Here is a 144,179-nt window from a genome sequence, read left to right as displayed (position 1 = left end):
TAAAATATTAGCAAACTGAATTCAAAAATATATCAAAAGGATCATACACCATGACCAAGTGGGATTCATCCCACGGATGCAAGGACGGTACAACATTTGAAAATCCATCAACATCATCCACCACATCAACAAAAAGAAGGACAAAAACCACATGATCATCTCCATAGATGCTGAAAAAGCATTTGACAAAGTTCAACATCCATTCATGATAAAAACTCTCAGCAAAATGGGTATAGAGGGCAAGTACCTCAACATAATAAAGGCCATATATGATAAACCCACAGCCAACATCATACTGAACAGCGAGAAGCTGAAAGCTTTTCCTCAGAGATCAGGAACAAGACAGGGATGCCCACTCTCCCCACTGTTATTTAACATAGTACTGGAGGTCCTAGCCATGGCAATCAGACAAAACAAAGAAATACAAGGAATCCAGGTTGGTAAAGAAGAAGTTAAACTGTCACTATTTGCTGATGACATGATATTGTACATAAAAAACCCTAAAGACGCCACTCCAAAACTACTAGAACTGATATTGGAATACAGCAAAGTTGCAGGATAAAAAATTAACACACAGAAATCTGTGGCTTTCTTATACACTAACAATCAACCAATAGAAAGAGAAATCAGGAAAACAACTCCATGCACAATAGCATCAAAAAGAATAAAATACCTAGGAATAAACCTAACCAAAGAAGTGAAAGACCTATACCCTGAAAACTACAAGACACTCTTAAGAGAAATTAAAGGGGACACTAACAAATGGAAACTCATCCCATGCTACTGGCTAGGATGAATTAATATCATCAAAATGGCCATCCTGCCCAAAGCAATATACAGATTCGATGCAATCCCTATCAAACTACCAACAGTATTCTTCAATGAACTGGAACAAATAGTTCAAAAATTCATATGGAACCACCAAAGACCCCGAATAGCCAAAGCAATCCTGAGAAAGAAGAATAAAGTAGGGGGAATCTCACTCCCTAACTTCAAGCTCTACTACAAAGCTATAGTAATCAAGACAATTTGGTACTGGCACAAGAACAGAGCCACAGACCAATGGAACAGACTAGAGAATCCAGACATTAACCCAGACATATATGGTCAATTAATATTTGATAAAGGAGCCATGGACATACAATGGCGAAATGACAGTCTCTTCAACAGATGGTGCTGGCAAAACTGGACAGCTACATGTAAGAGAATGAAACCAGACCATTGTATAACCCCATAAACAAAAGTAAATTCAAAATGGATCAAAGACCTGAATGTAAGTCATGAAACCATAAAACTCTTAGAAAAAAACATAGGCAAAAACCTCCTAGACATAAACATGAATGACCTCTTCTTGAACATATCTCCCTAGGCAAGGAAAACAAAAGCAAAAATGAACAAGTGGGACTATATTAAGCTGAAAGGCTTCTTTACAGCAAAAGACACCATCAATAGAACAAAAAGGTACCCTACAGTATGGGAGAATATATTTGTAAATGACAGATCCGATAAAGGCTTGACATCCAAAATATATAAAGAGCTCACCCACCTCAACAAACAAAAAACAAATAATCCAATTAAAAAATGGGCAGAGGAACTGGACAGTTCTCCAAAAAAGAAATTCAGATGGCCAACAGACACATGAAAAGATGCTCCACATCGCTAGTTATCAGAGAAATGCAAATTAAAACCACAATGAGCTATCACCTCACACCAGTAAGGATGGCTACCATCGAAAAGACAAACAACAACAAATGTTGGCAAGGTTGTGGAGAAAGGGGAACCCTCCTACACTGCTGGTGGGAATGTAAATTAGTTCAACCATTGTGGAAAGCAGTATGGAGGTTCCTCAAAATGCTCAAAATAGACTTACCATTTGACCCAGGAATTCCACTCCTAGGAATTTACCCTAAGAATGCAGCACTCCAGTTTGAAAAAGACAGGTACACCCCTATGTTTATCGCAGCACTATTTACAATAGCCAAGAATTGGAAGCAACCGAAGTGTCCATCAGTAGATGACTGGATAAAGAAGATGTGGTACATATACACAATGGAATATTATTCAGCCATAAGAAGAAAACAAATCCTACCATTTGCAACAACATGGATGGAGCTAGAGGGTATTATGCTCGGTGAAATAAGCCAAACGGAGAAAGACAAATACCAAATGATTTCACTCATCTGTGGAGTATAAGAACAAAGGAAAAACTGAAGGAACAAAACAGCAGCAGAATCACAGAACCCAAGAATGGACTAACAGGTACCAAGGGGAAAGGGACTGGGGAGGATGGGTGGATAGGGAGGGATAAGGTGGGGGAAGAAGAAAGGGGGTATTATGATTAGCATGCATAATGTGGGGGGTGGGAGAAAGGGGAGGGCTGGGCAACACAGAGAAGACAAGTAGTGATTCTAAAACATTTTGCTATGCTGATGGACAGTGACTGTAATGGGGTTTGTGGGGGGGACTTGGTGTAGGGGAGAGCCTAGTAAACATAGTATTCTTCATGTAATTGTAGATTAATGATAAAAAAAAAAAAGAGAAAGAAAAGGGGGATTACTCCCTGATAGGATGAAACTAACTGCAAATCAATGATTAATGCATGCTTTACATATCCTTAATTCTGATCTTTTAAAGGGTGTCAGATGATCAGCTATGGAAGTACATTTTTCTGATAATATTCCTCTCTCTTAAAAAAGAAAAAAAAGTAGTTCCTGTGTGGTGATCTCCAATAGGTTCTCCACAATGGTATAAAGGGCATATCAAAGTGTGGGCAAAGGGTTTGTTTGTGTTTATACAGAGGATCAAAGCCCAATTTGGTTACCCAGAAAACGAATTAAGATACAATATGAAGAAGAACTTCCAACATCAACATCCTCTGGAAGAGTCATTCCAGAAGATGATCATCAAAAAAACTTCAACAAAGGTCCTGGTGCTGTTGCAGTTGTAGGTGCATTCATCCCACCGGTTCCTGGACTTGCCATGGGAATGAAGAAGGAGATATCTAAGCTGGCTTGTGCAAACAGTAAAACAACAAATTTGACTGGATCTATACTGTCGGAACTCAACCAAGAATTAGGAGAAGTGCAAATTGCAGTGCTCCAAAATCGTGCGACTATAGACTATCTACTGTTAAAAGAACATATGGGATGTGAACAGTTCCCAGGAATGTGTTGTTTTAATTTGTCTGATTTTTCTCAAACTATTCAAATTCAGTTAGACAATACCCATCATATCATTGATAAGTTTTCACAAATGCCTAGGGTACCTAACTGGTTTTCTTGGTTTCACTGGATATGACTGGTAATTGTAGGTCTGCTTTTGTTATGTAGCTGTATTCCTATTATGTTAATGTGTGTACACAATTTAATTAGTAGTTTGTTAAAACCTATACATGCTTATGTTACTCTACAAGAAGATGTCAAATAAATAATCAATCTTCCCATGTTTTCTTCTGTCTGCTACTTCTATAGCTTTTCTTCTTTCTTCCTAATTACAACCCTTTAGTAGAATTCGTGCCTCTTCTCGAAAATTACCGAGTATCATAATTCTTCCACGTGGTAAAGACACCTCAAGACAAATGCTGGGCATAGAAGCCACAGGGCATAAATATGCAAAGAAGTAAAAAGTTAACCTTTTCAAACAATAAGGATTCTCTCTCACTTACCAACTTAACATTTCCCTGTATGGCCCCGGAAGATGACTGGTTAGCCAGAGACGGGTAAGATTCCTCAAGGGAGGAACAACCTAAGACAGGCACAGTCGCAGGGGGGCCATCAGGTGAGAAATTGGGGATCAACACAGGTGAGGCTTAGAACCTCACCTCCCCTGTTCTGAGAGAAATCTTCTGCATACGTGGATGTTTTGTTTCCCTTGTCTAGCTTGGATTAATACTTAGTCTATAGGCACAGACCTGATCATCTACATTTGCCCTCTTACAGCACTAAATTATGTTTTCTACCTTTATTTTACATCTACCTACCACTTCAGCATTTTATTAAAAATAATAATAATAAGGGAGAAATGTGGGATTCACATATAAATCAAGTATAAAAATCAAACAAATAGAGGTGGGGCGGAAGATGGCGGCGTGAGTAGAGCAGCGGAAATCTCCTCCCAAAACAACATATATCTATGAAAATATAACAAAGACAACCCTTCCTAGAATAAAGACCAGAGGACACAGGACAATATCCAGACCACATCCGGACCTGAGAGAACCCAGCGCCTCGCGAAGGGGGTAAGATACAAGCCCCGGCCCCGCGGGAGCCGAGCGCCCCTCCCCCCAGCTCCCGGCGGGAGAAGAGCAGGCAGAGCGGGAGGGAGACGGAGCCCAGGACTGCCGAACACCCAGCCCCCGCCATCCGGGACAGAGTGCAGGGCCCTCGATACTGGGAAAACAGGGCAGCAAGAACAGTGAGCAGGCACTGGAGGCTGGGCGACAGAGGACATAAGAAAAGCGCGCGACCATTTTTTTTTTTGCTTTTTTGCTGCTTTGTTTTGGCGAGCGCTTTTTGGAAGTCTTAAAGGGACAGGGACCCCAATATTAGGGAAACAGGGCAGAAAGACCGGTGAGCAGAGGCCTGAGGCTGGCACCGGAGAATAAAGAAAAACGAACGACCACCTTTTTTTTTTTAATTAAAAATTTTTTTTTTTTTTTTATTAAAAAAATTTTTTTTTCTTGTTTTTTTTTTGTGGTCGTTGTTTTGTTTTGGCGGGTGCTTTTTGGAAGTCTTAAAGGGGCAGGGCGGGCCACTTAATCCAGAGGTAGGGAATCCGGGATCTCTGGGCACCCTAACCCCTGGGCTGCAGGGAGCAGGGAGGCCCCTTACGGAGATAAATAGCCTCCCAGCAGCTCCTGCTCCAACGCGACTCCACCATTTTGGAGTAGCTGCCCGAGCCAGGCCACGCCCACAGCAACAGCGGAGATTAACTCCATAGCAGCCGGGCAGGAAGCAGAAACCCTGTCTGCGCGCAGCTGCGCAGCACAAGCCACTAGAGGCCGCTGTTCTCCCAGGAGAGGAGGGCCACAAACCAACAAGAAAGGAAGTCCTTCCAGCCGTCACTCGTCCCAGTTCTGCAGACTATTCCTATCACCATGAAAAGGCAAAGCTACAGGCAGACAAAGATCACAGAGACAACACCAGAGAAGGAGACAGACCTAACCAGTCTTCCTGACAAAGAATTCAAAATAAGAATCATAAACATGCTGACAGAGATGCAGAGAAACACGCAAGAAAAATGGGATGAAGTCCGGAAAGAGATCACAGATGCCAGAAAGGAGATCGCAGAAATGAAACAAACTCTGGAAGGGTTTATAAGCAGAATGGATAGAATGCAAGAGGCCATTGATGGAATTGAAATCAGAGAACAGGAACGCATAGAAGCTGACATAGAGAGAGACAAAAGGATCTCCAGGAATGAAACAATATTAAGAGAACTGTGTGACCAATCTAAAAGGAGCAATATCCGTATTATAGGGGTCCCAGAAGAAGAAGAGAGAGGCAAAGAGATGGAAAGTATCTTAGAAGAAATAATTGCTGAAAACTTCCCCACACTGGGGGAGGAAGTAATCAAACAGACCACGGAAATACACAGAACCCCCAACAGAAAGGATCCAAGAAGGGCAACACCAAGACACATAATAATTAAAATGGCAAAGATCAAGGACAAGGAAAGAGTGTTAAAGGCAGCTAGAGAGAAAAAGGTCACCTATAAAGGGAAACCCATCAGGCTAACGTCAGATTTCTCAACAGAAACCCTACAGGCCAGAAGAGAATGGCATGATATATTTAATACAATGAAACAGAAGGGCCTTGAACCAAGGATACTGTATCCAGCACGACTATCATTCAAATATGACGGTGGGATTAAACAATTCCCAGACAAACAAAAGCTGAGGGAATTTGCTTTCCACAAACCACCTCTACAGAACATCTTACAGGGACTGCTCTAGATGGGAGCACTCCTAGAAAGAGCACAGCACAAAACACCCAACATATGAAGAATCGAGGAGGAGGAACAAGAAGGGAGAGAAGAAAAGAATCTCCAGACAGTGTATATAACAGCTCAATAAGCGAGCTAAGTTAGGCAGTAAGATACTAAAGAGGCTAACCTTGAACCTTTGGTAACCACGAATTTAAAGCCTGCAATGGCAATAAGTACATATCTTTCAATAGTCACCCTAAATGTTAATGGGTTGAATGCACCAATCAAAAGACACAGAGTAACAGAATGGATAAAAAAGCAAGACCCATCTATATGCTGCTTACAAGAAACTCACCTCAAACCCAAAGACATGTACAGACTAAAAGTCAAGGGATGGAAAAACATATTTCAAGCAAACAACAGTGAGAAGAAAGCAGGGGTTGCAATACTAATATCAGACAAAATAGACTTCAAAACAAAGAAAGTAACAAGAGATAAAGAAGGACACTACATAATGATAAAGGGCTCAGTCAAACAAGAGGATATAACCATTCTAAATATATATGCACCCAACACAGGAGCACCAGCATATGTGAAACAAATACTAACAGAACTAAAGGGGGATATAGACTGCAATGCATTCATTCTAGGAGACTTCAACACACCACTCACCCCAAAGGATAGATCCACTGGGCAGAAAATAAGTAAGGACACGGAAGCACTGAACAACACAGTAGAGCAGATGGACCTAATAGACATCTACAGAACTCTACATCCAAAAGCAGCGGGATATACATTCTTCTCAAGTGCACATGGAACATTCTCCAGAATAGACCACATACTAGGCCACAAAAAGAGCCTCAGAAAATTCCAAAAGATTGAAATCCTACCAACCAACTTTTCAGACCACAAAGGCATAAAACTAGAAATAAACTGTACAAAGAAAGCAAAGAGGCTCACAAACACATGGAGGCTTAACAACACGCTCCTAAATAATCAATGGATCAATGACCAAATCAAAATGGAGATCCAGCAATATATGGAAACAAATGACAACAACAACACTAAGCCCCAACTTCTGTGGGACGCAGCAAAAGCAGTCTTAAGAGGAAAGTATATAGCAATCCAAGCATATTTAAAAAAGGAAGAGCAATCCCAAATGAATGGTCTAATGTCACAATTATCGAAATTGGAAAAAGAAGAACAGATGAGGCCTAAGGTCAGCAGAAGGAGGGACATAATAAAGATCAGAGAAGAAATAAATAAAATTGAGAAGAATAAAACAATAGCAAAAATCAATGAAACCAAGAGCTGGTTCTTCGAGAAAATAAACAAAATAGATAAGCCTCTAGCCAGACTTATTAAGAAGAAAAGAGAGTCAACACAAATCAACAGTATCAGAAACGAGAAAGGAAAAATCACGACGGACCCCACGGAAATGCAAAGAATTATTGGAGAATACTATGAAAACCTATATGCTAACAAGCTGGGAAACCTAGGAGAAATGGACAACTTCCTAGAAAAATACAACCTTCCAAGATTGACCCAGGAAGAAACAGAAAATCTAAACAGACCAATTACCAGCAACGAAATTGAAGAGGTAATCAAAAAACTACCAAAGAACAAAACCCCCGGGCCAGATGGATTTACCTCGGAATTTTATCAGACATACAGGGAAGACATAATACCCATTCTCCTTAAAGTTTTCCAAAAAATAGAGGAGGAGGGGATACTCCCAAACTCATTCTATGAAGCTAACATCACCCTAATACCAAAACCAGGCAAAGACCCCACCAATAAAGAAAACTACAGACCAATATCCCTGATGAACGTAGATGCAAAAATACTCAACAAAATATTAGCAAACCGAATTCAAAAATACATCAAAAGGATCATACACCATGACCAAGTGGGATTCATTCCAGGGATGCAAGGATGGTACAACATTCGAAAGTCCATCAACATCATCCACCACATCAACAAAAAGAAAGACAAAAACCACATGATCATCTCCATAGATGCTGAAAAAGCATTTGACAAAGTTCAACATCCATTCATGTTAAAAACTCTCAGCAAAATGGGAATAGAGGGCAAGTACCTCAACATAATAAAGGCCATCTATGATAAACCCACAGCCAACATTATATTGAACAGCGAGAAGCTGAAAGCATTTCCTCTGAGATCGGGAACTAGACAGGGATGCCCACTCTCTCCACTGTTATTTAACATAGTACTGGAGGTCCTAGCCACGGCAATCAGACAAAATAAAGAAATACAAGGAATCCAGATTGGTAAAGAAGAAGTTAAACTGTCACTATTTGCAGATGACATGATACTGTACATAAAAAACCCTAAAGACTCCACCCCAAAACTACTAGAACTGATATCGGAATACAGCAAAGTTGCAGGATACAAAATCAACACACAGAAATCTGTGGCTTTCCTATATACTAACAATGAACCAACAGAAAGAGAAATCAGGAAAACAACTCCATTCACAATTGCATCAAAAAAAATAAAATACCTAGGAATAAACCTAACCAAAGAAGTGAAAGACTTATACTCTGAAAACTACAAGTCACTCTTAAGAGAAATCAAAGGGGACACTAACAGATGGAAACTCATCCCATGCTCGTGGCTAGGAAGAATTAATATCGTTAAAATGGCCATCCTGCCCAAAGCAATGTACAGATTTGATGCAATCCCTATGAAACTACCAGCAACATTCTTCAATGAACTGGAACAAATAATTCAAAAATTCATATGGAAACACCAAAGACCCCGAATAGCCAAAGCAATCCTGAGAAAGAAGAATAAAGTAGGGGGGATCTCACTCCCCAATTTCAAGCTCTACTATAAAGCCATAGTAATCAAGACAATTTGGTACTGGCACAAGAACAGAGCCACAGACCAATGGAACAGACTAGAGAATCCAGACATTAACCCAGACATATATGGTCAATTAATATTTGATAAAGGAGCCATGGACATACAATGGCGAAATGACAGTCTCTTCAACAGGTGGTGCTGGCAAAACTGGACAGCTACATGTAGGAGAATGAAACTGGACCATTGTCTAACCCCATATACAAAAGTAAACTCAAAATGGATCAAAGACCTGAATGTAAGCCATGAAACCATTAAACTCTTGGAAGAAAACATAGGCGAAAACCTCTTAGACATAAACATGAGTGACCTCTTCTTGAACATATCTCCCCGGGCAAGGAAAACAACAGCAAAAATGAGTAAGTGGGACTATATTAAGCTGAAAAGCTTCTGTACAGCAAAAGACACCATCAATAGAACAAGAAGGATCCCTACAGTATGGGAGAATATATTTGAAAATGACACATCCGATAAAGGCTTGACGTCCAGAATATATAAGGAGCTCTCACGCCTCAACAAACAAAAAACAAATAACCCAATTAAAAAATGGGCAGAGGAACTGAACAGACAGTTCTCCAAAAAAGAAATACAGATGGCCAACAGACACATGAAAAGATGCTCCACATCGCTAATTATCAGAGAAATGCAAATTAAAACTACAATGAGGTATCACCTCACACCAGTAAGGATGGCTGCCATCCAAAAGACAAACAACAACAAATGTTGGCGAGGCTGTGGAGAAAGGGGAACCCTCCTACACTGCTGGTGGGAATGTAAGTTAGTTCAACCATTGTGGAAAGCAGTATGGAGGTACATCAAAATGCTCAAAACAGACTTACCATTTGACCCAGGAATTCCACTCCTAGGAATTTACCCTAAGAATGCAGCAATCAAGTTTGAGAAAGACAGATGCACCCCTATGTTTATTGCAGCACTATTTACAATAGCCAAGAATTGGAAGCAACCTAAATGTCCATCAATAGATGAATGGATAAAGAAGATGTGGTACATATACACAATGGAATACTACTCAGCTATAAGAAAAGGGCAAATCCAATCATTTGCAGCAACATGGATGGAGCTGGAGGGTATTATGCTCAGTGAAACAAGCCAAGCGGAGAAAGAGAAATACCAAATGATTTCACTTATCTGTGGAATATAAGAACAAAGGAAAAACTGAAGGAACAAAACAGCAGCAGAATCACAGAACTCAAGAATGGACTAACAGGTACCAAAGGGAAAGGGACTGGGGAGGATGGGTGGGTAGGGAGGGATAAGGGGGGGAGAAGTAGGGGGGTATTAAGATTAACATGCATGGGGGGGTAGGAGAAAAGGGAGGGCTGTACAACACAGAGAAGGCAAGTAGTGATTCTACAACATTTAGCTATGCTGATGGACAGTGACTGTAAAGGGGTTTATAGGGGAGACCTGGTATAGGGGAGAGCCTAGTAAACATAATATTCATCATGTAAGTGTAGATTAGTGATAGCAAAAAAAAAAAAAAAAAAAAAAAAAAAAGGGCAGTTCCTGTGTGGTAACCTCCAACGAGTTCTACACAAGGGTATAAAGGGCATATAAAAGTGTAGGCAAAGGGTCTGTTTGTGTTTATACAGAGGATCAAAGCCTAATTGGGCTACCCCGAAAATGAACTAAGATACGATATGAAAAAGAACTTCCAACATCTGCACCCTCTGGAAGACTCATGCCAGAAGATGATCATCAAAAAACCCCAACAAAGATCCACGCACTGCTACAGCTGTAGATGCACTCATCCCACCAGTTCCTGGACCTGCCATGGGAATGAGGAAGGAGATATCTAAGCTGGCCTGTGCATATAGTAAAACAACAAAATTGGACTGGATCTATACTGTTGGAACTCAACCAAGAATTTGGAGAAGTGCAAATTGTAGCGCTCCAAAGTCTTACAACTACAAACTATTTATTGTTAAAAGAACATATGGCATGTGAACAGTCCCCAGGAATGGGTTGTTTTAATTTGTCTGATTTCTCTCAGACTGTTCAAGTTCATTTGGACAATATCCACCATATCATAGATAAGTTTTCACAAATGCCTAAGGTGCCTAACTGGTTTTCTTGGTTTCACTGCAGATGGCTGGTAATTACAGATATGCTTTGGTTATGTAACTATACTCCTATTATGTTAATGTGTGTGTGCAATTTAAGTAGTAGCTTAAAACCTATACATGCTGAAGTTACTCTACAAGAAGATATATCAAAGAAATAATCAATCTTCCCAAGTTTTCTTCCGCCTGCTACTTCTATAGCTTTTCTTCTTCCTTCCTAATTACAACCCTTAAATAGAATTCGTGCCTCATATCAAATTTACCGAGTATCATAATTCTTCCAAGTGGTAAAGATACCTCAAGACAAATGCTGGGCATAGAAGCCATAGGGCATAAATATGCAAAGAAGTAAAAAGCTAACTTTTTCAAACAATAAGGCTTCTCTCTCACTTACCAACTTCACATTTCCCTGTATGGCCCCGGAAGATGACTGGTTAGCCAGAGACGGGTAAGATTCCTCAAGGGAGGAACAACCTAAGACAGGCACAGTCGCAGGGGGGCCATCAGGTGAGAAATTGGGGATCAACAGAGGTGAGGCTTAGAACCTCACCCCCCCGTTCTGAGAGAAATCTTCTGCATACGTGGATGTTTTATTGCCCTGGTCTAGCTTGGATTAACACATAGTCTACAGGCACACACCTGATCATCTACATGTGCTCTCTTACAACACTAAACTATGTTTTCTACCTTTATCTTGTATCTACCTACCACTTCAGCATTTTATTAAAAATAATAATAATAAAGAGAGAAATGTGGTATCCACATATAAATCAAGTATAAAAACCAAATGAGTATTCATATTTGAACTGACTGTTTATAGTTCATAATGCATGAGCAAAACCGAAAGTTTCTGTGATGACTGCCCTTGTACTGTTCACTATGTAACTTATTCATTATGTAAGAATTTGTTCTACATGTAAAAACTTGTTTGTTATGCCTCAGAAGATTGGAGACTGACAAAAATTAGGCTTGGGGTGGAATAATGATTGTGCATTGAGCATTGACTCCCCTATACAGAATTTTATTGTCGTTAACAACCATTTGATCAATAAATATGAGAGATGCCCTCACAAAAAAAAAAAAAAAAGGACAGACTTCCAATGGTAAAATAAATTAGTAACCGGGATGTAAGGTATAGCATAAGGAATATAGTCAAGATATTGTAACAGCCTGGTAGGGTGATAGCTGGAACCTAGAATTATGTATATAAATGTTCTACCACTGTGTTGTACACTTGAAACTCATGTAATGTAATACTGTGTGTCAACTACCCTTCAATAAAAAATAATTATTAAAAAAAAAAAAAAAAAAAAAATCAAACAAAGAATCATATCTGACTTGATTGTTTATAGTTCATGATGCGTGATCAAAACCGAAAGTTTCTGTGATGGCTGCCCTTGCACTGTTCACCATGTAAGAACTTATTCACTATGTAAGAACTTGTTCACCATGTAAGAACTTGTTTGTTATGCTTCAGAAGATCAGAGACTGTTGAGAATTAGGCTTGGGATTGATTAATGATTGTGCATTGAGTCCCCTATACAGAATTTTATTGTTGTTAACAACCATTTGATCAATAAATATGAGAGATGCCCTCTCAAAAAAAAAAAAGAGACTGGGGAGAAATGCCAGCCAGGCCAGCAGACACAGGGTTCTGCCTTCACTTGGTAAGTTAACCCCATTTACAGATGGGAGGTCCGAGGCACAGGTGGGTCCTGGACATGCACAGTCCCAGAGCCAATAATGAACTGAAGCCTGTCCTCTATCCACGTGCCTTGAACAAGCCTAAGTGCCTACTATGCACTCTGCCTGTGGTGCTCACAGGAAGAGATGAGAGAGGCCCTGTGACCACAGGTGGCAGCTCCACCCCGGGAGTCCTGGGTGTGTGTCCCATTTCCCCCTCCCCTCTCACTGTGTGATTTTGAGGAAGCCACCCACCATTTCCAGGGCCTCTGACATACTGGAGCTCCCAGTCATGCCCCAGTACCTAACCCAGGGATGTGACTGTGGAAGGAAGGAGGCCTTGTAAACTGTAAAGGGCTATGAACACAGAGGCCAACAGTAACTCTGGCCACAAGTACAAAAAAGGCAAGATCATGGTATGAGGCTGAGGCTCATTTATTTACCCAGTGCCTGCTCTGGGGTGAGCAGGGGTGGCTGCTGCCCACAGAGAAGCAAAGGGGACAGCCTGGACATCGTGTGGCTGTGGCCTGGAGACACTTGGACAGATTTGAGATATAGAGAGGAGATTCATTCATTCAACGTCTTTTTTTTTTTTTTGCCCCTAATATGCGTCATGGGCTGCATTAGGCTTGGGGAATACAGCAGTCACCATAGCAACCCTGCCCTATGGAGCATTCAAGCAGATCATCAGTGTGAAGCGAGCTATGCCGGGGAGGAGAGGACTGAGGCTCATAACAACATGGCCGTCATGACAATCATAAGTGCAAGGGTGCCTAGCACACTTTCAAGTGATTGACTTTCACGCACTGACTTGTTGTGTCCTCACAACAGCCCATGCAGAGCTAGGACAACCTACCCCACTCTACAGCTTTGGAAACTGAGGCCCAGAGAGGTTAAGTGACCTGTCCAAAGTCAGACAGTTAGAGAATGGTGGAGCAAGGATGCCAGGCAGGCAGGCTGTGTCATGGCAATTGCTCTGCTGTCATCTGTCCCATAACATGGAGTTACAGAATGAGATCAGGGGAGGCTTCCTGAGAATCTGCTGTGCAAGCTGAGACCCTATGGAGGAGGAGGCAGGCCAGGATAGGGTTGGAGGTGGGCAGGGGCCACACAGGGACCATTTCCTAGGAAGCTGCTGATCGCCTTGGGACTCTCACCAGCATGGGGCCTTGTTCCCACAAGGACTGTGGGCAGCTGTTGAGTAGTCCAGGCAGGGAAGGAAGCCAGGTTTCTATCAGGAAGCATTTCAGTGTAAGCATTTCTGGGAAACAGCCTCAAAAACTCTCAGAAGAAAGGAATCTGAAGCTTGTAAGTCTCCAGCAATTTGTTGTAATTAATTTCTTTTCACATTCTTAATATAATACTTAGCTTTGTACCAATTTTATATTCATAATTTTATTTTACATTCTTTTCCTTAAAGACTGTCTCCCCAAATTAACATTTAAACCATGATGTGCTAACACAGTCTACTCACTAGGATGACTAAAATGAAAAAGCATATGTATATATAATGTATGCTGATTTATTTATATATACACACACCCCACACAAAGTGTCAATGAAAACATGGAACAACAACAAGAACTTTGATATGTGGCCGGGAAAGGAGAATAAATTTCTATGACCACTTTGGACAACTATTTACAGTATCTTCTAAAACTGAATGTACATTTTTCCCTATAGGCAGCAGTTCCTCACATGGATGTTCACTCAACAGAAATGAGTTCACATGTTCTCCAAAACACATGTCCCAGAATGTTCATGGCAGGCTTTTTCTGTAAAAAAAGATGAAAACCACCTAGATGTCCAATAGGAGCAGAATGGATATATAAACTGTGGTAGAATCATTCAAAGTGACAGCACAGAAACAACAAAAAATGAAACACAGCTACATGTAACAACTTCTTCAAATTTCATAAACATTTGCAGTAAAAGATGCCAGACACAAGGTTCACACTGAATGATTTTATCTATAGGAAGTTCAACACCAGGCGGAATTCATCTATGATGTTAGAAGTCGAGATTAGGGGACAGTAAGTAACTGGGAGGGGGCACCAGGGGTGCATCTGGGGTGCTGGTAAGCGTGCCTCTTGAGCCAAGTGCTGGTTTACACGAGCATGCTCAGTTCGGGGACACACACTTAGGTGTGCCTTTTCTACACGTACGTTACACTTTAATGAAAATCCCTCCATACACACATGGTATGTAAGCTTCAAGCCCCTCCAAACCTTGACCTACCCTTGAGGCCAGAGAAGGATTTGGATTTTATTCTCAAGCAGCAGTTCCTGCTGGAGCTAGTGAGTGGCAGGTGATATGATCTCCTGGAAGCTTTAGGAAGTCCCCCCTAGCCATCCCAGGGAGGGAGTGACAGTGCAAGGGAGGAAGTGGGAAGACTTGGGAGGAGCCCAGTGATGGGGGAAGGGCAGAGGGACCCCAAGGGCAAGACAGGCATAGAGGAGGTGGAGGTGGGTTGAGAGGACTGTTTGAGCAACAGTTGGGAGGCTGGAATAGAATAGGGGCAACCAGTGTGGGAGGCGGGGCGGAGGGAGCTCTGGTCTCTGATCTCTGATCATTCCACAATGAGCCAGGCGCCCCGGCACCACCAGGCGCTGCTCCGCCTGGAAGCCAGCTCTCAGCCAGCTCCCCCTTCATCCCTTCCCAGCCTGGTCAGTCCTGCTCACGGGAACTCTGAGGGGCCCACGGCCGGCTCTCGGTAGCCACTCAGGCCCTCACAGCACTGACGGTTTCTCTTCAGTCATAACTGAGTTTTCTTTGTCCTCTTTCCTGTGTTATTGACCCACACCTTCATGAAGGCCTCCTCGGGACATCCTTCAAGCTTGGTGATATTGTATCTTATGTCATTGAGTCCCCTGGTAGCCCTGCTGATGTGGGTGGTACTAACCCATTTTACAGATGAGGAAATTGAGGCTGGAGGTGAAGTGACTTGAGGCCTCAATAAGGATCAGAGCTAGAGTTTAACAACAACAGCAGCTGCCATGAATTAGCGCTAAGGGGTGCTAAGCACTGTGCATGTATTTGCCCATTCAGTCGTCACAATGACCCAGTGGAGGAAGTTGCAATTATTATCACCTCCTTTATGAAATTGCTTATTGAAATGTTACATAAATGTACAGAAAAATGTACAAATCATAACAGCCTGATGAGTTTCCACAAACTGAATCCACCCATGGGAACAGCACTCAGGTTAAGAAATAGAATGGATACAAAACAATACAATACAAAAGCACAAGTGATAAAAGATTGATAAATTGGACTTAACATTTAAGAATTTTGTGGTTCAAAGGACACCAGCAAGAAAGTGAAAAGACAACACATAAGTTCGGGAAAATATTTGAAATCATGTATCTGATAAGAGTCTGGTATCCAGAATATATAAAGAACTCTTATGACTTCACAATAAAAAGGCAAATAACCCAATTTAAAAATAGGCAAAGGATTTGAATAGACATTTTTCAAAAAATGATATACAAATTGCTAATAAGCACATGAAAAGATGAGCTACATCCTTAGCCATTGGGAAATGAAAATCAAAACCACAAAGAGAGGCCACTTCACACTCACCAGATGGCTATGACCAATGAGACAGATAAGAACAAGCCTGGGCAAGGATGGGGAGAAATTGGAGTCCTCAAACAGGAAGTGTAAAGTGGTGTAGCTGCTTAGAAAAACCGACAGTTCCCCAAAAGTTAAACATTCCTCAAAAGGGTTAACATGAAGTTACCATTGGACTCATCAATTCCAATCCTAGTGGAATTGGAGAATAAAAACATATGTCCACACAAAAAGTTGAACATAAATACTCATAGAAGCATTATTCATAATAGCCAGAAATAGAAATAAGCTACATATCCATCAACTCATGAACAGAACAATGAAATTGGTGTATCTACACAATAGAATATCATTCAGCAATAAAAATGAATAAAGTACTAATACATGCTATAACACAAAGGAAACCTGAACACATGCTAAATGAAAGAAGACAGTCACAGATGACCACACAGTGTATGATTCCATTTATATGAAATGTCCAGAATAGACATATAGACAAAACGTCGATCTGTGGTTGCTTAGGGCCAGGTGTGGAGGAGGGGGGAGGGGTTGAGAGGACAGGGAGTGACTGCTAATGAGCGTTTTCTGTTGGGGATGATGAAAATGCTCTAAAATTAGATGATGATAGTTGCACATTCTGAAATGTACTTTGAAACCATTGAATTGTACACTCCAAATGGCTGGACTTTATGGTATGTAAATCATATCTTAATAAAACTGTTTAAAAATAAAAAGTTACTCCATACCTTTATTCATGCTTTTCCCATAGCTGGATTGCCCCTATCTTCTCCTATTTCTCTGAATGTCCAAAAAATAACTGATTTCTAAGGCCCCACTCAAGTACCGTTGCAAAGATTGCCTTGACCCATTCCCATCAGAAGTAAATTCTCTCTCTTCTGAACTCCATGGCAATCCTTATTATTCACCGAAAGATGATTTATAAGGCACCTATCATGCATCTGGCACTTATTATATTTCAAATGATTACCTACGTACCCATATCATCTCTGCTACTATACTGTAACTTTTTGGAGAAAAGAGATTGTATCTTGTTCCCTTCTGTTTACTCAGAACACAGCCATGTGAATGGCACACAGAAGGCATTTAAGGAGAATAGACAGAATTCATTCTAATTTTCCTTTTTCTCACATCAGCCTCCTCCCAGGAAACAGCTCCTCCATGGCAGGTTCCAGGCCTGATTCATCATTGTATCCTCCACAGAAAAAGCCTAGCATTTAGTAAGTTTTTTGGTGCATAAACACAAAATGATTAAGTGATGGAGATAGCTTTAGTTACCACCGTAATTGTCCAGCCAAGTTTCTAAAAGGGGAAACTTACTTCCAGGTTTGGGGGAAGGGTAGGGATAAGTGAAAATTTGCAATCCAGATGGGGAGCAGCATAAAGGAGGAAGTGTGATCTTGCAAATAACTGCAGGGAACAGGAAACCATAAAAGGTACCTAGAAGAATTAAAAAGGTACCAAACAGAACTTCGAGAAATGAAAGATACAATAATTGATACTTAGAATTCAATGATTGAACATGATAGCAGGTTAAGTAGAGTTGAAGAGAAAATTAATAAAGCAGAAGATAAATGATCCAGAATAGAGCAGAAATAGATTGATTTAAAACATAAATGACAAATTGGGAGGCATGGAAAACAGGGTAAGAAAGTCTAACACATTAACAGGAGTTTCAGAAAAGATACAAGGGAGAAAAGGGGCAGACATAATAATTGAAGAGAAAATTACTGAGAACTTCTCAAAACTGATGAGAGCTGATGATTCACAAATTCAAGAATTCCAACAACCCCAAGCAAAATAATTGGAATAAAACCATGTCTGAACACATAATAATAAAGCTGAAGAATAATAAAAGCAAAGAGAAAATTCTAGTGAACATCCAGAGAATAAGAGAAATTACCTACAAAGGAATGACCAAGTGATGCTGACTTCTAAATAACAACAGTGGAGTCGGACAATTCTCAGGACAGTTGTCCTCCATGCAGTAACCCAGGGATCCAAGCTTCTCTCATCACAATCCTTTGCTATTTCAACATGTGGTTTCCACACATGCTTCTAAAGGAGAGAGTGTGAAGGTAGCACACTGGCTTTCAAATGCCTTGGCTCAGAACTACATGTATTACTTCCATTCACATTTCTTTAGCTAAATCTGGTCACATGATCTCTCTTATTTCCCAAGGGTACAAAGAAATTTAGTCCGGCCATATACCCAAAAAAGAGGAGAATCAGCTAGGAATGAACATTTAGAGTCTCTACACAGAGGATTTGAACAGAATGACAAACACACTTAATCTAATGGGCAACATATAGATAGCTCTGCATCAACACCTCATTTTCAAACCCATAAGATGATCTATAAAATCAGACTATACCCTGGCTATAAAGCCATTCTCACTAAATTTCAAAGAACCAAAATCACACAGAGCATTTAAACATTAATTCCTTATAACTAAGGTAAAAATCAAAAACAAGAACACCAGAAAATTTTCATATGCTAGGAAATTTTAAATTATACTTCTAAATAACCATGGGTTAAAGAATAGATAAAAGAAGCTAGAAATATTTTGAATCAATTGATAATGAAGAAACTCACACTAAATTTGCAGGTGTAAGTACAACAGTATTATAGTCTTAAGTCATATGTCAGGGAAGAAAAGAAGCTGAAAACTGATAAGTATCCACTCCAAGAAGTTGGAAAAGGAATGTCAAAATAAACCCAATAGAAGTAGGAAGAAGTAAATAATGAAGGCAAGAACAGAAATTAATAAAATAAGAAAGCAAAGATTAAAACGGAGCGAATCCAACAAGGCTACAAGTGGGTTCGTTGAAAAGACAGTACAATTACAAACCTTTGAAGGAAAATCAGCCTATAGAAAACATAGAAAAAAAACAGTAAAAGGAATAAAAAGTGGGACATCACTACAGATGCTGCCAACATGAAAGAAAAAAGGGGATATTTTGAACACTTTGAGTCAATACATTTGAAAATCTAAATGAAATGACATCATTCTAAAAAGGTAAAATATACAAATTTTGACTCAAGACACACTAGAAAACCTAGATAATCCTCTAACAATTAAGGACATTGAATCAGTTGTTAAAGCTCTTTCCATAAAGTAAACTTCAACTCTAGATGGTTTCACTGGTAAGTACTATCTGACATTCAAAGAAAAAACAGTTTTTGTCTTTGACAATCTCTTCCAGTGAATAGGAAAAGAGTGAATAATTGCCGATTCATTTTATGAGGTGAACATAACCTGCATACCCAAACAGGACAAAGATAAGGCAAAGTAAGAAAAATTACAAGCCAGTTTTACTCATAAATATAAATGAAAATCCTTAATAAAGCATTAGCCACAAAAATCCATCAATATATATTTAAAAATTCCAACCAAAATGGGCTAATCCCAGGAATGCAAGGTTGATTTAACATTAGAAAATCCATTAATGTACTTCAGTGCATAAACTGATTAAAGGACAAATACTACAGGCAGAAATCCATTTGATAAAAATTTAATATTCATGATTTTAAAACTAAAAACATAATAATCTTGGAAATTATGAACATAAGGGAATTTCCATAATTTGATAAAGATTGTGTTTGTGGCTAATGTAAGTAATGGTAAAATATTGCAAGCTTCTGAGATCAGAAGCCAAGAATGCCCACTGCACCCATTTCATTAAACCTTTTACTGGTGGCCCTATCCAGTGCACTAAGGCGAGAAAAAAAATAAAAGATGTAAGATTTGGAGAAGAAACAAAATAGTCATCTTTCTAAGGTGATAATAATTATGTACAGAGAAACTTCCAAATTATCTACAAAAATGTTATTTAAACTAACAAGAAAAGTCAGCATTTTTATTGGATAAATATATTAAAAATATGTTCCTATGTAACAACCTACTGAATTATTGAATGAAGCTGCTGGAGAGAAGATTTGGACTTGGTGGGAAAGAAGCTTTTCTGAACATGCAGAGATGAACCTGTGGGAATAGTCTACTTTGTATATAAGTGAGCTCCCCATGCCTGGAAGGGTTCAAGCAGGGACAGAATCAGCTGCATGCAGGGGTGCTAGAGAAAGAAGTTGGGCACAGTAAGAGGCAGGCTGGACCTCAGCTCATCACACGGTCAGTCCCAGGGGGCCACCTCCCTTTCTTTTGGCTCCCCTCCACGTCAACTTGATCCCTCTGGTAAAATGGGTAAAATGAGCCAGGATTTATGACTCCGGGAAATGTTTGTAACAATCCCTAATCTTATCTCTGTTCCCTGCCCTCTCCTTGGCTCTCTCTGCTTTCAGCGGAAAAACCCACAACTGTAGTTCTCTTTCCCTTCCCCTTGCCCCACCCACCACCGCCCTACCCCACCAGACTTACCTTCCCAGTTCAAGTTCTCCAGAAGAGCTCACAGCTCCCATGAGGGTGGTAGGTGTTGGGCTAGGGGCTTCTCCACAATCACAAGCTCGAGTGAGGTCAGAACCTTCAAAGCCTTCAAGCCTTCAAAGGCTCTCTATTGCCTAGAGTCATTTTTTTTTTTTAACACCACAGACCCTTTTTATAACAATACCACACTGAGAATTTACTCTGTGCTCAGATTTGTGCTAATGGCTTTGGGTGTTTGACTTCACCTGAATACCCCATTAATCCCCATGACACAGGGCCTATTATTAGCTCCCTGGGTCATGCTTTGTGAAGACTTGGGACTGAAACATTCTCAGTTCAGACCACACATTCCGAAGCACAATGCAATGTGCTTTGGTTCGGTTTGGTTTTTGTAACTGTTTTTCAATGAAATTTCACATGGTCCCTTACTGGCACAACATGGAACAGTAGAGGTGCTTCTTTTGAGCACCAATGGGGGGACTGGAACCCTGCTACCTCAACTCTCCCACCTTATCCCTGTAGCAGCTCCCTCAAACCACTAAGGCACCACATCCATCCATAGTCCTCACCAGGAAGGGGCCAGGGAGGCAGTGGATAAGCACACAAACTTTGAAGTTAGACAGTCCTGCGCTTTCCAGCTATGTGACTTTGAGACTCTGCAAAATGGGGCTACTAGGCCATTCCTACTTGTGTAAGTCTATTGTGAGGATTAAAGTAGGTGGTGAATGTAAGGGCTCACCAACTTGGAGGTGCCCATACATGTGGTCTGTGATTATTGGCAGTCCCTGGGGCTTGGGGTAGCACCTCCCTCTGGACTCAACACAGCACACCTGAGCCCATGAGCTCTGGCAGCTGCTACAAGCCAGGAGTTGAGGCAGCCCTGACCCCCAGGGGGACATGGCCACTGCAGCTCACTGGCTCCACTTGCAGCTGGTGCATCATGGGCCGTAGTAGAGAGACAAGGCTGTTAATAAACCTGTCAGTTTCCAGTATTCCAGTTTGGACAGGCACCACAGGAAGGTTGGAGCCAACACCCAAACGCTGGCTGAGCTGCTAAACAACTCTGATAAAGTGTCCCTCAAGCGGAGACATTAACTTTGCTGTGGCCTGGAGGCCTGGGCTCTGGGGTTAACCCTTCCCTTCCCGGCCCCAGGGAAGCTGAGAGCACAGCTTGTGTGTATGTGTGTTTGTGGGGGAAGGGGGCTGTATTGATTATCTATTGCTGCCCAACAAATTACCCCAACATTTAATAGCTGAAAAAAACAATAATTATTAATTTTAAGTGTCCATGGGTCAGGAATCTGAAAGTAGCTTAACTGGGTGGTTCTTACTCAGTTTCTCACGAGGCTACCACTGAGGTGTTGACCTTGGTGGCAGTGATCTCAGGGCTTGACTAGAGGAGGGTCAGATTCCAAACTCACTCTGCGGCTATTGGCGGGCCTCTGAAGATCCATATACAAATGCTCTGACCGGGGCTTCTCTGCAAGGCTGCCTCACACAAGGCAGCGGGCTTTCTCAGCGTGAGCAATGAAGATAGAGCAAGAGAAAGCACCCGAGATGGAAGTCACAGAATCTTTTATAATCCAACGTCTTCACCTATCACTTCTGACATATTCAATTCTTAGCTGCAAGTTAGGAAGTCCAGCCAATACTCAGGAGGAAATTACACCAGGGTGTGAAAACTAGGAAACAGGGGCTCCCTGGGGGCCAGCTCAGAGGTTGCCCAGCTCAGGGGGCTGCTGTTGGGACACACACAGATCTGAGGCCAGCTCACCTTCTGGTGCACCTGTGGCCCAGGAGATCCAGGACTTGGCCCCAACTACTGGTTCCATCTATGGCCATGCCCCATTGATTCAAAATCCTACCAAGTCTGCCCTCTCGCTCTCTCCTGACCCTCATGGCTCCAGCCAGGCCCCCATCATGTGTCACCAGGATGTTAATGCCCCAATTTGTCCCCTGCATCTAGTCTGTTCCCTTCAATCCCCACCGGTCCCTTCCACCATCCTGTCTCTTCCCACCAGTATTCAGAGAAGTTTTTTCAAAACGCAGGTATGAATCCTGTCTTTCCTTGCTGAAAATCCTTCAGAAGCTTCCCACAATTCTTAGTGTGAAGAAGCAAGATTCTATGGGGTCTCACACCAAACCTCGACAGACTCACCTCACAGTGCCTTGAACATGCCTTGAACCTTCCTGTCCCAGGCTTTGCACATGCTGTTCCTCTTCCAGGAATGCTTTTCTTGTCCCCTTCCCCTAGTTAGCTCCTCATCACCCTTGGAGTCTCGGCTCAAGGGTTACTTCCTTGAGGGCTGTCCCTGTCAGCCCTGACCAGGCTCAAGTCCCCTGTTGAAGACTCAGTGACTTTCAGTGGGGTTGGGAGTGGGGCTTGATAATATGGGTGAATGTTGAATCCACAATGTTGTTCAGGTGAAACCTTCATAAGATTGTATATCAATGATACCTTAATTAAAAAAAAAAAGAAAACCTGTCCTCTTATCACAGCACTTTTCGAGGGGCACTTGTTCCTTTATCTGATTTGTCACTGTCTGTCTGTCCCCAAGGCTGTAAGTCCCACAAGGGCAGGGGCATGTCTGGTTTTGTGAGCTGTAACCATTGTGCCTTTCAGTGGGTGCTTAAGAAACATCTGCTGAATTAACAAAAAATTAAAGTCCTTGTGCAGATGGTTAAACTACAACCCTAAGCATAATGTGTTAGAATCTCAGAACTCCAGGGCTCAAAGGGGGCTTAGAAACCAGCCGGCTTAGAAACCTCCTCATTTTGGAAGAGGAAACTGAGCCCAGAGATGGGGAAGGTCTTCCTGGGCTCAGAGTGAGGAAGAACAGAGAGCAGAAGCCAGGCCTGTGATGTGACCCCCCACCTGCCATTTTCCATCTGTCACAAGCCCCACTTGCCTTCTGTCACCACCTGAACTTCACCACTGGCACCTGACGAATGCTAACAGATCACCTCCATCAGCCCTAAGCCCTTGGCCCAAAGACTCTGGAAGCTACTGGCAAAGCCTCCTCTCTGGCAAATTCTTTCCTTAGTTTTTGAGCTTCTTAAAGACGCACAACTGGTCCTGAAAACAGCCATGTCACCCCAAAGGAAGAACAAGCCTTGCTTTTGAAAATTCTCCATTGGAGTTCCTCCCAGGAGCCCTAGAGCATTTGAACTAGCAGGGACCTGAGAGGTTCTGGGTCAAAACCAGAAAGGGAAACCGAGGCCAGAGAAGGCCCAAAGCTTTCCCAAGGTCACCCAGGGAACCAGTGTCAGGGCTGGGACCAGCACCTTGGCCTCCCGCCTCTCAGGCCAGTGCTCCTGTCTTTATAGCAGGCTACCCGCAGCCGGACCGGATTAACTTGAAGGCACCTGTGGGTTCTGACCCAAGGCTCACGTTCTTCTTAGAACAAGTGTTCTTCCTCAGACGGTGATAAGGTTTGCAGGCTGTCATAAGTCCTTGGTAGAGAGTAACACTATACTTGGAAGAGTGGTGAACTGGTGGTCCAAAACAGACAGACAAACTGACACCACAGCAAACTGGTATTAAAAAAATACTTCCAACTGGTACTCAAATGAGTAGCCAATATTTAAGAATTGAGAGATTTTAAGATACAAATTCAGGCTTCTACCTTCTCTTAGGAAAATCAGACAATCTGGCCATACTGGTCCTGCCTCCTGGCCTGCTGACACTTGGCTGAACTGCAGAGCAGTTGCCACATACTCGCCTGTCCACAGCTGGGTAAGTTCCCCTGTCCATTGTCTTCCCAGGCCTTGAAGGCATTGGAGTTTGTAGTCTTTATTCTAGCAGACTTGAGAATCCCCTCTGCAACATATCCCCCAGGAAGTAGTCACATAGGCAAGGTTTGAGGCCTCCAGGGGCAGGAACTTTGCTACCAGTCTGTTCCATGGCTGGTCCAGTAGATGGTGGTGGGGAGGGAGAGTTCTATTTGAACCATTGCTCATCTGGATTCATGTATAACGGGTCATGCTATAATGTAATTCCAAAGCCAAATAAACTTTAATTTTTCTCATAATCAGGACTCTCCATGCTTGTTTTGGCTTTGACAGGTAAAAAAGTCACTCTTAGGAATGACTGCATAGACTTCCAGGCCATTGAAACAAAGTCCAGATCCATCGCATTCCAGGCAGACCAGGTCTGGGTGGTCCTTTTGAAGGTTCAAGGGCAGACACTGCCAATAAAAAAAGAAGGTTTGGAGGTTTGTCTTTGGGTTCTTGAGAGCAATGGCAGCTCTTGGAAACAAACTGTCTTTCTATGACCTTGCCAGGAGCTGTCACCACCTCCCATTTTTCATAATCCATGGGAGGAGGGGGGTCTTATAGCAATGCCAGGCTGCCGAGCACTTCATCAGGAGGTGGCCCAGGGAATCTGGCCAGACACTCTTTATAGAGTTCTTGGCAAACTCCAAATTTTGGAACTTGAACTAACATGGTCTTTGTTTCTACCACTTATCAGGAATTAAATCTCAAAGCCAACAGAAATCCTGGCATCCAGGAATATTATATCTAGGAGGGGCCTTGTATGTTCCATCTTGTTCAGCTCTCCATCTTCATCAAGAAGCTCTCTACAGCTCCCCAGACAAGAAGGGCCAGCCAGCTTTGGTGGGGCAAAAAGTCTTACAATAATGTATCAGAAGCTCTTCCCACTGAAACTTCCATCTCTTGCCCCAAGTTCTGCCCTGAAAGTAAGAACCATCTTCATGCCTGTATTCATCTATGGCCACTGGCAACACTGTATCTGCCCTCCCCTCACCTACAGGCCAAACCACTCCAGGTCTCCATTCCTTCTTGGCAGGCCTTGATTTTGAAGCCTGGCCACCTTCGTGCAACTGGCCAGTGTCTCCTTACAGCATCTTTTCACAACAGCTGAGACTTTAAAAGGACACAGTTCTTGCTCCAAGACCTCCAGAGAAGAAAGACTAAGTCCAGCTGTGCCATATGCCCCAGAGTCTGTACAGATTGTTCTTTATCAGTAAACAAGTTTTATTTATTTAACAAATGCTCATGTAGCTTGGCTTACTTCAACAATATTTCTTATTTATTTATTTGTTTTATTAAAGTATCATAGATATACAATCTTATGAAGATTTCACATAAGCAACACTGTGGTCACTGCATTCAGCCATATTATTGAGTCTCCCCACCACCCACCAGTCACTGTCCATCAGCTTAGCAAGATGCCACAGAGTCATTACTTGTCTTCTCTGTGTTACACTATCTTCCCCGTGACCCCACACACACCATGTGTGCCAACCATAATGCCCCTCAATCCCCTTCTCCCTCCCTCCCCACCCCTCCCGTTTGGTCACCCTGGTCCCTTGGAGTCTGTGAGTCTGCTGCTGTTTTGTTCCTTCAGTTTTGCTTTGTAATTATACTCCACAAATGAGTGAAATCATTTGGTACTTGGCTTTCTCTTTCTGGCTTATTTCACAAGCATAATACCCTCTAGCTCCATCCATGTTGTTGCAAATAGTAGGATTTGTTTTCTTCCTATGGCTGATTAATATTCCATTGTGTATACGTACCACCTCTTCTTTATCCATTCATCTACTGATGGACACTTAGGTTGCTGCCATATCTTGGCTATTGTAAATAGTGCTGCGATAAACATAGGGGTGCATATGTCTCTTTGAATCTAGGATCTTGTTTTCTTTGGGTAAATTCCTAGGAATGGAATTCCTTGGGTGAAATGGTATTTCTATTTTTAGTTTTTTGAGGAACCTCCATATTGCATACCACAATGGTTGAACTAATTTACGTTCCCACCAACAGTGTAGGAGGGTTCCCCTTTCTCCGCATCCTTGCCAGCATTTGTTGGTCCTAGTCTTTTTGATGCTGGCCATGCCAACTGATATGAGGTGATACCTCATTGTGGTTTTAATTTGCATTTCCCTGATAATTAGCCATGTGGAGCATCTTTTCATGAGCCTGTTGGCCATCAGGATTTCTTCTTTGGAGAATTGTCTGTTCATATCCTCTACCCATTTTTCAATCAGGTTGTTTGCTTTTTGGGTATTGAGGTACATGAGTTCTTTATATTTTGGATGTTAACCCCTTGTTGGATATGCCATTTACAAATATGTTCTTCCATACCATAGGATGCCTTTTTGTTCTACTGATGGTGTCCTTTGCTTACAGAAGCTTTTTAGTTTAGTCCCATTTATTCATGTTTGCTTTTGTTTCCCTTGCCCGAGGAGATGCGTTCAGGAAAAAGTTGCTCATGTTCATATTCAAGAGATTTTTTTTTTAATTTTATTTTGGTATCATTAATCTACAGTTACATGAAGGACATTATGCTTATCAGGCTACCCCCCTCACCAAGTCCCCCCCACATCCCCGTTCACAGTCACTGTCCATCAACATACTAAGATGCTGTAAAATCACTACTTGTCTTCTCTGTGTTGCACAGCCCTCCCCATGCCCCCCCCACACTATACATGCTAATCATAATGCCCCCCTTTTTTTCCCACCCTTATCCCTCCCTTCCCACCCATCCTCCCCAGTCCCTTTCCCTTTGGTAACTATTAGTCCATTCTTGGGTTCTGTGCTTCTGCTGCTGTTTTGTTCCTTCAGTTTTCTTTTGTTCTTATACTCCACATATGAGCAAAATCATTTGGTACTTGTCTTTCTCTGCCTGGCTTATTTCACTGAGCATAATACCCTCTAGCTCCACCCATGTTGTTGCAAATGGTAGGATTTGTTTTTTTCTTATAGCTGAGTAATATTAGATTGTGTAAATGTACCACATCTTCTTTATCCATTCATCTACTGATGGACATTTAGGTTGCTTCCATTTCTTGGCTATTGTAAATAGTGCAGCGATAAACATAGGGGTGCATCTGTCTTTTTCAAACTGGAGTGCTGCATTCTTGGGGTAAATTCCTAGAAGTGGAATTCCTGGGTCAAATGGTATTTCTATTTTGAGCATTTTGAGGAACCTCCATACTGCTTTCCACAATGGTTGAACTAATTTACATTCCCACCAGCAGTGTAGGAGGGTTCCCCTTTCTCCACAACCTCGCCAACATTTGTTGTTGTTTGTCTTTTGGATGGTAGCCATCCTTACTGGTGTGAGATGATATCTCATTGTGGTTTTAATTTGCATTTCTCTGATGACAAGCGATGTGGAGCATCTTTTCATGTGTCTGTTGGCCATCTGAATTTCTTCTTTGGAGAACTGTCTGTTCAGCTCCTCTGATCATTATTATTTTTTTTGTAGATAATTATTTTTTATTGAAGGGTAGTTGACACAGTATTACATTACATTAGTTTCAGGTGTACAACACAGTGATTCAACATTTATATACATGATAATTCTAGCTACCAGCTATCACCATACCAAGTTGTTACAATATTTTGACTATATTCCTTATGCTATACATTACATCCCGGTTACTTATTTATTTTACAATTGGAAGTGTGTACTTTTTGTTGTTGTTGTTGTTGTTGTTGTTGTGAGGGCACCTCTCATATTTATTGATCAAATGGTTGTTAACAACAATAAAATTCTGTATAGGGGAGTCAATGCTCAATGCACAATCATTAATCCACCCCAAGCCTAATTTTTGTCAGTCTCCAATCTTCTGAAGCATAACGAACAAGGTCTTACATGGAGAACAAATTCTTACATAGTGAATAAGTTACATGGTGAACAGTACAAGGGCAGCCATCACAGAAAATTTTGGTTTTGCTCATGCATTATGAACTATAAACAGTCAGTTCAAATATGAATACTCATTTGGTTTTTATACTTGATTTATATGTGGATACCACATTTCTCTCTTTATTATTATTATTTTTAATAAAATGCTGAAGTGGTAGGTAGATACAAGATAAAGGTAGAAAACATAGTTTAGTGCTGTAAGAGAGCAAATGTAGATGATCAGCTGTGTGCCTGTAGACTATGTGTTAATCCAAGCTAGACAAGGGCAATAAAACATCCACGTATGCAGAAGATTTCTCTCAGAACAGGGGGGGTGAGGTTCTAAGCCTCACCTCTGTTGATCCCCAATTTCTCACCTGATGACCCCCCTGCGACTGTGCCTGTCTTAGGTTGTTCCTCCCTTGAGGAATCTTACCCGTCTCTAGCTAACCAGTCATCTTCCGGGGCCATACAGGGAAATGTAAAGTTGGTAAGTGAGAGAGAAGCCTTATTGTTTGAAAAGGTTAGCTTTTTACTTCTTTGCATATTTATGCCCTGTGGCTTCTATGCCCAGCATTTGTCTTGAGGTATCTTTACCACTTGGAAGAATTATGATACTCAGCAAATTTGATATGAGGCACGAATTCTATTTAAGGGTTGTAATTAGGAAAGAAGAAGAAAAGCTATAGAAGTAGCAGGCGGAAGAAAACATGGGAAGATTGATTATTTCTTTGACATATCTTCTTGTAGAGTAACTTCAGCATGTATAGGTTTTAAGCTACTACTTAAATTGCGCACACACATTAACATAATAGGAGTATAGTTACATAACCAAAGCATACCTGTAATTACCAGCCATCTCCAGTGAAACCAAGAAAACCAGTTAGGCACCTTAGGCATTTGTGAAAACTTATCTATGATATGGTGGATATTGTCCAACTGAACTTGAACAGTCTGAGAGAAATCAGACAAATTAAAACAACCCATTCCTGCGGACTGTTCACATCCCATATGTTCTTTTAACAGTAAATAGTCTGTAGTTGTAAGATTTTGGAGTGCTACAATTTGCACTTCTCCTAATTCTTGGTTGAATTCCAACAGTATAGATCCAGTCAAATTTGTTGTTTTACTGTCTGCACAGGCCAGCTTAGATATCTCCTTCTTCATTCCCATGGCAAGTCCAGGAACTGGTGGGATGAGTGCATCTACAGCTGTAGCAGTGCGTGGATCTTTGTTGGGGTTTTTTGATGATCATCTTCTGGCATGAGTCTTCCAGAGAGTGCTGATGTTGGAAGTTCTTTTTCATATCATATCTTAGTTCATTCTCAGGGTAGCCCAATTAGGCTTTCATCCTCTGTATAAACACAAACAGACCCTTTGCCTACACTTTTATATGCCCTTTATACCCTTGTGTAGAACTCATTGGAGGTTACCACACAGGAACTGCCTTTTTCTTTTTTTTTTTGTATCATTAATCTACACTTACATGACAAATATTATGTTTACTAGGCTCTCCCCTATACCAGGTCCCCCCTATAAACCCCTTTACAGTCACTGTCCATCAGCATAGCAAAATGTTGTAGAATCACTACTTGCCTTCTCTGTGTTGTACAGCCCTTCCCTTTCTTCCACCCCCACATGCATGCTAATCTTAATATCCCCCTTCTTCTCTCCCCCCTTATCCCTCCCTACCCACCCATCCTCCCCAGTCCCTTTCCCTTTGGTACCTGTTAGTCCATTCTTGAGTTCTGTGATTCTGCTGCTGTTTTGTTCCTTCAGTTTTTCCTTTGTTCTTATATTCCGCAGATGAGTGAAATCATTTGGTATTTCTCTTTCTCCGCTTGGCTTGTTTCACTGCGCATAATACCCTCCAGCTCCATCCATGTTGCTGCAAATGGTAGGATTTGCCCTTTTCTTATGGCTGAGTAGTATTCCATTGTGTATATGTACCACGTCTTCTTTATCCATTCATCTATCGATGGACATTTAGGTTGCTTCCAATTCTTGGCTATTGTAAATAGTGCAGCGATAAACATAGGGGTGCATTGGTCTTTCTCATACTTGATTGCTGCATTCTTAGGGTAAATTCCTAGGAGTGCAATTCCTGGGTCAAATGGTAAGTCTGTTTTGAGCATTTTGATGTACCTTCATACTGCTTTCCACAATGGTTGAACTAATTTACATTCCCACCAGCAGTGTAGGAGGGTTCCCCTTTCTCCACAGCCTCGCCAACATTTGTTGTTGTTTGTCTTTTGGATGGCAGCCATCCTTACTGGTGTGAGGTGATACCTCATTGTAGTTTTAATTTGCATTTCTCTGATAATTAGCGATGTGGAGCATCTTTTCATGTGTCTGTTGGCCATCTGTATTTCTGTTTTGGAGAACTGTCTGTTCAGTTCCTCTGCCCATTTTTTAATTGGGTTATTTGTTTTTTGTTTGTTGAGGTGGGTGAGCTCTTTATATATTCTGGACATCGAGCCTTTATCGGATCTGTCATTTTCAAATATATTCTCCCATACTGTAGGGTTCCTTTTTGCTCTATTGATTGTGTCTTGCTGTACAGAAGCTTTTCAGCTTAATATAGTCCCACTTGTTCATTTTTGCTGTTGTTTTCCTTGCCTGGGGAGATATGTTCAAGAAGAGGTCACTCATGTTTATGTCTAGGAGGTTTTTGCCTATGTTTTTTTCCAAGAGTTTAATGGTTTCATGTCTTACATTCAGGTCTTTGATCCATTTTGAGTTTACTTTTGTATATGGGGTTAGACAATGGTCCAGTTTCATTCTCCTACATGTAGCTGTCCAGTTTTGCCAGCACCATCTGTTGAAGAGACTGTCATTTCGCCATTGTATGTCCATGGCTCCTTTATCAAATATTAATTGACCATATATGTCTGGGTTAATGTCTGGATTCTCTAGTCTGTTCCATTGGTCTGTGGCTCTGTTCTTGTGCCAGTACCAAATTGTCTTGATTACTATGGCTTTATAGTAGAGCTTGAAGTTGGGGAGTGAGATCCCCCCTACTTTATTCTTCTTTCTCAGGATTGCTTTGGCTATTCGGGGTTTTTAGTGTTTCCATATGAATTTTTGAATTATTTGTTCCAGTTCATTGAAGAATGTTGCTGGTAGTTTGATAGGGATTGCATCGAATCTGTATATTGCTTTGGGCAGGATGGCCATTTTGATGATATTAATTCTTCCTAGCCACGAGCATGGGATGAGTTTCCATCTGTTAGTGTCCCCTTTAATTTCTCTTAAGAGTGACTTGTAGTTTTCAGAGTATAAGTCTTTCACTTCTTTGGTTAGGTTTATTCCTAGGTATTTTATTTTTTTTGATGCAATTATGAATGGAGTTGTTTTCCTGATTTCTCTTTCTGTTGGTTCATTGTTAGTGTATAGGAAAGTCACAGATTTCTGTGTGTTGATTTTGTATCCTGCAACTTTGCTGTATTCCGATATCAGTTCTCGTAGTTTTGGAGTGGCGTCTTTAGGGTTTTTTATGTACAATATCATGTCATCAGCAAATAGTGACAGTTTAACTTCTTCTTTACCAATCTGGATTCCTTGTATTTTTTTGTTTTGTCTGATTGCCGTGGCTAGGACCTCCAGTACTATGTTAAATAACAGTGGGGAGAGTGGGCATCCCTGTCTAGTTCCCGATCTCAGAGGAAATGCTTTCAGCTTCTCGCTGTTCAATATAATGTTGGCTGTGGGTTTATCATAGATGGCCTTTATTATGTTGAGGTACTTGCCCTCTATTCCCATTGTGCTGAGAGTTTTTATCATGAATGGATGTTGACCTTTGTCAAATGCTTTTTCAGCATCTATGGAGATGATCATGTGGTTTTTGTCTTTCTTTTTGTTGATGTGGTGGATGATGTTGATGGACTTTCGAATGTTGTACCATCCTTGCATCCGTGGGATGAATCCCACTTGGTCATGGTGTATGATCCTTTTGACGTATTTTTGAATTTGGTTTGCTAATATTTTGTTGAGTATTTTTGCATCTACGTTCATCAGGGATATTGGTCTGTAGTTTTCTTTTTTGGTGGGGTCTTTGCCTGGTTTTGGTATTAGGGTGATGTTAGCTTCATAGAATGAGTTGGGAGTATCCCCTCCTCCTCTATTTTTTGGAAAACTTTAAGGAGAATGGGTATTATGTCTTTCCTGTATGTCTGATAAAATTCCAAGGTAAATCCATCTGGCCCGGGGGTTTTGTTCTTTGGTAGTTTTTTGATTACTACTTCAATTTCGTTGCTGGTAATTGGTCTGTTTAGATTTTCTGTTTCTTTCTGGGTCAGTCTTGGAAGGTTGTATTTTTCTAGGAAGTTGTCCATTTCTCCTAGGTTTCCCAGCTTGTTAGCATATAGGTTTTCATAGTATTCCCTAATAATTCTTTGTATTTCTGTGGGGTCCGTCATGATTTTTCCTTTCTCGTTTCTGATACTGTTGATTTGTGTTGACCTCTGCCCATTTTTTAATTGGATTATTTGCTTTTTGTTTGTTGAGGTGTGTGAGCTCTTTATATATTTTGGATGTCAACCCTTTATTGGATCTGTCATTTATGAATACATTCTCCCATACTGTAGGATACCTTTTTGTTCTATTGATGGTGTCCTTTGCTATACAGAAGCTTTTCAGCTTGATATAGTCCCATTTGTTCATTTTTGCGTTTGTTTCCCTTGCCCGGGGAGATATGTTCAAGAAGAGGTCACTCATGTTTATGTCTAAGAGTTTTTTGCCTATGTTTTTTTCTAAGAGTTTTATGGTTTCATGACTTACATTCAGGTCTTTGATCCATTTCGAGTTTACTTTTGTGTATGGAGTTAGACAATAATCCAGTTTCATTCTCTTACATGTATCTGTCCAGTTTTGTTAACACCAGTTGTTGAAGAGGCTGCTGTTTCCCCATTGTATATCCATTGCTTCTTTATCATATATTAATTGACTATATATGCTTGGGTGTATATCTGGGCTCTGTATTCTGTTCCACTGGTCTATGGGTCTGTTCTTGTGCTAGTACCAAATTGTCTTGATTACTTGGCTTTGTAGTAGAGCTTGAAGTTAGGGAGCATAATCCCCCCAGCTTTATTCTTCCTTCTCAGGATTGATTTGGCTATTCAGGGTCTTTTGTGGTTCCATATGAATTTTAGAACCATTTTTTCTAGTTTGTTGAAGAATGCTGTTGGTATTTTGATAGGGATTGCATTGAATCTGTAGATTGCTTTAGGCAGGATGGCCATTTTGACAATATTAATTCTTCCTATCCATGAGCATGGGATGTATTTCCATTTATTGGTGTTTTCTTTAATTTCTTTTATGAGTGTCTTGTAGTTTTCAGGGTATAGGTCTTTCACCTCCTTAGTTAGGTTTATTCCTAGGTATTTTATTCTTTTTGATGCAATTGTAAATGGAATTATTTTTCTAATTTCTCTTACTGCTACTTCATCATTAGTATATAGGAATGCAACAGATTTCCTTGTATTAGTTTTGTATCCTGCAACTTTGTTGAATTCAGTTATTAGTTCTAATAGTTTTGGGGTGGGTTTTTAGGTTTTTTTTATGTACAATATCATGTCATCTGCAAATAGTGACAGTTTAACTTCTTCTTTACCAATCTGGATGCTTTTTATTTCTTTGTGTTGTCTGATTGCCATAGCTAGGACCTCCAGTACTATGTTGAATAAAAGTGGGCAGAGTGGGCATCCTTGTCTTGTTCCCAATTTTAAAGCAAAAGCTTTCAGCTTTTCACTGTTAAGTATGATGTTGGCTGTGGGTTTGTCGTAAATGGCCTTTATGCTGAGGTACTTGCCCTCTATACCTTATTTTCTGTCTGGCTGATCTTTCCTTTGGAGTGAGTGGTGTGTGGAAGTCTCCTAAAATGAATGCATTGCGTTCTATTTCCCCTTTTAATTCTATTGGTATTTGTTTCACATATGTAGGTGCTCCTGTGTTGGGTGCATAGATATTTATAATGGTTATATCCTCTTGCTGGACTGACCCTTTATTATTATGTAATGTCCATAAATTTATGTAATGTAAAGTCTCTTGTGACTTTCTTTGTTTTGAAGTCTATTTTGTCTGATGCAAGTACTGCAACTCCTGCTTCTTCTCCCTATTAGTTGCATGAAATATCTTTTTCCATCCCTTCACTTTTAGTCTGTGTATGTCTTTGGGTTTGAAATGAGTCTCTTGTAGGCAGCATACAGTTGGGTCTTGTTTTTTTATCCATTCAGTGACTCTGTGTCTTTTGATTGGTGCATTCAGACCATCTACATTTAGGGTGATTATCGATAGGTATGTACTTATTGCCATTGCAGGCTTTAGATCTGTGGTTACCAAAGGTTCAAGGATAACTCCTTTACTATCTAACAGTCTAATTTAACTCACTTAGTATGTATTTCAAACACAATCTAAAGGTTTTTTTTTTCTTCTTCCCTTTTTTCCTCTTCCACTCTATATATTAGGTGTCATATTCTGTACTCTTTGTGTATCCCTTGACTAACTTTGTGGGTAGTTGATTTAATTTTGCATTTGCTTAGTAATTAATTGGTCTACTTCCTTTACTGTGGTTTTATTTTCTCTGGTGACAGCTATTTAGCCTGAGGAGCACTTCCGTCTATAGCAGTCCCTCCAAAATACACTGTAGAGACGGTTTGTGGGAGGTAAATTCCCTCAACTTTTGCTTATCTAGAAATTGTTTAATCAAACTTAAATGATAATCTTGCCAGGTAGATTATTCTTGGCTTGAGGCCCTTCTGTTTCATTGCATTAAATACATCATGCCACTCCCTTCTGGCCTGTAAGGTTTCTGCTGAGAAGTCTGATGATAGCCTGATTGGTTTTCCTTTGTATATGATCTTTGTTCTCTCTCTGGCTGCTTTTAATACTCTGTCCTTGTCCTTGATCTTTTCCATATCAATTATTATATGTCTTGGTGTTGTCTTCCTTGGGTCCTTGTGTTGGGAGATCTGTGCACTTCCATGGACTGAGAGACTATTTCCTTCCCCAAATTGGGGAAGTTTTCAGCAATTATTTCCTCAAAGACACTTTTCATCCCTTTTTCTCTCTTCTTCTTCTTCTGGTACCCCTATAATTCGAATGTTGTTCCTTTGGATTGGTCACACAGTTCTCTCAATATTATTTCATTCCTAGGGATCTTTTTTTTCTCTCTGTGCCTCAGCTTCTTTGTATTTCTGTTCTCTAATTTCTACTTCATTTACCATCTGCTTTACCTCATCTAATCCATTGTATGTTTCATTTCAAATACTGTATTTTTCAGAGTTTCAGCTCTTTCTTGAATTCCTCCCTGAGGTCTTGAATATTTTCTGTAGCTCCATGAGCATGTTTGTGATTTTTAGTTTGAAATCCTTATCAGGAAGATTGGTGATTTCAGTTTCACTTAGCCCTCCTTCTGGTGTTTGTGGGATTTTGGTTCGTATCAGGTTCTTTTGCCACTTCATATTTGTATTGATTCCTATGGAATAATAAGTTTGTGTGGGTGGTGCCCTTTAGTGCCCAGAAGCTCTACTCTCTGGAGCTGCCCAGCACCTGGAGCAATGGCAGGGATCACAGGTGAGCAGTGCCAGTGCCTGTTGGGAGGAAAGAGCTCTTTCCTGCTTCCTGGCTGCAGTGCCTGCCTCCACTGCCAGGGCTAGTGGGCCAAGAGCAGCAGTGAGGGTCCTCTGCATGACACCCCTGCAGCTGCTGTAGAGCCGCTCTCTGGCTGGCCTGGTGCAATGGTCAGGGCAGCAGTTTTGTGAGCTGGTGCTAGCCGTGTGGAAGGAGTGGCAGGCTGCATATCACAGTGGGTGGCCTTGGTGTGCATCGCCAGCCAGGGGAATGGTGAGCCTGAAGCTCCTGGAAGTTCCCAACCTGCCGAGCTGAATGTGCTGGGATGACTCTCCCCACCTGTCCTTTCTCCTGAGGAGCGAGCTCTGTGTAATCCTTGTCCCTTTAGTAGTCCTCTCAGTGTTGGGAAGTCTTTCAAAGTGCCTGCCTTTCTTTTGTCCCGGAGCATCCAGTTGTGGGTACCTGCTCTCCACAAGCAACTGGAACCTCAGTCTCTCTGAGTATTCCACCTGTCTTAGCTTTCCAACCCCACTAATCTCCAGAGCACCATGTAATATGGATTTGTGCTCCTGGAGCAGATCACCAGGGCTGGGTGTTCAGCAGACCTAGGCTTCTACCCCCTCCCCACTCCTGTTGGTAAGCTGCTGTCAGGGAAGGGCTTGGATCCTGCTGAATCATGGCTTTCCTACTTCATACCCTTTTCCATAAGGTCTTCTTTTTACCCCAGATATAGGCAGTCTGTTGAAGTCTTCTTTCCAGTTGGTCTTTCAGGATTTGTTGTATTTGCTATATTTTCATATTATATGTGGTTTTGGGAGGAGGTTTCTGTCTCACTTATCACAGCACCATCTTGAAGCTCTTCTTGCTTACTTTAGCACTATCGATTCATTAAGCTCCCATAAGCCTCTGGGATTGAGTCTATTATTATCATCCTCAGTGTACAGATGATGAAACCAAGACACAGGGAAGTGAATCACTTGGCCAAGGTGGCCATTAAGTGAGGAGATAGGGACTCAAACTTATATCAATGGAGTCTGCTCATAATCATCCCTGTGCTGCCTCTCCATGCAGTTGTTAATGTTAAACATGGGGATGAAGGTCTCCCAGGAGATCTGGAAATATTATCTTCCTCATAGGTCAGCCCCACCCTGAGATATGAAGTGACTTGTCTACTGTCACTCCATCCTGCAGTGACTTTAACTGGACTCTAAATTCAGGGCTCTTTGCTCTTCCTAGAGCATGCTGAGTGATCTAATCAGATTTAATTGAGGTGGAATCCTCTGGTGTAACAATATCACAGTGATCCTATCCAGGTAAGTGAAATGCATTCTAACCTGGCTTTAAGCCCACATGCATATCTGACAAACCACAGTTACCCAGTGGGTCCCTGGGTGAGGAGGGAGAGGAAAACTACCCAAACCTAGGCATCTGATTATTTTGAAATTGCATATGTTAGGAAATACATGAAGACCACATTAATTCAGAGCCCAGTAATTCATAAGTCATCATGGTCTCTGCTGAACTGAAGTGCATATTACATCAACCCAGAGATGAGAAAATTCTTCCTTGTAAAGGACTAGAACATACATTGGTGTCAGTCATATACAGCCTGGTGACCTTTGCACAGTTGTATACAAATGCACCTGGGGCCTGAAACATTTCCTTGCAGGAAGATAAGGAGCCCTTACAGCTTGTGCTGGGCATATCGCCTTCTTTGGGAATATCTTTCCCCCTCTAATGAGCTTTGTGTGTACTTCTCTGTTCTGCTTAAGCATGTGCATCATATGGCACCTGGCCAACCCCACTACTATATCTGTTCCTGTCAGAAAAGAACAGAGTCTTTTGCCTGCATCACAAGAGGGATGCGTACAGACCATCTCTCTGCATCAGCTGTGAGATGAGACCCATTGGCCATGGCGGACCAATGTTCATTATTGAAGTTGATCTTGCTCTTTCTCTTCTCTGAGTAATGAATTATTCCATCCAGAGTCATGTCATTCTTGGTGACCCTGACACCTAAAAGCAGACATTTTAAATATTTTACAATCTCTGCCTTTTAACCAAGGTATTTAGGTTGTTTACATTTAATATGATTTCTGATATGATTAGGTTTTAGTGTATCATCTGCTGTTTGTTTTCTATTTGTCTCATCTGCCTGCTTTTGGAATAATTGAGTAATTTTTATGATTTCATTGCACTTCCTTTGTTAGTTTATGAGCTATAACTGTGTTTTGTTAAAGATTTTAGTAGTTTAGACTTTTTAATGTACAACTTTATCTTATATCCTACCTTCAAGTGACATTGTGACACTTCACAAATATGGTAAGATCCTTATGATATACTTCCATTTCTCCCCTTTCTGATCTTTATATAACTGTCATGCATTTTATATGTCATACATCTTTTGTATGTTTTAAACCCAAATACATGATTTCTTTTTAAGCAATTATTTTTTTAAGAGATTTAAATTTTAAAAAATTATGTATGTCCCTATATACTTATTTTTATTGCTCTTTATACCTTTGTGTAGATACATATTTCCATTTAGTAACATTTTCTTCTGTCTGAAAAATTTCCTTTAACATCTCTACTGGTGATGAATTCTTTCAGCTATTGTTGCTTTGAAAAGTTTTTATTTCACCTTCAGTTTTGAAAACATTTTTTGCTAAATACAGAGTTTCGGGTTGATAAGGTTTTTCTTTCTCTTAACACTTTAAAGATCCCATGTCATTCTTTTTTGTCTTGCATAGTTTCTGACAAGAAGTCTGCTATCCCTCTGAACTTTGTTCCTCTGTATGTTTCTTTGGAATCATTATCAATAGTTCAGCAATTTGACTATGATATGCTAGCATGTGTAGTTTTCTCATGTTTACTTCTCTTGAGGTATTGAGCTTCTTGGATCTATGGCTTTATTGTTTTCACCATACTGGGGAAATGGTCATTAGTTCTTCAAATTTGTTTTCTTTTTCCCTCTTTCCTCCCCTTCTACTATGTATTTTTGACACTTGCTGTTGTCCCACAAGCTGCTCTGTTCATTCCTTTCCCAGTATTTTCCCTCTGTGCTCTATTTCTGTACCTTTAAATTTCACTGATTATTTTTCTTCTGCAGTGTCCAATCTATTGTTGATTCCATTCAGTTTATTTTCAGATATATTTTCCATCTCTAGAAATTTGATAGGGATTTTAAATATATATATATATATATATGTATGTATGTATGTATGTATGTATCTCCTACGTCTTCATTATATTTAGGTTTTCCATTATACCCTTGAGTATTTATATTAGTAATAGCTGTTTGAGGTTTTGTCAACTAATTTTGTTATCTATGTCATTCTGGATATATTGATTTATTTTTCTTCTGGTTCTGATCACAGTTTTCTACTTCTTTCTTGGTGATTTTTGTTGTTGGATGCCAAACACAGTGTATTTTATTCTGCTGAGTGCTGCGTTTTGTTGTATTTCTTTAAACAGACTTTGTTCTGCCAAGCAGTTACTTGCAGATCAGTCTGAGGCTTACTAGTAAGTTTTATGGCAAGCTAAGAGCAGTCTTTACTCTAGGACTAATTTAGCTCCACTACAAAGGCAAGAGCTTTTGGAGGTTTCTATCCAGTGCTCTGTGTATTAAAAGATCTCTCTGGCTAGCAGAAACTTCAACTATTTCCAGACCTATGTGAGCCCTGAGAACTCCCTGGCCCACTGCTTTCTGTTCTTTCCCTGATCTCATGGAGTTTCATCCCACACACATGATCAAAACTCACCTAAGGGCCACCTCTTTTCCAAGCTCTGTCCCTGTGCAGCTGCCATGTCTCTAGTATTTCTCCCTGCAAATTCTAGCCACATCAGCCTTCCTGAACTCTGATCTCGTCTCTTCAATTCAGTGACAGAATGCGCACCTGACTTAGTCATTGGAAGCACCCCCAATGACTAAGATGAAGCAATCCCCTCTCCCTGTTTACTTCCCTTTTGTCAGGGGCTCACAGCTCTGTGCTTCCTCATGTCTGATGTCTGAAAAATAAGAAAAACCTGTTTTATGTATTTTGTCTGCTTTTCCAGTTGTTTATGGTGGAAGGCAATTCCCATAGCACTTAATTCTTTATGCTTGAAACAAAATCTCTTCCCTAGTTGTACTATTAGTTTATACTTGAAAATATCATTTAACTAATAGATGACGACTTCAGTAAAGGCTTTTGGAGACCTTTAAGAAAACTGTGTTTGGAATTAGTTTATGAATATTCTTGAATTTTATAATTCTACCAGGAAGCCAGGCTCTGTCAAGATTTTATGAAAAGTCAAGCCAGGAAGAGATCTTCAAGGTTATTCTGAATTGATCAAGACACAACCCATTATTTAAGTTCACTTTCAGAAGTGCTCAAGTTTCGACAAAGCAGCCACACACATTCAAGAGGAAAAAAGTCTCTTCAATAAATGATGCTGGGAAAACTGGATATCCATATGCAAAAATGAAGTTGAACTGTTACCTCATATCATATACAAAAATTAACTGAAAATGGATCAAAGACCTAAACATAAGATCTAAAAGTATAAAATCCTAGAAGGAAATTTTATAGGAGTAAATCTTTATGAGCTTGGATTGCTATATTTACTTAGATATGGCAAAAAGCACAAGCAGCAAAAGAAAAAATAGGTAATGGAATTCATCAAAATCCAAAACCTATGTACATCAAAGGACACAATCAAGAGGGTAAAGAGACACCTATATGATGGGAGAAAATATCTGCATATCATGCATATGACAAGGATTTAGAATACAGAATATATATATATAAAGAGCTCTTACAAGTCAGCAATAATAGAGACAACCCAATTCAAAAATGGGCAGAGGACGTGAATAGACATTTCTTCAAAGATGTACAAAATGGGCAATAAGCACATGAAAAAATCCTGTGTTCTAGTCATTAGGAAAACACAAATCAAAACCACAATGAGATATCACTTCATGCCCACTAGGATGGCTAATGTTATGAATCGTGTCCCCTCCTAAAAAAGATTGAGTTCCTAACACCCTGTGTCTGTGATGTGACCTTATTTGGAAATAAGGTCTTTACAGATTTAACCAAGATGAAATCATGAAGGTGGGCCTTAATCCAATATGATTGGTATACTTATAAAAAAGATGGAAATTTGGACAAAACCACAAGGGAAAATGGCCATGTGAGGACAGGGGCAGAAATTACATTGCCACAAGCAAGGAATGTTTGGGGCTACCAGAAGCTGGAAGAGGCAAGGAAGGATTCTCTGGACCTCCACAGGATCTGGAGAGAGCAGGTCCTGTAAACACCTTGATTTTGGATTTCTAGCCTCCAGAAATTTCGACAATATATTGTTTAAAGCCACCTAGTTTGTGGTACTTATTGAGCTCTGTGACACAACTGTAGCTATAATTTTTAAAAGGGAAAATAAGTGTTAGCAAGTGTGATGATTAATTTTATGTTTCATCTTGGCTAGGCCACAGTACCCAGGTATTTGGTCAAGCATTATTCTGGATTGTTTCCATAATGTTTTAGGATGAGATTAATAATTAAATTGGTGCACTTTCGAATAAATCAGATTATCTTCTGTAACATGGGTGGGCCTCATCCAATCAGTCAAAGTCTTAATAAAACAAAGCCCGACACCCACCTTGAGCAAGAAGGAATTCGGCAGATTGCCTTTGGACTCCATGTAACTCTTTCTTGGGTCTCCAACTGCTGCTCTAACCCTGCAGATTTTGGACTTATCAAGCATCCAAAATTGTATAAACCAGTCCCTTTAATCTCTCTCTCTCTCTACTCTATATAAATCTCTCTCTCTCTCTCTCTCTCTCTCTCTATATATATATATATATACATATATATATATACACATACATACATACATATACATGCCCACCCTGTTGGCTCTGTTTCTCTGGAGAACCCTAATACAGCAAGGATGTGGAGAAACTGGAACCCTCATATGCTGCTGATGAATATGTAAAATGGTGCAGCTACTGTGGAAAATCAGCTGGTGGTTCCCTAATTAGTTTCAGTGTTACTATATGACCCAGCAATGCCACTCCCAGGAATATACCTAAAGAACTGAAAACAGATGTCCAAACAGAAGTGTGTGTAAGAATGTTCACAGCAGCACTGTCGACAATAACCAGGAGATACAACCCAAATGTCCACCAATTGATGGATTAAATTGATGAGTATGTGGCATATCCATACAACAGCATATTATTCAATCATAAAAAGGAATAAAATTCTGAATGCTATGACCCTGTGGAACATTGGAAACACTATGCGGAGTGGAAGAAGCCAGACAGACACAAAAGGTCACAGATTGTATGATTCCTCTTACATTAAATATCCAAAATAGGGAATTTATGAGAGAAAAAGCAGATTAGCGGGTGCCAGGAGCTGGGAGGAAGGGGGAGTAATGGGAGTGACTATTTAATAGCTGGGGGGTTTCCTTTTAAGGGCATGACAATGTTCTGGAATTAAATTGTGGTGATGGTTGTAAAGATTGTGAGTGTACTAAAGGCCACTGAATTGTACAGTTTAAAAATGACTAAAATGGTAAATTTGTCACATGGATTTTGCATTTAAAAAAATGTGTTCAAGTATACACAGGAAAACTCATAAATTCAAGTAAACAAATTGAAGTTGTAGAAATGAACTTTTCAAATTAACAAAAACAAAACAGTGAATCAGGAATTAAAGTTCCTAAAAGAAACCATCTGTGTAAACCATTACAATAAACAAGTAGGCTTGTGGAACTGCAATCACAAAATAACTTAATTTTTGTCTCCTGTCCCTTAAAACCCAATCTGTGGGGCTAGAGCATCCCCTAACTCTAGAAGAAAACTTCAGCCCCCCAGCATCTCCAGTCCGTTATTTCATCACCACCATTATCCCGTGGTCACTGATGGTGCAAAAGCATCTCAATTCAGAAATGTAAATGTCCAATCCCATATTATGATCAAAATGGCTTATCGTTTGCAGTTGAGGCTTCTTGGGCACTGCTACAGGGGGGAAGCCAGCCTCAGGGAAGTGAGGCCTCCTTTGTTGATCAAGGTTTCTGACACCTCCAAGGATAGGGCAGTGAGAGGGAGGAAAGGAAGGTGCGCCAGGAGAAAATCTTTACCTTGAGGTGGTCTGGGTATTGGGCACTGGCCCCACAGAAGTTTAACTTCTTTCTCCCGTGGGCTCCTCTGACACTGAGTGGCTCATCCTCTTCCTTCTGCCAGTCATCCCATCATCGCCCCCCAGGGATCTGTCAGGGGTGATGCCTCCCTGCTGGCTCTTTGCTTTCTGTTCCTTCCTCAGCACCGTGAGCCAGTTCACCTGTGTGAGGAGATCCCTCACCTTTTCATCAGGCTCTGGGATGACCCAATGCTGGTTCTCTTGCAAAAAGCCCACTTCTGGGTCTTGGAGGCAGGCATGCATCCTGTGCCCCAACAAACTGTAGGCGTAGGAGCTGCACCCAACTCAGTCACCTCTCCCTTACTTCATTAAAGCCCCACACCAGCCACTGCCATCCCATCCTTTAGATTCTTCAGGCAGGAGTCTGTCTAGTGCACTGGACTGTCACCCTAAGGGGGACATTGAGGCCCTTTTCCCTAAGCCTTCAGGTAAGAGGCAGATGGCATCCACTACTCTCCCTTGGGAGACCCAAAACACATCGACGGCTCTCTTCAAAGAAATCCCCACCAAAAATCCTCTTCTTCAGTCTAACCCAATTCTTTCAAACCCTCAATGGGAATGAGGGAGTTTAAGACAGCTACAGGGTTTTTTTTTCACCACGGCCATTATAAATAGAGCATATGGTATAGGTAAGTAGTATCTATTGCTGTCTTCCTAAAAACATCTATCTTAGCTTCTTGTTACAGATGTATTTAACCTCTCTCCATTACTGAATACAGTAAAAGCTACCACAGAATTCCTAATATGCTCCAGACACAGCACTAGGCCCTTTTTACTAACAGCTCTTTTCAAGTTAATAAGTATGTTTGCGGCTACAATTGACCCTTTAACAATGCAAGGGTTAGGGACACCAGCTCCCCATGCAGTTAAAAATCCACAGGTAACTTCTGACTCCCCCAAAACTGAACTACTAATAGCCTACTGTTGACAGGAAACCTTAGAGAGCCTACAAACAGCTGATTAACATATATTTTGTTACATGTATTATATACTGTATTCTTACAATGAAGTTAGAAAAAACTACTTTTTCATATTGTTGCAAATCTCCAAAAACTTTTCCAATATATTTATTGAAAAATCTCCGTGTATAAGTGGACCTGTGCAGTTCAAACCTGTGCTGTTCAAGGATCCACTGTACTTCATCAATTGCCTAACTAAAAATTCATACAGAAACTGGCATTTAAATATCTAGGGAGTACATTATGCAGGTACTGAGTTTATTAAGATTTTCAGTCAGAAGAAATATTCTGAAAACCTAGGCATAGAACTTTAGATCTGGAAAGTTCTTCAGAATTTACTTGGTCAATGTCATTCATTTTCTTTTAAGCAGCAGCTGAGGCCCGAAAAGGCTGAGGGACTGGCCCATGGTCATCACAGTGAGAGATCAGAAAATATAAGTTATCACTTGCCACACTGCCTCTTGTTCATAAAAAATATTAGATACATTGATTCATATTAATTTTGATATTTATTAAACCAGTGGTAGAAATTAATTTTTAATGCAAAATAACTTTTAGGATCTACAAAATTCAACAAACTGGGCTTTCAACACTATATAAAACTATATAAATCCTAATCTACTGTAAGGGAGAATAATGGATTCTTAATTCAATCTGTGTCTCAGAGTATAAGAATGATTTTTAAGTGGAAAATCCCATGGAGGTGGTGATGAAAAATGAGTTTAGCCAGTTGAATGGATCTAGGAGAAAGTAAGATAGCACACCAGGCTGGAAAATAGCTTTTTATTAACGATCTCAAATAAACCAAAAGCAGATTGCTTATGCCCAGTAAACTGTGTTTACCTCCATCTTTCTAGTCTTAGAACTCTCTCTTGTGATCTGATCCTTACAGACTATATATGCCTTTTTTTAAAGAAGTATGTAAAGCACAATGGTGATATTATTAATCCATCTAATACTACTCGGAATCTAGGACTTGACATTCTCAGACTTTAGTCCTGCATTTTTCTCATGCAAAACAATAATCATAAGCTTTTAGAGCTGGCAGGGAACCTGGAAATCATTTAGTCCCACACCACATTTCAAAGATAAGAAAACTGAGGCCCAGAGAGGGAAGTACCTTGCCTGGGAAGGTCACACAGGGAGTTAATGGCTCTAATCACAAAAGTTAAGCATTTTGACAGATTCATGAACTCTTGGGTAGTTCCATCTTCAGCTCTGAGGACCTCAGAGTCACATTTTGTAGCCTGAAGTGCTAATTAAACCAGAGGAATTATGGACTTACTATTTATAGGTAAGAGTGAAGACATTAACTAGGCCATGAAACCTGGGGACATAGAAGAAGATCCTGTCTCCTGAGATTCACATATTACATTCAACCTTTCTATTTTAAGACAGAATTTGGGTAATGCAGTCTCAACTTTCCTAATTCTGGATTTCAACTTGTCTTGAAGGACCACAGCTATGCCAGTTTTTTATATTATAGGATAAATGGGTAACCTCACTTCTGACAAATGCTGCCCTCACCCAGCGGAAAGGTTAAAACCATCCTTCCAAACATACCAATTGCTTCAGAAGTACTTATTTCAAACTGCTTTCTATTATTCTGAGTTTAAACCAATAGCAGCCAATATACGTTCAGTGAATTTAAAAGTGGAGAGAAAGAAAACCCACAGAAATGTTTTTAAAAGACATACCACTCGGGTTTGCAATTCTCTTGCATTTTTTCTACTTTTAGGTGTTCAGAGTGACTTTGACTACATTGCCAAAATTAAGTCTCTCTCAGGAGGCCTAGTGGTGTGAACAGACGCACTGAGATCAAAGAACTTCCAAGTTTTAATCTGTCAGAGACTGTGTGGTACTGAGGAAAGAGTCATTTAACCTCTCTCCATCAGTTCCCATTTCTGTACAATGAGGATAAACTATGGAGGTACCTCTCCTGGGTAATGTGTAGACTGGCTAATTAAAGCTAATTAAGCCCCTGGAAAGAACCAGAAAATACTATGTAAGTGCTGAGTATTTATGGGCTGCCAACAGTCACAAAAACTCCTAAGGGACAAGATTGTGTGCAGACAGTACAATCTCTATTGGTGATTACTAATTACTCACTGCTCACAAAGCAAGCACTGGGTGTTCAGTGACAGGGTAGGGAAAAGAAACATCACACAATGTCATTCAACAACACCATCTTTATTCAAAAATATATATCTATGAGACATTTTAGAATATACTGCTGCCGCCAATGACAGCCTATACTTCTAAATAAAGTCCTAAATTAATATACAAATTTAAGCTTTAAAAATATTCTTTAAGAAAAAAAAAAAAAAAAAAAAAGGAAAGCTGAAGACTGTCTGAGGAATATGACCTAAAGGAAAGGTCCTTTGAGGCCTGTGGATGTCCTAAGTGTAGAAGGAAAGACACAAGACAAAACCACCCACGCCACCCCGCCAGATCATCTCAACCGTACAGGAGAAAGGAGACAGGTTCACTTAAATTAAACAAATGAAGTAAGCACACATGGGGAGGATATGGGAAGAATTAAGGTTTAAAAAACAAAAGCATTTCACTTAAAAACAAAAAACAGTAACTTCCTCAAAGGAAGTCTGCTAGTAACAGGTGTTAAGAGGCCAACACATTCATTTACATAATTGCTAGTTTCATTTCTTGCTCTTGCTGTAATAATTATGCACCAATCGCTGGTCAGACTCAACCAGATAAAACAGAGCAGTGGGTGAAATCCATCATGTTATAACTTATTAGAGCAAATATCTATTATACCTTTTGGTTGGTTTGTGGGTAATAAAACGTTGCTTCCTTGGTGAAAGCCTCCAGAACATCCAGATGGGTCTGCTGCAGAACAAGCTCACGTGTGGGGCTACAGCAGCACAACAGAGCGGGAAGGGGCCTGTGTGCACGCAGCCAAGACTGCTATTTATCTTGTGAATTTTATTAAAGTCACCTACTGCAGTATGGCCTCTGGGAGAAACACTTTATTTATAGATACAGACTCATTAATTAAAAAATGACAGGACAACAGGCAGTGCCAATAAGCAAACAACACACAGTCCATATTCAAATCTGAAAAACAGCTTCAATGCTACTAAGGTTCTACAAGAGTTCAACTGGACACCTGCTGTGACCCCACTGTTCTCACTTCATGGCAGGCAGGAGGGCTTCTTGAAGGGAAGCCTGTGACGCTTATTAAAACATAGGTTATGCTGTGACATGTTAAACATGTAAAATCACATGTAATTGGCTTTTTGGTAATCCTGAAAATAACAACTCAGAATAATAGAGATTCTGAAGCCCCCTCCACTGAATTCCTTTTTACAGCACTTGGATTTCAGTCTCTAGGCTATCAGTCCTATTACACTATTGCAGCAAATTGTTTTCTGCTCTTTCCAATGTCAAAAATAAGTCTGCCAAATGAGAATGATTTATAGTTAGCAGGCCTAACCTTTACTAAAAGCAAGATAAAAATCCCCTCTACATTATATAGTTATGTCAGCTGGCATGAAAATGGAATAAAAACCCAAATGAATACCGCTGACTTTCCCCCTTCCTATGCCCCAGATGAGCTATTCAGTAACATCTGATCAAAAATACTCCTCCTTCCATATGCACAAGGACTCATGCAGTGGCAGGAATTGACAGACAGACAAACATGCACAGAGTACCATTTCTGCAAGGGAGATATTCAAGTTTAGTCACTGTATGTGGACATGAGCCCACACAGTGAACTCAACGTTAGTGTGTGTGCCCTACTCTCCAAAAGATAGGGCCAAAGCAGTACCCGTGCAGAGCCCAGACTCAATATGCATTCAGCTTGGGGGCCTGCCACTGCCATTACTAAAAACCACCTTCACAACCATCTGGGGCCAAATGATTGTGTTCCAACGATTCTCTGTGACAGTGAGGGGACCCTTGTTATCTAGGTATTAAGCAGCCTATAAAGGTTGCTTATAGGAATCTGAATCAAGTAACTTACATTAACTCAGGCTTGTGATCCCTGCTACTCTGTCTCTGAACTGTGACTTTATGTCCCACACCAGCTCTGAATGTTATTGCTACATGATTCTCTAGTCTGCTTACAAAACAAATGCACCTCACCTCTGACTACATGTCACTAGAAGTAAGGGAGGGTCAGAGATTTGGCAAACTCTTTATGGCAAAGCTGCTCAACAGTTGTGCCTCCAGCCTTTGGGGTGGATGGCAGCCAGGAAAGTCAATGGCTCCAGAGCGAGTCCCTCAGTGGAAGCCTGTACTGAACTTGAACAAGCCCAGCTCAGAAAGGAGAAGCTGCTTTCATGACAATGCTGTCATGAGGGACAAGATTCCTCTGAAAGTTTCCAGAGTACACACAATTTTCATAATTTCTTGGGTGTAAAAAGACAGTTAAGGATGGAAAGCCAACAGGGGCATGAAAACACAAAGTAGAAGAGTTTGTATTCTTTCCAAATACGAATCTCAACTGGACTCCACTCACCACTGTTCTGAATTGTGCTCAACAGGAGAGGCCAGAGAGGAGAATCAGTCTGTGGTTCTTTCTTGAGGCCAGGGGACTAGATGGAAGGAGGGATAGAACCAGGGGCCACAAGGTTATTTCCAACTATGACTTGCCCTCTTCTTTCTGCTGGTAGAGATGGGATTCTGGGGCATGGCACCTGCCCTAGTCGGTTGAAAACAGGTCACCAGCAGAAGGCAAGGGGGCCAAGCCCCCTGTGACGTTGGGCAGCAATGAGAGGTCTGGCAAGCTCTGAATATGGGACTTCAGTTCCTTGCGGACCTGGGTTACCCGAGCAAGCTTCTGTTTATATTCCTAAGGAGAGAAAGAGAAGGCAATGCAGTTAAATCTGTGTTGTGCTGATGGTCAGGCACAAGGTGCCAATACAGATACTCTCACCTTCCCATTCCATTTTCTCCCTATCAGATTACCTCTTCGCCATTCAGCTAAACTACAATGCTAGGGTTTTCAAACTCTTAAAGATAAAAAAAATTTATACCTGAGTAACTGCAGATAAGTCGTTGATTAGGCCTTCTAATAATCTCCCCTAAACATGCCACACTTATCTTCCAAAGCCCAGCTTTCATCAAGTCACTCCTTTGAGAAAGTGAAGCATGGTAATGCACTATCTCCATGAATGTTTAGAGCTCAAGGTCTTTAAAATCAGCTCCTGCCCAAATGTATTTCTCACAACTTCCCGACCCGCTATGCACAGGCCACCACTGCACAGGCCATTTGTTCAGGATTCCCCTCAAGCCTAAAGGGATCTCTTTCATCTCCTAGCCCAGCGAAGTCCTGACTCTACTCCTCTGCCTAACGGCTGAGACCCCATCTCTAGGAAAATCTTCTCTCTTCATCCAGGAGACTGGTCCCCATCTTCACCAGCTTGGAGGCCTCCTATGCACTGAGCATGCATATAAGCCCCTAAAAGGCTGCTTTTAGGTTGTCTCTCCATACATGTTGGACTTTTATGTTCCTTTAAAATATGACTCCCCTAATGACAGGAATTTGGTATACTACTTTCTTTCCTCAGCTCCCAGCAAAGGGTACCCATGGTAAACCTGCAGAGTAACAACCCTGGCAGTGTGAAGTTGGTGGTTTGTGGCCTCCTTGGGGTTTATCTTTTTTCCTCTAGCTCTATCATCCACCCTAATTATTCCTACAAAGAAAGAAAGTTACTGAGGCTGGATCCTGCTGGCTGCAGCATCTCCCGCAGGGATGGAATAGGAAGCACTGGGCTGAGACTCCAAGGCCCGGGTTTAGTTTGGGCTCTAACTTGCTGTGGGACTGTGGACATGTTCCCTCTCTTCCATCACCTCACCTTCCTTACCCAAAAAAGAAAGAATCAGACCAGGCTTAAGATTCTTCTTCATGTTTTAGATTCTCTCCTACCAGACACCTTATAAACACCTGAAGCACAGGGTTTGGGGGCATGAGCTTAAGCACTCCTGGGAAGAGTGATTAAACAGTAAATAGGGAAAACGAGGAACACTTAGTTCAAGCTGTGAGGACAAAGTACAACAAGGAGTAGGACAAGGGAATCCGGGGTGCAGGCAGGGAGGTTCTGCCCCCACACTACTGCAGGCAGGCAGTCTTCCACCTGAAATGAGAGCTGCTCACACAGACCATCAAAGGAAGAGACAAGGTAAGCTTCCCTGACATCCCTTTTCTTTCCTTCCTAGACTTAATGATCAAAACAATGCTTATGGAAATTAATTAATAACTCTCCCATCAAACTGGGAAGCTTCAGGTGGTTAGGACCAGACCCATCTCTTTCAACTGGCATCCACCATGACCAGTGGTGTCCTGTAGACAGTAAGTGTCCAACACAGTTGCCCAATGAATTAACAATGGATGAAACATTATGTCCAAGTATACCACACTAAGTAATCACCACTCGTTTTTGAAACTGAAAATGAATTTCAGATCTGAGCATCTAAAATATCAAAAACCCCTGCTCTTCCCTCTACATTTTTCTTCTTTGGTTTTATATACTTCAAGAAAAAATTAATAATATGTTCCACCAAAGTCCTCTCTTTGGGCCACTCTGAAAACCTGACAGATCCTGCCCATACCTCATGCCACTAGGTTACTCTTTTCATAGATTTCTACTTAAAGAGCAGGTACTTTAGCCTAAGAGGAGGGCATTACTAGAGGAAGGATGAGAATGGAACTGTCACTGAAAACTGAAAAACATAGTTACAAGATACAAGGTTAGTATACAAAAGTCAACCACTTTCCTACATATCAGCAATGAAGAAGTAGAATTTGAAATTAAAACACAATTCCATTTATACTAGCACCCAAAACAATGAAATACTTAGGTCTAAATCTAACAAAGTAAGTACAAGAGGAAAACTACAAAACTCTGATGAACAGAGACAGAACTAAATATATGGAGAGATATTCCATGTTCATGGATAGGAAGAATCAATATTATTTAGATGTCAGTTCTTCCCAACTTGATCTACAGATCGAACAAAGTCCCAATCAAAATCATATCAAGTTATTCTGTGGTTACAAAGTGATTCTAAAGTTTATATGGAGAGGCAAAGGACTCAGAATAGCCAACACAATACTGAAAGAGTAAAACAAAGTCAAACGCTACCTGACTCCAAGATTTACTATAACACTACAGTAATCAAGAAAATGTGCTACTGACAAAAGAATAAATAAATCAGTGCAACAGAACAGAGGGCCTAGAAACAGACCCAGATAAATACAGTCAACTGATCTTTGACCAAGTAACAATGGTAATACAGCAAAGAAAAGATAAGTCTTTTCAGCAAATGGTGCTGGAACAAACGGACACCCATATGCAAAAAAATCAAATCTTATATCCTTTACAAAGATGTTTTTTAAAAGAAGATTCATTTAATGCAAAATGAATCACAGACCTAAATGTAAAACACAAAACTAAAACTCTCTGAAGGTAACAGAAGAAAGTCTAGATGATCTTTGATTTGGTGATGCCTTTTCAGATATAATACCAAAGGCATGATCCATGAAAGAACTGATAAGCTGGACTTCATTAAAATGAGAATTTTTTGCCCTGCAAAAGATACTGTCAAAGAAATGAAAAGGCAAGCCACAGACTGGGGAAAATGTTTGCAAGGGACATCATACGTCATTAGGGAAATGCAAATTCAAACATGAGGTACCACCATATACCCATTAAAAACAGCTGAAATCCAGAACACTGACACCACCAAATGCTGATGAGGATGTGGAGCAACAGCAACTCCCATACACTGCTGGTGGAAATGCAATATAGTACAACTACTTTGGAAGACAGTTTGGTGGTCTCTAACAAAACGAAACATACTCTCACTACATGATCCAGCAATCATGCTCGGTGGTATTTATCCAATGGAGCTGAAAACTTATGCCATAAATAAACATAATTTTTTATAATAAACATGAACACATAAATTACTATAGCAGCATTTTAAGTGCCAAAACTTGGAAGAAACCAAGGTGCCCTTCAATAGGGGAATGGACAAACTGTGGTAGATTATTATCCTGCACTAAAAAATGAGCTCTCAAGTTTGATTAGGTCGAACTGAAGCTATAGTAATTTTATAGTCCCCTGAATAGATTCAGTACTGACTGATTCTGTGATCTCCCACCACCCTTTTTAAAAATACATAGATTGCCTTTTTCCAAATTAAGTCAGCATCTGTATCAAACATTGTCATGACCAACAAAAAATTAAGATTGAACCCAAACAAAACTATTCTCCAACTCCAGCCTTCACTTGCCCCCCAATTCTCCCTTGGTCAGATCACAGCACTCCCTCACTAGCTGCCTTTCCAGTTATTGTCTTTGGTTCTGGATGAGTAAGAGAGACAAACATCAGGAAAATCCAAGAATCTTTTCTCTCAACCAACCAGCTGCCATCTGAGAAGCTCTGCTGCTGTAAGGTTTCAAACTGTGCCCTCAGCTACTACTGCTCTCGGAAAAAACCAGTGCTTCTTTCCACGATACCACTAAAACCAGCTTAAACATGATGAGACCCATTCCAATTCTTTTGACTCATTTCAGTGTACTGCATCCCACAATCTCTTCAGTACACCAAGTACCACTCAGGTAGAGAAATGTTATGGGGCAAGGTGGTCACATGTTCCTTGTTTAAAATACCTTACACTTGTGTATAATGGAGGACGAAGCCTTTAATCTCACTCATGCTACCCTGCCTGGTGCAGGAATTCGAGCGATTAGGACCTGCAGGATGACACGGCTGCAGCGTTCTGCTCATCAGTCTTCTTTCCCTTCCAGCTGATTCCCCTCAACCACAGTTCACATGGCTCTTCTTTGCACTCGTCTTCAGATCCTTGCCTTTCCTCTCCTACCAATCTTAAGCAAGATAAGACAAGGCAAATCCAAGTAGTCCTGTTGCTGCTTTGCCTTTCTTGCTCATGCGTAGCTTATGCTAGGGTGGAGGCAGAAGTGAGGGGTTGAGCTGAATCTTCCATTCAGCTACATGCATCTACTGCAGCAAATCCTACCTCACCCCAGAGGGACCGTGGAGAGCCGTGAAACAGCTAAGAGTCCTGGCAGACTTGCTGCTGCTCCCCTCTGTTCCGGGCCCTCCAGGAGCGGCAGAGGGGGGAGAAGCAGGCACCTGTGTTAAACTGCCTGGGTTTATTTGACTGCCCAGAAATGTTTAAAACATAGACGGTAAGATCCAAGGGAGTTCTGAGATATGCCTAGGATTTATGCTCCTGGCAAAGCTCTGGAACCTCACCTCAAAGACTCTCCACACGTGCAAGTGGAAATGTGTGCAAAGCCCCCTGCTTCCTGTGGATCCAGCTGACACTGTGTGAACACGATCAGAGCACCAAGACAACTGACTGAAAGGAGCAAGGCTTACACATTCTTTGCCTTTTTTGGCTAGAGCAGTAAGCCAGACCTGACATGCTACAGATAAGCTCTGGGATAAGAGGGTTAGAAATGACTGGGACTGACAATGAAATGCTGTTTCTACAAGAATTTTATTTTCGAAACCAACAAAAATTATAAGCATTTCCTCTAGCAACTCCTGTAAGAAATACTGATCAATATATAAACATTGTCAAACCTATTTTGTTATGGCTTTGTAAGTATTTACATTAGAAAACACCACAGGCTTGATGAGACAAGATTTCCAGTATCAAGAGTCATGTTTTCCTTTATCTTACCCTGTTGTGCTATAGGACATATGGAATATAAAAATTGCCCACTACTCGGCTACTCCCAATTAAGAGTCATAAAGGGTTATTATGCATGAAGCAGTTTATGAAGGGTCTGTTTTAAAGGTGACCTGCAACACTGAATGTAAGTTAAAACTGCTCAATCCATGAAGGCTGAGAGTGCCAAGCAGAAATGGGAAGCTGACCCTCACCCTATAGTATCATTTAACACAGCCAGCCAACCCCCTTCATCCTTTCAGGAGGCTAACCTCTCGCCACTAAGGCTCACAGCACCTACACTTGAAAATTACAACCTCTTCTTAAATCATAATTATTTTCTCTCTCTTTCTTTCATTAATTTTTAGGGAAAGTACAATATATAAATCTTTGGACTGGAGTAAGAGTGCCACTTTTAATTTTTCTTCAAGGATCTATGCAGGAACAAAAAACCATCACTGACTCCACACCTGTTTTCCAGCCACCTCCGTGTTCCCATGTGACTTAGTGGCAGCTTCGACTTTTCAAGATGATAAACTCTGGGGCGTTACAGCAGGGCCAGAGTTGCTGCAAAACACACTGGGAGCCTCTCAGCTCCACTGCCAAAACCAGTAATAAAGGCACACACAAAGTACTTCCTAGAAGGGAATATGACAAAATGGTGACAATTAAAGGAATGCTCTCAGAGCGATCCAACCACACTGGAGGAGTCAAATGGGAATAGACTTCTTAAGCTTGAACTGTACCACCAAGTGTGTCCAGGTTAGTTCTCTCTCCTCAGAGGACCCATTACCCAAGAGGCTTAAGGGAGCTTCTACTGTTGATAAAAAAAAAAACCCTTCTAACAGAGCTTTGCAGGCGCAAGAGAAGAAAAATAAAAAGTCAGTGTCTACATAACTAGGCTAATAAAAAAATGAAATGAACAAAAATAAAATCAACTTTAGGAATAGGTAAACATTCAAACCTTGATATAATTATAGAGTGAAATATTTACAACTTAATAGAGGTCCATAAAATACTTTAAAAAGAGACTTATTTAAAAACACTCAAGTCCTTCAAAAATGCTTCCACTATTTATGCAATGGGTCGCTCATCACAAAAAAATTAAAACCAAAATACTAAAAGTACAAAAACTTATAATTAGTTTTTTTTTATGTATTAACCATCAAAAATGTAAGCTTTATGCTAGTAACAAAGCTCTCCCAACTGGCTTCCTTAGCAACCAATTTAATGGAAACCAGGTTACTGATGGAGTGCATACAAATGGCAAAGGTGCAGGACTGTCAACTGTTTCACCTTTTGAGCCAAATTACTAGTTGGGTCAAGCCCTCCTGCAGGGCAGCTGAGAAGCAAAGGGAGAAAGGAAAAGGTCATTTTCCACACAAAATAATTTTAAGCAATGTTTACTATAATTTTAAGTGCCAGGAGGTCTGCCTTGGGCAAGGTAGCCTGTAGGTTACTCACTGCACCAATGTGGATACAGATCTCTCTTCAAGCAGTAAAGACTTCAATTCCTTTCAGTTAGCCAAAAAGGAAAAAGGCACTGCTAATTCTTCCAGAGACTAAGGGCACATCATATCTCTCCCACTAAAGGGAGGTCGTTGTAGTAAAACAAAAAAAATTCCAAGTTAGAGAATCCAAGTTCAAATTCTCCTTTACCACTTGCCTATGGGGTGACATACGACATAACCTCACTGGGCTTAGTGCCTTTATGTACAAGACAGGAAAGGACACATAATGTTTATACCATAGGGTGGTTGTGAGATTTGAACGAAACCAGGCACTTGCTAAACTACTGAATGTGGATTAGCAGATGAGAGGAGGAGAATAACAATCACCCCTTCCATGTTTATTATTTTATGAGCAGTATTTAATCTTCCTGATTTATGTTAAGAAAAGACACACAGGACAGAAGAGAAAGATAATTACTGATGGGGTACAAAAATCCTTCCCCCCTCCCACACACCATTCGAGTATGGCATGAAAATTTAGCACACTGGAAGTCAACTTGAGAAAATGAAAGGGCCATGGACCTCCAAGACTAAGGGGAAAAGCCACAAAATTTCATAATGAGGGGGCAGTACAGTCAGTCCAACTCTATGACTCTAAAGGCTAAGAGAGGGGAAGGAATTTGTCTAAGGAGTAAAGCCTGGGGCTCATGTGAACACCTTTAACCTGGCAGAAGTCCCCTCTAAGATACTCTACCCTAGCCTAGAGATGTACAGAGCTGCAACCACACCTGCCACCTGGATCAGTCAGCATGCTTGCCAAGCATCAGGATAGGGTTGTGGATGAAAGAGTAACAAATACAGACAGGATTTTATTATGATCTGGACAGGAAATAACCAAATAGTCCATAAACAGATAACAAACAATGTGAAGCTCCAAAGGAAAAAGACAGGGAGCTATGACAGTATACATGGGGAGTAGGGGAAGGCCTGGTTTGATGTAGAGATGGGGCAGGGTGTCCGGGATAGACTATTCGACTTGGGATATGAATGAAGAATGGGAATTAAACTAGGTAAAGGTAACTGGTGGGAAGTAAAGAGGGGAGGGTGATCTAGGCAGAGGGAACAGCACATGTAAACCTGGAGATAAAAGAAGGCCAACATGGATAGAATGAAATGGACACAGCAAGAGATACGGTTGAGGTCAGCAGGGGTCAAGTCATGGGGTGGGACTCAGGGGAAATATGCAAGGATTTGGGCCTATATGCTAGGCACAGTAAGAAACCATTTAAATGTTAAGCAGGGAAATGATATGCTCAGAGCTGCACTTTGAAAACATCACAGGGCTACCTCGCAAAAGAAAAGAGTACAGGATGTAAGAACAAACGCAGGTAGATCGGTAATAAGGCTATGGCATGGCGGGGACCAGGTGAGAGGCAAGCAGAGCCCGGACTAAGGCGGTAGAAGTGGAGACAGAGATGAAGATTCAAGAAAAACTGAGGAGATAAAAATGATGGTTTGGCGACTACCCCAGTGTGGAAGACAGGTGCCGGGAGGTAGTCTGGCAGAGGTACAGCAGAGGAGCTAAGGGGAGACTGGGATAAAAGGAGGCTGAACTCACCGATCTGGGAGGTGGGAAAAATAGGGGGTAAAATGATGCTGGATTAGGTCTAGTGGCTGTTTTTGATGTATGGCAATGCCACTCTCCAAGATGAAAGAGAAGGAAGGGTTAGAAGGGATAAAATGGTCTGTTCTGGCAGTATTAAGTTTGAAGTGTCTGTGGAAATATGATATATGCGTCTGGGGTCCAAGGAAGGATCTGGGCAAAGATCTGGTTTTAAGCTCATAGGTGGCAGCTGAAGCCACCTTAAGTATGTCATTCAAGGAAAAGGAAAAATTAAAAAAAGGCTAAAGGAATATCAACATTTACAAATAAAAAAATAGACTACAATCAGCAGAGCATGGCATACAGAAACCAGTAAAGGAAAACACATGAAAGGTAATAAATGGTATTAATGCCAGAGAAAGCCAAAAAGAGAAACGGAAAATGAAATGAGGGACAGAGATGAGAAGTTTCTTCTGGCTTTTGAAATTAGACTACTGGTGAGGGATTCTGAAGCCGGCCACGTCAGTGGAATGGAGATATGCATGCCAGACTACAATGGGTTAAGCGGAGGCAGCAAAGGAAAGGGGAGACAGGGTAGTTAAAAGGCACAGTGGTAGTGGTAAGAGGGTGTGCTTGTGTGAATGTGATTTTTGTTAATGTTAGAGAGGCACCGCACTGCTACCTGCTGAAGACATCTTCAGCCAGTCTATTGGAGACATCTTCTGCAGGAAGGAAAATAAACTGGCCCTAAGAAACCTGTGTGCCCCAGATGAGGATAAAATTGGTATTTTAAAAAGTAAAAACCACCAAAGATGGCTACAAGGACCACTGTCCTCAACAGGAAAAGCCAGAAAAGAACTGGAATAGGCACTGCAGATTCTCATCACCGATGCATAACTGGAGTAAATAGTACCTTTATGGAAATAGCTCCTCCTAGTAAGTCTGTGCCCCATGGAACAGAAACATCGGGGCAAATGAAAGGACTTGTAATGAACCAAATACATCATACCAGACATCCTGAAGACACCTATTCAGACCACAAGAATGCTCAGAAGACTGATGACAAATTTCTGTTGAGTTGAAATTTGCAAAGTTACCCTGCTTAAAATTCCCAAAGTATCCAACGACTGGACTAAGCAAGAAAGTTGTCCACACTTTTTCCTAAAGATGTTTAAAGGATCTGAATAAGGAATAGAACAAATAAGGAGGCTTGCAAAGTCATATTGACAGCTGGCTGGTTCTATCACCTCTTCACATGAAGGACACTATAACTTTGGGAGCTCAAGGGCTTTGTTTGCACTGGTTTGTTTGACTCCTGATTATAACCACGAACATTTTTGCCCTAATTTCAAAAAAGACTCTCTGATCTTACTTCAAGTCCTACATGTTATAGAAAGAAAAAGTAAGAGATGTAATTTCCAAGATTGCAAAGTATGCTACAATCCTATTTTACTTTCCTCAAAAATCACAACTTGAAGTGGGTGTAGAAAGCCTACCTTAACAGCATCAGGAACATTCATAAAGACTAAAATAAATCTTTGCTCAAAATAACATGTTCCCATTGGGTCAAATAGATACTTAGACACTACATCTCAAATTTCTGTAATCTGAACTCTGTTCTCAAAATTATGACTCAAGTCAATGTTATATTAAGTAGCTGCTCTTTTCCCACAGCTGTTTCAAATGCGAACAGATAATTTAAAACCCAGAAGAGAGCCCCATTTGTCTAATTAAACTATTCATGTTCATACTTTCATAAAACAAAGACTAATCCTTAATTTATGGAGATAGAGGGGGGAGATATCTATATCTATATATCTGTCTGTCAATCTACAAATCTCAATGAAGTTCTAGGCTGCTTACATGCTTTGAAAAAAAGCAAGAACTCCTAAGACAGGAAGGCCTACTGGTGGCAAAGACACTGAAATGTACATGAACTTCAGAGTACCTAAAGACAAGCAGATGTTTGCACATACATAAAAAAAATCAATTTTTGGAAATTTACAGAAGTATAATAATTAAAATACTGAAAGTTGCCCCCCCCCAAAAAAACAAAAGCAAAAATCCTCAATAATCATTGGCTTATCCAACCATAGGTATTTAAGCAGTTACATTAAATATATATATATATATATATAAAATTTTTAATAAGGGAAACAATGTCAGAACAAAAGCATGATAGGAAACTGTCTACACAAAAAATAGAAAAAATAAAGTAAATGTATCAAAATTAAAAGTAATTATCTCTGGGTTGTGAGATTATGTTTTCCTTTATACATATATTCTTCCTAAGTTCCCTGTGGTATGTCTCTTTTATAGTAAGAAAAAAAAATAAAGGAAGAGCTGCATATTGGTTGAATAAGATTGAAGGTTCTGGCAGGCTAGCAGTAACAAGCAGCTCAGATGCTGTTTTTGACTTAACATGTGTATGTATTTTATAAGTATGAAAAGTTAGTGCTATGTACACTAACTAAAACTCAGTGGAGCTGTTCCAGGAGGAAGCACCAAAAGGTGGGCTATAAGTATGAAAACAATACTATGGCTGGAGGTATGGAATTTCAAAAAACTGGAAGAGTTCTGAAATCATGTCACTTTTTCAATGCAAAGTCTCAAATGTTGGCAAACCATGCCCTTGGGTCAGCAACCTGGTTAAGTACATCATGATGACTAGGTGGTACTGGTTTCCTGGAGCGAAAAGAGATGAACAGTAGAGGTTTCACATTGGGATACAGAAAGAATATGCACATGCACCTACACACATGCTTATGCCCGGACAGATAAAAAAGCTCCAGCTGACATCTGGCCTGAGCTAAAAGGGTCAGCAGTGACTGAAATGAATGGAAGGAGTCCAGTGACCCAATATCCAGCCTCTACACTCCAAAGTACTCACAGAACCGCACAACTCAAGAAAAGTCCCTACCTACTGGAGGGAAATCTTGGAGGGGGTATAAAAGGCTTCCACATCAAAGCAGGGATGAAAAAGTAGTGAGCAAGCCATGGTCTGCTATGTGCATGGGTGCAAGCCCCACCATTATCACTTCATGTATGTAAGCAGACTGACATTTTCAACATTAGTCTAACAGCCCGTGGTGCCAACAGCACTGTTAGGAGGGAAGAATGATATGCTAAGGCAGGGCAGTCAGTGAGTGTAGAGGACTGGTGGGCAGGTGGGGCCAGGCTAGGCAAAGCTGTGAAAGGCAGCTCTGGGCAGGGCCTCTTGGCGCCCAGGGGAACACATCAGATGATCACCAGAGTCAGGAGTCAGGAGACTTGGGTTACGGTCCTCCCCCACATTCTCTGTGTCTCTTATGTGAATGCTCCTATAAACCCTAAGCTGTTTTCTCATCTAAAATGAGGACTGAATCACCTGCTCCCATTTGCCCTTATTCTAATAGACAATGAGATACTGGCTTCTATTATCATGGGGAAGGGGAGAATTTATCCCAAAGCTGACAAAAAAGGAGCTCTCTATCTCCACTTACTGTCTATCCCATTATTTAAATGAATGCTTCTAACCATCTTGCACCCTGAAGGGAGATGAGGGATGCTGCCAAAAACAACAGCCAACCATCAGTTGGCATAGTATCCCATCAGTTACAGCCAAAACATTTCTCAAGTTATTATAACCAAACTACGAACAGAAATATGAGAGTCACAAGGCAATGTTGGATTCTGGGCCATATTCCCCTTCTCAGCTGTATTGTCTGAGTAGGACGTTCTACTCCTGAGTATTCATTATGGCCAAGCAGAAGGTACCAAGCTGGGGAGAAAGAGCAGCAGACCTAAGATCAATGAGCTAATCCCACTGTATCCCGTCCTCCCCAGGCCCAGCAAGAGCATGCACAGCCACAGAGAGGAGGGTACTTACAACCATGGTGGCAGAGTGGGCTCCCTCAAACTTTACAAGGGTTTTCTCAGATGCCACTCTAGAATGCTTTGTGCAAGCACTTTAATTCCTACCTAAGATGTAACTGACCTTAAAACAAGGTTTTTGGGGATTGTTGAAATGATTCAACTTTGGCTACTCTTCTTTGTAGGATGTCTTCCAGCTATTAACCTTACGGAATCAAATTCAAAAGAAACAAAACGAAAATAAAACAAAAACACAATCCTATTTCCCTGTATGGCCCCGGAAGATGACTGGTTAGCCAGAGACGGGTAAGATTCCTCAAGGGAGGAACAACCTAAGACAGGCACAGTTGCAGGGGGGCCATCAGGTGAGAAATTGGGGATCAACAGAGGTGAGGCTTAGAACCTCACCCCCCCGTTCTGAGAGAAATCTTCTGCATACGTGGATGTTTTATTGCCCTGGTCTAGCTTGGATTAACACATAGTCTACAGGCACACACCTGATCATCTACATGTGCTCTCTTACAACACTAAACTATGTTTTCTACCTTTATCTTGTATCTACCTACCACTTCAGCATTTTATTAAAAATAATAATAATAAAGAGAGAAATGTGGTATCCACATATAAATCAAGTATAAAAACCAAATGAGTATTCATATTTGAACTGTTTATAGTTCATAATGCATGAGCAAAACCGAAAGTTTCTGTGATGACTGCCCTTGTACTGTTCACTATGTAACTTATTCATTATGTAAGAATTTGTTCTACATGTAAAAACTTGTTTGTTATGCCTCAGAAGATTGGAGACTGACAAAAATTAGGCTTGGGGTGGAATAATGATTGTGCATTGAGCATTGACTCCCCTATACAGAATTTTATTGTCGTTAACAACCATTTGATCAATAAATATGAGAGATGCCCTCACAAAAAAAAAAAAAAAAAAAAAAAAAGGACAGACTTCCAATGGTAAAATAAATTAGTAACCGGGATGTAATGTATAGCATAAGGAATATAGTCAAGATATTGTAACAGCCTGGTAGGGTGATAGCTGGAACCTAGAATTATGTATATAAATGTTCTACCACTGTGTTGTACACTTGAAACTCATGTAATGTAATACTGTGTGTCAACTACCCTTCAATAAAAAATAACTATTAAAATAAAATAAAATAAAAAAAAAAAAAAAAAAAAAAAAACACAATCCTGATGGAAAGTTACCAGATGTCTGCCTTGGATTCTATTCCTGATCTGTGGCTACCTCTCTTCTCTGTGTCTGAGTTTCTTCACCAATTCAGAAGTCAGACTACATGATCTCTAAGGTTCCAACTACCTCAGTAATCCTGTTAACGACTTTACCTAGATATCCAGACCTCTGTGTGGCACTTCACTTTGAAGAGTGAAGGTGGCCGTCATTACTATGCCCTGGTGACTTTGCAGAGTGCACGCACATATGCATGCATACCTTCTAAAGGTGGGGACACACAAGCCTACTGAAAGGAATCACTCATTACTGCCCTCTACTATGGTCCTGAATACCTATGGCACCCAAACAGGGCCTCTGTAATGTCAAATGCATCACTGTGTGGTATTCTAACATGCTTTTTAAAATTCTGCATCAGAAATTAAAGATCTAAATATACGGAAAGAAATCTTTGTGTTCATGGATTGAACACTTAAGATTGTTAAAATGGCTGTAGTCCCCACAGCAATCTACAGATTCAATACAATTCCTTTTAAAATTCCAATGGCTTTTTTCAGAGAAATGTAAAAGCTGATCTTCAAATTCATATGGCATTGCAAGAGGCCTCAATAGCTAAAACAGTACTGAAGAGAAGAACAAAGTTTGAGAACTCACATTTTCTGATCTTAAAACTTACTATGAAGTTACAGTGATTAAAGTAGTGTTGTATAAACATAGGACATATAGATCAATGGAATAGAATAGAGTCCAGAAGTAAATCCATACATTTCTGGCCAATTGATTTTTCACAAACATGCCAAACATTCAGGGGGAAAGAACAGTCTCTTCAATAAATGGTGCTGGGACAACTAGGTATCTGCGTGAAAAGAATGAAGATGTCCCACATTTTATACAAAATGAACTCAAAATGTACCAATGACCTAAATGTAAAAGCTAAAATTATAAAACCTCCAGATGAAAATATAGGAGTAAATCTTCATTGAGATTTGGCAATGGATTCTTCAATGCTGACACCAAAACACGGACAACAAAATTACAAAACAGATAATGGCATTCATCAAAATTAAAAATGATGTGCTTCAAAGGACATTACTAAGAAAGTGAAAAGACACAGAATAGGAGAAAATATTTGCAATCGTATATCTGATAAGAGTTTAGTACTATTTAGAATAAAGAACTCTTAAAATTCAACAACAAATAACAACCCAATTCAAAAATGGGCAAAGGACTTGAATAGACATTGCTCAATGGATATACAAATGGCCAATAAGCACATGCAAAGATGCTCAATCATTAGGCATTAAGGGAAATCAAAATCAAAATCACAATGAAATTCCACTTCACATCCACTAGGATGGCTAGAATAAAAAAGAGAAAATAATAAGCGTTGATAAGGATGTGGGGAAACTGGAACCTTCATACACTGTTGGTGGGAATGTAAAATGGTGCACTATTTTAGAGTTTGGGAAACAGTTTGGTAGCTTCTCAAAAAGTTAAAAACAGATTACCATATAAACCAGCAATTCCATTCCTAGGCACACAAATATCCCAGCGAATAAAAACGTATGTTCACACAAAAACTTGTACATGAATGTATATAACAGCATTACTCATACTGGCCAAAAGGTGTAAACAATCCACATGTCCATCAACAGATGAATAGACAGATTATTGCACATCCATACAATGCACAATTTAGCCATAAAAAGGAATAAAGTACTGACACATGCTATAATGTGGATGGGATGAACCTCAAAAACATTATGTTAAGTCAAAGAAGCCAGACAATTATATGAAATATCCAGTACAGACAAATCCAGAGAGACAGAAAGTGGACTGGTGGTTGTCAGGGGCTGGGAGGAGGGGGCACAGTGAGTCACTACTTAATGGGTATCAGGTTTTGTTGTGATGAAATATGAAATGTTTCAGAATTTGATACAGGTGGTGGTTGCACAAATACTGTGAATGTACTAAATGCCATTGAAATGTATAGTCTCAAACAGTTACTTTTATGATCTATAAATTTCACCGAATTAAAAAAACTGCAGATAGGAACACATTTTCCCAGAGCTCTTCCTGTGTGGCATATGTGTATGTGTACCATGTGACATGTGCAGCACGCACACAGGTCTGTCTCCTCTCAGTTCTAGATCACTTGGCAGCCAAACACCATGATGTGAATGAAAACAGATGAGAGGTTAAGGTGGTAAAATTGAAAGTACCTGTCTCTTTAATTTTTTTCTTCAATGCTTGCACAATAGATTTGTACCCACACACACTCTCTCTCCATGCCCTGATCACTCAGAAGGAACATACCCATATTATGCTTTATCCAAACCGACAAGACAGGAACTCTGTCCAACCCCTCTGACTATGGCTTGTGAGCTCCCAGCACTCACTTGGGGATAATAGTCACCTCTCTGTCAATCTGAGATAAAACTTCCCTTTGCTCTAAAAACTGGCACCTCTGGCCTTTACTGAATTAAACTTCTATATGCTCCATGTTCCTTACCTTCCACCTCTCTAGGCTGCCCTTTGTGCTTCCTTCCACACGCCCTCTTTCCCATTTCTAGATTTTCTCATATTCATGACAAAAGCATTACAAATAGATTTTAAGCAGCCCCCTTTAGAACCCTGCTTAGAGTTTAAGGAAAAGGTGGTAGACCAATGTCTACCACAATACCCAGAAACAAAAGAAAAAACAGGCTAAAAAAAATCATCATCTCAAAATGAATCACAACTCTCCCTTCTACTTGAAGGAAAAAAGGAGCATAAAAGAGAAAACCCATCTATCAAATAGTCACCTTTCTTTACTAACAGTCTTTACAACCAAAATCTAAACCAGATTTGTTAAACCACTTTTCATGCAACCTAAAAAACCCCTTCTTTGTAGAGAATAATTACACCAAGTGATGAATTTCATTCACAAAGCAAGTATTTACTGAGGAACAATTATGTTCCTGGCACTGAAAGATCAAAGAGCCTATCATATAGTCTGGCAGACTTTGGAATGTCCACTGAAAACATCAGTTATTTGGAAACTGCTTATGCATTTGATAATTCTATTTTGAACATTTATATTTTTTGGGGTCTGTTTCAACTTAGATGCAGTAAATTAGGATAATCCCCTTACTTATATCATTTCTCAAATTCTATTTTAACTGCTGTTTGCTGCTGTTTCTCCCCCAACAGACAGAAGCTCCTTGAGGGGAGACAGTATCTTGCTCATCTTTGTGTTATCTCCTGACTGGCACAGGCTTTGCTGACTTTATTTATGAAGAAATAAGCAACTCCTCAAAGAACAGAGCCTAATACCCACGGGTGGACCCTGGCACCCCTCTCCCACACCTTTCATCTTTTGTCTTTCTTCACACATCTGTCTGCTCCAGTCTGGCTTTTCCCCGTTTATATACATATTTATCTTCTTCAACTGCTATTTCCTTTTACAAAAAAGCTGTACTGCCTGCCAGAAGTCTGGACTTGACTCTAAACCACACTCAGAGTTGCCAATTGTCTTTCTTAATCTCCATTATGTACAATCCCCTGGTTTGGTTTTATGTTCACTTATGCTGTTTATGCCAGAATATCATTTTCTAAGGCAGAAACACAACTTCTTTCTGTGGGCCACAGTTCTCCCCCTGACATCCCAGAGTCTCAACCATCCTAGGCTCTGAGTCATTACAGTCCCTACCCCAAAGTTTAGGAGCCACTGAGAAATCTAATATAATATTTTCAAGTGAAATTAAAAAAAAAAAAAAAAAGGTATGCTTGTTACATGAAGGGTGAGATAAACTTAAAAGACAAAAAGGAAAAAGAAAAGAAAAGAAAAAACTCATGTGTTAATAAATTATAACTTTATAACTTTGGGATAAAAACAGACTCCCAACCAAGTAATTAAATTGCTAGAGTTCTAAGAATTCTATGCCTACATATCGAAGGCAATGAAAGGATTAAAAAAATAAAAGATTTCATTTGCATTCTGATGTAGCAATTTTAAAATAAGGACTGGTAGTGTTAAAAAAAAAAAGTTAAAAAGTTAAGTATACTTTCTGTACTGTCCTCATCAAAAAGAGACTTCTGGAGGATTTGGAAGAATTCATAGTAATAATCCATCTTTCAAGGACACATACTCAAATTAGCAGGTTTTACCAACACCATGAAGATAATAATGGAATAAGACCAGTTTATTATGGGAAGTGAGAGAAAAATCATAGATTTTAGAGAGCAGACTGTTCACACTTTCAGCAAGTACGGATAAAAAAACTGAAGCCATCTCTCAACATCCTATGTAGTAGTATCTTGTCACTCACTTTTTAAAAATGCAGCAAATCTAGCTTCATTTTTATAATGGTTTTGTTCAAGTGGCGAAGAGATATCATTTGGAATAAGAACCTTTAGTTCAGAATCTGTACTTTCCAGTGGTGGGAACTTCCTGTTCTGATTCTTAAGCAATGGAATTCCAGTGCCTGCACAAGTAGAGGAATTCAGGCCGGAAAGGAAGAGAACAGACCAAAATCTCTGATCCCTCTCTCTGCCTTAATGACCTGTCATGACATCTAATAAACCACTGGTTCTACAGGAACCAGAATGTTCCCCCAAGAAATAAAGGGAGGAAAGTGCAACTGTGAGGAAGAGAACCAAACAAAGGGTTAAGCCGCACTACCAAGCCAATCTCCTTCTCAAAGACTCTGTCCTCTATGGTAGTTTGCCACATACCACCCGACAACAGCTGCTCATGATAATCAATGTCTGACAGATCAGAGAAAGCCTTTAATGTGTCACCAAGGGGCAGTTCAACAGATGGCATGGTGACTTACAACCAGAATCATTAATTATGCTCTCTTATTAGTCCCGGGGCACACTGCTGAAAATGCTTCTTCAGTGAAAGATGAGCATTTCAGATGAATGACCGTCTGGCACTGCCTGTGAAACTCTCTTCAGGATTTCTGATCAGTGTCGATCTCTAAATCTAAACCATACTATTTTTACAGCCATTTCCCATCTTCCACTTTCAAGCTGGCTAGGAAAATGAACTTCCCACCACCACTACCCATCATTGGTCCCATAATCGCTGCAGTAAGGTTATGGTAAAAAGTGCCCATCATTCATTTCCTGGCTCAAGTCTGACTGTTGAAAGGCAAACACAATAATCTCAGCCACAGGACTAGCTCAATTTTTCCTCCCTCTGTGCCAGAGATCTGTGTTTCCTGAGAGCAGACACTGAAGAATGGGACCACCCTCCCTCCCTTATCTCCTCTAGTGTTTGTTATGTGATTGATTCTACAACTCAAAACTGTCATCCCATCCCAAAACACTGGCTGCAACTCTTCTCCATACCTCTTTTAAAAAAAGAAGGGCAGGCACTCTTGAAAAGGAAGCCTAGCACAATGAGACAAGCAAAAGTTCCCATATGTTTACAATGCTGGCTGTGTTATCCCAAGGTCCTAAGCACTGATGTTAAACCACCATGTGCTTAATTAAGAGGCCAAACAAATGCATCATGAGGAACTAGTTCTGCACTCCCTACCCAAGAACAGTCAGACTAATGGCAACTCAGGGTAGAAACCAGTTCCTTCTCAGCAGTTTGAAACTGGGCTCCACAAACATTACTGAGAAATTTTAGAACTAACTGCAGACAGAGCTTTGAGGCAGACTACTTATTGGCCTTGCCATGGATACAAGTCAGAAATAAACAAATCCTTATATAATCCAAAAGAAAGAAAAATTTTAAGCATTTTCCAGTACTACCAAATAAACATTTTGCGATTTTGCTGACCTCCTATTCCTATGTAACTCAATCTATAATTTCTCTTTCAATGTGAGTTCAAACCAAAGCAATATTAAGATCCTAAATGCTGTGACTTAAGACTTCAATATTTGTTTTCTGCATTCAACTTGTTCCTTCTTGGACATATAAATGTGACTTCAACTTTCAACGAGGTTCAAATAATTGTAGTATCTGGTGGGTGTTCTCATCTCATGAATTTTTAAAAGACAACAATGTGTTAATTAAGGCATAATTAAAACTTCCTTATATGGACTAAGGAAAGGAAATGGGAAGTCTGGGTCTGCCTTGCAACGTACTCACTTCTAGCTTTTTCTCCTTTTCTGACAAAACATCTTTCTGGTTCTGGGTGTACTCCACCAACATCCGAGCCAGCTGGCGCCGGTCTTCCAGTTCTGCCGCCAGACGGCCGTTATATTCTGCTAGTAACAGACATGCTTCATCTACTGTTTTTGAAAGACGTTCAGCTGCCTCTTTGTCTAAGTACAAATGAGACCAAAAAATAAAGACAATATACAAATCGCATAGGTATGATTGCAAACAGTTTCTCTCCCAGTGTACAGAATCCAAGAATAAGCCAGAACCTGTATACAAACAATGAACTGGCTGACAGAGAGATCCAAAGACATTCCCTCCTATCAATAAGACAGGACATTTCTAAATTATATCAATTGAGGCAATTATACAAGGAGGGGAACATGGCAAAGGATTTCTAAGTGCCTATTCTTATAAAAGTTCTACAGATAAAACAAAGAGATATTTAAGGTAATACATGAAATCATTTTTCCTTGCCTTTGAGAATTTCAAAAGTGCTTTCACTCATACTATTTTGTTAAGTATCCTTTCTACAGTCCTCTGAAATACAAAAGCAAGCACTTGTTTCTTAGGTGTGGAAACTAAGACCAAATAAAAGCTACCTGACAGGTTCAACATCATGTGGTTAGTTGAAGAGCTGAAACTCAAAACCAAGACCCTAAAATGGACCTATGGGCCTCTACCTCTTAAATTATGTAAGTGTGGAACCTGGGAATGAGCTCTCTTCCACCCCTTAGCAAAATAGAGGATCTGATGAGAACAGAGGCTTTCAGATGTTTTCGAATGTGACCCATGCTTAGAAATATACTTCAGGCAAACACATAAAAATAAAAGAAACTTTGTGTTTCACAAACAGTACTTATCCTAACTGGGTGCAAAGTGTTTTATCTTCTTCTCCATTAAAAAATAATGCTACAACCTGGCAGACTGATTTCATGCCCAATTAATAGGTTGCAACTCACTGGGAAACAAAACTTGTGCTGAAGTATCAAAGTATAAGAAAGGGTATTCTTGGAAAGAAGTGTGAACAAGGCTCAATGTTACTAAATGAAAGGGAGAGACAAAGGATGATTTATATTTAAAAAAAGACTGATACAATTAATTACATGCAGGTACAGTAAGGGCAGAACTTCAAATATGTGTACCTCATTTTAAAAGGCCTTTAAGTATCAAAAGAGTAGATCAGTGCTTTGAAACAAAGAGCACTAGAGACTCCCTTAGTTCTATGGGACAAACTAAAAGTGAGAGTTACACAGTGATACAGACATATTGCTCCCAATGAATACAGGTGTTGTCAGAGGTAAGAGACCTCAGCATTCTCATAGTAAGTTGGGATTTAAGAATCCCCAACAGTTTCTCTGTTTGACAGTCTGACTTAGATGCCTTCTTAATATGAATATTAAGAACTACTGAGGGACTCCAAATTGATCTGACAATAGGGAAATGAAAGGACACTCCTGGTGAAAGAGAAGGAGTGAGCCCAACTGCACAAAGGAAAGAGACAGTCTCAGTCACAGAAGACACAAAGGATAGCAAAACTTACTCTTCTAGACTGGTGCAATCTGGGAACAAGATGCTGGGGTGGTGAGGAGGGTTTTAGCTTTGTCATTGCTTGACTATTTTTTTTTTTTTAATGGTCAATTCACTAAGATGTATTAAGCAGCCAAGGCAAAAATGGCAAGGAAAATACTGGTTTTTAAAGAAAAAGAAAAAGTCAATTCACACCCTCTGAGTTGTACAAGAGAGAGAATTCATTCACACCAATAATTATAACCCAGAAAAATAACCTGTAATAGTTTTATGAGCTACAGGAAAAATTGCAGTCAAAATGTAGTAGCAAGATGCTCACTTCCAGAGAACTTACCTGTGGCTGTCCTCACATGCTCTACCCTCATTATACAGAGGAGCAACTGGGTGCCTTGCAGCAGCCCTCCGCTTGTGCACAGGCATTCTATTCCCTGCTGTCAACTCCGAGACAGTTTCTAACTGTGCCCTGTGCTTCCTCATGCCTCACCAATCCCCTTCTCCCTCCTGAGGCACTATTACCAGCACACAAACATGCTGCTCTACCTTCTGACCACGTGCCATACACTCTCGGGCTACTGTCCCATGTACCTGCTCCCTTTAGAGCAGAACTCAAGAGAAACATTTAGACTCCTGGTATCCATCTCCTTTCCTACCACAGTCACCACTCAAATAAAGACTTTTATACCCAAACCTTCCAATTAGCTTAACAAATATGTGGACTCCACTTATGTGCCAACACTGTTCTAGGCTCTCAGAGCCAACAGGGGACAAAAAAAAACTCACCACCCTTAAGAAGTTTATATTCTCATTAGGAAGAGAAATAATATATTTTACTTATCAACTGAAGATGTGAACTCAAGAGAAATAAGGCAGAGGAGAAATGGGGCATTGGGAGGGAGGAATGCAATTTTAAATCAGGTGGCCAGGGTAGGTTTCACCGAAGTGATATGTAAACCAAGGCTTGGAGGAAGTGAGAGAATAGGCCCTGTGACTCCTGGGGTAGACCATTCCAAACAGAGGGAAAAGAAAGTACAAAGACCCTAGGAGGGAAAAGTGCCTGGCAAGAACCCCGTATGACTGGAGTGCTCTGAGCAGAGGAAGACATGGTCTTACTTCCATTTTAACAGATCACTCTGGTCACTATGTTAAGAACAGAAGGATGGCTGCAGGTGGGGGGACACGGAGGACACAGGGTAACGAGATAGGAAGCTACTGCAATAATCCAAGTGAAGATGGTGGGGACTCACACCAGGTAGAAGCAAGTGGAGGTGGTGACAAGGTGTCAGATAGGGTTTTGGTCCCAGTCAACAGGAATTACGAGGGGGTCATTTACTGAGATAGGGAAGACCACAAGAGACAAATTCTGGAAGAAAGATGAGAAATCTTGTTTGGGTCAGGTAAAGTTTGAAATGTCTTTTGAGGCATTCAACTAAGAACACTAAGCAGGAGGCTGGATGTATGGGAGAGGTCAGTAATGGAAATGCAAACTAGGGTATCATTCGTATAAAATTTTTTATTTGAAGTCATCAAACTGGGTAAGAAGAAGTATCAGTGAAACTAACTAAAGAAGAGGACCAAGCACTCAACAGAAAGAGGTCAATGAGGAGTGAAGAAACCAGCAAAGGAGACTAAAAAGCCATACAAGAGAGTCACAGCCACAGCTGCTTTCCTATGGCCAGGTCCTCGTTTCCTACTGCTGCTCTAACAAATGACCACAAACTCAGTGGCTTAAAACAACACAGAGATATATTACCTTAATATTTATTATAGTGGCCCCTTCCTCCATCTTCAAAATGCAGCGTTTCAACGTCTGCCTCCAGTCTTACCCTTCTCTGACTCTTGCCCTCCTACTTCCCTCTTAGAAAGACCCCGTGATTAGATTGGAACCACCCGAATAATCCACCTTGTGACTAGACTGGGGCCACCGATAATTCCCCCACCTTAAGAGCCGTAATGTGTTCACATCTGCAAAGTCCTCGCCATTTAAGATAACATATTCACAGGTTCTAAGAATTAGGACGTGGACCTTTGGTGGGGGTGTCACTAGTCTGTCTACCACACCAAGTGAGAAAGTATTTTCAGGAAGAAATGATCAACTGGGACAAATGTTACTGAGATCAAGTTAAGATTTGCAAAAAATTCACCACTGAATTTATCAACGTGAAAGTTATCAGCAACACTGATAACAGCAAAGTAAAGATTCAGTGAAGTGCAATCAAGAGCAAGGGAGAAAGGGAAATGGAGACAGACGAGCAAAGGCAATCTATTTAGGACGTTTTGCCATAAAGAAGAGAGAAATGAGGCTGTACCTAGATGAAGATATGGGTCCAAAAAAGTTACATGATTTTATACACTGGAGAATGATCCAGTAGAGGGAAAAAAATTGAAGATGCAAAAGAAAAGGGGAGAATTGGTGGAGCAATGTCCCTAAGCAGGTGAGAAGGAAGAGGTCTAACATACAGGTTGAGGGGGGGTATACAAAGAGCATGTTTATCCACAGAAACTGGAAGAAAGGTCAGCCAATGTGTTATCTCATTTTCCCAGCCACATTTGGCCGTGCAGGTCCAGGAAAAGAAGAGAAGAAAAGCTGGATTTAAGAATGGTGGTTGCCAGCAGCTTGGGGGAGAGGGAAATACAGGTTTCATTTCAGTTTTGCAAAATGAAGAGAGTTCTAGAAATCAGTTGCAGAACATGTGAATATACTTACTACCTCTGAAATGTACACTTAAAATGGTAAATTTTGTAGGTGTATTTTACCATAATTATAAATCAAAACAATTTTAAAATATATAAAAGTTGTATGAGACATTTAGGTTAGTGAAAACAGCTAAATGAAATCAGATATGTTGCTACCTTTATATATATTTTAACTTGCTTCCAATTTTTGTAGACTGTGATTCTAATAAATGAGGTAGTCCTTATAATAACAATAAAAGTTGGATTTAACCAGAAAAAAGGATGGGTTTTTGTCAGGAGACTCGTGTGAAGGGGAAAGAGGAAAAAAAGGGATTGAGGGTATATGCGAAGGAGTATTATAAAGACTCCAAGCTGAGTACAGAAGAAAATGAGGACATAAGGAGGGTGAAGGCTGAGAAAAGGTGGAAGGATCAAAAGACTACAGGATCAAAAGACTGTTAAATCCCACAGGGTCTAATTGCTGGAACTGGGGAAGCAGAGTGAGTGAGCTGAAGTGCTTCACATGAGACGCAGAAGACCTCCACGCTGTGTTCTCCAACTAAGCACACTCCTGCCCGAAGGTATTTAGAGGTACTGCTCCTCTGCCTGGGTAGCAGTTCCTCCCCTCAGACATCCTGCCGGCTTGCTTCCTAATTTTTGGAGGCCTCTGAACAAAGGTCAACTCATCAGAAAGGTCTTCCATGAATGACCATATTTAAAATACAGTAGTACCTCCCTCAATCATTCTCCTTCACACCCTGCTTTATTTTTCTTCTTGGCGTTCAACCTGTGAGGGGATGCGAGTGGGACACCATGAGCATTGTCTACACAGTGTGCCTCAGTTATCTGCTGAATGAAGTACTTCATGAGCAACTTTGATTTCCTGTAAATGGATGTGGATGAACTTAGTGAAGCCAAGTCCAAGAAGTGGAAGGGGAAAATGGTGGCCCTCAGGAAGGGAGGAATGAAGAGAGGGTGGAATGAAAAGACTGAGCAATGGAAATAACATAGGCTTTGCAGCCTAGGTTGGAATCTCAAGATACACTACTTGTGTGGCCTTGGGCAAGACACCTAACCTCTCAAAAGCCTCATTTTCCTCCTACACAATATGGGGATAATACATTCAGCAATCTCAAAAGATTATCATGAAGAGTAGAAACACCGGCACAGAGCATACTCCATAAATATAAGTTCATACTTAATTCCTTCAACTTCCCATGCTTAGAGCAGGAATGATGTCAACTTCCCCTCCCTATCTGACTGCGGGTGATCATCAAGAGGACAATGACATAACTAACAGTACAAACCTGGAGTTCCTGACATTGAAGGTACTGTCATGTATGGGTGTGTGCAGTGTGCAGTGTGCATATAAATCACTGATACAGCACTGAATCACGCACTTTTTTTAGTAATGGGGTCATGAGTTTAATGCCTTTGACCCTCAGTGCTCCCCATACAATCTGCACTGTGTTTTCAACAGACCTTACTTAGAGAGCCTCAGGTTGTGGCATGCCAGCATTTCTGCAATTATTCCTAGAATCAATATTCAAGCATGGACTATTCCAGCAGCTTTGTTGTTCAGCATGTGAGTTATGTTTGCAAATCCTAAGATGGTAGAGCACCCAGTACCATATGGAAAGTCTATACCTGCAGACACAAGCATGTCCTAGGGTTTGAGGCTTAGAGATATGTCACTTCACCCAAACTCTACCTTCTCACCTGTTATTTTTTCCAACAGAGAAACATCTTGCACTTCCTGAGGCAAAGATGCAATTTTCTGTCGGACAGTAGCATCCCCTGATGCAGCATTTTCCAGGTCCTGCAAAGCTTTGATTAGTTCCTCAGTCTGTACAATGAAAACACAAATGTTATCCATTAAGACACATGGGTTTCAAGAAAATTATCTGGAATTAAATGAGGTGGAGGCAAATTCTAAAAATGATCATCCCTTACAAACTGTTCTTGGTCCCAGAGCTTATACTGACATCAATGATGTAGAGTCTAAGAGAATGTACTAAGCTAACTTTTCTAAGTCTGTGGCAGAACATGAATAATATTCTAGACACTTCTTTAAAAAAAAAAAAAGAGCATGTTTTTAGCAACTTAAGAATGTGCTTAGTTTCAAGTGATGATTTCTAGTATAAATGGTCTAATATGGAATAAAGATATACACCAAATGTTTAACAAATGCATGTTGACTAATTAAATGAAATGACACCACCTACTTCAATTCTTTCTTGTATTTGCTTTACAAAATGAAAGTCACAAAGCTTTTCAATTTTGGCAGCTACTCCCAAAAGTAAACAAGTCAAACTCATTAATTACAAACAATGGGTGAAAAGAAAACAAGGAGAACAAACCAAGAACGCAATCTGTGTGTATACCAAAAAGCGTCTTTTAAATTGTCAGAAAACTGGCAGGTGAGCCAGACCATAATGACCCAGGAGTAACTGACAGCAGTTAGGTTATCCTAAAAGTTGATAAATCAGACTGTTCTCATCAAAGTTTTCCAATGCAAAGATATATGGCCTATCACTGCTTTCATTTAGCAACCGCCTCACCCCGTCTTAACATTTTGACAACATAAATCAAACATGCTTCCTGTTCACATAGGCTGTCAACACGCCCTTGTGTGAAGTAAAGCTGCTTCAAACAAAATGAGAGGTACTGTTAAAAGAGCGTGGGCTCTGAAGCCAGTGACACCCCGATTCAAATTAAGATCCTGGACAAATTAAGTCTGCCTCCCTAAGCCTCACTTTCTTTGACTTTAAATAAATGAATAAACAAATATTGAAAATGAACCAACCACAGAGTTCATGTGCTAATTTATATGAAGGGCAAATATACTGTTAAAAACTCAGTAAACATTAGCTCCCACTTTTAGTATTTGTCACAGTGTAGCAAATTTGCTATTGCCACACAAACCATCCTTAGAAACTAACAAGTTGTTTACTAAAACAACCATACTATTGGAGACAAGTGATGGCAGGGGGCTTTTAATGTCTCTGTAACATTATCTACCTCTTTACAAATACCTACTTTTTAAGACCGTTTTCAATTCCTAGGAGTAAAAAAAGCCAAGTCTATAAAACATAAATCCATTCCAGAACCATGGCATGAAAAAGACAAAGTTAAGCCTGCTGCCCAGCAAGCTTCACCGGGTGGCCCTTGCACCCAGAGCCCAGAGGGCTGCCCTGTGATGATGCCACAGTAACGGTCACTGGCGCCACCTTGTGGCCATAATCTTCCACTAGCGGTCACTGCACCAAGCCACTCTGACGTACCAACAGGGGTCCTGCAGAAGGATCTTGGGGAGAGTAGCTACCAGGGTAGTCATCATCCTCCTCCTCTTGTATCTGCTGGAAAGTTCGCTTCAGAGATTTTTTCTCTTCTGTTGCTAGAGGAAAGAAAAAAGTGACAAATTTGGGTCATGATAGCTTACCCAGGTGAGTCAAATGCTATGCACAATGGCCACATGTAAAAAAAAGGGCAGAAGGGGTGTACATTTCCAGGGATGGCTTAACATTAACCTGTATACTAGCTATTTTAAATTGGTGGTAGTTCTCTACATTACTCAAAAGGGTCAAAAATGGCCTTAATCTGTCATCTCAGATTGACTCACTGGAAAAATACTACCAAAAGCAAGCATGTAAAAGTGAAACTTAACCAAACTAACACATCAAAAACCTTATTATCTTTTTTAAAAGAAAGTTAACAGGAGAATTAAAGTGGTAAGAAACCCATAAGACAATGTAACAAAGCAAGCTGGTGAGTGTAGAAAATATACTGTGTATAAAATGAGATATTTTATACCTTCTGGATAATTTCAGAAGATACAAGTATCCCCCACTTTTCAAAAGTTCAGTTTTACAAAAGACCTAAATTAGCACCTATTTTCAGTAACAGAAATAAATCCAAATAGAATTTTCACTTTTATGAAAAAGGCAAAAGTGAAAGCAGCATTCTGTGTTTGTCTTGCAGCAAGGTCAGAGGCAGCGCGCACCTGGAGCATCGAGCGCGACCTTGCCAAGCTGCTTCCTGGGAACTACGCTCAGCATCTCAGCTTCAAGGCACTGCAGCTGTGGACTGTGTCTGTGAGCATCTGGGCTTTAGATCTACCAGTTAATTTTGTTAGCAAGATATGTTCTAAGGCATTAGAAAAGCCGAAGAGGTTATTTTTTGGGTCTGGAAACGCCTAGAAATTTTTCCACATAAATTAGTGGTAACTGTTTTTTTGCTTTGCCCCTTTTAGCTTACAGAAGGTTTCGTAGGAACCCTCAACTTCCGGATACCTGGGGAAACCTGTAGTAGTGAGAAACCCATCAATAAAATTGCATCAAAAACTCTTAACACAAATATCCTTTAAGCTATCCCTTTAAACAAAAAACAAACCTAATTTTACCTTAAAATTAAAAATAATCATTACTGAGAAATATCACTGATACTATTAGGAGAAATTATTTGCACGATTTTAAAATTAACCACTTCTGAGGCTAACAGATTACATTTTTTATTATCTGTATGGTATGTTTTTAAACTGTTATGATCAATGAGGTTAATTCCAAAATCATTCCTTTTGTATCAAATTGGACAACACAAAATAAATGCCAAACAAATGCAAGACACAAATCTACATGATAAATTCAGGTTTGGAAATTAAAGAAACTAATGGATGCCTAATGAGTGCCAGGCATTGCAACAGTTTCTCTACATTTAAACCTTTTAGTAATTCTAAGATGCAATTACCTCCATTTTATAGGTAAGAAAATGAAGACACAGAGAGGTTAAACCATCTAAAAGAATGACTTCAAAATCTGTGCTCTTCTCACTGAAGTCAAATTACTTAGCACCACAAAATTACCCTTTCACCTGTCAAATGAGGGACCACTGTGCACCTGCCTCAGAACCCTGTGGGTTATAAACAGAATAACGTACACTTCTTGCTTAGTTAAACATTTAATTCTGGAACCAAGGATGTAGTTCCTGTTTCTACCTTACACATTAACTGACCAAACCATATTTGACGTGGGAGTCAAGTATCACTGATTTTATTTTTCTTGTTTGTCATTCTACTAAAAAAAAAAAAAAAAAAAAAAAAATCCAGAAGCATTTGCAATACAAAGAGTCCTCTCTTTGTACAATTTTACTATGCGTGGATTTGTTACCACAGTTTAAACGATAGTGGTTCCCCAACAACCTGTTCAAATTCCAGATACCATAGCATATTAACTTTGAGTAACTGCACGGAGAACAAACATCACTGCTAACTTCAGTACATAAATAATAGAAATGCACGTGATCAGCAACCACATCACTTCTCTCAAGGTCAGTGATTGGTCACTGCACATGTGTTATTCAGTTCACACACAGAAAGCGTTCAGTAGTCTCCTGCTGATAAAATCCACATGACATTTTATAAAAATGAATAATCAGAACAGGAAACTGACAAAGATGAAAGAGCAGCAAGAAAACTAACACTAATGCTGGAAGTGAAATCTGAATGGGACATAAATGAATGGAGTTATAAAAGAAACACTGGGCTGTGGGGGATGCTGGCACTGCCATACCCCTTGAGAGACTCTAAGTTCAGTCAGAGGAACTCAGTGAAGGCCAGCTCACTTATCAACATAAATGAAGAAAGTGGTTGGGATGGAAGGAATGACAATATCCTGGAGGAAGTGATGGTGACAAAAAACTTCAGAAATAGTTCGTGACACCAAAAGCACAAAGGATAAAATGCTGGAAGCTGATCCAAACTTAGAAAGGAATATGACAATTCACTAAGGCAGGAAAAATGCTTGCTCTGTGTTATAAATTATACAAGAAGGCAAGCTTTGTTCAAACCACTCTTGGTAAGTTTGTTACAAAGTAACAGAACATTCTAATTCCCAAGGTTTGTAGTTTTTTATATTATAGCATGCCAAATAACTAATAGTTTCACTATCTTTTTTGTTTCCCTATACATTTGTAACCAACAGTGAATTTTTAGGTCTTTGATGAAAAAATTTCAAGTCACAGAATATTTCAATTTCCTCACTGATTACTGAGATCACATTGCATGGCCTCAGTTTACACACTCATTTTTGCAGTCCTGAACTACAGAGCAAGAACCGTTATATTTTTAAAACAGAAGATCAATTAGTATATGATTTGCATATGCAATTTCTAACAGTACTCGGCACACACTCGCTGCCTAACTAATGGTCGTGTGGTGTGCCCCACACAGACTGACAGCAACTACAGCATCATGGGCGGCATGTGTGAGCACCAGCCACCAGAATGTAAGCATTAGAGCAAAAAGACATTCTTGGTATCTTTTTGTTCACTTCAAGCACCTAGAAGAGTACTCAATAAGGAGCTCTTACATACACTAAGAAGGTGGGCAAAGTATAAAACTTAGAGCCTTCAGTTTTCAAACTCTCATACAGAACTGACTATACATAAAAACCACACATCACTTAATTCTTCAGGACACTGAGAGTCACTGAATTTGAGCACTGGAAGGTCTCTAGACAGACCTATGTTTCTGCTTTCCCCACCTCATTTTTCATGAGCCTATCCAGGTTCTCAGGCTGTCATTTGTCCAAAGTCAGAGAGCTCATGAGTCCAAGTGTGGGTCCTATAGCCAGAGTCATCTGACCCCTAATCTGGAGTTCTTTTTACCACTTTATGCGGCCACCCACTTACAGGTGAACAAGCATTACAACACTGAAACCAATGATAAAAATAATTTTAGGGCCATTTCTGTCCTTTGCCATCCCGACTGATGAAGGTATAACGGGAGGTAACCACACCATAGTACTTTTCCAGTTCTCTCCTGTTTGCACTTGGAGGGCCTGCTAGAAATAAATTATTCCTCATTTTTCCCACAGGGATCCTCCTTTCCTGAGCTACCGATTTCCATTAATAAACACTTCCAACAGCCCCATCTTCCAAGTATGCCTTGGAGACCACCAGAATCTCTTCCAAAGTCCCAACTTGTAGCAGATTCCACACTTCTGAGGGATATTGTACATATCTCCCTCTTTCTGCTCCATCCCATAGATTCTTATAGCAATCTCCCCTTTATCACGTCTTGTCCAGACTATGGTCCCAAGTGGTCTTCCTGCCTCTAGTCACTCTTTCCAACTCAAACTACACTTGTTCATCTTCCTAGGGCTGAACTCTCACCCTACCATGCCTCTATTCAAAACCCTGGAGCGGCCTCTAATGATTTTACAGTTTCTACCTAAGTTCAAAGCCTACTGTTAGTAATGGTAACACATCTTGAGTACTCTCCCTTTCTTTCAGTTGTCATCATCTCCCTCTAAGTCCCACAGCACTGTTCTGGAACTCTCTTTGAAATCACTTGGACCTTGCTACTCTACATGGCCACTGGCAGGCAGAGCTGCAGAGGCCTTGCCTCTGATAGAAACATTAAGTGTTTATTCCTTTACATCCCTGTACTACCTAGGAAAGAGTCAACAGACCTGAGTTTGAAACCTCTTTAAGGCAAAGGAGGCACAGAGCTTGGAAAGCGCTAGTGCTGTGCCAAGTTTTATTACCACTGCTTCCCGACACAAACAGGACAGCCTGCGGCTCACTCTACCCTGCTTCGCCTGTGCAGAGCTAGTGTTATGATGTCCAGGGTTCTCAGTCTTGTCAGGCAGCCATTAAAAATAACCCAGGGAGTTTGTCAGTCCCATTCCTTCATATGAACTTAAGTCAAGGCACCCTTCCATTATCAATGTGGCTTCTGACCACAGTATTTACATGCCTGTCTTGACTTACTCAACTGCTCTGTTTACAGGCAGGGCAAACACTATAGCTGGCCCAAATCGTTTTGTCCCCTCATTGTATACCTGCTATTCTATCCTCCAACCTGTTCTACATCTCTAGGGGGCCTCGTACTCAGCTAGCCTTCAAGCAGTCCTGGTTACCTACGTGTTTGTGCCATGCCTCTTGGAGAACTGACTGTGGTACAATTTCAGAGACAGTCAGACTCATTGTAAGGCAGAAAGTTAGCTTGAAGGACCCTAATCACATTACAAAATGCAGTCATCTACCTATAAAGCTTGATCTTCTCAAGAATCCACTTGAAATTTTCTGGGATTAAAACTGTGTTATATTACTTTCATAATGAGAAAAGAAACAGAAATAGTATGTGGAACAGCTTTCTTATTCTTTGCTGTCTTTCTGCAAAATAAAGGCAATTTTTTTTTAAAGCAGCACATTAAGCTTTACTTGTGGAAAGAAAAAGATCTACAACAAGGGCCTGACACTAGAGGCACAGCTCGGAAAACACTTTACCCCTATCATCTCACTGAACCGAATGGCCAGGTTCAGGTTCAGACTTGAACCAGGGAAGCGGGGCCTCAAGCTCACGGTCTTAACCACTATGCTCGCTAGTCTTCACAGCATCTGTGGGACTGGAAAAAGTAACAAGCCTCCTCCTACTTCTGCTACTGGTTCATATTTAGAAACTCAAACATTAGATACTAGAACTGGGGAGGCAAATAAAAGTCATATCATCACTCCATTAGTAACATCTTACCTACATTATCTCAAGTAATCCTCACAACAAGCCTGTGAGGTATTACCACTAACAGCCATACTGTACAGTGAGGAACCTGGGCACAGTGAGGTTGAATGCTATGTATGCCTAAGTCACACTACTTGGAAGTGACAGAGCAGGGATTCATACTCTGGAAGTCTGACTTCAAATCCTTGCTCTGAATAGCTAAACTAACTCTACTAAGGTCCAGGAAAGTCGGGTAACCTGCTTACAGATTCACACCCTAATTCAAATCTGAATCCATGTGCTTTCAGTAAAAAGTATGGTGTGAAGAACACAGGCTTTAAAGTCATATAGACCTGGCTTTGACTTCTCCACTTATCAATTATATTTATTTGGATAAAGTTACTATACCCTTCTGAGCCTTAGTATTCTCATCTGAAATACAAAAATGCCAAATTCATAGAATAGTTGTAAGGATCTGAAATTAACATGAAAAGCAGCCAGCAGAGAGGCCAGTATATAACAGGTGCTCAATAAATGCTATTTCCTTTGCAACTACCTTTCCTTCTTAAATCCTTCTAGAACTACAGGATACTATGTGACTCGTGTGTGACTCAAGTAAGTAACGAAGCTCCATTCAGACAAGCAACAGCTTTCCTATTCTCAACAACAAAGAGACAACTTTAGACCATCTAGATCTTGCACCTGGGGAGACAAGAAATCTCCTGTTCTAAAACAAAATTCCTAAGCTCATACATTCTCTACTGTCAAAGTTCCACAGGGAAATTCTTATTTCAAATGTAAATTCTAAAAGTTGTCTGAAGACAAAGAATTACCCATGAATCAAAGCTGAAATATAAAAGGACTACTTAAATTCGGAAATAAACTTCTGGAGACCTCAACAGTACTTTGAAAGGATTGTGGTAAAATATTCTGGTAACTCAGGTCTAAAGAAGACAGTGACAAGAGAAAATGAGTTAGCTGGGACTAATACACATGTTGGAACCTTTTGATATGTGCTTCCATCCATACAGAATAAAGAAAGAGAAATTATCTTTACATCAGCATATCCTCCTCATAGAGAAATTCTGCCTTTATTGTTGTTAATGTCTATACAAAAATCAGAAACCCTACAGAGCTGTTTGCAAATCTTCCACTGCCACAAATTCCCCAATTTGTCTGACTGCTCCCTGAGCACAGAACTACTTCTCTTTCCTTTCTGGCTCTTTCCTATAGCATCTAGCATAGCTATTTACTGAAAGTACATGTCCCACAAATGCCTGTTGAATTGAAATTCAACACTTGGCTTCAAACATTGTCTTTCAGGGCTCTCCTACTTGCCCAAAGGTGTTTTAAAATATCAGCACTGTTTACCAATGAATTCTAAGACAGAATAGTGGGAAGACTGCTGGATAATTCCCCAATGCTGCACAGAATACCACCAAAATCACAGTACAGACACTACCAGAATGCAAAGTAGGAAACAATTTTGCTTTTCAGAAGCTACTGCCAGAGTGACCTCAAAATTGTCTCTATTTATTCCAAGTAAAATAACAATGACCTGTAGTCTGAAAACACTTACATCATTCGTAGATAGCCTCTAATCTGAACTTTCATAGGAAAGTTACCACACTTTGAAATGCAAATAAACTCTAGAGATCATGAAAGGCACACAATAAACAGTTGCTGAATGAATATTATCATTTATGCTAACCATGGTTAATTCCATAGCAGAGACATGTACAAAGTCCCAGAGAAACAGGAAGGGAACGGCTTACATGTGTCCCAACAAGCTAGGAAAGATGTCAGAATAAGAGGAGCATTCTTGAAGAATGAGTTCACCACACAGTGAAAGGGGAAGGACAGTTCAGGCAGGGGTAACAGCAGATGCAAAGAAAGGGGTACCGACAGAGCACCCCGAAGGGAAACTGCTGGGTATGGCCAAAGAATATGGTATATGTGACATAATGGCAGAAGAATCAGGGAAAGTAAACTAGTTCATACTATAAAGGATCCTAAATACTATGTTAGCATTTGGACTTGATCCTCTAGGATATGAGTACAGTCAGATCAGATATGTACTCAGAAGCAGATCATGCCAACCAAAATTAAACTGAAGCCAAAGAACCAAACAACATTTGATCTTACTCTTCTTAAAAAAAGAAACAAAAAAATATATATATACAAGTTCTTTAGAAGGATTTGATAAAATTCACACACATACACATACACACCTCCCAAGGATACCCTGGGTTCATTAAAAACCAAAAGCAATTTTAGGGAGCAAGTTGACAACCATCAAAAATACATTTCAAAACCACAATATTTAATGAAACCAAGCTCTAAAGAAGGCTAAGGGACTTATCCAAGAGCCTGTAGTTATTAGTGGCAGGAGCTAGGACAAAATCTTAGTCTAGGGTACTTCCTAGCTCCCTGTAACTCGGAACAACTTTGTTGTTCCTTTGCCTTATGCAAGGGCAGTCTCTGAAAGGCAGAAGAGCGCCAAGGAGCATATAAAGCAAAAGTCAGGTGATGAACAGCATGAATACTAGAACCAGGCTTACACGCTGCGAGCACTACATAAATTCTCACCATCATTTATGATCATCTCTCTCTGAAGAATCATATAATCGCTGGTGGTTCACAGCAACCCCCAATGCAGCTTTTCATATTTGATTCGAAAGTAGGCAAAGACCAAGAGCTGTAAACATGTGGTGATGTTTCTACCTTTCGGGGGAGGGCTCTTGGAGTCCTCCATAGACAGCTTCAGCTGCTGTATGAACTCGCCGCCATACACACTTCTTTCTTGCCAGATGTTCAGCAATCTTTCTAAAGGTTTTTTACAGCCTTCATCTGCCTCTCTGCTCAGAAAAAATGAAAAGATATATATAAGCTTAAGATTTTTTTGTTTTTAATTAGGACAGATCTACATTAAAAAAAAATCAACAACTGACTAAATGATTTACATATTTAAAAACAAAAAAGTGTAAGGTACATATCACAATAAATGGATACCCAAAACTTGACCAGAGACTACATTCTTCCTGTGGTGCACTGGGAAGAGAGAGGGAGTATGTTATAGAAATAATCCTTGTCTTTTACCCCCTTTGAACGATGGGGCAAACAGGGCAGAAAGCCAATGACTCATTTTTACAGAGAATCATCAAAAATCAATTCTGATAACTTGCTTTTTAAAAAGACATTAATTGAAATCTAATGTCAGACATTCTACTGGAAATTAAATGGGGCCAAAATCTATGATTTGAAAAAAGTGTATGATGGGAAATAAATTCGCAACAACTCATCAGTGCTCACACATCAACACCTCTGCATGTATAAATACAATCATATACACATACATGCCAAGACTGATCTCAACTTTTACTTGTATTCCACGTTCACACAAAGGTATCTAACAGATAACCTTAAGATGCACTGAGCATAACACAGTGCTTTGTAATTTATATCTGAAAGATGCTAGAGTTTTTCCCCTGACATATTACTTTCCTGAAACAGAATTATTTTTAGATGAGATGACTATACTGGCACTTAGTGTCAACAGATTGCTACCATAAAATGTCAGGCAGCAAGTGGAAGAGCGGGGGAAGACTTTCTGAAAGGAGAAGAATTCCCTCTACTGTATTGTATTATATAACCATCTACTATAGTACTATGAATTGTTCCGGTTTATAAAACTGTCTGGATGTTAATAATCTCACATTAAGTGACTCCAAACAAGAAGAGATACCTTGACATCATAGTACCTAAGTCAGTATCTTTAACAGGAACTTCAAGAACAAACCATACCAAATTCAAGTTAGATGGGAATTTTGTCCACTCTCAGCCCTGAGGGCACTTTTCTAAAACTTTTATATTTATTCTGAAGGTGAGGTGAAGTTTCAGATTAATCTGGTCAGACTGTATTACTTATAAATTTTTAGTGGCAAATTTCACTGAATTGGAGTCAATTTACTAAATCAGGGTACATATAAATTATTTTTCTGTTAAACATGTTTTTTAAGTCAGAGTGAAAGTGAGAGAAAAACCTTTCTACTGACAGGCTATACAATTAGGAAAAAGGGGGGAAAAAACTTTCCACTGATTATAAAACTTAAAGATATGACCTAATTATTTGATACCTGTGATAAAACACTTTTACTCCTCCTTCAAAATGTCTAGAAACAATTTCTTCTCACCCCTTTCTCTGCTTCAGCCTGGTCCAAGCCACTATCATCTCTTGTCTGATCACTGCAATAGCCTTCCTGACATCCCTGCTTCCACCCTTGTTCTCATACAATCTGTTCTCAAGCTTTAAAAATATAATCCTAGCTGCTGTGTTAAGGCAGACCATGTCATTCTTTTGCTCAAAACTTCCAATGTTTCTTCCCATTCTCCCTCAGAATAAAAGGGAAAAGTCCTTATAAAGCTTACAAGGCCAGTCTCAACATAGCCCACTATTCCTCTGGCCTTACCTCCTATACCCTCACTTCCTCCCTCCCCAATCCTGGCCCTTCTACTTCAGGGCCTTTCCACATAAAGTTCACTTTGATTGGAAACACATTTTCCCAGATGGTGGCATGGCTCAGACAAGGCTTATTCTTCACTCTCTCCTTTTAGTTGTGCATTTACTCACATAGCACCTTTTCAGCGAGTCCTTCCCTAACCTCCCTATTTAAAATTATACCCCTACTCCTACTTAGTCTTCTTCATACAGCGTATCTTCTGATATGCTATGTAGTCTATTTGGTCCATTTAATTATTCTTTCCATTTGATTGTAATTTCCACTGAGGTAGTTGCTTGTCTTTTCCCCCATACACCCAAGAAAAACCCTAATAAATATTTGTCTAGTTGTACTCTTTCTTGGAAGGTTTTAGATAAATATCAGTAGGCTGTACAACTGGTTAACTTTCAGCAGTCATCTTACTACATCAAGGTCATTCATGTCAGAAATCAACTAAACACTCACCAGCTCCTTCAACGACGTTTATGAAATACAAAGAATAAGGCCTAGGAACTGACTTCTAGGGTTTGATCCAGTAGCCCCTCACCTTTGCACACCCTACCAGATGTTTCACACTCTAGCAATACTGGACCATAAGGATTTTCTACTGAGAACTTGCTCCCTTCTTATGCATGTGCCTTTGCTCATTTATCTCCTCTCCTATGAATGGAACCTCCCCCCAAACAGAATAGAACAAGTAAAGAGAGAAGTTTTGGGTAATTTGGGTAGCTTAAGTATATGGGGAGTGTGGAAATAGAAGAATCTAGAGGGATAGTGTGGAATTAGGTTACAGAGGGGCCCTGAATGCCATATTAAGCATGTGACCTTTACCTTGAAGGCAATGGGAAGCCCTTGATGTGACCAAATGTATGATGTAGAAGAATAAAATCATTGTAACTAGTATAATCAGATCCAAATTAATCAGAACAGATCCAAATTAATCAGAACTTAATTAACTAGTTCATACTCTTACCATAAAGTCTGTTCTCTCCAAATTCTCTGCTCACTTAAAATAAAGAGAAACCAATCATGACAACAAATTCTTACCAAGGATTTAATGAAAAGGGAAGGAGTTGCACAACACCCACCCACCTATCATCCAGTATTCCTGGGGATATTTGGGACTCAATTAGCTCTAAGACTGATTCTGAGTACAGCTTCAGCCACACTACTGTACAGTGGGAACTGACGCTCAAACTGTTACAACCACAATGACATTTTCAAAAGGCTTTACCACTAACCGCTAAAGCCAAAAGAAGGCTCCAGTTTAATTGGTAAATATAACTAACCAGGAAGGCTAATTCCTTGAACAATATGACATAATACATCAAAGTTTTGATTTCAAAGGTACAGATACAACAGTAGAGAAATCTTTTTACTTATGAGGTTTGTCATGAGTATAGCACCTGGAATCAGTGGCAACTAAAGCAACAAAGTACTTTTATAACTCAGGAAGCTGTCTTTTCAGGTTGCATTAACTCTGTTCTAAACTGAGACACCTTTAAGTGAAAAAATGCCAAAAAACCCTTAGCTACCAATCAATGTAAAAACTGGTAGATGAAAATTACATACATAACTTATGTTGAACACACATTAGTATGCATTTTAATTCTGACTAGTTATAAATTCAATCACTGCACAATTGATCTAAAAAGTGAAAACTGTGTATTATACACACATAGAATTGTTGCTTGAAATGTCAACTGGGTCCCTGAGGATTGCCAAGCCAGCTTGGGGTCCTTTTGTTCCCCCATAGTTCTAATGGCACTTCCTTAATTTGTGTGTTTCTGTCTTATCCCATGCACAATGGTTCTTCTACGTATCCCAGCACTTCCAACAGCACCTCATTGAAGTTGGAGCAGAAATGCTCCTCTGTAAACAGCGTGCAGAAAAGAGCTGACAGAGCAAGCCTGAGACTGCTACCTTTACAAAGGCCTGCTCACAAGGCTGGCCCTTGGCTGGCATCAGGGACCTTGGATTTCAGAAGTGTTCCCACCATCTCCTAACTGACAAGGGTGGTTTACTGTGCCTCAACTATTCATGCAAACAATACAATTTATATTCAAAACTTGCTTTTTGGGGGGAGTCTGGAATTTTGGCAGAGTGCCTGTGACAAACCCCAATAAAAGCCCTAGGCACTAAATACCTAAAGAGCATCCCAGGTAGACAACACTTGACAAATGCTGTTACAAGTCAATGCTGGAAAAACTCAGTAATATCTCATTTGACTCTACTGTGACTTGGAAGTTTAGGCCTAGTCTCCTCTGGACTTCTTCCCATGTACCTTTTCCCTTTTGCTTTGTATCCTTTTGCTGTAATAAGTCACAGCCATGAGCACAACTAGTCACTGGATCCTGTGAGTCCACCTAGCAAGTCACCAAAACTGACAGTGGTCTTGGAAGCCCATGACACAAAAGTAAAGAAAAATGCATATGGTGATAACTCTAAATTTATGTCTCCAGAAACAAATTTCCTTCTGAGCTTCAGACTATTTCACCCATGTATCTACCTGCCATCACCCCTTAGAATACCCGCTAGCCATCTCAAACCTAACAGGGCCAAAACAAAATTACTGCTTCCCTCTGCCATACTTTCCCCCTAAGTTTCATCTCAATGAATGGCACCATAAGCCATCCACTTAAGTCAAAAACCTAGAAATCTTTGACTTCTCTTTTCCCTCACTATCAGCTCCTACTCAACACCCATAAATCCTATCAGTTTTACATATAGGAGGAGGCAAATCCACAAGGTAAACATTCAATAAACTGAAGCTATTACTATCTTTTCATTGCTTCTGAGTCCTACCCAAAGTCATCTGTAGCCAGTGCAGAGCAATGCCCTCCAAACTCATATCCCTGCCCCTTGGCTTTTAAAATCCATTCTCCATACCAAGCCAGAGGCATCGTTTAACAACGTGGACTATATCCTTTCCCTGCTAAAACCCTTCACTGACATCCCATCCAGACAAAATCCTCTCTGCGCAGGCTTACAAGGCATGTGTGACTGGCACCAGCCTACCTCTCTGATCTCATCTGGATGCCAGTTTTCCCTCTGCTCACTGTGTTCTAACCACACTGATCCTCTTAACATGCCAAGATTATTTCTACATGGGGTTCTTAATAGCTGTCCCTACTTCACATGATTACCTCAAATGTCATTTCCTTAGAGGTGCCTTCCTTAACCATACTGGAAGAGATCCCACTCTAGGATGTCATTCTATTTTATTATGTCCATATTAGCAGTCCCTGAAAGTGTCTTGTTCATTTACTCGTCCTCGCCTGCCTTGTTCACTACTGCTCCCCTAGTGTCTGGATCAGTATTTGGTATATAGAAAGCACTTGAATGAATGATGAATGAAAAACAAAGTGCACAACAATCTTCAAACTGGGAAGAAAATAACAAGGCATTTGTATGGGAAAAAAGCTTAGAGTGGTTAAATAAACTGCTCTTCAAGTTAAATCTACCCTATGAGCTTGGCAGCTTTTTCTAATTTGAGAGGTTTAGTTTTTTATTTTTATTTTTTTTTGTAGGGGGGAGGGGGAGAATGAGGAAGGAGGTAAGAATTACCAAGAAGAGATTCCTAATCAATTCTGGTCAATATTAATGGGTCACCTATCTTTGCTCATCAACTGGCCACAGAAAAACCATACAGAGAACATTTACTCTTGATAAGCTGCATAGTGACTGAAATGGAGTGGCTGCCTTTCTAATAATGGTGGGGGTTTAGGACTTAGAAACATGGGGGTCCTGAATGTAATACCCAAACAGGACCTTAAATGAACTGCAGGAATACAAAGGAAAAAAAAAAGGAATTAGGGCTATTTTTTTTATTGAAAAGGGCCGGTTTATTTTCTCCACAATGCCATAGAACCTGCCAAGACATTTTTACAGTGCCTCCTAGATCAGTTTTAAGATGTTACCACATAGAAAAGGAATTTTTAATCCTAGTACTGCCCATCCCCCTTCTCGCACTCCTACCTAATCATGCTTTTCTGGATTGGGGGCAACGAACGATTACTGCCCGATTTTTAAATAAAAATGTTACGTTTACTATACCTACAGGAAATTATTTTACTCAATTAATAATTACCAATTAATTAATTAAACAAATATTTACTGAATCCCTACTCTGTGCCAGAGTAGACTACAATGTTGCCCAGCTCCTGGAACACCATTCACATCAAGGCTACATAAATGGTGTTCTCTAAAGCTGTGTAACTTACCAGCTCTGTGCCAGACACTTTACCAGGTACCTGGGATACAGCAAAGAACTACAACAAACAAAAGATCCTCTCCTCAGAGTTTACAATTTAGCATATTCCCATGAACAAGAAAACACTGGCCGACCTTTCAAACTTACTGTTTTACTGCAGCCTCACAACAACTCATTGAGATAGGTGGTGTCATCTATCCCTTTTAACCAATTGTGAAACTCAGGCTCCAAAAGCTAAGAACACACCCAACGTCACTCAAGACATTGTTGGAGGCAGAGCTACAGCCCAGGTCTAAGAAACTGTGAACTAAATCTCCTCAAAAAAGAAAATGCCTATCTCCGACTTCAGATAGCTTCTCCAGCGGTTAGTTCTAAGCTTACTCCCTGTTATGAGGACTCAGTATTTTTTTCAAGTTCATAACCCGGTCTGCTTCTTTGGTGTCTATGTTCATCATAAGAAAGAGTCAATTACATAGCTGACAAAAAATTTCCAATAGTTCATGGAATGCCAAGACTTATTTTCACATTTAAGGTCTTTCACTTAGACTTATAACCCTAGAACAATTTTTCTTTAACCCGCAGTCTCCTTTTTGCCCTTCCCAACTTCCTTTTGCAAGATGTTTATTTCTGTTTGTTCACTGATATTCTGGTGAAAAACACTTTTTCTTTACTCCTCCTTTTGTCAACTATGGGCAGCTAATTTGTGTCTATAGAAAAGAAGTCTGTTTTTAAATGAAAAAAAAGTTTATAAAACTTTTAATCAAATGAATGTTTTCTCTGATATTAGCTATATATCTGTGCTCTATGTCCCAGTCCTCCCTGTCATCAAACACAAGTGGCAGAAGTTTAATAAGATACAGCCAGAGCAAATATCTACTTTCCACACTAATAATTATTATCTTTGCAGTTACAGTAATGACTAATATTTTTAGTAAACCAGATACCTAGACATCCACAAGGAAGTAAATACAAATGAAGGCATAAGCAATTAAGTTCTTGCTACTAAACTTTTGTTACTGAAAGATTCCCTTGTACTTGTTTTTTGACCATAAACTAATGAGACAACTGCCAAACCAAGGAAATAACCATATTCAAGAAATGACTCCAATAAATGAACATATCTAAAGAAACAGATGTGCTCGGAGTGCAACACTGAATCATTTCAATGCACATGTCTGAGACAGTTCTTAAGGACCCTGCAAAACATAAAACTATAATTTGGCCTATGTAATGCTCTGTAAAGTGCATCTCTATGAAATACAAAGCTGTCAGTTCGCACAGGCTATCACAAAGAGGAGGAAAAGGTAATGTATTTAAAAAACAAAACAAAACAACAAAAACAAACAGAAAACCCCAGACAACATACCTGGCAACATGAGAAAATGCATCCACAAGGACAGACTCAAATTCTCTAGTGAATTCAGGTCCTTTCCTTTTACTGTTTTGGATGACATCATTTGCTAAGTACAGAAAAGTAAGCTTTCTATTTGATTTGGCTGGAAAAAAAAAAAAGAAAAGAAGATAATTTAAATTACACTAGGGAAATTCATAACCACAATTCTTTTGCCCTAAGTTACTGCTAAAGAATATTAAAACAAACATTATCTGTTTGAGGTCAAGACTGCTACATGTTTGAAAAAACAACTTAAGTAACTCCTTGATTTGTAACAAAACAGGTTTGAGAATACAATTTTGAAAATAAAACCAAGAATGGGCCACCCTCATTCCTGGTTAACCAGAGAAAATTAGTTGACAGTAAAAATGAAGATAATCCAAAGAAAATTTCTAAAGGATAAACAGTCAATATTCTCAAGGAGACATGTTAAAACCAAGGTTTTCATTTATTCTATTATAAAGTCGAACATTTCTAAATGTTAATTATCAAATACTACAGAATGAAGACTAAGGTTTCATTTTCAAAACAGATTTTTGTAATTTATGCTCCTAGGTGGAGAATTTCTCTTTGAACATTACAATAGTCACAAACACCCAGTGATATCAACTCTACAATCCAGAGGAATCTCTAGATGTACCAGTAGCTATTTATCTCAAATACAAATACATATTAATGCTACATTATATTGATAATTTACAGATTTCTGAAATCCAGATATACAAAGTTCGGCTCCCACAAAAACCATAATTTCTCTCTTGTATACATACTAAACGCAGTATTTCCTATTACTCTATATGGTATCATATATTAAGCCATAAAAACCTCATGCAATGTGTCTGAGTTACACTTGCTTGGGGGAACATTACTGAATTTCCTGGCTTCTATGCACATAACTTCTTAACCGTAAAGTTACATCACTACCATTTTGGGTCCCAGTTTTCTTTTAAAAGAAATAAACAAGAACACAATTTGATAGTTCGAAACACTAAGTTTTCTCCAATGTTAAGTACCTGAAAAACTCAAGTAAGCCCTATGTCAACCTTCACACACCTGAGTAACTAGTTCTTTCTTTTGAAATGCACATAGCATGTATAAATTCTGATACAACAGGCATAAGACCTGATACTTTAAAATGTAGCTACAGAGGAATAGCCAAAACCAAAAACAAGGTTTTTAAAGCACATTTTAGAGCTTAAACTAATGACTTAAAGTACTCATAAATTAACTATGGATAATCCCAAATTGTATTAACCTTCTGGCAATAGTTTAGATAGCCAACTGATGAAATTATTGAAAACCTGGAGCTATCCTTAATTGTTCTAATTATTATTCAAAAGCAGAACAAAAGTGTCAATAGTTACAGTATTCCGCTGTTGCTACAAAGGTATCACTATGGCAAGAGGCTTTTTTTTTTTTGGTAAGCAAACCTTGTTCTGGAATATTGCAGCACATAAAACTACAAAGTCTAAATGCCATGAAAGTTAACAGATTCTAAAGCAAACAGAACTTTAAGAAGAAATTGAGTGAAGTTTTACAAATTCCATATACTCTATGTTAAGAAGTCCAGAATCAGTATTAAAAGATGTAGTCTGGACATCCAAAACATGGTAAAATTTTCAGTGTTACAAATATGATAATTAAGAGGCCAGAGAGCCAAGATTTTCACTATCTAAAATGTCAATTAATTTTCATCATCCTCAGACTTAGCAATGGGGATTTACTTAGGATAAAACTTCATCTCTCCATATCCAGCATCCTGAATGGTCAACATAAGCATCATGTATGTAAAGATGTATGACAAAGCCTTAGAGCACTTGAACACACACAATCATTATACACACAACATACACAACCTCCCATTTCAGTCCCAGGAGACAAACTCACTTGTCAGATTCAGGTGTTCCTCCAATACAACAAAACAGATCCTTGCACCCCCTTCCTATGCCCATTCCAAATTGGTTGAAATAGCTATTGAGAGCAAAGTTTAAATAACTAGCTGACCAAAAAAATCTCACTTGTTTGGCTTGTTTTGACATCTATAAATACAATTTTTCAAAAAAAAGGCCAAGCTATAAAAACATTACTAAAAAAATATTCATCTAAGAGCATTTTACACCAAACTGCTCCATACAGAGGGAAAAGTTCTACCTCAAACACAGCCCAAAAGGATAAAGTAAGAATTATTCCTAGAAAATGGAAAGAAAATAACACATCACAAACAGAAGTAGCATTTAAGCAAGAAAAAATAATTTTTTAAGTCTCGTAAATATTTTGAAGGCAACTCTGAGATTGTGAATATCTTACGGAAAATGGCTTGACTGCAGATAGAAATGCCCACTTTAAAAGATCAGGGTGGGCACAAACACATTAGGGCACACAATCTTTTTCCACTTTAGTGTGGGGGCTTTTCAATTCATGAAGGAAACCTGGGTATTAGGAAGCTGTATCTTGATGCTTGGGAGAGCGTCCGTTAGCTCTGCACTGTCCATTATGCAGCCACTAGCCACATGCGGCTACTGAATACTTGAACCGAGGCTAGAAAAACTTAAGAACTGAATTTTTTTTGAATTTATTAAAAATTTACTTCCTTAGTCACATATTTCAAGTGCTTAATAGCCACATGTGGTAAGTGGCTCAAGACTTGCTGGACAGTACAGATACAGAACATTTCTATCATCACAGAAAGTTATGTTTGAAAGTGCTGTTTGATACTTTACTCAACCATGAAAATTATGTCACAGACCACAGTTTAACTCCTAATCTATTTTTAAACTGTGTAACAGGCACCATGCTAAATGCTATGGGCATTGCAAAAACAAGGCCTACTGTCTCCCTTAAAACACAATCTAGTCAACAAGACCTAACTTGTAAGAATAAAATAAATGCTAAATTGGCATGGGAAGCAGAGAATAATTCTCATAAACAAAAGCACTTGGGTTAGGTTGGAGTCAGACAGTTGATCACCTTCATTTATTAAGTACATTGAAGGGCTTGGGTACTTGAAAGCACAAGTCTGGGTGTCACAGTACTGGGGGCTCATGTCCCAGCTGTATGCCCCTAAACAAAGCAGTTAATCTCTCGGTTCCTTTCTCTCTTCTGCTAAAATATGGGGAATAGTAATGCCAGCCTTCTTACAAGGTTCCATCATGAGATTAGCGTTAAAGGAGCTTCCAACCTGAATGCACCAAGTCGTTATTTTCGCTAACAAATAGGGTGAGGTGGGGAATCAAGAAGGCTTCACAAAATCAACATTTTAGATGGGCTTTGATTTGTCTCTCAGATCCTATCAGACAGCATCCTGTACAGGCAAATCACTTTTCTTTCACATCTCAGACACTAAAAATTATATTTGAATGGCCAGTAGGTTCATGAAGGAGGCTCTGGGAGACCCAGGCTCTATCTCCCAACTGACCAGAGGCTGAGGGGATCCCATCTCAGCACTGCACACGGTGTAGGGGGCGTGGGGCGGGGAGAAGTCTCCACAAGAGTGCTAGAACTGGGTCTTTTTACAGAATCCTAGGTTTTGTTGTCTGCCAGCCTGATGTAGTCTTGAGCCTCACTGGCCTGATGTAGTCTCTGGACCTTAAAAACACCACCTTCATTTACTCAGTGTTCTGCTATATAACTCATTCAGGTATCAGATAGCAGTGGAGGTGATCATCTTTCCCCATCAAACTAGGCAACTTGAAGGCAAAGTCCATGCCTCACATTGATTAATCAGTAGTCCCATCTCACCATCATTTATTAAATGTCTATATTGTGCCTGACACCATGCTAGATGTTCATTTGAATTATTCTGTTCACTCTCACCACATTAACCTGTTTGGGCCTCAGGTTTTCATTTGCAAAGTTCCTACTTCATAGGAACTCTGAGAATTTCAAAAATGACAATATATGTAAAGACGTAAGTACTGTGCCTGACATGTAATTAAGGCACAGTAAATACCAGTTATCATTGTTTCCATTTTATAGATAATAATTGAGAGGTTAAGCTGCTGAGGTCAGTAAATGGAAAAGTCAGTTGGTCCTTTGAACCAATATGCTATCCACCACCCAAGTGGGTGCCTAGCACCTAAGAGGCTAAGTTGAATGAAGGTCAGATTTTAAGCAGGGTCTAGAATCAATTAAAGTTACATGAGAAGAGACTGAGAGGCAAGGTCTAGGTTTTGTGGCCCCTTAACCCCTCTATAAAAGGGGTAACTGTAACCACGGTATTGTTCTGAGGACTAAGTGCGAGGATATACGTAAACATCTTAGCACATTGACGGGCACAGAATAAAGGCTCTATTAAGTGACAGCTACCCTTGTCCTCGTTTTACAGATGAGAAAAAGAGGCACAGAGAGATGAAAAAATTCGCCCCATATCACTCAGCTGAGCCAGGACTTGACCTACGCAGCCTTACTCCAGAGTCTGTGGACTCTTCCTCCAAATGAGCAGCAAAGAACCTGGCACACGGGGCTACGGCCAGTACACTCCACAAGACGATCTACGCTGAGAAAGTAATAATAGTCAGAAGTGTCAGGAGCCTGGGCGAAAATGGCTGGGTGAACTGGGGGTCTGGGCGCCTGAGCCCTGGGCGGTGTGGAACCTCAGATAAGTACCTTAAACCTTCCCTGGTTTCAGTTTCCTTCTCCAAGAAATGGGGATAACACTGTTTCCAACCTCGGAAGCTCACAGAACTAGGCCTAAAAAGCAAGGCTCAATTAAGAAGCTAAAGGGACCTCAGGAATGGGTGGGGAGAGGACAACACCAGGGGAGTCCAAGGATGTGGGATGCGGGTGTTTACCTTTGCGGAGCTCGCGGTGCCACACCGAGACGATGGGTCCCGCGTGCTTGCGGTGGTGGATGAGCCAAAGGGACAGGGTTTGCACGCTCTGCTGAGAGTTGCTCAGCTCCGAGAGCTTCTTTTCCAGCGCCGATTCAGAGAACGAGGACATGGTGGCGACGGTGAGTCCCGGCAGGGCGCGGCCTGGGCCGCCCAGTGCGGCGGAAAGAGAGACGGCACGAGGCCGGGGACTCACTTGATGGCCTGCGGAACTCTTCACTGACTGACAGACAGCCAGGGAGACACGGACGGGGAGGGGGAGGGTCTCCGAACTAACAGCCGCCCGCGCCGCCGCCACAAGATGGCCACCGACCTCTCACCCCCCGCGAGAGCAGGGTCAAAGGGCAAGGGCCGGAGTAGCTGGGCACTGGGAGGTGTCAGATCTGTAGAAAAAAGCCCCTCCAGTGGCGGCGGCCTCTCTGAACCTCGCTCAAGGCACTTCGAAACCAACAGAACGAGAAACGAACGAAGTCCTGCGGCCTTCGGAAGGCGCTTTAACCGCTCGCGCCTGCACGCCGGCGCAGTGAGTCTCTCCGGAACCCTTTCTCCCGCTCCCGCAGAGCCTTTCTGGCGCGGTCCGGCGCGCTGCTTTTTTCGTCACTTCCGGCGGGGAGGAGGAGGCAGGAGAGTGTGGGAAAGGCTGGAAGGCGAGGTAAGGAAAGAGTGGCGGGAGCAAGGGGAGCCCAGCAACCGGCGCCCTTAGAGGGGGTTCTGAACGGACGCTGTTGCCGAGCGATCCTGACCTGGGATTGGGGGAAGGGCTTTCTCTGTCACTAGTGGGCCACAAGTCTCACTCTTAACGTCCTACTCCTTGTCTACCCCTCACCCAAAAGCTTTTTGGTTCGGCCAAGCTAACCACGTGCACTTTTCACGCTCCACGCCTTGACACCTGCTGTTCTTTTTCCAGAGGTCACGCCCCCTTCTCACCTGGTGGGCCCCCACTTGACCTCCAGGACCGGCCCGGAATGTCCAGTTCTTAGGTTCAGTCTGTGACAGCACTGCTATAAAACAACACTGTTGTGTTCTTGCCTCTAAGTTGGTTGCTTCTTTTAGGGAATTACATGTTGATCTTGCCCTCTGGGTATCCACTAGACTTGTTTCTCAAATTTACGTAATATATTACCTTTTTGGGAGGGAGGAGGCGGTGAAGTCAATGGGTCCGTTTACACCTGTAAGAAACACTGAGACTCTGAACCCTTTTCCTATTTTTAAAGAAGTTTTAAATTCCAGTTATCAAATCAGCAAAGAAGTTTGTCCTTTTACCTGTTATGGGGGTGGTGGTGAGGAATTGGGTTATTGTAGACATAATGCAATTTAAACATTTCCTGATCATTAGGGAATTTACCAGTTGTGGTTAGACTCTACATAGGAGACGTTCTTCTAGATGACGCTGTTTTTCCCTTACCGCACCATACTGTAGTTCTTTGCTTAGATGCTTGACTCCTCCCAGAGCAGAATCATCATAATCATAGCCAACATAATGAACAGTTGCTATAGGCTAGACACTGTGTTTTAACATAGTAACTCATTTAATACAACAAAGCTGTGAAATAAGTATTATGTTATTCCAATTTGGCAATGAGGAAACAGGCTGAGAGAGGTTAGATAACCTATCCAGGATAACTAACATTAGTGGGAAGGGACTGCATCTTATCTTTTCACTCCAGCACCTGATTCATAGCTGATTGAATGAATTAATACAAAAGAAGTGAATAGTCTAAAATCACACAGTCAATATCTGGTCATAATTATAATGTAGGGCCTTAGAGTCCAAATGATTGACCATCTTCCTATATTAAATAACTGTAATATACTGAGCATTTTTATACCAATTTACTATGTACTAATAGGCACATTTACATACATTCTCCTCTTTAATCTTTAAGAACAGTCCTATGAGGAGGGAATTATCACTATTTGATAGATGAGAAAACACGAAACATGGGTGAGTAATCGGTCCAATGTCATTTGGACATAGGAAAGAACAAAGCCCGCAGTCAAACCAAGGTTATCTGATGTCTGATCCCAAATGCTTCTCTCCGGAGCCAGTGGTTCATTATAAATTCAGCAAATATTTTTGATCACTATGTCTGAAGCACTATTGTAGGCAAACAAACCATCTATGCCCTCAGAAGCTGACCTTTTACAGAGGAAGATAGATAAATATGTAAGTATAAAATGAGTCAGAAAGTAGTAAGTACTTTGGGAGGGTAAAAATCAAGGAGAGTAAGGGAGATAAGGAATGTGTGTATGGGAAGATAGGAGTCTAGTATATAGGCTAGTCAGAGAAGGCTTCACTGATACTGTGACTTTTGGTCAAAGCCCTGAGAGAACAAGCCATATGCTATGTGGTGGAATGTTTTTCCAGGTAGAGGGAAAACCAAGTGCAAGGTCCTGAGGTTTGACCATTGTTGGCATTTTTGAGGAACAGCAAGGAGAATGGTAAGGCTCGAGTGATACAAACAGTAGGCTGGAAATGAGCTCAGAAAAGTAGCCAGGGACCACATCACATGGGGACTTGTAGGCAGTAAAACACTTTGGATATTACTTTGAATGAAAATGAGAGTCCATTGGATGGTTTTAAGCAAAGGAGGAGCATTGTGGCTGTTAAATAAAAAATAGGGTGCAAGAGTGAAAACAGGAAGACCAGTTTGGCAGCTGTTGTGATAACCCAGGTGAAAGGATGACAGACCAGAATGGAGATGGTGAGAAAGGGTCAGATTCTGAGGATATTTTAGAGGAAGAAGTGACAGGATTTGCTGATAGATCAGATAGGAGGTGTAAATGATAAGAGTTTATATGGCTCCAGGGGTTTTAGCCTAAGCAACCATAAGAAGGGAGTGTCCATTTACTAGAGTGTGGAAAGAGCTGGTCTGGGAAGTAAGAGCAGGAGTTTAAATTTGTACGTGCCCAGCTGGAAATGCTTATCTAAGTAGAATTTCTCCATAGGCAATTGGGTTTATGGGTCTGGAGTTCAAGGGAGAAAGCTGGTCTTGAGATAAATGTGGGAGTCGTAATGGAGAATAGAGGTAGAAAGAAGAGAGGCCCAGTGACTGGGACACTTTGACATTTAGAGGGCTAAAAGGTGAGGATGATATAATCATATGGTTTTTCTTCTTTAGCCTGTTAATATTAATTACACTGATTGATTTTCAAATACTGGGCCAGCCTTCCATCTTTAGAATACACCCTACTTTGTCATGGTGTATAATTTGACATACTGCTGAATGTTATTTCTTAATTTTTTTTTTTTTAGCATTTTTGCATCTGTATTCATGAGGGCAGTTTGCAGCTTTTATTTTTGTATTGGGTTTTGATATCAGGAAAATACTAGCTTCATAAAAATTGAAGATTATATCCTCCTCTTCCTTTTTTAGAAGATTGTATAGAATTTAAGTTAATTCTTGTTTAAATGGTTGGTAGAAGTTCCCAGTGAAACCATTTATACCTAGAGGTTTCCTTCTTTCCTTTCTTTTTAAGTTTTTAAATGAAAAATTCAATATCCTTAAAAGTTATAAGCCTATTCTAATGATCTATTCATATTATGTGAGTTGCAATAGTATTTCATAGTATGTGAGTTTGTGTTTTTTGAGGAATTCACCATTTCATCTAAGTTCTCAAATTTATGTTTTAAAATTACTTGTATTCCTGCATTATCCTTTGATGTCTACAGGGTTTGTAGTGCTATCTCATTTCATTATTGATATTGGTAATTTCTCTCTTTATCTCTCATCAGTTTTGCTAGAAGTTTGTCCATTTTATTGATCTTTTTAAAGAACCAGTTCTTTGTTTCATTGATTTTTCTCTATTTTGTTTTCAATTTCATTGATTTCTGCTCTTCCTTCAGCTTGTTTTGGTTTTATTTTGCTTGTCTTTTTCTAGGTTCTGGAGGTAGAAATGTAGGTTACTGACTTGAGACTTTTCTCCTTTTCTACTGTATTAATTTAGTATTATAGTACTATACATTTCCTTCTCAACATGGCTAAGCTGTGCCCCACAAATTTTAATACAATGTATTTCCATTTTCATTCATTTCCATGTATTTTTTAATTTCCCTTGAGATTTCCTCTTTAATCCATGACTTATTTAGAAATGTGTTGTTTAGTTTCCAGGTGTTTGGAGATTTTTGTGTTCAGTTATTGATTTAACTCTCTGTTAGTGACTTCTGGTTTGATTCCATTTGGTTTGGGAACACACACTGCATAATTTTAGTTATTTTTAATTTGTTGAGGTTTGTTTTATGGCCCAGGATGTGGTCTATCTTGGTATATGCTCTGGGGGGCACTTGAAAAGAATGTGTATTCTGCTATCACGGATTGGAGTGTTCTATAAATGCTGGTTAGATCTGTTGGTTGATGGTGGCACTGAGTTCTTCTGTTACCTTGCTGATTTTCTGTCTAGTTCTATAAGTTGTTGAGAGAGGAGTGGAAGTCACCACCTACACCTGTGATTACCACCTATGCTTCTTTCAGTTTTATCTGTTTTGCTTTACACATTTTGTGGTTGCCATTTTGTATTTAGGATTTATTTTCTTGATATAATCCATTTAGGAGTGCTATGTCTTCTTGAGAGATTTACCCTTTAATCATTATAGAATGTCTCTCTCTCTCTCTGTTGATTTTCTTTGCTCTGAAATCTACTTTATCAGATATTAATATAGCCATTCTTGCTTTCCTTTGATTGTTTGATGGAATAACTTATCCATCCTTTTACTTTTAACTTGCCTGTATCATATTTGAAGTGAGTTTCTTAATAGACAGCATTTGGTTATGCCATATTTTTTAATCCACTCTGACAATCTGTCTATTCATTGGTGTATTTAGACCTTTTATATTTAATATAATTATTGATCTGTTAGAATTTAAGTCTGCCATTTTGTTTTTAATTTTCTATCTGTTCTGTTTTTTTCCCCATTTTCTTTTTCCAGCCTTCCTATGGGTTACTTGAACATTTTTCAGAATTCCATTTGATGTATCTGCAGTATTTTTAAGTGTATCTCTGTATAGCCAACTTGTTGGTTTATCTAGATACCATATGATTTGTACATAACTTATCTTTACTAATTCTAGTGAAGTATAGCAACCTTACTTTCCTGTATGGTTGCCCCCCTTTTATAAAATAATTGTCTTAAATATTTTCTTTACATACATATAAAACCATATCATGCAGTGTTATAATTTTGCTTCAACTGTCAAATGCAATTTAGAAAATGCAAACAACAAGGAAAGCCTTTTGTATCTGTATGTTTTTTTGTTCACCATGTTCTTTCTTCCTCCTTGATGTTCCTAGAGTCCTTTTTTAAATGTGTCCTTTCTGTTTAGAAAATTTCCTTTATGTCTCTTGCCAAATTTGGTGAGTTTCAGCCATTATTTGAGTACTTTTTTAGCTCTGCCCTTTTTCTCCTCTCCTCTGAGACTCTTAGGTCTTTTGTTATAGTCCCATAGGTGCCTGAGGCTCTTTTCAGTCTCTACGCTTTCTGTGGGTCAGATCTATCCTCCAGCTCTGAGATTCTTCCTCTGTCTGCTCCTTTCTGCTTTTGAGTCCATCTGCTGAGCTTTTTATTTGCTACTGAATTTTTCAGTTCTAAATTTCCATTTGTTTTTTCTTTAAGTCTTCTGTTTCTTTGGTGAGGCTTTCTATTCTTTCATTTGTTTAAAGCAAGTTCATCATTGCTCATTGAAGCATTTTAATCATGGCTGCTTTAATAACATTGACCAATAATTCTAAGACCTCTCTCATCTCAGTGTTGACATGTATTGATTGTCTTTTTTTATATAGTTTGAGAGTGTCCTGGTTCTTGGTTTGATGAGTGAATTTTGATTGGACATTTTTTGTATTATGTTCTAAGACTGAACCTTATTTGCATCTTCTGTTTTATCTGGCTTTCTCTGACACCACTCCAGCGGGATAAGGGGGACCCTACCTTATTTCTGCCAAGTGCAGGTAGAAGTCCAGATTCCTCACTCAGCTTCCTTTGGCATCCAAGACGGAGAGCTTCTTACTACTGTTAGATGGAAGTAGGAGTTCTAGCTCCCCACTTGGTGTCTACTGACACTGTGCTGGGGGTGGCCTCATGAGCACAAAGCAATAGTGAAAAACCTGACTCTACTCTAGGCGTCCTCTGACACCATCCCAATAGGGATGGAGAGGAGCGCCTCCTTACTGCCAAGTAGGAGTGGACATTCGGGCTCCCCATGTGGTTTCCATCACATGACTCATTACCAGGGCTGGTGGGAATGTAGTTCCTGCTCCTACTTGGCTTCTTGATTTTTTCCCTCGTTTTATTGAGGTATAATTAACATTGTGAAAGTTTAAGATGTACAATGTAATGATTTTATCCATATATATCACATATATATTGAGAAATGTTTACCACAATAAGGTTGGTTAACACCTCCATCACCTCAGATAATTACCTTTGTGTGTGTGTGTATGGTAAGATATCTGAGATTTACTCTCTGAATAACTTTCAGTATATAATACAAAATTGTTAACTGTAGTCACCTGCTGTTCTTTAGACCCCCAGAACTTATTCATCTTATAGCTGGAAGTTGTTTGACCAACATCTCCCCATTTTCCCCCAACCCCAGCCCCTGTCTCTTTCTATGAATTTGTTACTTGGCCTTCTATGACATCACCCCTGAGGGGGTGTTGGGCACCTTGTGAGAGTGGAAATCTAGGCTTCTCAATCAGGCTTTGCTATGTGGGCAGGGGTGGAGCCATAGTTTTTTCCTGTACTGTTTAGCTGGAATAGAGCAATTATTGTCTGCAAGGGTTTTTTTTTGTCCTGCTAGGCTGCCCTTTCCTGGTCCTTTGACTTGAGAGGGCAGGCTTTCGTTGGGGCTTTTTGTGTCTGTACCCACTGATGCTTCCAGGTTGCCAGTTTCTTGAGCTCCAAATGTGGGATCTGTGAGGCAAAAAGAAAACCCAGGGAACTTACTCGCATGTCATTCCTCATGTCCTGAGGTCCCAATCTAGTCTTCTCTCCACCTTTCAGAGTTGTCATGTTTAGTTATATGTTGTCATGTTGGCAGGGTTTTTTATTTTACTTAACAGAAGGAATAGGGAAGTATACATCTATTCTCTCTTCCCAGAAGCAGAAGTCCTTTGTTTTTGTGTATACACAGAATTGTTATTTATATAAATATTTATAAAAAAGTGAAATGTATATACACACACACACACCAGTCATCTGGAGGGCTTCTCCCAGTTTTCAGTGCCAGAGGATAAATGTGGTGGAGACAGAGTTAGTGTATATATTCCAGTGTACACCCTTTTCTAAGTTAAGAATCACTTTTCTAGAATATAATGTCTACCAAAAACTTGTCTAGTAAAGGGGTTAGGCACAAGATGTTAATGTAATACAAGATACTGTTTCACAAATGCTCTATAGAGGGCAGCTGTAAACAAAGTATTAAGTGAGCCTAGAGTAATTTCTGGAAGAATTTATGGGAAGTCTCCGTGATTCCCCTCCCCCACCTTCTGTTTTGTGTACTTAGTGTTCTGCAGCACTCTCCCCCTTGCAGGGCCAGACCCTCCAGTCAACTTTGTATCTCTCTTCCCTCTTCAAGAGCCAACAGAGTGTATATGCTGAAGGAAATACTTCTAGGCAGAGGGAATGAGGAGTAGAAAGCTACAAAACTTGAGGATATGCTGGAGGTTTAATGTTTATCCAGCTTCTTTTACTCATTTATTCAATAGTTAGCGAGTGGGAACTGCTTGGCAGGCACTGTACCAGATGCTGGGAAAACCAGAAGTAGTGCTGCAACTAAACAAGTACACCAGTTGGTTGGAGAGACATGTAAATAAACTAATTTTAACCCATTTTTACCCAAGGCAGTAATCCTCCAGTGTACTCTGGACACTACTGACAGAAGGATTATTGAACAAGCACCCCTTTTCTTCTCCTGACTCCTGTTCTTCAGAAGACAGAGCATGTAGAGTGTATACAGTGCAGGATTCTCACATCAGGCTGGTCATCAGACTGGCCTTGCAAACTTTTAAAATAGATTTCCAAGCATACCTGCCACTCTCCCTCAGCTCAGTATAGATTCCGATTCAGTAGATCTGGTGTGGGGCTCAGGAATCTGCACTCGCATTGTTCCCCCTTGATGCTGACAAATAGTCAGGCTAGGAACCTTTGGTATAGAGGAAAGAGTACATACAGCCTTTGGAGTCACACAGGCTTGAGGTGAATTCCAGGTCTGACACTGCTAGCGGTGTGACTGGGCATCCCTTAACCTCTCTGAGCCCTGTGTTACTCGGCTTATGAATAAGGGATTTATGTACATAATATACCTGGCCCATTGCCTGGCATATGGTGGGGTTTTTTCAACAAATATTCTCTTCCTTCTGTTCAAGAACTTGTATTGACAATTCTTATGTCTGAACTCCTATTTCTGGGATCTAAATCCAGCCTTCCTATCCATAGGTTATTCTAAGTTAGAAGTTTTATAGATTGTCATATCTATCAGGTTTACTTTATGTTGAAGAAACCGAAATTCATGGAAATCATATAGCCAAGTACTGCAAGAGCCAGGATTAGAACCTAAATAGTAGATTCATTGTTCTCAGACTCATTCTGTCCCTGTCGTGGAAGCAGCCTAAAAGTTGTCTGGGGTACAGCCAAAATCTAGAACTATGATTACTTCCTGAGAATGAATTTAGCAAGATCCTGTCATAAGGATGAGATCAACTACCTGTAGAAATAACTCACCCCAGCAGAAGAGTATGATGATTTTACCCAGAATCCAGTTCAGACAGAGCTGATATTAAAGCCCTACCAATGAGAGAACCAGACCTTGGACTATGACTATTGATTCAGCAAATATTTATTGAATACCTGCTCTATGCCAGAAGCAATAAACAAATCTGTCAAATATCACTGCCCTTATAGATCCTATAATTCTAGTGAGGGGAGAGAGACAATAAACAAATAGGTAGATAATCTGCTCTGATGGATGGGACTAAATGCTACGAAGAAAAATTTTAAAGGCAGGGAAAGGAGATAGTGCCAGGATGGGGAGGGGTAAGAATAGGTTACAGTTTTAAATAGGGGTGATCACAGAAGGCCTCACTCAGAATTTATGTTTGAACGAAGCCCTACAAGAGGTGAGAGAGCAGGCCATGAGGTTACATGGCAGAACAGCAAGTACAGAGGCCCTGAGCAAGTGATCAGAATGTCACCCTTGGTGAGATGTAGCTGCCTTGCCATGATGGCATCTCTGTCTTGTCTCTGCCTGTATCAGGTGCTATGACTTTTCCTTCTGACCTTTGCTTGTGACAGGTATTTTGTCTTGACCAGCCTTCCCACACATCCCCAAATGTGTGGTACTCCACCCCAACACAAATCTTCTGCCTCCATGAACACTTCCCAGTTGATGTTCAGTCTCTTTCCAGATTCCTTTTACATTTTTCTCCCTCCCATTTTCACTTCTTTATGATAAAATACAATCTTATCATCTTTTAGGTGTCTGTAAAGTAGAGCATCTTGTCCTGTACAGATTGTCCCATTTGTCTTCACCACCTTTCAAATTCCAGGGCCCAGGGATCTCATATAGACCATCCCCGTGACAAGCAGAAAGAGATGGGAAGGAGAGGAGGCTGCCTGCAGGGATGGGTTCACTCATGCTTTACAATTGCAGATCTCTTCCCTCACCTCCCCAGTGACTGCCTTCGGAGTAGGGATACACTCAACTTTGAAGGGTTTAGATGGCCATTAGGGTCAAGAACTGGCTATGCCAGCTTACGTTTGTTCAGTCGCTGTATGCCACAGATGAACTCTGGGTTGTTTTCTCTACTCACCAGCTTGTTCTGACTGCATCATCCCAGTATCACTTTCTGGTCCAGAATGCTCCTGTTGCTAGTCATACAAACTCAAACTTTCAGCACCACTTTACTAAGTGTCTAAGTCTCTATAAATAATTCCTTTTGTAATTGACATATTGTCATGCAAGTTTGATTTCATGACTGTTCCATAAAGGTATTGATTGCCTTTTATAGTCATGTCAAAGTAGCAATTTTTTATACTGTCCTTCTTACAGAATGCTGGTTTATATATTTCTGAGCCTATAGTCCATTCTTTTGAAGAGCTCTTATTGAGGTAAGCCTTCATGTGTATAGTATTCCATTTAGAGAATATACTATAATTTATTCATTCTACTGTAGATGGGCATTTGGGTCATGGAGGCAATTATAGTGTATTCCAGAACATATCTTGTGGTAAACTTATGTATGCATTTCTTCTAGGTATATATATCTAGTGGGATTACTAGATCATAGAGTATATATATGTTCACATTTAGAATAATAGATACTGCCAAAATGTTTTCCAAAGTAGTTGTACAACTTATACTCCTACCAGCACTGAATGAGAGTTCTAGTTGCTTCATATCCTTGCCAACACCCAGTATTTTCTTTTCCTTTGCTTTGGCTTAATCTTCCTGGTGAGTATGTAATGGCATTTTATTGTGGATTAAATCGCATTTACCTGACTAATGATGTTGAATGTCTTTTTATATGTTTATTGGCCATTTGGATATCCTCTTTTGTGATATGTCTGTTCAAGTTCTTTGTCATGTTTCTGTTGGGTTGTCTTTTTCTTAATGATTTATAAAAATCTTTGTATTTTGAATAAAAGTTTATCAGCTACATAGCAAATATCTTCCCTCACTATGGGTTGTCTTCTCACACTTGTAGTGGTGTCTTTGCACTTTTTGTCCCTCCCTTTTTCAGTGCTTGATTGTATGACAAAATAAGTACCTTGTAATCTACCACCTTATCCTTTAACTGCCTATAAAGTATAGCACCTTGTCCTGTACCGATTGTCCCATTTGTCTTCACCACCTGTATACCAGGCCCAGGGATCTCACATAGTCCATCCCTGTGACAAGCAGAAAAAGATGGGGAGGAGAGGATGAGGCTACCAAGGGGAGTAGGTTTTTTGTTTTTTGTTTTTATAGTTAGCACTTTACTGTATCCTGTTTAAGAAATTTCTGCCTACTTTAAGAACACAAAGATGTTCTCTGTTTCCTTCAGAAAGCTTTATTGTTTTACATTTCACATTTAAATCTGGTATGAGATGGAATCAAGACATTTATACACTTTTTCACATGGATAGCCAGTAACAGCACCTTTAATTGAAAAGACCATTCTTGCATCCAGTTCATTTCACTGTCACCTCTGTCAGGTATGTGGGTCTATGTGTGGACTCTATTGTATATGTGGCTATTTAAGGACTCTATTCTGTTCCATTAATCTATTTTTCTTTGTACCAAAAACATGCTGCCTTTAATTATTATACCTTCATAGTAAATCTTGAGATCAGATAGTGTAAACTAACATTGCCACAGCTTACCAGTTTAATTATTATTCTTCAAGACTGTCTTTGCTATTCTATATATTCTAGGTGCTTTGCATTCCCATATCAATTTTAGAATCATCTTGTTATTTTCCACAGAAATCCTACTGGGGTTTTGATTGAGATTATGTTGACTCTATACAACCGGTTGTCATTCAGGTGCAATTTTTACCCTTCATGGGACATGTGGCAGTGTCTGGAGCCATTTCAGTTGTCACACCTTAAGGAGTGCTACTGACATCTGGGGAGCAGAGGCCAAAGATGCTGCTCAATATCTTAAAATGCATAGGACAGCCCTCTGCCAATAAATAATTACCCATCCCCAAATGTCAATAGTGCTACTGTTGAGAAATTCTGAATCAGTATCATCGCTCTTTCATTTGGGCTTGTGTCTGCCATCTTATTATTTGTTTTCTATTTGACCCACCAATTTTGCTTCCTTTTTGCTCACTTTTTACCTTCTTATGGATAAATCAAAATATTTATTATCCCATTTTCCTGCTCTGTCAATTTGTTAGATATATATTCTTTTACAGTTCTTTTGGAGCTTACCTTACAAGGTTCAGAGTGCACTCTTGACATGTTACAGTCTAATACAAGTTATTTTACCACTTTCTGATTTTGCTAGACTCCTAATAAACTTAATTCCTTTTACACCTCACTGCCACGCTCCTTTTGTGCATCATTGTCTTGCATTTTGTTTTTTATACATATACAAAAGACATAATAATTGTTTTGTATAGTTAATATTCTTTTATATTGACCTACTCCATTGTTCTCTATTCCTACCTACATTTCCATGCTTCTGTCTAGTTCATTTTCTCCCTTTATTTTTTCCTTTAGTGCAGATGTGATAACAATGAATTCACTCAGTTTTTCTTTGTCTACAAACATGTCTATTTTACCTAAAGTTTTGAAAGATGTTTTTGTAGTGTATAAAATTCAAGGTTGGTAGTCATTTTCTTTCAGAATTTTAAAGGTGTCATTCTGTTGTCTTATGGATTTCATCATTTCTGTTGATCTTATTGCTGTATTATGTTTAAGGTTTTTCTCTTGATTTTTGGGTTTTCTGCAGTTTGACTGTGATGCATCTGTGTGTGTTTTTCTTTGTACTGTCAACTTGGGGTTTATGGAGCTTCTTGAATCTGTAGGTTGATCTCTGTCATTTTTCAGCCATTTATCCCCCAGCAACAGCCTTCTCCCAGAAGTCATTATTTTAGATCCTTGAAGACTGCAGTTTTGTCCCCCCTCAGCCTCACATGACCACATTAATAGCATTGTGGTTTCTCTGTCCTCAGTGACAGGCCTCAGCCTGGGCCACACTGTAATCCTGAGCTCGTGTCCAGGATCAGCAAGTGCATCAAGGGGAAAAAAAGCCAGCTATTGATCATTGACTCACTGTGAACATTCACCCCTAGCTAGAGTATTAGTCTGTCTGGTCCTTGTTGCTTCCACAACTATTTGATGCTTTAAGAAATGATATTTGTAATTTATCTGACTTTTTCTATTTGTCAACAGGACTATTAGCCTGCTACACCCCTTTATATACTACTTGAAAGCAAAATAGGTACAGCAAAAAAAGTGTTTTTGAGTGCTTGACATGTGCCAGATGCCCTTTTAAGTTCCAGGTATAGGACTGCCCAGTCGAAAATAGGTAAGACAAACTTATACAAATAGCGTGCCTCAATACTTTAATAGTGGTGTGTGCAGTGGTAGGACAAAGGAGGTGAATGTGAAGTAGCAGCACCTGTTTAGGAAATTACATTGTTGCAGTTTCAAGTTCAAGGGATAAAGCAATGAGTGGTGAGGTTGGTGAGATAGGCAAGGGCCTAACAGTGAAAGGCCCTGTAGGTGTGGTGAAAAGGTGTTTGTACTTTAGGCAAGCTATAGAGTGCAGCTGAAGGATTTTAAGCATGGAGAAGAGTGATCAGATTTTTGTTTTAGTCAGATTACTTTCATGTCAGTGTGAAATGTGTTTTGAAAAAGGGCAAGCACACAAGGCAAGGGGCCAGAGAGGAAACTGTTACAAGTGGTCCAACATTAAATAGATGATTATAATCATCAACAGATTTGAAAGATGTTAAAGGGTTAGAATAGTGGAATTCAGAGGGAAGTGAAAGAAAGCAAGAGGCTAAGGTTTCTAGCCCAAGTGGGAACCATAAATCACAAAGGGAATACAGAATAAAGAGCAATAAGTTCAGTTTGGACATAATTGTGTGTTCCCACTTCATTAACTCTGTTACAGTTTTGGTTACATCGTCTGAGAGCATAGTTCAGGGGGCTCTGGGTTGTCTTCTTGGAGCTCCTGAGATAGATAAGAGAGATTCAGAGCCCCAGGCCATTGCCTTCATCCCAGCTTTAACCAGACCCTGTGACTTTATCTGTTTTATATGCTGGGCTTCCACTTAAACATTTTATTTGAAGAAAGTGTTCCATGCTAAGAGAAAAAAAGGTTCCTCAGCAGTGTTTCCATCTTCATTCATCTTCCCAGTTTCAAGTTGTTCTTTTAAAGGAGTCCTTTCTTTGGTATCTTCCTCTGGTAGGGTGTATGGATGATACCCTCTGAATCCCTTGCATATTGTTCTTTCACCCTAACAGGTGACTATCTTGGCTGTTGATGAGGTGTGGGAGCCACAGTCCTGTATTTGCAGTCAGTAGGTGCTATTCCACCATCTTCGAGTATCCACTGTTGCAAATGAGAAATCCAAAGCCATTCTTTCTCTAAGTTATTTGTTATTTCTTCCTGAAAGCATATATTACTTTTCTTATCTTTTAATGTACAAAGAATTTTACCAGAATGTGACTAGGTGTGTATCCTTGAGTCTTTCAAATTCCAGATAAGTCTTTTTGCAGCTCAGGGAAATGTTTCAGTTATTTATTTGTTCTAGCTCCTCCATCTGTTCCTTTTTCTCCTTCCAGAATTCCCAACTGTTTACATATTGGTTCTCCCAGATCTGTCCTCCGAGTCTCACAGGTTCCATATCTTTGTTTTCCTGCTCAGAGTTTAAGTTGGCTCTAGTTGATCTTCCAGGTCCCTGATTGCATCTCAGCAGTCAACATTTTGTTTTCATCGTTTGAGCTTTTTTGGTGTGTAAAATCATGTTTTAAAAATTCTAAGAACCATCTTTTATCTCATAATTGAACTTCCTTATTGCTCTTACCATTTTTCAAATTCTTGTCTGTGTCCTTTAGTGATTCTGTTAACCTAAGGTTCATCACCTCAAGGAGTGCCCTATTTGCTTTTCCTGCCTCTGACAGGGTCCCCTTAAATGGTTCTCTTCCTTTCCTTCTGTTGCTCCGGTGACCATCTGCTCAGGCAGGGGCCAGCCCAGCAGCTTCTGGATCGCCAGTGTGTGAGCCTGTCAGTAGTCCCTGGCCAAGCTTTCTGGCAACCTCACCTGTAATTTTCCTAGCCTGGGATAGGGAAGGTCTGTGCTTCTTCCCTTCCCTGGCTTCTCAGGGGTCACAGAGACCAGCACTGCCCTTCCTTGCAGGGCCATGGAGCAGCATGGACCAGACTCTCTCGGGAGGTAGAGCCTGATTGTTGCCCTGGAGCTCTCTCCTGACTCCTCGGCCTAGGAATAGTTCCTTGGATTGGGGACTGGGAGCGGCAGCAGAGATATTTTCTTCTCCTCATCTGTTCAGAAGCCTCCAACAAGTTGAGCCCAAAAGAGAGACGGACAGACCACCAAACTAGGTGATTACTAAGCTTCTGTCCAATGCCAATTTTTACAAGCATGTGCATTTATGATCTCCAGCTTCAGTTCAGCCCTCAATACCCTTGGGCTTCACTTTTATGTCTTCCCAGCATGCTCTGCTCCCCCAAAGGGAATATTTGAGACTTTTATTTCTTTCCTCAAGCCCTCTGTTTACCCACCTTCTTGTTCACTGTCAGCCCATGACTTTGAATTTCTCCTCACAAAGAGACTTTCTTGTATTAAGTTGCTCGGCTCCTTCACTTACCTCTAAACCTATCTCCTTTCACTGCATGTCTGCCTGCTGTCCAGTTTTCCATCCTGCTTGAATATCTCTTCTCCCATGATGGTGTGCGCCCCTGGCTTTCCCATTGCTCTGGCCACTCCCTTTTTTTTCTGTTTTGCTTTCATTCTTACTGAACTCCAACTCCTCACCCATATTACTGGCTACCAGGGGATATATTTAGTGCATAGAGTTGATATCATCTTAAAACCTGCAGATGCTCCACATTCTGCACTGTGGAGGGCCCTGCCACTTAAAACCTATACATGACAAGAACAGGCACAGCTAATCCATAGTGATAGAAGTCAGAATAGTGCTTACCTCTGGACAGGGGAAATAGGAACTGTTTGCAGAAGGGCATGAGGGAGCCGTCCAGGGTCCTGGAAATACTCTGTATTTTGTTTTGGGTAGTGGTTACACAGGTCTCTACATACATAAAAATACACTGAGTTGTACATTAAGACTAGTTCATTTTACTGTATCTATGTTATACCTCAAGTTTATAATGACAGAGCCTTCAGTGACCCTCCATTACTACCACAGGTTAAAATCCAAACTCCTTAGACTAGCCCACAGATTCCTATTCCTTCCTTCCTCACATCGTGGCTCAAAACATCTCTTTCCTGGAAATCCCATCCTGGCCTTCCCAGGGTTATGACGCATAGGTCTTCCATGCTCAGTTGGGACCATAAGCATAGGTCTATCCTAATTCTTAGCAGACTCTGTTGTAACTGTATGCCTGCTTCCCTCCCTAGCCTGGGGACTCCAGCAAAAAGGACCCTCTTCTCAGGTCCCTGGCTTCCCTCGTGCTTTGTGCAGTGGTAATTGGCACATAGACCCCCACTAAATGTCTGTGTTGTAAATGAATGCAAATTCACTTTATATTTGCTTTGAGCCTGACCTTCTTACTGAAAAGTTTCCTTTCTCTAGCCTGCAGGATGTTTCCTCAGTGAGAGGAAGGCTATTACACAATGGCAGTTTTTGATACTCCTGAGGCAGCCTTTGGCATCTTACGTCCCGTCTGTGTTCAGCTCACAAAGACCCAGACAGTGCAGAATGTGGAGCATCTGCAGGCACAATTACAAGCCGTGAGTGACTCTGCCCTTCAGGAACTTCAGCAGTACATCCTCTTCCCATTGCGATTTACCCTGAAGACCCCAGGTCCCAAGAGAGAGCGCTTGATCCAGAGCGTGTTGGAATGCCTCACGTTTGTCCTCTCTTCAACATGTGTGAAGGAACAAGAACTTCTCCAGGAACTCTTTTCAGAACTCTCTGGTTGTCTGTATTCACCCAACTCCCAAAAACCTGCTGCTGTGTCAGAGGAGTTGAAATTGGCTGTGATCCGGGGCCTCAGCACTTTAATGCACTCAGCTTATGGGGACGTCATTCTGACTTTTTATGAGCCCTCCATTCTGCCTCGTTTAGGATTTGCTGTCTCTTTACTGTTAGACCTGGCAGAAAAGGAAAAATCAAAGCAAATTAAAATTGCTGCCTTAAAATGTTTACAGGTTTTACTCTTGCAATGTGATTGTCAAGACCATCCAAGGTCCTTGGATGAGCTTGAGCTTGAGCAGAAGCAGCTGGGGGATTTGTTTGCATGTTTTTTACCTGGAATCTCAACTACACTGACTAGGGTTATCACAGGAGACTTTAAACAGGGGCACAGCATTGTCGTATCTTCCCTAAAGATCTTCTACAAGACAGTGAGCTTTGTTATGGCTGATGAACAACTCAGAAGAATCTCAAAGGTCCAAGCAAAGCCTGCAGTGGAGCCCAGAATAGCAGACCTGATAGTTCACAGGGAAGCCAGTTGGGTAAAAAGTACCAGTGACAAGTTGACTCTCCTTATTAAAAAGATAATTGAGTGTATTTCAGTTCACCCACACTGGAAGGTGAGGCTGGAACTCATAGACTTGGTCAAGGCTCTTCTTCTGAAATGCAGTCAGTCACTGATCGAATCAGCTGGTCCCCTTCTGAAGGCTTTGGTGGGTCTAGTGAATGATGAGAGTTCTGAAGTCCAGACCCAATGCAATAAAGTTCTGAGACATTTTGCAGATCAGAAAGTAGTGGTGGGCAACAGCGCCTTTGCTGACATCTTATCAGAAAACCTACATTCCCTTGCCACTTCTCTTCCCCGCCTAATGAACTCCCAAGATGATCAGGGCAAATTCTCTACTCTCTCCTTATTACTTGGTTATCTGAAACTCTTGGGCCCAAAAGTGAACTTTGTCCTCAACTCTGTGGCCCACCTCCAGCGCCTTTCCAAAGCGCTTATCCAAGTTCTAGAATTAGATGTGGGTGACATCAAAATTGTTGAAGAGCGCTGTTGGAACTCTGATCATCTGAGTACTTCTCCAGAGACCTCAGCCGTGCAGCCATGGAGTAGAATCCAGAGAAGGTATTTCCGCTTCTTCACTGATGAGAGGGTGTTCCTGCTCTTGCGGCAGGTGTGTCAGCTTCTTGGTTTTTATGGGAACCTCTGTTTGCTTGTGGATCACTTTATGGAACTTTACCACGAGTCTGCAGTGTACCGGAAGCAAGCTGCCATGGTCCTGAATGAACTGGTGGTAGGGGCTGCTGGGCTGGAGGTGAAGAATCTTCATGAAAAACATACTAAAGCAAGCCCAGAGGAACTGAGAGAGATTGTGACATCTATACTGGAAGAGTACACGAGCCAAGAAAACTGGTATTTGGTCACTTGTTTCGAAGCCGAAGAAACGGGAGAGGAAGTAACCCTGAAGCAGCTGGACCTCCAGGCCATCACGTCTGTTGCCCACACCTGCCCTGTCACATCTTCCCCTGCCTTCTCAAAGCCAAGTCTCACTGTTTGCTCCATGAACAGCAACATCTGGCAGATATGCATCCAGTTGGAAGGGATCGGCCACTGTGCACGTGCACTAGGGAAAGACTTCCATTTGCTCTTGATGTCAGCCCTCTATCCCGTGCTAGAGAAGGCTGGAGACCAAACCCTGCTCATTAGTCAGGCAGCGACCAGCGCCATGATGGACATTTGCCATGCTTGTGGCTACGACTCCCTGCAACACCTGATCAATCAAAATTCAGACTATCTGGTGAACGGGATCTCTTTAAATCTTCGTCATCTGTCTCTGCACCCCCATACCCCAAAGGTCTTGGAAGTCATGCTGCGGAACTCGGATGCTAGTCTGCTTCCATTAGTGGCAGATGTGGTTCAGGATGTCTTGGCCACCCTGGACCAATTTTATGACAAGAGAGCTACTTCCTTTGTCAGTGTTCTGCACACCCTGTTGGCAGCATTAGGTAACTGTGAAAGCCCTTTCTGATGCTAATTTTGGGGAAGGACTAGTAGCCATGTTTACCTAACTGTATTTTTTGCTTTGTGGTTATGTTGTGGAGGACATTATTTGAATAGTCTGTCCGGTCCCGCATGTTATGGTAGGGTTCCATTGCTTATTTTTAATACTTCCAATAACCTCTACCATCCCTTGAGCTCCTGCTCTGTGCCAGGGACATAAGCCCTACAGACTAGATGTAAACTTGATTTTTATTTTACAGAAAAAGAAGAACTAAGGCTCAGGGAGAGCCTGCTTAGCCAAGGTCACACAATTAATAAGGACTAAAGTCAGCATTGTGACAATTTTGTTCTTCTCAATATACCAAACTACTTCTGAAGATACTTAGAGTTAGCAGTATTTGTGCTAATGGAGAACAGGAATAACATGAATTATTCAGTCCACAGATAATCTAGAATAGTACTGACCAGTAGAACTTTCTGTGATAATGGAAATGTTCTGTATCTGTTCTGAGTATACACAGGCAGTAGCTCCATGTGCAGCTGAGGGGTTGAATTTTTTGTTTTCATTTAAATAACCTCATGTAGCCAGTAACATATTGGACAGCACAGGTCTAGAAACTTCCTTTTAACCTTTTAATCGAATGAGGTGGTTTGAGTTTCTTTCCTTCCCTTTGATTCTGTTGGGTATCTGTTGGAGTTATTAGCCACCATTAAAATGGAAAAGTTTTGGACTATAAGAAAAAGAATTCCTTAACTGGATACTCAATCTGTGAATGAAAAAAATGATGAGCTATGTATCTGTGTCCCTTTTATCTAAAGGGCATTATCTCCAATATTAATTTCAGTACTGCTAATAGCCTCCAAAGTAGGTAGAAAGGTCCCTAACTTCATTTCATCAGCTGAGAAAACCAAGATCATCCATGTAAGCAAGTTTCTCACAGAAGGTTGCTAGAACAGGGATAGACCTCTGCCCTGTAGCTGTTAATATTTCCAGTGTTCATTCATTCCTTCAAGAACATTCACGTGCCGTGTAAATGTTCTTTTATTCCTTCATTCAGTGAAGAGTATCTGCCATATGTCATATGCTGTGCTAAGTAATCAGGATAAAGCAGTGACCAACACAAACTCATGGAGCTTTCCTGGTATTGCAAGAGAGATGATAAACAAGTAAGCAAGTTGGTAAACAAGCTCATTTCAGTCTAATAAGCCCTGTGAAGAAAACAGACAACTTGATACAAGAGAGTAACAGGGACAGGCTACTCTGAGTGGTCATGGAGGGCCTCTCTGAGGAAGCAACACTGGAGCTGAGACCTGAAGGCTAAGATGGGCTCCTCAGTCCATATGGAGCAGTCACATCCTTCTTAGGGTTATTAAGAACACCCAGGTAGAGGAAAACAGCAGGTGCAAAGGCCTGGAGGGAAGAATGGCTTGGGGTCTTTGAGGATGGAAAAGAAAAGAGGGGTCATTATGGAAAGAGTGATTGATACAAGATGAAATTGGAAAAGTTGGTGCAGACAAAGCCTGTATGTAGGGCCTTGCAGACCAAGGGAAGGAGTTTGGATTTTATTTTGCAGCTACTCAGAAACATGTGCATAGGACTGGTCACTGGGTCATCAGTGTGAGTAAGAGGAAACTGGTTCCTGCCCTCTTGGAAACACTAGTGAGACCGGCTAACTGCTTAGACACTTTAGACTATGAGTGGCTTCCACAGCCCAAATATACCCCAGATTTCCACCTTTAGTGCTTTGGGGAACTAAACATGTCAGCTTGAGATTTTTAAAATATATTAAGAAAAGGCCTATTAAATAAATCTCAGGAGCCATCTTAGTTTGGGCCTTGAAAACTTAATTATCTTGGATTGCTGATATCTTCAGTCATCTCTAAAGGAGAAATCCTGTGTAGCACTTCTTTTTTTTTTTTCTAACTTAAGTGGAAGAGGACGGGTCTCCACTGCAGAGAGGAAAATGAGGATGGTTAAGATTGATTTGAGAGCATCTTAGGAAAAGGCACAAAATTGAGGATAGCTTTTCTGAAAGTTTTGAAATACCCCAGAGTACATTTGCATTTTGAATGGTAAGTGGCACTGAGGTGGAGTTGATGAGTCACACATGAATCAAAGTATTACTGAATGCTGGCTTTTCTGTCTGTCATCGAATTATCTGATGACCACTCTGAAGACAAGAGTGGAAGTGTGCTCCTCAGAGAACCTCCAAAAGGTCTTAAAAGAACCCAGTGCATGTTTTAGGAAATTGAATTACCATAAACAAAGTGTGTCACGTGCATTGACTAAAAAGTGCTAGGTACTACCATGAGGGCAAGAACCATCAGTTTGGTTATTGCTTAGCACCAATTCCCTGATTTTTGGCTGATTATTCGTAACAACAACAATAAAATAGGGTAGCTTTGAAAATATGAAAGTGTCTATGCTACACACCTCAGCGCTTGGAGGCTGTGCCACACCATCCATAGAGGGCTGCCATATTGTTTTGATGGCTGCATAGTATTCTGCTGTGTGGCTACACCTAGGCAGTTTACCTAAGCAAGTCCTTTCTTAGTGCACATTTTGGTTCTTCCAGTCTTTTGCCACCATAAAAAAATGCTGCAATGAATATCTTTGTAGGTCATTTTGAACATATCTAAGTGTATCACTAAGGTAAATTCCTAAGAGAAGTACTGCTTTGGAGGACAGTACATTTAAATTTTTGATAGGAAGTATCAAATTGCTCTCCAAGAAGGTTGCACCAATCTTTTAAGACCTTTTGGAGGTTCTCTGAGACCACAAATTGCTTCTTGGAGAGCAATTTGATACTCCCATCAGCAGTGTAAGAGAGTGCTCATTTTGCCATGCCCTCATTGACACTGTATATTACCAAGCTTCTTGATCTTCACTACTTCAACAGGAGAAAAATAGCACCTTATTATAGTTTAGTTTACATTAAGAGTGAGGTTGAGCTTCTTTTTATTTGTTTAAAATCTATTTGTGAGCAAAGGTTTCAATGTCTGGCACTAGCCTTAAATCTAGAAATAATCTTTGCAGTATGTCTATTTTTACCAGTGTAAGTGCTGGTCCTTAAAAGGGCTCTTAATAATTAAAAATGCTGGTTTTGACTCATTGGGACTGCAATCCCCTAGAGTACACAAGGGCCTGGTTTATGTCCGGGGCATTGAGTTAATGACATAATTGATCCCTACAGATTAGAACTTCCAGATACTGGAGTGAGGGCTCTCATCTCCAGCATTTGCTCTCTGCTGTTCCCACTGGCCTGGGCCCTGTGTCTCCATCCACTGCTACTCTGGCTCTGTGCAGATGCTCCTTGATAGAAAGGAGATTAGCAGGTGCTAACGGTTATTGGAAGCTTTTCCCGGATGTCTGCAAAAGGAGGGTGAAAATTCAGACCATGGGGTTTTCTTCTTTTTGTTTCATTCTTTAAGTATTAAGAGTCTTTTTTGAAATTAAGCCCTGGGAGAACCCCAAAATACAAAAATAATTGACATTAGAGCTGCTGGGTTAGAGATGGGATAGACACCCTGCCCCATTCTCCTTAGCCTGCTGTGTCATGGTGCCCACCCAAGACATTTCTGCAGCGCCCTAAGACTCCTGAAGGCTCAGTGTGAAAACCAGTGCGTCACTGAGTTTTGATGTTTAAGGCTTATTCTATGGTGACACATCAGAAGTAACAGAGCATAACAGAAGAAGGAAAAGCTCTGAAGAGAAAATGCCAGACTTCTGAAACATTTTATATCAGAAACACATATGTGGGATTGTCCGTGCTCAGTGCTCTGTAGAGCCTGTCTTCTGCTAATGAGTAGTGCATCCTGTACTCAGAATTCTGTTGCTTTGACATGTTCCCAGTCTAGCATATTTAGTCATTCAGCATATATTTTGAGCACCCATTCTTATGCTGGGCATATATTGGATTTCCAGTGGTGATCAATGGAGAATACAGTGTCATGGGAGATTCAGACATTAAACACTATGCACACAACAAATATAATTACAAATTGCCAGTAAACAATGAGTTGATATGAAAGGAAAGAACATGGTGCTTTAGAAGACAGAATATAAGGGACCTAGGTGAGATTGGCAAGGCAAGGGATGGCTTTACTGGGCAAGTTATATTTGTATTGAGACAAGTGAGTTGGAGTTAGCCAGATGTGACATAGTTAGGGGGTGGATAGTATCCCAGACAGTGAGAACAGCATATGCAAAGGTCTGTGCAGGAAGATACCTGGCACATTGGAGGAACTGGAAGATGGCCAGTTAACGGGCAACTGGGAGTGGTTCAAAGATGAGGTTGGAGAAACAGAGGGACTGGATCATATGGGGACTATGCAGGCCATGGCAAAGAGCTTATTCTACTTATAATGCTATTGACTATTGTCAGTGACCAAGGTGATCATCAGAACACTTTTTTTTTACAGTCCAGTGGTTCCCAGACACAGGTAATCCTGGGCAACTCCAAGAGCGAAGTGTAGAGGAGGAGGGAAGTCATTTGAGTGAAAGACCAGCAAGTTTTGAGCATACTGCCACAGCGGAAGACATTGAACAGTTTTTGCTGAACTACCTAAAGGAAAAGGATGTGGCATGTGGAAATGTCTCAGATAATGAAGAAGGTAACTATTACCTATTTTTGTTAGCCAGTTTTTTTCTTTTTAAAGCTTATTGTGATTACAATGAAATAAGATTTTTCATTAATCTTAAAATAAGATTTTAAAGATCATTGTGAAAACAATGAAATATTGTTACAGAAAGTTTAGACATAAGAAAAGTCACTCATAAGCTCACCATGCTAACATGATGGTGATTTTTTCGCATTCTTTTTTGTTGCAAACTTATTTTTACATGGTTGCAGCCACAGTTTAAATGCATTATACCCTTTTTTGAATTTAGTTATATAGTAAGCAACTCTTACTGTTGCTATAGAGTTTTTATAATTCATGTTTTAATAGCTGCTACTAAGTATTCATTCCCCTGTGGGAAATTTAGTTGCTTCTAGCTTTTGGCTCTAATAAACATGCTTCAGTGGATGATTCTGTGCACGTGACCTTTTCCTCCTTTTTGCATATTTTTTTATAAATCCCAGAAGTGGGATTTCTGGGTCAAGGATATGAACATTATATTATGCTTGCCAAATTGCCTTCCAGGAAGGTTGTATCAATTTACACCTTCCCTTCAGCAGTTCAGGATTAAAACTGGTTGTACCACCACCATGCCAACATTGGCTATTACCAGTTTTACTTCTTGCTAAATTAATATATGAAAATTGGTTCTTGTTATTTCACTTTGCATTTCTTTGAATATTGGTACAGTTGAGCATCTTTCTATATGCTTCTTTCCTAACCATTTTTTTCTTATGCCCATCATCTATTCATATTCTTTGTCTATTCATTAGTAGAAGGAGATTTCAGTGTTTTTCTTAACCAATTTATATGGTAAAGGAGAAGGGAGCTCAAGCTAGTTGAAGCTCTGGCCTGTTGTTTTATTCACAAGCTCAATCTGGAGCTTCAGGTTATGGAAGGATTAATAAATTGTTAGAAACTCCTCTGCAAATATAAAATGTGAAGTCATAATGAGCTTGGTGGTCTCAGAACTATCCTAAATCGAACTGAGTCCCAAATTAGTTTGTTAGGTTGGAATCGAGCAATTTCTTTTTTCTTTTTTTTTGGTGGTCTCTACTCAGAGACTCTCCTAAACTAAAGCCAATACTTCCGGATAACAGGATAACATAGCTCAATGCAACTAACTACAACAAAGTCCTTCCAAACAGCAGGGAAGCGTCACAGGGCCTGAATAATGATTTATGCAGAACTGGTCATTGCTCTCCCCAAGGACAGTTTTCTGATCAGAAATCTATCAGGCTTTTTCTTCTCAGTTTTGTTTCCTGATCCAACCCAGTGCTTTTCCTGAACTGCACCCACTCCCAAACCTGGAAACCCTGAGGAAGGGGAGGCACCTTGGTCCCTTATAACCCGGATTTGCCATTCTTGTTTGACATTCTAGCATTGTCAATGAATCCATTCTTTCAAGATTAGGATCTTCTGGTTCTGGTTGACGTTCACCAAGAACAGACTGAATGAATCAAATCTTTCTCCCAATAACAGAAAAATTCACATCCCTCAAATAACTTTCTGCAGTAGGTGTATTTCAAACAACAAATTCTCCTCCAGGAAGAAAAGCACAGCCTTCTCATTCTTATAATTATCATTCATCAAGTACACACCATACACATGGCATTATAAAGAATGTTTGGCTGGGTGTTGGTTTGACATGGGTGGCACCTGGCATATCTGAAGATCCCTTTCTCCAAGAAACCCAAGCAGTCTACAAGTGCATTTTCATTTATCTTTTCAACATCTGTTAGGGATAGGTGTGGCCTCTGTTGTAAAGTTCTCCTTTTCCAGCATAGGGAACTGAAACGGGGAAAGTTAAGGCAGGCAGTGCTCAGCTCAGTGAGAATGGGCACAGCAAGTAATGTGGGCATGGGGGTAAGGCAGGGGACTGAAAATAGATCCAGGACAATTTTTCAGGGTAGGGATTTTGGCCTGGGTTTCATGCAACTCTCAAGGTGTTTTGTTGTTTTAATTTACAAATTTAGTCCTACCTCATGCAACACAGCACTCTAGGCAGTGAAAGAATGATAATTGCAGTGGCAGGCATCTCATTGAATGCTCTCAACAAGCAAATGAGGTATACATGATTCATACCTTTTTTTTTTTTTTTCAGATGAGGTAATGTAGAATGACAGAAATTGCTAATATGTTGTGGAGGCAAGACTTGAACTGACCTCCTCTGACCAAACCCCACCCTATGTATTTACACCAAGCTGCCCTGGTATTTCCTGTGTACACAGATAAGTAAGGCATTATCTTGGCCATCAAAAGATCTTACAGGCTGGTGGAGAAGATAGACACGTGCTCCATTTAGTCAAAGGATGAGCAGAGAGTAAAGGTAGAACAAAGGCCAGCCAGGGAACTGTCTGGCATCAGAACTTCAAATTAGAACCTTGCCCTTTTATGTGTTTATTTTAAATACTTATAAATTAAAATTTAGAAAAGACCAAAGGTATAGGAAAAAAGATTTAAAATCCTGTATTATTTCATCACCCTCTCTCTCTCAATACTTTACATTTCCTCCCATGCAAAAATACACATAGTTGTACTAACAGTGTGTATGCAATTTTGTATCCTGCCTTTCTCTTTTTAATACGCTGCTATTTCATAAACAGTCTCCCTTGTCATTAAAGCCCCTTAATAAACACAAACTTTAGGGCCCTCCTAACCTGCCATTGTATGGATGTGCCCTGGTTTATATATAACCATTCCCCCTGAGTGGACATGGAGGGTTCTCCCCCAACCTCCCATTTTTTAGTTAATGCTGTGATGAATATCTTGACTCAGCTTGACCCAAATTTCACACGGTTTCCTTAGGATCCATTCCAAAATGTTTTCCCTCATAAGTCCTGTTCCTGAGTCGGAGACTGGGAGATCAAGGTGAAGTAGAACATCTCTCATAAAACACTGTCCCCAGTTGCATTCTTTTTCCAGAGGAGCTGTCGGACCCTCCTAAAATGGACAAGAATGACACCGGTCCCAGTGTGGAGCCCCCGCTGCCAGTGCAGATCCAGATAGCCACGGACGTGATGGAGCGCTGCATCCACTTGTTGTCAGATAGCAGTCTGAGAATCCGCTTGAAGGTCAGTGTGCAGCCCCTTCCCTGCATTCACAGAGTGGCAAGACTAAGGTTTGGCCTGGCTGGCAGTGACTACACAGACAAGCAAGTAGCTGTCTTTATCTCCTGGTCCATGTGTGGTGTTCATGAGAAAGCATCTAGAGGAATTCATTTGTGGAATGCCAGTCTTTCTGTATCAGCTCAGATGCCAAACGGGAGCTGAGTCCCCTTTGTGGAATTAAAAACCACAAAGTTTCGAAGATTTATTGAATCTCTAGGAGAAAGAAAGTCATATGCTTTGGAAAGGGTATCTTTTTCTGAGCTGATTTAATGCAGGATGCAGGTTTTAATACTTGAAAGTGATCATTCTTCCAAACCTGATGCTAGCCCTTATCTCAGTTTCTGTTTCCATTTTCTTCCCTGGAAAATCACCAGCACTTCTTAATCGAACAGCCTGGTTTGCTGGCAGTTCCCCAAGCTGCAGCCCATCAGCAAGCACTTATGTGTACAGCAGTGACTCCAATACCAGGAGGGGGGCAGGGTGGGCATGGGGACAGGGCTTCCAGAACAGTGGGAGAGCTTACACCCAAAGGAGGACAACACAGCCTGGCCCAGTGCTCACCACCCCGAGCACAAGGGAGCAAAGCAGCTGCCTCCATGGATTACAGTTACTTATGAGAGCACATTGCCCTGCTCATGGGTGCTGGGCTAGGAAACTGACCCACAGATTACTTCAAGTCTCAGGGCCTGCGTTTTATGGAATTTGTTTAGTTTTCCCAGGATCCCTCTTAGCAGTCATCTATTCCATTCAGCAAGCACTCTGAGTGACTGCTACATGCAAGGCTTTATTTGAGGGTATCTGGTTGACAAAATAGCAAAGTGTCTTCCCTTTTATGGAATCTTTGTAGCAGCTGTATCCATACCATAATTATTGAGAGCATCAATATTGCAGTCAGGCCTGCACACCTGAGTTCACATCCTGACTCTGGCCCTGTGATAGTGAGTTAGATAATTCACCTTTTTAAGCCTCAGCTTCTTCATCTGTAAAATGGAGATGATAGTGCCTACCTTCCTGGGTTGTTGATTATAAATATAGAAAAATCATTCATTCATTCATTCACTAAATGCTTTGTGAGGACTGCCTCAATTAAGGCAGAGGGTGTATAGAAGGAAATGAAGCAAATATGATCACTGTCTTCATGGAACTTTCTGTCTCTTGTAGGAAAAGAGGTAGTACATACACACACACACACACACACAGTGAGGAAATCCTGAGAAGCTAATAATTACTCTATAATAGTAGTTCACTCATGTAGCAAACATTTGTTAGGAACCAACACTGCACCAAACCCTTTTGAGTGAGACAGAACTTATGTTCTGATTTAGGCCAGGTCGTCATAGGAGGCCTCTCTGAGGTGCTAACATTTAAGCTGAGACTTAAAGGCTGAGAAGGAGCCAACCACGCCAAGGGGCAAAGGCAGGGACATGAACATTCCAGGCAGAGGGAGGAAATGTGCATCTTTGAATCAGTGAAGTGACAGACTTGCCCAGTTAGTGACAGAACTCAAATTCAAAGCCAGTGAGTGACCTCCACAATACTGCTCTGCTGTCCACTGCACGCTGAGGTTCCTCTTATTCCCCTGCCTAATCATTAACCCCTCAAGGACAGGGCCTCTTGTTCCTTGTTGCTGTCCCAGTCTCCCAGTGACCAGCACACAGTAGCCATCCTAAGGGTTTATCACGTAATGTTGGCAGAATCACTGTCTTTCTGACTCAGGTGTGTGCCCACACCTGCCCTGTGGAGGCCAGCCTGTCCATGTGGGCGGGAAGCCTGCACTGGTTGTCGTGGCCACTGCCTGTGACACTGAAGAAGGCTGTCTGTTTTCAGTGAGCTTTGAGACATGAGAAATCAGGAAACATTCTCAGGGAAGGTAGAATCCAATTCACATCTAGGCTACCCCAAACCTTTCTTCTGAGATTGGGCTGTATTTCAACTGCCTGTGACCTCTCCACTTAGGAGAAGTAGCGCTTGCCCTCGCACAGCCCGTCAGCTGAACTCTCCTCCCTTGTGCTGTCTCATGGAGCAGCACCTGGGTCTGTTCAGCTGGTAAGCCTGAACCCACGCAGCTCCCACCTCTCCTGATCTCCCCTGTATTGGGTCCTTCAGCAGCATAAGCCACTTCACCTCCCAAACTCATCTGAGACCTTGTCACTTCTCGCCTCTGCCACCATGATGCGGCCACATCACTTTCTTCCTCTCGAGTGGACAGGTGTTGTGGCTCTCTGAGGGGCCTCCTTGCTTCTTTCCCCCGTTTCAAGTCCCTTCCCCACTCTGCAGCCAGGGTGACCTTTTTAAAACATGAATTGGATCATGTCACCTCCTTGCTTAAAAAATTTTGATGGGTCCCCACTGCATTTAGCAAAAAATTAAAAATTCTTAACATGACACCTTCACAGTCCTGCCCCATCTTACCCTGCCCCACTCCACACCACCCTGCTTTCATTTCCTGAGCCTGGCAAGCTCTCCCGTGTCTGGTCTTTCTTATTACTGTTTCCAGTTTGGGGAACACCCTCGCTCTTTACATAACTAACTCCTACTCATCCTTTTAGAAGTTTTACCATTTATTTCCTCAGAGAAGTTCTCCCAACAGTCTCTATGGCTTAGATCCCTCCCTTTAGGATCTTTGCATTTCACCCTTTCCTCTTATTTCTAGTACTTGTCACAATTGGTAAGGAGCCCTTTATTCGAGTGTTGTCCAATAAAGGTCTTTCCCCAGCTGACCATAAGCCCCATGAAGGCAAGGAAACATGTATTTTGTCCCTTGGTGTCCCCCCAGTACATAGCCAGAACTAGCATGTAGTCAGCACTCAGTAAATATTTATCTAATTAATGAGCTTCTAACTTTTCTTCTGAAATGGTGACTTGATTCTAGGTATCTGGTTTCAAGCCTTTACTAGCTGCTGAAATCATGTCCTTTTCTCTTTAGGTCCTGGACGTGCTGGACTTGTGTGTGGTGGTTCTGCAGTCCCACAGGGACCAGCTCCTTCCTTTGGCTCATCGGGCTTGGCCCTCGCTCGTGCACCGACTCACAAATGATGACCCCCTGGCAGTGCTCAGAGCCTTCAAGGTACTGTTCTGATGTCCCACTCGGTCAGGTGTGGAGATGGAGGGTAGTAAGCACAGAGCTCACTGGTGTCTTTTGGGATTGGTTCTCTTTTTATCTGATTACAATGGAATATACCTTGAAGAAAGTATAAAAAGGTAAGAAAAACAAAACAAAAAGAAGAAAATACATGTCAGTCTGCTTCTGAATTTGAAGCAGGATGAACTAGTAGACAAGAGGGGCCACCAGTATTTGTTGAGCACCCACTGTGTACCAGGCGTTGTGCTTGGCACTTCCCCACATGTGAGCTCCTTTCCTTACAACAACCTTGCAAGGTAGATGGTATTATCCATATTTTCGATGGAGGATATAAGCTCAAAGAAGTTAGGGACTTTTCTTGAGATCACACAGCTAATAAGGGATAGAACCCGAATCTGAGAGTTCGTGCCCATGCTCTTCGTACTACACAAGGGTCAAGTGAAGAGGCCTGGGTTGTAGCAGTGGGCATCTTCTGTCCAGCCCAGTGACCTTGGGCAAAGCCCATGAGCACCCATTTTCAAGTTGGGCTTAGGAACACCTGTCCCACCTTTCTCATTGTGTTGTCAAGGATAAAATGGAACTATTTGGTGAAATGCTTTGAAAAGTTAAAAGCTCTCTCTCTCTATATATATATATATGTAAGGTATTATTCTTCTTGACTTAGTTTGTCTTATATTAGCACACACATTTTAGCTTATTTATTTATATCCTTCCTTGTTCTAAAAAGCACTTAAGGCACCTACAGAGATACATTTACCATGGCAAGCTCCCATAAATTAGGAATAGGTGAGCAAGATGAGGCAAAAGAAAAAGATGTGTAGGGACATGAGAAACCAGCTAGTATACTTGGCAAAAGTATTTCAATTTTCTGTAAGATTTTTCAACATACACTAGACCAAAATACAAGCTTACATTTAAAACATATAAAATTGTTAATACTTTTTCCAAAGCAAAATATACAAAATGACACACACACATATGTGTTGGGGTGGGAGAGGGTGGAGGCTGGGGAAGGGGAAGAAGGAGGGGAGGTCTTGCATTATCTTATTCAGATTGCTGCTTTCCTTTATGAAAATTAATAGATCATCTGAAATAACAGCATAGAAAAGTGAAAAAATATAAAAATACAATGAAGTGGAATGAAAAAATACAAAGATGCATGCACTCTAACTGAGGCTGCTTTTCTACTCCCAGACATGCTGATGACTCCTGGCGTCTGTCTGTAAGGCCTTGTGCAACCCAGCTGAGGGGCCAGAAATAAGTGCCTTATTCTCTGCAAAGTCGGCAAATGCTCTCTGTGCTGGTTATGCCTTGCTTACCAATTCTTAAAGAAATTTCTATTATCCTGTATACTCAGTCTTGTGCAGTGGGGCAAAACGTTTCAATATGTTCTGCTAGAGAAAGTTTAAAACGAGACATGCAAAGAACCCGCCAGTGTGAAAGATGGACTGAGGACGATGTGCATAGGAGATTGTGTGGTGGACAGAGGGAATTCCGTCTGCCATGGCTCTTGTCACTGGGGACTGGGCCCCAACTCAGTTCGGGGACCTCAGCCGGCCCCTGCCCTCCTAGTGCCTGCACGTGACAGCAGCCGGGCCTCACTCTTTGTGTTTGTTCAGCTTGCTAGAGGTAAAAGGAACAAGCCTTTTCTCAAGGGATGTTAGGAAGATTTGAGAGATCTTTGTGAACCGCTTTAAGCTCTTTTTTACAAAAAAAGGGAGGAAAACCAAGGTATTAATCATATTATTCATCCAACCCAGGATTTCTTTGAATTATTCTCCATGTAATCTGTATTTATGGATAGAAACAGCCATGCCTCGGGAGCAGAGACCTCCAGATTCATAACTGTCAGAATCACAAACCATGGGCAAGGAATTAACAGCAGCAATTCTATTTTTTTTCCTAGTAGAGACTTAGACGAAATTGAATTACCAACCATTACCTAGCTCCCTCGCTGCCTTGTTCAGTCACCAGACTGGGGGTTGTTTTTTGCAGGTTTTGCGTACCTTGGGAGGCAAGTGTGGCGATTTTCTAAGGAACCGGTTCTGCAAAGATGTCCTGCCAAAGCTGACTGGCTCCTTAGCTACACAGGCCCCCGTCAGTGCCAGGGCTGGACCAGTTTACTCCCACACGCTGGCCTTCAAGTTGCAGCTGGCTGTTTTGCAGGGACTGGGCCCCCTCTGTGAGAGACTGGACCTAGGTAGGTAGCAGCCCGTCTCATCTGGAGGTACACCTGCATTCAGCCTCACCCCACCCCTGCCCTCAGTGCTCACCTCTTCTCCCTCCAAGTGCACATCCTTCGGTCTTATTTGGTCTCATTTATCCATTTATCTTACGTTTTTGACTTGCGGGATGGAATGTAGAGCCCAGGGCATCTTACCTGCCTGTTCAGTTTCACTAGACAGCAGTTGGTTACTGCTCATCCCAAGTGAAGTCTGGGGGCCAGTGCTTGTTTGGTTTTTCCTCTCTGCAGGTGAGGGTGACCTGAATAAAGTGGCTGATGCCTGCTTGATTTACCTCAGTGCCAAACAGCCCGTGAAATTACAAGAGGCTGCCAGAAGGTACGTTTGCTTGATCACCCGCATCTCTTTACATTTGTTCTAAATTATAGATGATTTGCTAATGGCAAGCGGAGTTGAGGCATCTCTGCTCTTTTCTCTCTCTTTTTGCTAGGTTAAGATGATTTCTTTAACTGTGCCAACTCTTGAGATGGTATTTTTACTAGACGCATTTCTCTTTGCAAGTAACCTTTTCTTCTGCTGCATTGTCAGCAACAATTCCAAAGGGACAGAAAGGCATTGTGCTGAAGGGGACAGAGCGCTGTCCTGGTCAGAGGGCAGTCTACTTCTAGGCCCTTCTCTACTAGGCAGCCCTGACACTGCTCCAAACTGCAGCTCCCTCTTCTGCAAAGCAAAAGCATCAGGTTCCTGATCTGGCATCCCTTGACTCCACAGAGCATCTTAATGGTATCAAGTGTCATGAAACCTCGCAAAGTGCATGCAAAATTAGGTGTGTGCAAGCAGGCATATACATACGCCCCTTTCTCTAGACAGAGTCCACACCACTCGTCTGACTATGATCGGAGTCTGTGAACCAAGAAACATTAAGAACCACTGGACTAATGGCTTAAAGGGCCTTTTCCAACTTTGAAATTATGTGATTCTAATTTCCAGGAGTTTTGTTGATTTGAGAATAGCTGTGCCACCTCTACTGGAAGAAGCTACATCTGCTTCCTTGAGTCCTAAAAGGTTTTTCTCAAAAGCTAAAACTGAGCACATTAGCGTTCCCCAGACTTGAGACCCCAAATGCAGTTCCAGCTGGGAGCATCCTGTGGGGAGAGCTGGTGAAAGAGGGGCAGAGCCGAACTGCCATCCCCAGACATTTGCTGCTGGAGCAAAAGCCACCTTGTCTGACCCAGCACTGTGCTGCTGTGGGCTCTGCAGCTTCATATCCTTGCAGCAAAGAAACAGTCCCTGCCACTTCTTGGGCTTCTGGAACCGGGTCCCTGACCTTTCTTGGTGGGGTAGGAGTTATCTCCTTCCCTGCAGAACTGAAAGGCAGCTCTGACTGAAATGAGGAAAGCTGAGTTGCTCCCCTAAACACCTTGCACCCTCTGGGAATGACAGAAATATCTTCTTGAATTGATTTATTGCCCTTTACAATTTTTTGCTCTTGATTTCCCCAGTTCCCTTTTTTCTTTCTGTCCCTCTCATATCCCCTAGGTCTAGAATCACTCATGGTTTCCCGAGCACAGGGGCACATACCAACCAGCTTCCTATTCGCAGACATTCTTATTGTTTAAAGAACCAACTTTGGGTAAAAAGAGTCCTCCCCTGGGCAGTGTCCCTGAAGCTAATTGTATTGTGATTTAAAGTACAGCTCAAGAACATAATGAATTCATCTTGAAGTAAATTATTTTGTGTGCCTGGTACAGCCAAGAGTTATAAAGATCTGATTTTCACATTCCCTGCCCCATTCTACTTTTCCTGCACTCACCCCATACCTGTCCTTCAGGTTTAGGCCCATCATATAAGCTAATATTCACAATTCATTATCTTTTCATTTCTAATTTACTTTTTTGCCGCTAAAAGCAATTAAACCCAGACTCGACCTTGCCGAATGGCGAGCTGCTGTTCAGGATGCCTGGGGAGGAGAATGCAGCCAGACCACTTGAAGGCCTGGCTCCTTTGTTTGCTCTGCTGCATTCCAGTCAGGGTTGAGTCAGATGACCTCGCTCCTGACGGGCTGGGAGGGGAGGAAGTGCAAGGTTGATTGCTTCACAAACACATCATCTGCAAACTTATTTTGAAGTCAGGGGGAAAATCAGTGTTGTCCTTGATGAAGCGCTGATTTGGCATCTTGATTCAGAAATTAATAAGCTCTCTGATGTTTCCTGAGACAATGGGAAGTCTGGTGTCTGAAAGGAGAGTGAGGTGGGTGGGCTGATTAGCATTGAAACACTCATACCTATAGAGACTGATGAATGAGGTCCCCAGAATGAGACGGAATCCCTTGCTCAGCAAATGGCCACGCCATCCATCCAGCTGTTTGTCCGAAATTCTCCTTTCCTTCACACCCCACACCCATTCAGAAGTGAAGCCTGTCTGTCTACCTAACGCAGAATTTCTCTTCAGCCTGTCTTCTCATCACCTCCAAGCTGCCGGGCCATCCTTGTCTGGCCCAAACAACTGCAGAAGCATCCTTGCCGTCCCCGTTTCCACTTCTGCCCCTCAGTGTTCCGCATACAGCAGGCCGGGACAGCCCCAGCCATGCATGGGAGAGGAGAAGGCTGTCATGTTTGTTGCCAAGGCCCAAGCGAGAGCCTGATAGCCTGACGGTTACAAAATGAAAATCTGAGCTCAGTGTGTGGAAGAACCGATAAAAGCCAGAGCCGTCCGGAGGCGCCTCAGCTTCTCAGAGGTGGTGCGCTTCTGACACTGGACAGATGACCAGCTTGCTTTCGGAGTGGCCCCTCTGCCTTCCAGGGCTGGTGAGGAACCCAGTAAGGGCCGGTGGCTGCTCCGAAAGGAGGTGGGTGAGCGGCCGTGTGTAGGGGTGGAAAAATTTTCCTTCTACCCTTCTGGGTTCTGGGGCTGGTCTAATAATTAAATTGACATAAGACAGATTAACAGGAGTCAAACAAATTTTTTATTTTGTACAAAAGGGGAGTCCCATAAAAATATGAGACCCAAAGGCAAGTAGGACAATGGAGACTTATTAGTCACCCTGAGTTAAGGAATGGGATAGGGGGCCTGGGGCTTCAAAAGGAGAAGGGGAATTCACAGGAAGTAAGAAGAGCAGATGTTTGGCAATTATATGTTTGCCCTGCCACACCGGTAGGTCGTGTCAGAGGGTGTCAGATGAAACATTGTCTCTGGTAATAGCTCTTTCTGGTCCAGGCCCCCTGTCTAACTTCCTTTAGGTACTTAAAGGAGAAGTAAAAGTTTGTCTTAACACCTGCTGGGTCTTGAGTGTCTTCAGCTCCAAACAGTCCACATACCAAAGTGGCACATCTTAGGGCAACCCGTTCTGCTCCCCTTCATGAGTCTGTGGGTCTGGCAGTTTGGGGGTGGGACCCCCAAGGCACAGCCTCACTTGTGTTGGAATGGAGGCACATTCGGCAGCTCCATGGAAGTTCCTTTCTGTATGCATTATGGTTGGGTTTTTCCTTCCTCCTGTTTGCTTTTCCTGGCTTCAAAGAATGACCAAGCCTGTGTTTGCTTTTTTAATTTGTCATATTAAATAGAGCCTTTGTGGCAGGCTTTTACATCCAGGCTATAAACTCTAGAAATGGAAATTGATCAGGGGGTCGTTGATATAACTGAGGTTGTAAATGCTAAGAACAGAAATGCCATTCTGGTTTAATGCTTTTATCTAGCGAATGTGCCTTGTAAGGAGGGGCATAAATCTTGCAACTTGGGGGAGGGGGAGGGGGAGGGTCTGACCTTGCTGTGTGTTACCACTAGGTGTCACTGTTAACTGGCTATGGCAAGAAAAATACCAGCTCCCAAGTCCATCTAATTAAATAACTTCAATGGGTAACAAATGAGAAAATCGTATTTGGGGTGTGGGAGGAGGGATCAGCATACCATAAGCTATAAATAAGGCAGTGTTCCTGAGGGTACACATTGGATTACAAAATAACAGGTCGCATCAGCCACTCTCTCATCTCAGCCATGGCAGAGGCAAACTCAACCGATTTAAATTCCTAAGTGGCCCTGGAAGCCTCCAAAATATTGGCCAGCATGCGGGCCTCCACAGTTCTGTGCCTTTCTGGCCGTGGAGCTTTTCCTTCCCATACATGAAATGAATTTGAGATGAGAGCACATATCCCAAATTTCTGTGTTTTTCCTACAAGTCAATACATGCTATCAGCCTGGTTCAGCTCAACTCCATTGAAACCACATTCCCTGGGCCTGTCTCTTGAGACTCCCTGTCTTTTGCAGGATGGTGTTAAATCATCCAATTAGTCCTCTATCCTGGGGCCAAAAGGAACAAACCAGGAGATACCTATTTTTAAAAAGATGAAGTCCATGCCCAAGAAGTCTCACAATGGAGGGACAGAACTTTTAGGCCCTTTGATCTCTACCCCTAGTCCTACCCCCACCTACCAAGCCCAGAGCCCAGGTGGGAATGCAGGGTGCCAGCAGATAGCAACTGGCTCGTGCACCTTCTGGTTGTACAGTCCTTGGGGGTTGGGGTACGTGCCCTCCCAGCTTCCTCTGTGAAGCCACTGTATATGAGGGCAAAGGGCACCAGTTTGGGAGGTGGCCAAACCGGGGTTCAAATCTCACTGGCTCTGTGACCTTGAGCAAATGACTTAGTTTCTTTGTACCTCATTTCCTTCATCTGTAACATCTTCCTCCCAGAGTCACTGTGCAGATGAATTGCATTAATATGTGAGGGAGCGCACTCAGCATTCATTCATTCTACCGATGAGCCGAGGAGATAGCCGGCACTGTTCTGGGCACTGTAAATAGAGGATACCATGAGAGAGGAGGCCTCTGCCCTCACAGTGCTCCATTCTGGAGGTATATTTATGTGTGTATACACACTTATGTGGTATATATATATAAATTTATCAAACACATACACTACACGTATACACTTGGGCAAGGTATCGGTGTAAGCCTGCTTCATCTTTACTGAAGTCTGAACAAAAGTTTTCACCTAAGAATGATCTGTTTCATGTTACTTGTGCCACCTCCCGCTACCTCCCTTTGCATGAAAAGTCAGGACCAGGTCTGAAAGTTCATTTACCGACTGACTTCCCCACTTTCTTCCCAGCAGTAGGATCTCCGCCCATCAAAGAACCAGCCAGTGCCTTCAAACCTTGGATGAACACGGACTAGCACAGGCACATTCATTTCATCCCTGTCAGAGGCCAGCGCCTCTCTTTACCCACATGTGGGCCTATTATATTTGAACAGATCAGGAGCCACAGAGCTGATCCGTTAGTTCAGCTGAGCTTGAAATTAGTAGCTCATCCCCTTAAATGGTATGGGCAGTTTGAGCTGGGGCTGGAAAGCTGTTTCGCCCTTGGATTATACCCAGCATGGAAATAAGGGCACTCCTTTTGACATTTGATTAACAGTTGACAAACTCAGACCCAAGTAGTTAGCTTTCCTATTACCCATCTTTTGACAGGCATTCGTGCTTTTTCTTTTCCAGGCTCATTGTTCTAAAAATACACTCTGATCTGAAGCTGCTCACTGTGCATGTACAGCCATGATTTCCTGGTGTCAAAGATAAGCGACATCTGCCATGCAGATTATAAACAAAGTGGGTTGCTGCGTTTCAGATCTGAAGGCAGGGACCTCTGTGCTACTTAATTCAGATGCTGCCAGTCCTTTCCCAGCTTCCTTGATGTTGTCATGTAATTGATAATCTGCCAGGGTCAACCATTTTGCCACCCAGTGGAAAAGGCGAGTGTGGGATGTGCCTGCAAGTGTACGTACTGTGCTGGGTCAGGAAGCAGGCTGCTCTTAATGCTCCTGGAAGCTGGACCACCTGCACAAAGTGGATTTCCCATATCAAAAGCCTTGGCAGACCACAGGGTAGCCATTTCATCACTTTGATCTGTGGTCTGTCCCGAACACCTACAGCAGTGAGTATATATGATGGTATCAGTACCGAGTAAAGTAGCCAGGGAAATGGCCTTGATTGTCTTTTTTATGTGTAATTATTTAAAAGATGTTTTTAGGGTCTCAGTATGAGCCAGGTACTCTGTTGTAAGTTGAAAGATTTCAAAGATGAATACCAAATAAGAATCTGCCTCACGGTGCTGCTCAGTAGTGGTGTGACCCTAGGCAAATTAATTTACTTTTCAAAGCCTCAGTTTCTTCATCTACAGGACTAGAATAAACATATTTGTTATTCTTCACTTAATAAAATTATTACAAGGATTCAGTAAAGTCATGTATATTATTCTTAAGCACAAAATAGCAGCACAGAGTGAAAAGTCAGTAAGAAGTAGTTATCATTTAAACATTCTCCTTATTCCAAAAAAGACCTAGGGCATCATATAAATTAAGTGTGTGCAGCAAAAAAGTAGGAAGTGAAGAAATATTTTTAAAGGGGAAAATAGAGGAAAAACCAGGTGAAGCCAGGGTTGACATTCACATGTAAAATGCAGACTAAGAGCTCTGTCCCCTTGCTAGACATGAGCTGTTAAACGTGGCTCTGGGCTTCCTAACAGGCAGAGCAAGGAGGAAACTGCATCTGTTGTACAATTTTCAGCCATTACTGGAATAAGAAAAAAAAAACTCTTAAGAAATAAGCCCAGCTTTCCTTGGTACCAAACCCTAAAAACATTTCTCCATGGGTCCTCTGAGAAGAACACTGGGTTACTGCTATGTGGCTAAGGTCCTTACAGTAAATGCAGAAGTGTATTTCCTAGAGCTGTTCCTTAGGGCATCTGTCAGTGCAAGCTGCTGGCTGAGCACCAAAGCATGGGTTACAGGAAAAACAGTTCCGGGGGAGGGGTTCAAAACAGGTGGGCTGCTGTGAAGATGATGTTGCCTTCAAGGGTAGGAATTTTCCAGGTTGGAGCAGGAAACACTGCCTGTGGCCTGAGAGTGCAGCCAGCCAGGCCGCTTTATTGCCTGGCTCAGGGCCACTTTGAAATCTGCGCCCAGCAGCACTGCTGTCATCCTGGGATCTAGGCCCACAGGGGGGCCTGGAAGCAGGAGAGCTAGCCAGATGGAAGGGGCTGCTTTTAAATCCTGCCCCCAGTGGGATTTAAACATTTCTAGGTTCTGGCTTATTTTTGAATTGTCTGTAACAGATTGGTCCTCTCAGTGCCATATCTTTTTAAATATGCACAAAGCAATGGAGTCATTCCACTGCATTTATGATACTTTGTCTTGTGGTACTTTAGGGGCGCGATTAGCATTGTAAGCTACTACTGGTGTTTATGCTTTTAAGTCCCATCCCCACTGCATTTCAATATTTTTAATGCTGGTCTGTGTGTCTGTGTTGGACTTAGATCGATAGATGAATGGTTTTGAACAGGTAAATATAGTTAAGTCTAACAAGTATGTATAGCTGCAAAGGTAATTGGTAGTATTTATTTGGAGAGTAAATCGTTGCTCCAAGTCATAATCCTCCATTTCCAACATTTAGAAACAAAAAACGACCTCCGTGCAGGGGAAGATAGCTAAATTGAATAGCAAGGAAGGACAGACTTGAAATACTGGTTAACCAATGAACCGAGACCCATTAGAGTAAATTACCGAGATAGAAACATCGCCCCACTGCTTGCTGGCTAGGACACGTCGACACCCTGAGCATCCATTTGTTTAAAAGGAAACACAGAGCCTCATTTGTAGCATCAGCATGTACAGAGTCCCAGGAGAAAAGATGGCCAGAGAAGAGAGGAGCATCGAGGCTGTTCTGCCAGAGAGGGAATGGGTGGAAAGCTAAAATAACTTTGTGAATGTGCCTGCTTTCCAATAGGTGAGTTTATTTTCCAATTGCATTTAGTCATGCCCATGTAGAGACAGCCTATATCATGTTCCTAAGGAGACATACCTGAATAAGTGCTTTAGAAGTCCTAAGTAAATAAATAAATAAACAGATCACAAAGCCACAAGTTCTTTACCGCTGGCATTTATGCAGTCCACTCGTGAGAGCGTTTTATAAATCCAGAAAGAAACAAGGAGCAGCAGATCCCTCAAGCAAGTAATTGACAGAGAAAGAATAGCCTGTCACCCAGGAGAGCTGGAAGCGCTGCATTTCAGTTACAGTTTATTTAGCTTTACTGGGCCTTGATTGGCTGGAGGTTTTCTAGAGCTCCCTTGGAGCAGATGTTGGCTAGACCAAGATGGTGAGGATACGCTGTAATATTTGCATCTACCGCAAAGCGGTTTCTTTTTGGTTTTGACACATTTGTGGGATGCAGGTACAGGGCTGTAATCTAGCTCCCATACTTGAGAACTGCTGTGGACGTTGGAGCTGGAAGGGGCCTTAGAGCTGATCTGATGCCCCCCTCTTTACCAAGAGATGACTTGCCTTGTCCCCTCCCAGGAGTTCTTCCCCCAGTCCACCCCAGGTGTGACTTCCAGTGCAGCCCTCTGCACGTCACGTCCTAGGCCTCTGTGATTCGGCTGCTTTCTCTACCTGAGCCCTGAGGGCCCCAGCCTTTGTCCATCCTTCTTTGTATCCGTGCTCCTAGCACGGTGTCTGGGCTGGCCCAGGTGCTAGGAAACGTTTGGTAAACCACAGGGAGATGGGCCAAACCCTGCTGACCAGATCCTAGGAGTACGTAGTCTCCTACGTCCCCAGGCCACCTCATCCCCAGCTTTGTCACTCAGAGCACCCCGATATTGATTATAAAGGAATGAGCTACTTCTGTCGGTTTGGTGCCTGGAGTTTATTAGGTACTTACTGATACCCGTCAATTGTAGATAGGGCTGAAGTGTGGGGAAATGGCTGCCTGCATGAAGCGAAATTCAATAAAACCGCATTTTAAGTGAAAAATCAGTATAAACACCAGGCTTCTTTGCCATGGAAACAGAGGTTGCTTAGAAACTGCCTAACGGGCGAGTTCTAAATTTTTTAAAGTCAAGTTATCATTTAAGCTACACGGCCCCACAGGTTATTGAGAGATAATCACTCGCCTCAGGACACTTAGAGGCACAAGGTACAGCTGAGTGCCTCCCAAAACTCTGGGGACCAGATAATCTCTTGATAACTGCGCTCCCTGGAGCCACTGATTTGGGCCTGGGGGAAGGAGAAAGAAATTTTTGTTCAGGACTTAAATGGCATACAAGTATATATTTTTAAATGTGTCTCTTTGGGTTTGAAAAAAGATGGCGCTGGCCCTTTGGCATGTTCAGCAGCCATCTCTGCCATGTCTTGAGATGTATTAGGAACATTTTGCAGGGAGTTACCCCAGTCACTTCAAAGCAAGTCCTATCCTTGTCTTGGCTTTTGATTATGCAGAAGGGCTTTTGAGGTCTTCAGCTTTTGGCTCCTCACTCCCTGGGAGGCCCTGTCCCCAGCTCAGGATGGGTAGGAACTGGCTTTGGGATGAACTGATACCACGGTTTGGAGCAAAGCTGGGCCAATGAGCAACTCAGACAAGACCCTGGGTCTCAGGTTCAGCTCCCAGGGGCACAAGGCAAACAAACGTCCAGGTACAGGATTTGTCTGTATTTAGAGCTCAGCAGGTCACATGTGTTTCGCAGAGCAGGAGCATAGCTACACCAGCCAGCGCCTGGTTGCATGGCATGGTATTTGCTCCTCACCTCAGGCATGCAGAGGACAAAGAATATTGCATTTGTTTCTTCTTGAAAATAATGGACTCAATTAGAAACCCATTGGCTAAGATGTGAGACCCTCACGAAGTCAGTGTGAAGGAAATTATGAGTAAAACAAAGGCAAATGTTTTGCCCTTTTCAGAATGTCTCAGAATTTTCCATGGTGTGGTGCTGCTAAGGTTGGTAGTGATAATTATTCCTTAAACACACTCTGGAAGGAACAGTGTTTTCATTATACACTTCAAAGTGTTTTCCTGCACCTCATCTCCTTAGAGCCTCAGAACAAACCTGTGAGAAGGGCGGGATGGGTGTGATCATCTTCCTTTGGAGAAAGAGGAAACAAGTTCACAGAGGCAAAATAATTTGCTCCGAGCCACAGAGAAGGGAGAGGGAACTTGTATTGCTGCCTGCCATTCTGGGGAGTCTACCTCTTTAAGAGCTAAGAAATGAGACCCCAAATAATTCTTCCGTGAGTTTGGCTCTTGCTTAATAAAAGAAGGTGAACTTTGCACACGTTTTCCTTTGCGACCCAGTTAGCATTTTATTTAGAGATCTCACAGGGCAAAGAGAGTGGCTTCCTTCCTGCTAAAGAATACGTCTGCATTTAGCATGTTAAAAGGGACTCAGAAAATGAACAACGCGGTGTGTTTATGTCATGTAAGTCAGAGCAGAGTTGTGACTCAACAGGGCCGTGGCACCACTTTGCTGGGTATTGTCCAGATCAAAATATTCCTTGAAGCTGAGAGGGAGCCATGCTGTAGCTTGAGAAATTGTTCCAGTTCTTGAAAGGGTAAAAATCCAATGAAACCATTTACATTCTAACAGTCTTTGGCACCAGGGAAAACTGTCAACTGTGTCACGTGTAAATAGAAATGTGTTTCTCATTTTTGGTGCATTTTCTTAATTTCCCTTGCCACTCTAATTATCAAAGATATTTTTGTTTTTAAACAAAAATTGTCTCCTACGCACGCCCCATCTCCTTTCTGCAGTGAAGTGGAAACGATGAATTAGAATATTCTTACCGCTTCTGTAGCAACCACTGCTGAGATTACAAGCAAATGATTATCCTAAGTAAAAACAAATTGTTTAGGCACAAAACAGGCCAGAAAATTTTTCAAGTTGCCCCCCTTCACCTGCCTCCCTTACCTCCTTAGCATGTCTATTAAACCTAAGGAAGAAAACAAACCTGACTTCACCACAGTGGGACCCAAATCCCCTGAGGGTACAGGCTTTTCAAATTACTGAAATTAAAAACCAGAATTTAACCCCATTTAGCAAGCATTTTAGTTCCTATTTAGTACCCCAACAGTCCAGGAGAGGCCCCTAGGAATGGTCATCAAGAATAAAATGTGGTCCATCAAATAGATACCAACGCTGTGAGGTGGTAGCTAGGGATCCCTGAGCTAGACGCTATGTAGGGCTGGATCTGTGTGTTCTCATTTAAATCTGCAAAACGCTGAGTGAAATATATCCCCCATTTTAGGACTGAGGAAACAGAGACCAAGACAAGCAGACTCATCTCCCTCAGCCACATAGCTAGTGTCATCTGTGATGCCATGAATCCTGTTAGTAATGTGCCTTAGTCGTTCCTTGATGGTGAGCAATTGACTCTCCTTCAGATCCTTTTATAGAAGGTAAATACTTAAGATGTCATCTTAAGTCATTAGTATGTGGCTTAATAAATTGCTTATTACATACTAGAACCTGTGCAATCAAGTATTTGGGGGGCTTACTATGTGCCATGCTGGGTCCCTGGGATGTAGCAGAAAACCAGAGACTGTCTGTGCCCTTGGGAGTTTGTATTGTCAAGAAGGGAGATGATCAATAAACAAGCAGTTGATAAGTGCTTGCAAGCGTGTCCTGAAAGAGAAAAAGGGCAACTACCTAGGCAAACTGGTCTGGGAAAGCTGACCTCTCTGAGCAGGAGATGCATGAGCTGAGATGGGCAGGATGGCTGAGAGGGAGCTGCCCGTCCAGGGGTGGTGCCCAACTGTCCTCATCCTTTCTAGGATTGCAAATCAGGCTCAGACTCACTGAGTTGGCCAGGTGTGTGCTTACATTTGGGGACTGCCCAGTGCAGTGACCCTGGGCATGTGACTGATCATTGAGAAATGGGATATGAGTGGATAAGAGGCAGGGTATGTGACCCCAAAGTTCACTCCAAGATAATGAACCTCACCCTTGGTGGATATGTGGCATCCGGTGGCCCCAGATCCTTCAGCTCTGTGTGTGCCATGCATAGGACACCAGTTCTCTGCCCATGCATAAGGTCATAGGGCAGGGCTCAGCCTGTCCTGCCCCAGGAGAATAACTGGTTCTGATCCCTGTGGGAGCATGTGCAGACCACCCAGAATCCATGGCTCTCCTGGCAGAGAGGGGCCAACCGCAGAGCTCAGTAGTGAGCTGGAGGGCCAGAGATGAGGACCTGGAGACTCAGAAGCCATGGGCCTTCCCAGACTGCTCTGAGGCTGGTCCTGAGAGCCAAGTGGGCCTGTAGTGAAGGGTGGGCCCTGTCAGTTTTCTTCTTTCTGAAACTCCTGCTTTATACCCCAGAACTTAACGGTTTGTTTTCCAAGAACTTGGATATCAGTATTGTTCTGCTCAGATGAATTGTCTTCTCTATGTCAATGGATATGAAACTCTACCTCTATTTCTGTTAGGCTTTGGGACCATCCTAATGGCCCTGTCTTACCAACTGAAGTGGGTTTGTTCTACTATCAAAGTGATTAGCTTTTATCATCAGTTTCTTCTCAACTAGCCAAGTGGATAGGACACCAGCAGCCCTCCTCATGCCCCCGACACCCCTTTCTGTCTCTCCACAGGGTTTTCCTCCACTTGATGAAGGTAGACCCAGATTCCACCTGGTTTCTCCTGAATGGACTTTACTGCCCTGTGCAGTTCACGCCTCCCCATCCCAGCCTCCACCCTGTGCTGCTGCAGGGGGCCACAGGGCAGCAGAACCCATACACGGCCAACGTGCTCCACCTGCTTCAGGAGCTGCAGTGACCCCCTCCGCCCCTTTCCTGCCTCTGTATGGGGCTGACCCCACCCGGGCTGAGGCGGTGGCAGCGGCAGAGAAGACTGAAGGTGGATTAGACAGCCGATCAATTTATAAATTGATCAATCACACAACTGCGTAGAAATTGGATTGAAGCAAAGTAGCTGACTGTTATTTATATTTCATACCTTGTTTTCAAGTGACATTGTCTGGCAGCTCTAAGGGCTTAGCTCCTTATCTTACCATCTCTGCAGCCCCAGTTGCCTCACAGGCCACCTGATCCCCCCGCCTCCCACACACACCTCCTGAAGAGCTGAAGGGCGCATAGGGCAGAGCCTGTACTATGCATTGTGTGTGTCCTCTGAGTGCTTGCAGACCACGTGGGAGTATCATACATCCAAGAGTCCTGCCTCTCAGGCCGACATACCTGCCTCTCCTTGATGATAAGATGGAACTAACTCATTGCACCTAACCTGTTCTTTGGAAGAAAATGAAATAAAGGCACTCCCTGGATGGAAAGTATTAGGAGCTCACTTGGAAGTTTGTTATCTAAATTGGGTGCTTTTTTAAAAAATGAGTTTATGTTTTTGAATGACTAATACAGAACCTTGGTATTAAATCCAAGCTGTACAAAGCTTGATTTCATTGAAACAGCGAGAAGTTTCCCTCCCTGTCCGCCATACATCTGGTTTCCCTCCCTACCAGCAAACACTCATGATTATTTTTTTGATACCTTTTAAGTAGGAGATCATAAATTTTTTTTTAACTTTCTGCTATGGATAATTCTGAAGCCCTGTGTACCCATAACCCAGCTGCACCATTAACCAGTACATGGCCAGCTTTCCTTCATCACTATCCCTTTCCATTTACTTCCCACCCCGACCTGGTCCCTGAATTATTTTCAAGCAAATCCCAGATGTCACATCCAACCTTTTTTTCTAAATACATTACCACAATAGCATTATCACACCTAAAAGAATTAACTGGGGTCCTTCAATCCTGTATTTGGTTAGTGTTTAAATTCCCCTGGTGTGTTTGAATCAGGATCCCAGGAGGTATGTACATTGCTATTATCTGTATGTCCCTTAGCAAATCTCTTAATTTATAGATTCCTCCCATCCACCACCACCTCTTTTTTCTTTTCCCTGTTAAGTTTTTTGTTGAGGAAATGAAGTAATTTATCCTACAGCATTTCCCACAGTCTGAGTCTACCGATTAGATCCTGTGGGGGTCTCTGCACAGGCCCCTCCTGTCACCTCTCTTTCCTGTATGGGAGGCAGAGCGAGAGGCTTGCTCAGGTTTGATTTTTCTGTTCTCGTTTTTTGGCACACTCCTCCATAGGTGGTATTATTTGCTTCCATCAGGAGGTATTTAATGTCTGATGTCTTCTTGTGATATTGGCAGCCGTTGGTGATCCTCTCCTGGCTCTACTTGTTCATTAGGGATGGCAGAGCGCTATCCCAGGGCCATGCCAGCTTGCTTTTAGCTAGAGTACTTGTATAAAGGGAACTTCCCTTCATCAACCATGTGGTAACCTTGAGGGAGTTTGTGTATAAAAGGTAGGATAAGTACCCAGTTTTTTAGCTAGAGGATTTAAAACACACAGATTATGTACATTTAGGCACACAGCTACATGCACACACGCACCCGTGCTGAAAGGTTCTAAGAATGATGAATGCTTCCTCATCGGATGAATGGTGAGGCACCGTCTAGATATCTCCTCCAGTGACATAGATAATCCTCAGGCTCTAAGAAAAACCCAGAAGGTCATTGGCATGGGGATGTATTGGAGCAAAGGTTCCCAGGCAGTCCCAGAGGGGGGCCCTCATGTCCTTTTAGGGCCCTGCCCACAAGGGCAGCAGGATGGCCGGCTCGGGCTATGGCCTGGCCACTGGTCTGGCTCTGCCAGGGAGTCCTCAGGGGCCCTCCCTCTGGGGCCTCAGTGCTCCGGCCTGTAAAATGGGCCGGAGAGAGCCCTTCAAGAACCTGAAGAGATCTTGGGACTCACTCCCGAGAAGCATTCCGCCGCCTCCCGTCACTCCGAGGGAGGGCAGGGCACCCTCCCAGACTGCAGTCACGCATCCTTTCCTGGGTCCTGCAGGATCTGCTGAGCTGGCTTCACTAATTCTGTGTATGATTCCAGAGACTATACCTGTGACCCCACAGGGACCCCAAGGTAAGAACCCCTGAAAGAGATAATCACTTTCTTCCAGTTTTAAAACTTTGGGATAATTTCCTCTGGGAAAAGGCGGGGGAATGCCCTCTAATGAAGGGAACTAAAAGAATTCAGGGCATTTTTCCTAATCCCACTGAGGACATGAAGTGATGGGCTCACTCAATCTCTAGGTCCTGACAAATGAGAAAACAGGTCAGGGAGGTGGCGTGATTTGTGGAGTATCACCTAGCTCCCAGTGAGATTCGGGTAGCCTGCCTTCCTGGGGCGCCTGGGCATGGCAGGCCGTGACAGTGTACCGCGGGGTAGGAGAGCATGCGCACACGTCCTGTGCCGTGATAAAACTTGGGCTCTGGGGAAGCTCTCCAGGAGATAATCTGTGTGGGAAGATTTGCCATGGTGTTCCAAAAACCCATCTCTTCAAAGAGTTAAGGCATCCTGAGTTGCTTTCAGATTCCTGCAGGCAGATTGTTGCACTTGATTAAAAAAAAAAAAAACTAATTAGAGTGCCTCTCTAGTTATTATTTTATTCAGGCAACTTTAATTTTGAGCCTGTCCAGCTGAATCAGTCTAGCCCTTGTTAACGTACCCTGCACAAAGTGATTGTTTCCCCCAATTAAAACTTGTTGGTGCAGTGAGGTTTCCTCCCTTCATTTGGGGTTTATGAGCATTGGTTTAGCCAGAGTTGGGATAGATAAGGGATTAATAGGCAGATACTGAAACGCCTTGAGTTCAGATTGAGATATCTAAGCTCTGATCTGCAGGCAGTGGAAGGCTCCTAGAGGATTAAGGCAAGTGGAGGGCTGGGTGCCCAGGATCCTGTGAAGGGTTGAATGTGGTCCTCAGGAGGCACCGTATTGTGGAAAGAGCATGGATGCCCTGGAGTTCATCAGAACTGGGGTTGATTTCTGACTCTACCTCTTAGTAACTGTGTGACCTTGGGCATGTCACTTTACTTCATTATCCCATCTCTAAAATAGAGTTGCTGCCTCTGCTACTTTGGGTGGCTGCTTCAGGAGGAATAAATGCTGTCGAATTTATAGTGGGTAGCATAGCGCCTGGTTCATTCCTTCCTCCCTCTTGACCCCATTGCTCATGTTTTGTTAGGGATGCAATACATGCTTCTCCAGACAGGTACAGCTGAGGAAGGAGATGGTTACATCTCAGGATGAACCACCCAGGAACTAAAGGGGGCCACAGCAGAGGAGAAGCTAAGATCCTGGTAGGACAAGAGACTTCTGGCAGGCAGAGAGGATAAAGAGCATTCTAGACTAGGAAAATAACATGTCCACGGGTGTCCGAGTATACCTGCCAATATTTGTACTCATCATAACTCCTTCAGATGCAACTGACAGGAGACCTAACTCAAACTGGCTTAAGGAAAAGAAAATGGCTCACATAACTCACAGCCCAGCTGGCCCCCGGTCCCAGAGCCAGTCTCCGTCTTTTGGTATTGCTTTCCCCAGGGTTCCTTCTCCGGCAGCCTTTCTCTCTCAAGTGTCCAAGGTGGCCACCAGTAGTTGCAGGCTTACGTTCTTTCAGTTTAGCAAGCCTAGGAGAGTGTGCACCTCCTCCTGACAGCACCAGCTCAAGGCCTAGGATTTGCTCTTCTCGGCTCAGCCGGTTCTTTGCCCTGCCCCTAACCAGCCACAGTGCATCCAAGCAGGTGTCAGCAAACTTTCTCTGTGAAAGGCCAGACAGTGAATATTTTAAGCTTTGCAGGCCATAGGGTCTCTTTGGCATCATCTGCTTCGATTTTCTTACAACCCTTTAAAAATATAAAAATCATTCTTAGCTCCATGGCCTTTCAGAATAGGCCGGGGACCATTTTTTTTTCCCCCTCAGACCTTCCTTTGCCAACTCCTGACGTATAGCATTTCCCATGAGCACACCTGGAGGCCAGGTGGTCAGGTTGGCTCACCAAACCATACGGCAAGAGCTGCGGTGGAGTGGTTTCCCTAAAAAGAAGTGCTAATTCGGTTACCAGGAAAAGAGATGTGGGTCAGGGAGGGGCAGAAATGACAGACATCCACCTCCCATGTGTGTGTTGCGGGGGGGACAGTCTAGGAGGGTGTTTGTTAGGAGGTTGTGGTTGCTGAGGCCACATTTATGAGGGAACCTGAACGCCAGCCTGGGAATCCCACACATAAGAGACCAAGAGGTGGCCTTGGAAGGTTCTCGAACAGGTGAGTAATGTAGTGAAAGCAGCGTTTTAGGAATATTCATCTCGTGGCAACATACAGGAGAAATTGGAAGAGAGAGAGAGACTGGCAATGAAACTGTGTTTCTGAAAGTCCCAGGACGAGAAAATGTACCTCTTCCATCAACCCCAAACTGTTTGACATGCCGTGGTTCATGGCCAACTTGAGGCACATAAATAT

General features: G+C 41.3%; 2 protein-coding genes across 6 annotated transcripts; one reads left to right on the top strand and one right to left on the bottom strand.

Moving 5' to 3' along the window:
• Nucleotides 1-46,095: 46,095 nt before the first annotated feature.
• RPRD1B (regulation of nuclear pre-mRNA domain containing 1B) lies at nucleotides 46,096-95,943 on the bottom strand. Its single transcript, XM_036902317.2, has 7 exons — nucleotides 95,404-95,943; nucleotides 90,587-90,716; nucleotides 83,233-83,366; nucleotides 75,293-75,405; nucleotides 73,728-73,854; nucleotides 67,794-67,969; nucleotides 46,096-48,745 (listed from the first exon to the last, which is right to left on the bottom strand). Exons 1-7 carry the CDS (start codon nucleotides 95,552-95,554, stop codon nucleotides 48,596-48,598), a joined length of 981 nt encoding a protein of 326 aa, XP_036758212.1. The 5' UTR covers nucleotides 95,555-95,943; the 3' UTR covers nucleotides 46,096-48,595.
• Nucleotides 95,944-96,022: 79 nt separating this feature from the next.
• Nucleotides 96,023-140,147, top strand: TTI1 (TELO2 interacting protein 1). 5 transcript variants are annotated; one of them, XM_036902310.2, is made up of 9 exons: nucleotides 96,043-96,094; nucleotides 110,296-110,498; nucleotides 111,710-114,058; nucleotides 118,476-118,667; nucleotides 121,599-121,747; nucleotides 124,710-124,850; nucleotides 126,861-127,065; nucleotides 127,339-127,426; nucleotides 139,450-140,147. In XM_036902310.2, exons 3-9 carry the CDS (start codon nucleotides 111,751-111,753, stop codon nucleotides 139,631-139,633), a joined length of 3,267 nt encoding a protein of 1,088 aa, XP_036758205.2. In that variant the 5' UTR covers nucleotides 96,043-96,094; nucleotides 110,296-110,498; nucleotides 111,710-111,750; the 3' UTR covers nucleotides 139,634-140,147. The 5 variants fall into 5 exon arrangements, with proteins under 5 accessions (XP_057358970.1, XP_036758205.2, XP_036758209.2 ...); XM_036902314.2 differs by lacking the exon at nucleotides 139,450-140,147 and adding an exon at nucleotides 138,111-139,437; XM_057502986.1 differs by lacking the exon at nucleotides 139,450-140,147 and adding an exon at nucleotides 129,500-130,158.
• The last annotated feature ends 4,032 nt before the right edge of the window (nucleotides 140,148-144,179 follow it).

This window comes from Manis pentadactyla, chromosome 5, assembly GCF_030020395.1.
Source record: "Manis pentadactyla isolate mManPen7 chromosome 5, mManPen7.hap1, whole genome shotgun sequence".
NCBI classification, from domain to species: Eukaryota; Metazoa; Chordata; class Mammalia; order Pholidota; family Manidae; genus Manis; species Manis pentadactyla.
The sequence above is the reverse complement of the archived record's forward strand: the minus strand, read 5'-3'. Positions and strand labels throughout refer to the sequence as shown.

What these genes read in the sequence shown, in the direction of transcription:
- RPRD1B (XM_036902317.2), bottom strand. Translation starts at nt 95,554, where the DNA reads ATGTCCTCGTTCTCTGAATCGGCGCTGGAAAAGAAGCTCTCGGAGCTG. An exon ending in GCATTTTCTCATGTTGCCAG is followed by an intron (nt 83,367 to 90,586) that starts GTATGTTGTCTG and finishes TTTTCTGAGCAG; the next exon opens with AGAGGCAGATGAAGGCTGTA. An exon ending in TCTGTTGGAAAAAATAACAG is followed by an intron (nt 67,970 to 73,727) that starts GTGAGAAGGTAG and finishes ATTTGTACTTAG; the next exon opens with ACAAAGAGGCAGCTGAACGT.
- TTI1 (XM_057502987.1), top strand. Translation starts at nt 111,751, where the DNA reads ATGGCAGTTTTTGATACTCCTGAGGCAGCCTTTGGCATCTTACGTCCC. An exon ending in CACCCTGTTGGCAGCATTAG is followed by an intron (nt 114,059 to 118,475) that starts GTAACTGTGAAA and finishes TTTTTTTTACAG; the next exon opens with TCCAGTGGTTCCCAGACACA. An exon ending in TTACAAGAGGCTGCCAGAAG is followed by an intron (nt 127,427 to 129,499) that starts GTACGTTTGCTT and finishes ATTTCTCTTCAG; the next exon opens with CCTGTCTTCTCATCACCTCC.